Consider the following 143,456-nt stretch of genomic DNA (forward strand, 5'->3'; position numbering starts at 1 on the left):
TTTACACTGCGTGGAGGAAGTGTGTGCGTAGGGTTCTCGGTATTTCACCCAGAACCCACAATAACCTTATTCCCGCTATCATTGATGATTATGACATCATGATAACCCTTGAAAAGCGCCTCATTAACTTTATATCTAATTCTACTCAATCTTCAAATTCACTCCTCAACATGTGCACACAGATGGTACTGGCGGGCAGCACATCGTCTGTTGGCAAGTCCTTGACTGTAATTAGTGCAAGGCACCGTGTACCAAGAATGGATCTGATAAGGAGAGGGTGTCTTACAAAGTCATGGAAAATCCAATCGTCATTTCTGTGTACTCAGATTCAAGAGTTGCTTCACATGAGGGACTCGGGTGATGGATTCTTAGCAACCGAGGAGATCAATGAGATATTAGACCATTTATGTACATCTTAGGTGACTTCCTCGGTTGATGGGATTCTACCGCTGGAGTGCCTCATGTACAACTAAATTATATGTCCTCATTTTGTATCGATATTTTGTCAAACTTGTTACAGCACTGTATATATTTCAACACCATGCACCTCTGATTGTACCTAGTACGAAATAAACATATATATATATGACCACCAGCATTAAGTAAGCCCCAAAGAACTTGTTGAGGAGTCCCAGAAATGATGGTGCGTTCTCCGATCTTTCAACTTCGGCCGTAGTTTGGAAAAGGTCCATCGTACTTTTGCTGTTGTATCTGAATTATTTGTGAAGTTTGGACTAGGTTTATATTTATCATTAGGCTCTTGATCACGAGAACTATTCATATGTAAAACGTGTCAGAAAAGTATTTTTTCTGATATCAGATCACTACCTTTTACAAATTTTAATATTTGTCAACGAACCTACCTGTTCGACTATTTTCTTGTTCTGAATCTGTCGTAAAAGACAAGGCTCTAACACTTGAATTGGTAAAAACATGATATGCCCTTTTTTATCAAATACTCTTGTGTTTTATACAGTACAAACCTAAAGGTCGACGGATTCCGAGGACAAAAACCATTCCTACGCTTGAGGAACAAAATAACCGGCCTCACTGAGAGAAAAACAAAACACAAATTCTGAAGTACACACAGTTTTAGAAGGATAGAAATGTGCTCCTCGTGATGGAGACGAAAACACACGCACTCATCCTGGACACTGTATGTAAAGAACCTTCTCAAACAAGGCCCGAGCGAACTTTGATCCAGCACGTTCACCTATTTCTTATTTCAATTTGACCTTTAACTGGTCGAAGCTACTCCTTCATTCGTATCACCTTGCTCTGACATACGTTCCCAGGGAATGACCGAATGAGCACTGCCCAATATGGGGTCATTTTGTATGTACCTGTAGTGCTGATGCAATGAACTACATGCACAACTAGGACTCCCTTGTCCGGCAAATGGCTTTTTCGCTCTGGTGTTATTACGCTTAATCTTGGTTATGTATGCGAAAGGTGACATACCAGTGTCGAAGATGTTATTTGCATTGCTTTTCGGTTGAGAGAAACACAGATGGCAGATCGTTTCTAAGTCTTCGGCGTCCATATACGAGAGACACAAGTTTGGTTGACTGCACAATTGTCGCCACTGCACAAGCCAAATCGTCCGTTTGTCTCCCTAGCTTTCCGTTTCAATAGAATCTGTGTTTGGCAAGTTGCTGATTATGATCGAATACGTTGTTTACAATGTGGCTTTGCGATTCCTCGATGCAGTCTCCTATATGACGTCAATCAAGTTATGAAGGCACTCGTTTAGAACCCGTCAACTAAACACTTCCACCAACATGTTTCTTGACTTCCATATATCTGTGATGAGTCTGAGAATCGGGCGGTACTTGTAAGGCACCAACTCGACTCTCCTCTAATGACATGGACAACATAGACGCCGTGGTCTTTCAACAGTTTTACAACGCGATTCATTGAAACTAAAGTTTCAATGGCAAATCAATGCTAGCTTTTGTCTTTTCCTTTAAGTTACATGAACCAATAGTTACTTCGCGTGATCGGCGGTGTAATTCGAAACTGCCGAAACGACCGATGAAAGCAAAAGCTGCTGTAAATAAGGATTTGAACGGTATCGATTAGTTGTTGGCTGTAAGTGCATTATTTAATCTGTAGTAAGTATATTTCATTGTGTAAGATGAGTATATTAAAATTGCATAGGCTTATACTGTGAATTTCTTTAAAGTTCAAAAAGCTAGGGAAAAGGATGACGTACACCAAGGATGGCTTCATCATCAGAGAAGCAACAACATGGACAACATCACTGTCAAGTTGATGACGGCACGACCACGGATATTGAAGAAGAAGCTGGAATTATTACCGTCCCATAATAAAAGCAGGAAGCACGCGATTATAAGTTCATGTTAGCATTTCGTGGTTGGGGGTGAGAACACACTGGTGTCAGTTATATGGCTTACCGTGCAAGTAATTTTGTGGGAACATTTTTATCACATGTAAGTAATTTCTTATTAAAGACACCTTGATTTGTGGTAACTTCTTTGTAAATTTCTACAATATATAAGCTGCAGGCTGATGCCCTCATTTTCTTATACGTTAAAGTTTATATCATAATACATGTATATAATTAAATCATATTTTTAATTGTCCGTTTTCGTGTTTTTGTGTAATATTAAGTTATTAAATCTAAGAGTAGCCTACTTCGTCACGTCTATGAATGTCGGCAATGTTTTATACAAAAATATCCAACTGACCATGGTTAGTTAGGTCCAGCGTTCTTCATCATCTAATATGCGTCTGTAAAATAAATATCTGACGTCATCCCTGAAGTACTTCAATGTACACAGGTAGATTATGAAATTAACCGCATAGTTGAAAACAATGAAATTTGAGATTGCGATTGACAATTCGCGGAGGTATATCGGGGCACCTGTGATCAAATAAACCCAGCGGAATATAACATACGGGGCCATGGACAGTAAATATATCAAAGAAACGATCAACAGATTTTTGACCAGTTTTCTTTGCAGTTTTTCAGCATTGTAATTTTCAGCAAAGTGCTTATTATTGCCTGCTCGGAAAACTCCAGCCACAATCAGAGTATTGATGATGAAGACGATACAGACGGGAGCAACCATATTGGTGATGAACAGCCAGAAATCAAAGGCCTCAAATATCCAGGTTGGAAGAATCCCCTGCTCTTGCAAACACAGCCGCCTGGTAACGCCTTGGATTTTGATCGTGGTCGATACATAATTCAAAAACGCTGGAGAGTAAAACGCAAAAGAGATGAATAGAAGAATAACAAGAATGATATTCCGCCGTCGACTGGTGAAGATGCTTGCCACCTTCAAAGGATACCAAACCGCTACACAGCGTTCTATACTGTACGCGATGATGATGTACGCCGACATAAACACAAAACAATTCCAAACGAAGATTCGGAGTTGACAACCAATATCTGTGGCGCCAGACGCGATGTTGATATCTCCGTTTGTGACGTAAAATAAGCCATTATGAAGCCAGGTCTGAAAACTCATCACCAGGTTTCCGGTATCTGACACAGCCAACGACACTAGGTACACGCTTGCTGCGGTGTTCCTCCTTCTTTGTCTCACGAAGACAATAATAGAGAGCATGTTGCCGACGAACCCAAATATTATGACCACCAGCATTAAGTAGGCCCCAAAGAACTTGTTGAGGAGTCCAAGAAATGACGGTGCGTTTTCCAATCCTTCGACTTCGGTCGTTATTTGAAAAAGGACCATCGTACTTTTGCTCCTGTATCTAAATTAATTGTGAAGTTTGGACTAGGTTTATATTTATCATTAGGCTCTTGATCACGAGAACTATTTATATGTAACAAGTGTCAGAAAAGTATTTTTCTGATATCAGATCACTACCCTTTACAAATTTTAATTTTTGTCAACAAACCTACCTGCTCGACTATTTTCTTGTCCTGAATCTGTCGTAAAAGTCATAGCTCCAATACTTGAATTGGTAAAAACGTGATAAGCGCTTTTTAACAAATACTCTTGGTCGACGGTCGACGGTCGATGGATCCCGAAAAAAAAACCATTCCACCGCTTGAGGAACAAAATATCCGGCCTCAGTGAGAGACAAACAATACTCAGATTCTGAAGTACACACAGTTTTAGAAGGATAGAACGGTGCTCCTCGTGACGGAGACGAAAACACACGCACTCATCCTGGACACTGTATGTAAAGAACCTTCTCAACAAGGCCCGAGAGAACTCTCATCCAGCACGTTCACCTATTTCTTATTTTAATTTGACCTTTAACTGGTCGAAGCTACTCCTTCATTCGTACCACCTTGCTCTTACATCCCTTCCCAGGGAACGAGCGAATGAGTACTGCACAATATTGGGTCATTTGTATGTATCTGTAGTGCTGATGCAATGAACTACATGCACAACTTAGACTCCCTTGTCTGGCAAAGTGCTTTTTCCTCTGGTGCTATTACGCCTAATCTTGGTTATGTATGCGAAAGGTGGCGGACCATTGTCGAAGATGCTATTTGCATTGCTTTTCGTTTGGGAGAAACACAGATGGCAGATCGTTTCTAAGTCTTCGGCGTCCATATACGAGAGGGTCTTAGACACAAGTTTGGCTTACTGCACAATTATCGTGACGGAACAAGCCGAATCGTCCGTTTGTCTCCCAAGCTTTCCGTTTCAAAAGAATCAGTGTTTGGCAAGTTGCCGATCATGATGGGAGATGTTGTTTACAATGTGGCTTTAGGATTCCTCGATGCAGTCTCCTATATAACGTATATGTGTATCAATCAATCAAGTTATGAAGGCGCTCGTTTCGAACCCGTCAACTAAACACTTCCACCAACGCGTTTCTTGACTTCCATATATCTGTGATGAGTCTTAGAAACGGGCGGTACTTGTATTAAGGCCCTAACTCGAACCCCCTCCAATGACATTGACAATATAGACGCCGTGGTCTTTCAACAGTTTTACAGCGCGATTCATTGAAACTTAAGTTTCAAAGGCAAATCAGTTCTTGCTTTTGCCTTTTCCTTTAAGTCATATGAACCAATAGTTACTCTGCGTGATCGGCGGTGTAATTCGAATCTGCCGAATTGACCGAAGAACATAAAATCTGCTGCAAAACAGGTTTTGAACGGTATCGATTAGTTGTTGGATGTAAGTGCATTATTTAATCCGTAGTAAGTGTATTTCATTGTGTAAGATGAGTAGATGCGTAAGTCAAATTTTATAGGCCTATATTGTGAATTTCTTTGAAGTTTTAAAGGCTAAGGAAAAGGATGACGTACACCAAGAATAGCTACATCGTCGGGAATGCTACTTCATGACAACGTCACTGTCAAGTTGATGACGGCACGACCACGAATATTGAAGAAGGAGTAGGAAATTATTACCGTCCCATAGTAAAATCAGAAAGCACTCGATTATGTGTTCATGCTGGCGTTTCGTGGTAAGGGGAGAAAACACATTAGTGTCATTTTTATTGGGTTACCGTGCAACTATTTCTGTGGGAACGTTTTTATCACATGTAAACAATTTTTTTATTAGCGTCACCTTGATTTGTGGTAACTTCTTTGTAAATTTCTACAATATATAAGCTGCAGGCTGCTGCCCTCATTTTCTTATACGTTATAGTTTATATCATAATACATGTATATAATTCAATCATATTATTGATTGTCGGTTTTCGTATTTTGTTTTTATATCTAGTTATTAAAACTAGGAGTAGCCTACTTCGTCACGTCTATGAATGTCGGCAATTTTTTATTCAAAAATATCCAACTCACTATGGTTGGTTAGGTCTCGCGTTCTTCATCATCTACTATGCGTCCGCAGAATAAATATCTGACGTCATCCCTAAAAAACTTCAATGTACACAAGTAGATGATGAAATTAACCGCATAGTTGAAAACAATGAAATTTGAAATTGCGATTGACCATTCGCGGAGGTATATCGGGGCACCTGTTATCAAATAAACCCACTTGAATATAACATACGGGGCCATTGAAAGGAAATATATCAAAGAAACGATGAACAGATTTTTGACTAGTTTCCTCTGCAGTATTTCAGTTTTGGAGTCTTTAGCAAAGAGCTTATCATTGCCTGCTCGGAAAACCCCAGCTACAATCAGAGTGTTGATGATGAAGACGATACAGACGGGAGCAACCATATTGGTGTTGAATTGCCAGGCAGTAACGACCTCCAATATCCAGGTTGGAAGAATGCCTTGCTCTTTCGAACATATTCGCCTGGGAACGCCTTGGATTTGTATCGTGGACGACACATAGACTAAAAACGCTGGACAGTAAAACGTAAAAGAGATTAATAAAAGGATAACAAGAATGATATTCCGCCGTCGACTGGTGAAGAGGCTTGCCACCTTTAAAGGATACCAAACCGCCACACAGCGTTCTATACTGTAAGCTATGATAATGTACGCCGACATAAACACAAAACAATTCCAAACGAAGATTCGGAGTTGACAACCAATATCTGTGGCGCCAGACGCGATGTTGATATCTCCGTTTGTGACGTAAAATAAACCATTATGAAGCCAGGTCTGAAAACTCATCACCAGGTTCCCGGTATCTGACACAGCCAAAGACACTAGGTACACGCTTGCTGCCGTGTTCCTCCTTCTCTGCCTAATGAAAATAATAACGGAGAACATGTTGCCAACAAACCCAAAGATTATGACAACCAACATTAAGTAGGCCCCAAAGAACTTGTTGAGGAATCCCAGAAATGATGGTGCGTCCTCGGCCCCTTCGACTTCGGTCGTGGTTTGAAAATGGTCCATCATACATGTACGTTTTCTGCGGTAACTAAATTATTTGTAAAGTTTTAATCCAGGTTTATCATAAGGCTTTTGACAAATGAGAACTCTGTATATGTAAAGCGTGTATCAAAAGAATATTTCTGAGATCAACTCATTACCCTTTACGAGTTTGAATTTTCACCAACGTACCAAATTGCCCGATTACTTTTCTTGTTCTGAAACTGTCTTGAAACTCAAGGCTCTAATACATGTACTTGAATAATAAAAACGTGATACGCACTTTTTAACATATGCTTTTGTGTGTTATACTTTAAAAATCTAAAATTCGACGGATCCCGAGGACAAAACCCATTCCTCCGTTTGAGGAACAAAATAACCGGACTCAGTGAGAGACAAACGAAACACAGATTCTGAAGTATACACAGTTTTCGAAGGATAGAACGGTGCTCCTCATGACGAAGAAGGAAAAACTCGCACTCATCCTGGACACTGTATATAAAGAAACTTCTAACAAGACCCGAGCTACATCTGATCCAACACCTCCATCCTATTTCTTATTTTCAACTTGACCTTTAACTGGTCGAAGCTTCTACCTTGCTCTAGCATCTGTTCCCTGGGAACGAGAGAATGGGTACTGCCTAATATGGGATCTTCTGTATGTACCTGCAGTGCTGATGCAATGAACTACATGCACAACTAGGACTCCCTTGTCCGGCAAATGGATTTTTCCCTCTGGTGTTATTACGCCTAATCTTGGTTATGTACGCGAAAGGTGGCGGACCAGTGTCGAAGATGTTGTTCACTTCGCATTGCTTTTGCGTTGAGAGAAACACAGAAGGCAGCTAGTTTCAAAGTCTTCGGCGTCCACATACGAAAAGGTATTGGACACAAGTTTGGCCGGCTTCACAATTGTCGTCACTGTACAAGCCAAATCGTCCGTTTGTCTTCCAAGTTTTCCGTATCAATAGAATCAGTGTTGGGCAAGTTGCCGATTATGATCGAATACGTTGTTTACAATGTGGCTTTGCGATTCTTCGATGCAGTCTCCTATATGACGTATATTTGTGTACCAATCAATCATAACTTATGTAGGGACTCGTTTTGAACCCGTCAACTAAACACTTCAACCAACGCCTTTCTTGACTTCCATATATCTGCATGTGATGCATCTCAGAAACGGGTGGTACTTGTACTGAGGCTCAAATTTCGACTCTCCTCTAATGACATGGACAATAGACGCCTTGGTCTTTCAACAATTTTACAGCGCGATTCGTTGAAACTAAAGTTTCAATAGCACACCAATGCTAGCTTTTGTCGTTTCCTTAAAGTTACATGAACCAATGGTTACTTCGCGTGATCGGCGGTGTAATTCGAATCTGCCGAAACGACCGATGAACGCAAAAGCTGCCGGAAATAAGAATCGGTATCGATTAGTTGTTGGCTATAAGTGCATTATTTAATCCGTAGTATGTTAATGTTATTGTGTAAGATGAGCAGATGCGTAATTCAAATTTTATAGCCCTATATTTTGAAATTCTTTAAGTTTAAAAGACTAAGGAAAAGGATGAAGCACACCAAGGATTACTTCACCGTCGGGAACTACTTCATGGACAACGTCACTGTCAAGTTGATGACGGCACGACCACGAATATTGAAGAAGACGGAGCAGTATTATTATCGTCCCATAGTAAAAGCAGAAAGCACGCGATTATAAGTTCATGTTGGCGTTTCGTGGTTGGGGGTGAGAACACACTAGTGTCAGTTATATTGCTTACCTTGCAACTATTTTTGTGGGAAAGTTTTTACCACGTGTAAGTGATTTCTCATTAAAGACACCTAGATTTGTGGTAACTTCGTTGTAAATTTCTACAATATATGAGCTGCAAGCTGATGCCCTCATTTTCTTATACGTTATAAGCGCGCAGCAGAAAAGCCGAAGCTTTTCTGCGAAGCGCTACTATGGTTAACGTGCATACGACGTATCCAATGTAAACAATGTTTCTCAAGTCCATGGATTCGTTTCAAATGGCTTAAATTTGACTTAAAATGGCCGCCAGAAGAGATAAACGCGCGAATGAAGCAACTCGACTATTCTGAGCTCCGAGAGAGAACCACACGATTATTCTCACTTTTTTTTAATCAAACTTCAATTGCTGGGGGTTTGCCCCCCCCCCCCCGACATATGTGTTTTGATTTTTGATACTTTAGTGATAATATCCAAAAGATGCTTAAAATGGATATAATCCCGAAATAATGAAGCAAAAGACGGGCAGGCGTTCGAGGAAAAAAATTTTATTTTGAGATTTCAATAAACCTTTTAAACGAATTCCACATGGGCCGTGGTGGAATCCGAAGACACCTTAAGGAGGAATGTATGTTTTTATGGGGTACCATTGGTTTTGCAGATCTTCTGGTTTTTTCTAAAGAATAATCAATATTCCCTAGCAGGCTTTTTATGCTCCCAGGTATGAAGAGGGTTCTATGTTCTTTAGGTTCTTTGTTCATCAGTCTGGTGTTCCTCAAGAGTCAAGTGTCTTCAAGTCTCTTGGCCTGCAAAAACCCTTTCCAACCAATTTTTTATGCATTAACCATTCGGCAACATGTTGGTGGGGGAAAAACCTGATCCCTGACCCCTTGAATTGGTTGCCCAGGTACGACCACAAGCAATTGTCTCAAGGAAGCCACCAGTACGACCTCTTGGTAGTCTTGCCAATATCATGCCAGTGAAAAGGAAGGGTAATGATGGTTGAGGGTTGCAGTTTAGGTACCATCGAAGGAGTACCTCTTCCTCGCTCTGGGTTAAACGTGTCAAAGGCCTGCACCATCATGAAGGTTTGGAGGTTCCACTCAAGCGCCCCGGGGTAAGCAGCTCAGAAGGACTTATTGAGAGGCCAATAGGGGGGTTGAGGGGCCTTCCCCCAATGCACTAGCTAAAACATGTCAGAAGGACGGGGGTTAGGGGGGGGGCTTTCTTTGCCGGCTATTAATGATGATGGAGTTGAGTTACTGCTAAAGCGATACACGGAGAAAACTGTCTATCAAAACAAAAAATTGGCGGAAGGAACTATAGCAGGTTCCCAACCAGGGGGTTTGGGGGGTTTCCCCCCAACCTAAAGGCGCTGCGCGCTTACTAGGGCACTGCACTGATAATATTAGTTCATATCATAATTCATGTATATAATTCAATCATATTATTGATTGTCGGTTTTCTTATTTCGTTTTTATATTTAGTTATTAAAACTAGGAGTAGCCTACTTCGTCATGTCTATGAATGTCGGCGATGTTTTATTCAATAATAACTAACTCACCATGGTTAGGTCCCGCGTTCTTCATCATCTAATATGCGTCCGCAGAATAAATATCTGACGTCATCCCTAAAGTACTTCAATGTACACAAGTAGATGATGAAATTAACCGCATAGTTGAAAACAATGAAATTCGAGATTGCGGTTGACCATTCGAGGAGGTATACCGGGGCACCTGTAATCAAATCAACCCAGCGGAATATAACATACGGGGCCATTGAAAGGAAGTATATCAAAGAAATGATGAACAGATTTTTGACTAGTTTTCTCTGCAGTATTTCAGTCTTGGAGTCTTTAACAAAGTGCATGTTATTGCTTGCTCGGAAAACTCCAGCTACAATCAGAGTGTTGATGATGAAGACGATACAGACAGGAGCAACCATATTGGTGTTGAATAGCCAGACAGTAAAGGCTTCCAATATCCAGGTTGGAAGAATGCCTTGCTCTTTCGAACATAACCGCCTGGTAATGCCTTGGATTTGTATCGTGGACGACACATAAGTTAAAAACGCTGGACAGTAAAACGTAAAAGAGATTAATAAAAGGATGACGAGAATGATATTCCGCCGTCGACTAGTGAAGAGGCTTGCCACCTTTAAAGGATACCAAACCGCTACACAGCGTTCTATACTGTAAGCGATGATGATGTACCCCGACATAAACACAAAACAATTCCAAACGAAGATTCGGAGTTGACAACCAATATCTGTGGCGCCAGACGCGATGTTAATATCTCCGTTTGTGACGTAAAATAAACCATTATGAAGCCAGGTCTGAAAACTCATGACCAGGTTCCCGGTATCTGACACAGCCAACGACACTAGGTACACGCTTGCTGCCGTGTTCCTCCTTCTTTGCCTTACGAAGATGATAATGGAGAACATGTTGCCAACGAGCCCAAAGATTATGACCACCAGCATTAGGTAGGCTCCAAAGAACTTGTTGAGGAGTCCTAGAAATGATGATGCGATCTCCGACCTCTCGACCTTGGTCGTGGTTTCAACAAGGTCCATCGTTCTCTTGCTGCTGTAAAAAAAGTTATTTGTGTAGCTATTGCACCATGTCTATATTTATCTTTTGGCTAAGTACATATAGAGAGAACTATGAGAACTATATGCAACACTCGCCTCAAAAGTATCTTTCTGAAATCGGTTCAACTCATTACAAGTTTAAATATTCGGCAACGTAGCGACCAGTTCGAATACTTTACTTACTTTGAATCTGTCGTAGTAGTTAAGAATGTAACACTCGAATTGGTCATAACTTGATGCATGCGTGACATGCACGCATGAATACTCTTCGGTGCGACACTTTCCAAACTTGAAGAGCCACGGATCCCAAAGACAAAAATAATCCCTTGATGGGCAGAGACATGTATTCATCCAAGACCGGAGGTGTGGCGCTTAGAGCTTATTAAAATGTCAAGTTGTGGTAAATACATGGCTGGGATGGATTAAAGTGGAATTAGTTCTCAATCTGTGATTGATTCTAAATCTACAGAGTCAGGCCATCACAGCAATATACTTTTTGACAATATCTTAAAGAAAATGTGGTCTCACTGGTCAGTTTAGAACTCGTAGATCGGGCCATATCAATGCGCGAGTGTCGATTTGACGGAAGTCATTTTTTACTCAGGCATTTGGAATTTGAATGTTGTAAAGTTTTATTATGATATTGGTAAATGTTTCTACTTAATACGTATACAATTTGGTGAGGATTGATTGGCCCTAGGCGAACTTTTTACCAAAACCTATGATCAGCAATGAACGCGTAATGTACACAGTGTCTAATACAGTTAATATCAATAACTGTGAGTGACAAAGCAAACCCAGAAGAACATGCACAAACAGTGTTCGAAGGATAGAACGGTGCTCCTCGTGACGAAGACGAAAACACACGCACTCATCCTGAACACCGTACAGAACTTTCTCACCAAGGCCAGGGCGAACTCGATCCAACACGTTCATTTTAGATTTGACCTTTGCCCGGTCGAAGCTAGTCCTTTATTCATACAACCCCACTCTATTAAGCTTGATTATGTACGCAAAAGTTGGCGGGCCAGTGTCGAAGATGTTACCCGCTTCGCTTTTGCTTTTAGGAACACAGAAGGCTGATCGTTCCAAAGTCATCGGCGTTACAGAAGTGTGTCCCGTTCGTCCTTAGATGTCCGCTTGATGAGAATCAAATTTGCCGAGTTGCCGCATGCCGATCTACCGGCGCTGTGTATATTATCAATCCTTGAAAGGAGGTGGCATTAGAGATGACGTTCACCACCGGCATCAAGTCGGCATTAGTTGCCGATTAGAATCAAAAACGTACCTTACAATGTGGCTTTGCGATTTCACGGTACAGTCCTAATTCATGACGTGAGTGAACAAATCAATCATAAGTCATGAAGGGACTTCGTGTCGAACCCGTCAGCTAAACACTTCCACCGATGCGCTTCTTGACTTCGATATATTTGCGATGAGTCTCAGATGAGGGCGGTACTTATAATGCCCGAACTCGAACCTCCTCAAATGACATGGACAATAGATGCCGTGGTCTTCCCATCCCTCATCTTTGACAAGTTTACGAGCGTGTTGCTTTGAAATTTAAGTTTCACTGGTAAATCATTGCTAGCTTTTGTCTTTTTCTTTAACTCACATGAACCATAGACCCGGGCAAAAGATTAAACGAAAACCTGACTTCATTGATCGATATCACTTCGCGTGATCGGCGGTGTAATTCGAAACTGCCGAAGCGACGCAGGAGCACAAAAGCTGTTGCAATTATTTGAAAAGAGGGTGGTATGATATTGTCTAGCCGTTGGATAAGTGCATTGTTTAGTCAGGACTTTTTGTGTAAGACGAGGAGTTGTTTGATTCAGATTTTGTATAATTTGAAAAATTTTAACAATAAAACTTTAAGATTAAGGTAAAAAGGTGATACCATTGCGTGACTTCGTTCGTGTTCTTTCTTCTGTCACAGACGTATATGATGACGAAAAAGAATAGTAAGGTATTTAAGGCTATTTGATCATATAATTATAAAATATAATACTTTGCGTGAGCTATATCAAAGCAGAATGCACGCGTGCGTGCGCGCGTGTGTGCATGAGCCAACTTATAACAATCAATTCATGATGCATTAAAATGGAAACCGTTATTTACTGAGATAAATACAGATATAATTTTGAAATAAAAATTAATAATTCGAATAAGGTTATACATTTGTCTAAAAGACTTGTACATTACACAACGATATACATAATTGTATACAGATGATACAAATCGTTTAAAAATTGTTAAAAATATCCAGGATTGGTAGAGTTATTTTTGGAGGCCGAGTCTGTAAATTCTCCAGAACAGGAATGATGCCTCGGAATGCATTAGTCAACCTGGTTAAGTGACTGTTAACCAGAAAAGTTAATATTCTTTTGACAAGAATGAAGATTTATGTGGCTTTCTATCTTTACCTGTCTCCCTTGGAGGGTTCAATCTCATGTTCGCGGGCCCTACAATTGTAGGTCAAACATTAAACCGTAACATCAGCTGTATAGCGTAACCAGACTTTACCTGGTGTTCTGTTAAATATCAACTGATACACGTATATGCAATTTCTCTGGAATTCAAATGGCCAACCCTCATCGGACGCTTGATCAAACGTCCGGAAAGCCTCGACGCTTCTACAAGACGTGTTCCTATTAACCTAAATGCAACGAATTCGTTGCATTGCTTGGCCCAGTCAGAATTGTTCCTTGGCTTTGCCCAAAGTATAACCGAGAGGAGTCTTCCAATGAAATGAGCGGAACTTGTTCGTTGCATACTTATCGAACGATCTATAAAATGTGGATAAACAGCTGATAGTAGGGCCTACGCGCGCAAGTGTTTTTGTATTTGACACGACTTCTGTTTTACACCTCGGCTGGTAGACATAAGTCCGAGTCTGTTGGACCCAACATACCGGATTAATTAATTTGGATGATGTGATAAAGTATTCGTTCTTATAATAGAGGTAAGCCACAGCTTTTGCACTCTCTGATGACAATAACTACTTTTTTCAATTTTTTTAATTCTGGTCCGGTGATGCATATATATATCTTAATCGAAAGAATCTAAGTTTTGCTGCTCTACAAATCGTATGCCATCGATCATTTGCATGACTTTTGGAACGAAAAGATTTAAAGATTTTTTTAAATGAGAACAGGTTAAAAGCATTTTTAATAGACCCCAGGTCCTTGAGGATCGAAACTTCATCCCAACTGAAAACACACATAATAGTAATTGGTATTCTATTGTCCGTTGGGATGTGGTTTGGATCTCCGTAGATTCACCTGTGTATATACCTAATGGAAATCGTTTTCCAAAGCTGTTTGTGCAGGAGGCCCTAATAGCTAGGCTGTCAGGTAGAATAAACCTAAGCAAGCATTATATGAAAATAGCTCTCATGGGGGCAAGTCATCAGCACCCACTACATAGGCCACCGGCAACAAACTAACCCACTGTGTGCCTTATGAAATGTCTTGCGGTTATCTCCCTTAATTAAGGTATCTTCGAGGGCGAATGTATTTGTGATTAAAGTTCATTAGAAAAAGTGAGAAATAAAGATTTAACACTTTAGTAGATTTGACAACAAAACATCAGAATACAAGTAAAATTATATTGCGAGACGTCGTTAATCTCGTAGCAAAGGTTTGGGCAGAATTACAAATGTTTGTGGGTTTTTTACTGCAAAACATCGGGATCGCGACGCCAAAACTACATGTATATGAAAATCAAAAATAAAGGCAACAAATTCATCACGTCTTTAGGAATGCTTGTCCAACACAGCAAACTATGTTTTGTCGGCGCTTACCGAACTGCATACCTTTACCTGAATCAAAGTGCCACAGTTTGCTAGTTAATTAAGTAAAGCCCTCAATCATTCCAGTCTTATCAATATAGATTGAAACTCTGAAAATATTTAGGCCTACGCGAGTGATATTGCGCAGCGAATACAGGAGATAATTTGTCATTGCGTTTGAAGGATTCGTTTCATTCAGCAAGAGGGAGAGAGCAGTTTGCCTTCGAGGTGAGCATAACAGCAGGAGATCGAGAACCACCACTTACTTCACCAATGATTTATTTTCCCTTCACCAATCAAGCCAATCATAGAAGAGCTGGTGAACATGTGGCGAACTACTGGTTGCATTTCTTTGAAGTCTGGTGGCTCAAAACCAAACACGATTTTAGGGGTTCAGCATTCTCAAAGCAGAAATATAAAGAATCTTCAGCGAAGTCCAATGGTCATTTGGGGGATTCCCTGGATAGGCCATATTTTGTTTCTGGATATTTCTCATTCATTCTTGGCACATATGCAGATGGACACAAAAAATAATAATCTGTAGTTTCATCCAGATTGGTCAAGAAAAAAACTGTACCGAGCGGAAAATGTCCGAAAACAAAGCACTGCGTCAATGTACACAAATGCATACACATTTTTTCATTTTCGTTACCATGATTACTTAAATAAAAAGATCCCGTTTGTTTTCATTTGAGGCAAGGATCAATAGAAACTGAACTTCCAGTAGTTCGCCCTCCAGAGCCCCAAACGATGCGGACATAACATGTACGAATGGATAATAGCTGGACCAAATGGCCAATCATTTGCTCGGCAATGTTAGCTTTGTTTCATATTTGGACGTCCAACCCGAACAGGAGCAAACTGTTTTTGTGATGTTTGCAAACAAATGTTTAGACAACTTTGCTAATGTGGGCCAGGCTTTACTGAAATAAGGCGGGAACATCATAGATCATCTCGTAGCGAGTAGGCTATCACATCTGGTTTGTGAGAGGTGAGATTTATGCCTACCTGATGAAACCGACCAACGGATGTTGGTGGTCTGATGTTCGCCAGGCATGTAAGCTTACTTCTAAATTCTTTCATCTAACTAGTCATGACTCTGTGTAGTAATTGCGAACCATAAATTACGGTGGCCCATTAGGGACATCATGTTTTTTTTTAGATTCAAATACGATTTTTTTTTCTCGAATTTTCTCCACGGAATTAAGTATTTTCTCCGCGGAAATAACATTTATCTCCACGGAAATAAATACTTTTCTCCACGGAAATAAATACTTTTCTCCACGGAATTAAGTATTTTCTCCGCGGAAATAACATTTATCTCCACGGAAATAAATACTTTTCTCCACGGAAATAAATACTTTTCTCCACGGAATTAAGTATTTTCTCCGCGGAAATAACATTTATCTCCACGGAAATAAATACTTTTCTCCACGGAAATAAATACTTTTCTCCACGGAATTAAGTATTTTCTCCGCGGAAATAACATTTATCTCCACGGAAATAAATACTTTTCTCCACGGAATTAAGTATTTTCTCCGCGGAAATAACATTTATCTCCACGGAAATAACATTTATCTCCACGGAAATAAATACTTTTCTCCACGGAAATAAATACTTTTCTCCACGGAAATAACATTTATCTCCACGGAAATAACATTTATCTCCACGGAAATAAATACTTTTCTCCACGGAAATAAATACTTTTCTCCACGGAATTAAGTATTTTCTCCGCGGAAATAACATTTATCTCCACGGAAATAAATACTTTTCTCCACGGAATTAAGTATTTTCTCCGCGGAAATAACATTTATCTCCACGGAAATAACATTTATCTCCACGGAAATAAATACTTTTCTCCACGGAAATAAATACTTTTCTCCACGGAAATAACATTTATCTCCACGGAAATAACATTTATCTCCACGGAAATAAATACTTTTCTCCACGGAAATAAATACTTTTCTCCACGGAATTAAGTATTTTCTCCGCGGAAATAACATTTATCTCCACGGAAATAAATACTTTTCTCCACGGAATTAAGTATTTTCTCCGCGGAAATAACATTTATCTCCACGGAAATAAATACTTTTCTCCACGGAAATAAATACTTTTCTCCACGGAATTAAGTATTTTCTCCGCGGAAATAACATTTATCTCCACGGAAATAAATACTTTTCTCCACGGAAATAAATACTTTTCTCCACGGAATTAAGTATTTTCTCCGCGGAAATAACATTTATCTCCGCGGAAATAAATAATTGATTCCGCTGATATGATTGGTCCTGCATTTTAGAGGACGAGGTCAAGGTGAAACTATTAACCCTTAAACCCCAACCTTGCGGTAGGCTCGGGAACCAAGCTGTACAGGCGCTGCCCGCTGGAACACGAGGCCGCTTGTCAATCCCGTTTGACATTGTCAGATCTGACTATACGTGTATAGTGTTGGCATGAAGACTGTGGAAGATGTAAGTAACACGATGATTGTCAGATTTGATACGTTTTGAATCATAAAAATGCAGTTGGTAGCATCTTTGTAGAGTGGCCTAGTATCAGTGAAGAAAACGGTACGTGGAGACCCACTGCCGATGTTATGTATAGCTAGCTATCGCGCGCAGTAGCTAGCTATACATAACATCGGCAGTGGGTCTCCACGTACCGTTTTCTTCACTGATACTAGGCCACTCTACAAAGATGCTACCAACTGCATTTTTATGATTCAAAACGTATCAAATCTGACAATCATCGTGTTACTTACATCTTCCACAGTCTTCATGCCAACACTATACACGTATAGTCAGATCTGACAATGTCAAACGGGATTGACAAGCGGCCTCGTGTTCCAGCGGGCAGCGCCTGTACAGCTTGGTTCCCGAGCCTACCGCAAGGTTGGGGTTTAAGGGTTAATAGTTTCACCTTGACCTCGTCCTCTAAAATGCAGGACCAATCATATCAGCGGAATCAATTATTTATTTCCGCGGAGAAAATACTTAATTCCGTGGAGAAAAGTATTTATTTCCGTGGAGAAAAGTATTTATTTCCGTGGAGATAAATGTTATTTCCGCGGAGAAAATACTTAATTCCGTGGAGAAAAGTATTTATTTCCGTGGAGATAAATGTTATTTCCGCGGAGAAAATACTTAATTCCGTGGAGAAAAGTATTTATTTCCGTGGAGATAAATGTTATTTCCGTGGAGATAAATGTTATTTCCGCGGAGAAAATACTTAATTCCGTGGAGAAAAGTATTTATTTCCGTGGAGATAAATGTTATTTCCGCGGAGAAAATACTTAATTCCGTGGAGAAAAGTATTTATTTCCGTGGAGATAAATGTTATTTCCGCGGAGAAAATACTTAATTCCGTGGAGAAAAGTATTTATTTCCGTGGAGATAAATGTTATTTCCGCGGAGAAAATACTTAATTCCGTGGAGAAAAGTATTTATTTCCGTGGAGATAAATGTTATTTCCGCGGAGAAAATACTTAATTCCGTGGAGAAAAGTATTTATTTCCGTGGAGAAAAGTATTTATTTCCGTGGAGATAAATGTTATTTCCGTGGAGATAAATGTTATTTCCGCGGAGAAAATACTTAATTCCGTGGAGAAAAGTATTTATTTCCGTGGAGATAAATGTTATTTCCGCGGAGAAAATACTTAATTCCGTGGAGAAAAGTATTTATTTCCGTGGAGATAAATGTTATTTCCGCGGAGAAAATACTTAATTCCGTGGAGAAAAGTATTTATTTCCGTGGAGATAAATGTTATTTCCGCGGAGAAAATACTTAATTCCGTGGAGAAAAGTATTTATTTCCGTGGAGATAAATGTTATTTCCGCGGAGAAAATACTTAATTCCGTGGAGAAAAGTATTTATTTCCGTGGAGAAAAGTATTTATTTCCGTGGAGAAAAGTATTTATTTCCGTGGAGATAAATGTTATTTCCGTGGAGATAAATGTTATTTCCGTGGAGATAAATGTTATTTCCGTGGAGAAAAGTATTTATTTCCGTGGAGAAAAGTATTTATTTCCGTGGAGATAAATGTTATTTCCGCGGAGAAAATACTTAATTCCGTGGAGAAAAGTATTTATTTCCGTGGAGAAAAGTATTTATTTCCGTGGAGAAAAGTATTTATTTCCGTGGAGATAAATGTTATTTCCGTGGAGATAAATGTTATTTCCGTGGAGATAAATGTTATTTCCGTGGAGAAAAGTATTTATTTCCGTGGAGAAAAGTATTTATTTCCGTGGAGAAAAGTATTTATTTCCGTGGAGATAAATGTTATTTCCGTGGAGATAAATGTTATTTCCGTGGAGATAAATGTTATTTCCGTGGAGAAAAGTATTTATTTCCGTGGAGAAAAGTATTTATTTCCGTGGAGATAAATGTTATTTCCGCGGAGAAAATACTTAATTCCGTGGAGAAAAGTATTTATTTCCGTGGAGAAAAGTATTTATTTCCGTGGAGAAAAGTATTTATTTCCGTGGAGATAAATGTTATTTCCGTGGAGATAAATGTTATTTCCGTGGAGATAAATGTTATTTCCGTGGAGAAAAGTATTTATTTCCGTGGAGAAAAGTATTTATTTCCGTGGAGAAAAGTATTTATTTCCGTGGAGATAAATGTTATTTCCGTGGAGATAAATGTTATTTCCGTGGAGATAAATGTTATTTCCGTGGAGAAAAGTATTTATTTCCGTGGAGAAAAGTATTTATTTCCGTGGAGATAAATGTTATTTCCGTGGAGATAAATGTTATTTCCGCGGAGAAAATACTTAATTCCGTGGAGAAAAGTATTTATTTCCGTGGAGATAAATGTTATTTCCGCGGAGAAAATACTTAATTCCGTGGAGAAAAGTATTTATTTCCGTGGAGATAAATGTTATTTCCGCGGAGAAAATACTTAATTCCGTGGAGAAAAGTATTTATTTCCGTGGAGATAAATGTTATTTCCGTGGAGATAAATGTTATTTCCGCGGAGAAAATACTTAATTCCGTGGAGAAAAGTATTTATTTCCGTGGAGATAAATGTTATTTCCGCGGAGAAAATACTTAATTCCGTGGAGAAAATTCGAGAAAAAAAAATCGTATTTGAATCTAAAAAAAAACATGATGTCCCTAATGGGCCACCGTAATAAATTCGTGTGATATGTGAGGTCATTCAATACTGCCTGGAATGAGCGTAAAATTATCTGGTACCTATTTCCAAGTGGCTGTGGACATACCCTGTAACTTAGCTTTTACCTAAGGATAAAGATAAAAAAATGGTCTCTGCCATATTTCGTTTAAAGGAAACCTACACGAAACGCTTAAAAATGGGGAGTTTTGAACGCCCCAGTTAAAACCTAAGGCGAGATAAGCTTCCATTGATAAATCTTAGCAGTTTCGAGTTCCCCTCAGTTAGTTGATTATGTGAGCTGGGCATCTGGGTAATATTGCATAACGTTGCATAACATTACTGACTCCAGTCAATGAACTGCATAAGAGTTAATAACCAATTTAGTTGTTTTTACTACGCTCAGCTAGTCTGAATAAAGATTTTGTGCCACGACTGGATCTCTTTAATGTTTGCTTTTTTCGTAAGCACCGAACATGACTGAAACCCACATGCGAAAGCCGATGAAGCGAAAGACCGCACTATCGCTGCTTGTAACGTTGGTTATTCTGTAAGCTCTTTATCATGAAAACGTGTACTGAATCAGGAGAAACTTGTAACGAGATGTTGTTGAAGTATCCAATGCCCGCTTCAATTCTGATACTAGTTTCCGTGGCACTAAACCTTTTTTGAACTGGCATGCTATGCGTTTACCTAGCTATTACCTGGCGCACCACCACGGTACGATACCGTCCCGAATTCAGTGTCACAGCATTCCTCAATTTGTGGGGATTGCTGAATGAAGTGTCCCGTACCTCCGAATTTGCGACTGCTACAGAACTGAGAGTACGATGGCCAATATCGAGCGTAGCAAAATACGACTTCGGTGAAATAATCCGTTGGAGAGAGCGTACCTTGGGGAAAGGGGTGATTATGAGGGAATGAAGGTCGTCGGTCTCTTTAGCGCCAACACTTCTCCAGAGACTGCCTCACCAATAACTGATTCCAATCAATCAATCAATCAATCATTTGGGATTTAAGGTGCCGATTCCGGTTAAAATACACTATCAGGCCGTTCAACAATACCGGTGTAATGTTTTTGAGTGTTTCTGTTTTTGAGTGTTTCCCCTCATTGTTTGGGAACGCTCAAAAATAGATTGACAAGTTTTTCTGTGTATCCCCCCTATTGAAAAGTCGTGGTCTCTCTAGCTGCCTATTGTTTGGAAACCTTGACACATGGGAAACAACCACAGATGTTACACCGGATCAGGCTTAATTTCCGAAAAATAGGCAAAATTACCACAGTATTGAATTGATTTGATTAGGACTTCATGACGTACACTTGTATTTTCTATCTTTTCCAAACCCAACCGTACATTTAATAGGCGATGTTATCTGCATCATCATATCAGTCAAACTCGGCCCATCTTAAGCTGAAGAATTCCGATCACGTGCCGTTAAAATATCTTGTTCATCATACGAAAAGTACGTCGGATTCCATTTTAGTAGTCGAAATTCTTAATCTTCACACTACACGGCTTTCTCATTTGAGAACTCAGAGCATCCGATTGGCAATGTGGGGATCGATCGTCACTATATCGCAACGTTGATAAAAGTAGGACTAATTTTCGGTAACGGAAGGTCGTAAAATCTCGCGGTTATGTATTAAGTTGTGGCTGGCCATGGCGACAAAATGTGGCCGACGTGACAAAGCAACGGCAAGTTGTCGTTTTTACCATTCGACTACGACACGTCCTTTCCATCACTGGCGTCATAGGCGTGCGGTGTATTATAGTGCTCTGATCACAGGCGTTTGAAGGCAATTGGCCATTTTAGTCGCCTATACAGTTACGTGGGTGTATTTTTGCCAGGGTTTTGACTAGGCTATCCCTTTTTGCAATTCTTTGATTTTTTTGTCTTGCAAGGGGCGAGGACTGTGTGGTCAGTGACTTGGGCGTGGTGTAAGGGGTTGAGGCGATGTGCCACATGCATAATAGAACGATAACCACGTGCAAAGACAGCTCCATTTTACTCAATGTGTAGTTTAATGATAGACTCCGGCGATATTGTCATGTTTGAAATTTAACACTGTACTATTAAGACATTCAGACAAGGAACCTAAAGGCGGTTGACATTTCAAAATTTACAAGAACATGTAATGGATACAAGTTCAATCCTCAGGCGGTATGAGAGCATCTTCTATCAAGAATTCTAAAATACCTTGGTACCGTAAAGTCAACTTTTAAATGGAAAATGCATAAGCCTCGTTCTGAGAGTGGAGTGTTTTGGACACGCAACCAAGATGCTCTACCAAAGTTCCCTCGGGTTGCACTAAAATGTGGAACCATGCACACAGCTCACTTCAGAAGTTTGAGGCTCTCAAAACACTGCTTCAAACACAAATCAGCCAAGGAAGCATCAACCACCCTAAGTTTTTTAATGAGCACTACACATATTTGCTGAGAAAAACGCTCCAAATAGCCCATTTGCGCGGATTTTAGCGTCACTTGAGCGAGCCGATCCGGACTTCCTATACGGGCTGCCGTAACATAATGTAAACAACGGCGCTACCGGCGCTCCGGGCAGGCGATGGATGGAATTTGCCAAATTCGCACATATTCAAGTTATTTCGTGGCCTATCTTTTTAAGTTTGAGGTATTTTAGAATAGAAATTGAACCCTCGGCTTCGGACCTTGGTTGAGTTACCAAGACACTCTCGGGTGGAGCTAAAATTTCGTCCAAACCCTCGCCTGTCGGCTCGGGTTTGGACTGTATTTTAGCTCCACCCTCGAGTGTCTTGGTAACTCAACCAAGGTCCTCCGCCTCGGGTTCAATTCCTTAAACATTTCGTCTTACAAAAATCGAGGCACGCACCATCAGGGCTCCTTTGTGGATATCCTCCGGATCCTTCCTCATTTAATTCGGACCGGCACAAGGATTTAAGCTTTAAATGAAAACGGGGTTATATACATGTGGGGGCATTATGACCAAGCTGTCAGTTGCCCAGTCACCTTTTACACTACAGCAGCAATTTCAATTTTTTTTAAAATACAAAACGAAGAAATTCTTAAAACATGAAAATTAGGCATTACAAATGTACATGTACGTACATGTACATGTAGCATCGTGTTCGATTATTGTCGCCGCGCTTCCCCTGGCGCTGATCAAAGATTTTTGATACACGCGCAGTCGAGGCGATTTTACGCAACTAACGATATCGCGCCAGGCCCATGTCAATTACATTCTCCGTTGCAGGTTCGAGATGATAAAGAAATCAATTAATTCCTCATCATGTAACGCACCGTACAATGCAGGAAAGATAATTTTTCTTTCCAGACACAGTAGGCGTACTAATATGCATTTGTAGTATTTACATGTCAATCAGCAGAAAGATACTTTCCTCCGATCATTTGGACTGTTTTAGCGCAGGAATGTGCATCAACAACCGTTATATAACCAACTGAGTACAGGCGGGGGAACTGCGCCCACTCTTGCAAAATACGTTATTGATAAGAAAGGGTTTTGTAGGTACATCGACCATCTTGCAAACTCGGTAGTTCGGATACAATAAGGATCACCTAACTTCAAAATGCCGTTTCACAATCAGTTTTACCTTAGCGCTTTTTTCCAATAAATTACAGTTCAATTTATATTGTTACCCGCGCAAAAATATTATATCATGGACCGACCTTTTCAACTATAATGTGAACCACACTTTGAGTTAAGACCTGATGAGCTGATGACAGGAATTGTTGCTCTTGGATTAGTTCTGGCGGAAAGGTATGTAAAACTCAATCCAAGCATGCTGTATGTTACAGCGAATAGTTCAATTCAGGTTCGGTTTAAGTTCAACCCGTTCGAGGCATCTCGCAACCTTCAACGTTACGTTATTAAAATAACGAAAATTGTATCACATCATTTAATCACCATCTGACAAAAAGAAGGAATCCTTGTCTTTTTCTTGCTAGACGGTTAGTTGGTGCCGATCGCTGGCGCCCCTCACGTTAGCTCTCAATGATACTGTCTCCAGTGATTCTCCGCTGGAGCTGATGGTTAACCGGCCTTTTGAGTGTTGGTTATTCAGGACATGTCAGTGCAGCAACAGCGCAAACACATCACGGATTTCCTTTCGTACTTTCTCTACGGAGTATACTCTCACAAAAGAACATTTCATGGTTTAGTGTTCGAAATTTGAAATCTTTGTATTGGGCGAATAAGTTGTTCTTGAGCGTAAACACTCGAAAATGTCAATGTGTCGGTGTCGGGAGTGGTGACCAGGCGACGGGTATACTTTGTCTAGCTGAAATTAATGTCGGGAACAGTTGCGGAAGGACGTAAGCTGATTTTATTGTTCTGTTTTTTCATTTGAATCAAAAGGTCACGGATAGGAATAAACAGATTGTTACTTTGATGCCGTTTTGATCAAATGTTGTTGAAAACTTGTCATGGCTGCCGTATGCTTAGATATTCTTGGTGAGAATTGGATCTGTTTAACGGACAGCACTTTAAAACTAAGGAATTTTTTGGTTTAATTTGTTCATGATGGAATAGATTCATAGTGTCATGGTGTCTTATTGTCGATTTCCATTCAACAATACTATTCTCTGATGGATTCTGGTCCCATGTTGTTAACAATACCGGAAATATAATTATATTGTACTTGGTCACTGAAGAGAGTGGGACAACGAGAGTACAATTATAATACAGTGTCGAAATCGACTAGTAATCTAGACGAATCTAGACGACTAACTATAATCTAGCTGATATTCGCCTTTTCTGGATTATAGTACAAGGGGAAATTCCGTTGTTTTCCTCTGATTACTCTGATTATCCTGTCCTCCGCGTAAACGAATTTCTTCGAGTCCTGGATTAACCTATCATAAAAAATGTATAATGCAGTCGGTGTCATGGATTTACTAAAGAAAGGTAAGGTATTAGCGGAAATGCTTTCTAACTCGTTCTTCGTGATATCTAAGTCCGTGCGAAATTTACACCTCTGCATGTACACAAATAGCGACAATTTTTTTCTTCCTGTTTTGACTTAGCTCTTTGTTACAGTACATTATTCTAATTGTACTATAATAAACATATTTTGATATGTCGAACCATGTTTAGACGTGTCACAATCTAAATATTTCGCAACATGATCATATTAGGGGTACGCCGATCGTAATTTATGGTGGTCCAGGAAAATGGAAATGCAGTTTTACACAATGCCATAGCGCAGTTATTATGCATACGAATTTGATCAAGTTGTTTTTAAAGTATTTGTAAATAACATGTCTGCAGAACGGCATTGTCGATCATATTCACGTAAGTATATAGACAATTTGTAATGTTCAAATTCAATTACAAATTTCAAATTTCAAACAAACGGTGTAGGCCTTTAACGGCCATTGCCGCTTGTAGAACTGTCAAAGTGTGGGCCACATAAAATTAGAAATACGCAGTATATTATCCACTGGAGGAGAATTGATATATTTAGAGTCTTCATCAGTGAACACAATAGCTTTGTCGAGACTTATATATAGTGTACGTATTTATATAACTGAAAAACACATGTATCAAATTCAATTTCAAATGTCAAATTTTTATTTAATGGTCTACCGGAAGGCCTTTTAATTACAGCTATGTGAACTAAACGGAAATGTCGCGATAATTTACCCTGCAAATGGATACCTTTTATAATCATCCTGACTTAACCAGTGGTTTTAAAATATACTCTGCATGTCGATATTATGTATACGAGGTAGGAGTATCAGAAACCTGAGCTCAGGATGATGCATAATCGGTAACATAATCAAATAACTTAAAACTATGACTAATTCCATTAGCCAGCAAGTTACATTATAAGGAACCACAGCACTTCATTCAGAGGTTTGGAACCCCAAACTATTACTCAATACGTCAGCTTGCATGAAGAACTCCCGAATATCTATTTATGGATATTTACTTTCACGGCAGCTAACCGGTGTAACGTCTTTAAGTGTCTTTGTTTCTGGGCTCCCCTCGTTGTTTTGAAAAAGCTGAAAGATCGATTTGCACGTTTTTCAGTGTTTTCCCCTGAAGAAATGTCATGGTCTCTCTAGCTGGCTTTCGTATCAAAAGAATGAAACATGATATGGGGAACGACCACAGCTGTTACACCGGTACGCCATTTTTTTCGTTTGTCAGACATTGGGTGATATGAATAAAGAGTAGTAAATGCTTTTATCTAAAACTCCATGTACATTTACACTTGGCCTTTCTGTACAAAATTGAAGTAAAAGCATTTGCTAGCCTTTATTCATATCACCCCATGGACTGAATAGGTTCTTGATGGTTCATTGTTTGCATATTGTGGAAACTGAGTATGCGTGACCTTTTATTTCATTTGGACACACCAGAGACCATTGTCACGAAACCATATTGGTTGTCTGTGGTGAAGATACATGTATTTGTATCTTGTTTTCTATATAATAAGATGATCAAAGTGAACTCATGTCTTTAGCAGCTAGCCAATGACCAACTATTTAATCTTAATACTCCACTGAGACGCTGAATTCACCATGGTCGGAAGAAGTCGGAACAAGAATTCCAGATTATGTATCCGGTTACGCATGCGCATTGCTAAGTATCCAAGGCAACTACGCCGTAACCCGTGCACAATATACAAAATCTGAACATTTTGTTCGGATTTCTGCCGACCCAGGCGTTGATTCAAAGCCCGCTCGCGGCCTGGCCTGGGTGGTTTAGAGAGCATGCAGGCGTATTGGTCTGAGCCATTGTTTTATTTCTTTGCTTAGGCTAGAGTGAAGCCTGATTTGTCACAAGTAGTAATTCTGTCTAAGTCTTCATACCAGATAAAGAAAACTACAGCTCAGACCGAATAAACCTTTTCACCCTTTGTTTCATAGAATATCGATAGAGATGTAACAATAACGGACACGTTCTTTGCGAGCGAACTTGTTGCTATTCGAGGGATTTTTGTCATAGTTTGTGTTGAGCGTGGTTGTATTTGTTTTTTCATGTTGCTAAATGTCACATGCCTGAAATAAATCTTCATGTAGTTTTCCAGTTTGCATTGGCACTATCTGCGCGGGCCACCGTACCTGATTACAGATAGTAAAAAAAATCGCGAAGTGATAGCATTAGCATTGAAGGACGCCATGCTGTTTTTGATCGGTCAATACCTGTCACCCGACCGGAAGCCCCGCATTATTTCTGCTTGAGAAAAGTGGCGACAGGCCTGATTGATTGCTGAAAAATTAAAATTCGGGTTTATAGTCTGATGACAACTGCTATCAGGTTTATTATCCGACTTTACCTGTTAACAATGGTCTGTCTTGAAACCTTTCAGTAAGGACGTCAGATGAGCAGCTCAACCAGCGCTACAAGCTGAGCATTTCTGACCGGTACCCATTTACACACCTAGTGCATGGAGAGAGATGATTTAGACAAACAGACCTGCCTACAGTCTCACGCCAACAGTGTTATCGGACCAGGGATCTTTTGACCCACCTCGAGAGTCCGAGTCACCATACCACAGCAGCTTACTTGATTCAGCGGGGGCCCCGAACCAATAGTGATTGCAAGTGATCAGCAGATGTAATAGCTAAAGGTTGAAAACATTTGTCATGTGCGAATCATCATGATTAATTATCTTGTTGTCAGTCCACAGAGATGTAGCCTCAAACCAATATTTCCATTTCCATGATCAAACTTGCCAGCGTTAGGCACCACTCTAATCAGCAAGTTTATTCAATTATCGAGAGCGGCGATTCAGTAATGATCTTTGGTTAAAGTGAATGGTCTGGGTAAATAGTCGAAGCGACGGGAAACATTGGCCATTCTCTTCTCGAACTGTTGAGATATTCCTGCAGGCATCCGAGAGGCATTAGGAATTTCCGGGAGGACGTTCGTTCACGGATCAATTTGGATAGTTTCTAATGGTGTCTGCCGTAAGTGCCATTGTCTTTCTTCATGTTCTGAGAATGTCCGGAATCTTCGTGAGCAGAATTTCAATTAGTCACGAGTTAGGATTAGGACGAGATTTGTTTTGGTGAAATTCTCTCTATTGTTTATGGTACTTTTGATGAAATAGCCCGGCATCAGTTCTGCAGCTCTCACCAGTCAGGCAAGGAATGTCGATCTATTTTTGCGCTATGCGAGAGGTACAGGGTTTACATTGCATTAGTTTCAACGCATTCTCAACATACTTGCCTCCTCCACAAACATCAACATCTGATTTAGTTTGACGAGAAATCCTCAATTTATACACTCTTGAAATCTATTACATTTAGTAAAACAACTAATTTGGTAGTTCCCGTTGTACCAATTGTGAAATTAGTAAAGAATGGTATTTAAAACTAACCATTAATTAGTTGTTCTGGCTAAAGAAGTTGTAAAAAATAACAATAACTTTTGATAAATCGTTAGCCTCATAGCATAATTGCCTAACTCATATTAATTTTGAAGGTTTTGAGAAAAATTAAAGAACCATTTCTTCAGACAACGCTTTAACAAAAACTTATAACAGATGTCTCAACATTTTTAAAACCATTAAATAAGTAAACAATGCTTGAATAACACAGAAAAGTGACATAGACATAAAATTTTCACATTTTGGCCAAAATATGACTTAGGAAATTATGCTATGAGGCTAACGAAATTGTAGTTTAAAAAACTGATTTCACACTCGGTGCAATACAGAAACTACCACGGGCAGAGAGAAGAAAAACAATACTATCAAATAGTCATTTTTACAAGTCAATTCTGAGAGTGGTATAAACAGTCCTTTTAATAGACCTTTCTATAGTCTTTTCTTCCAAATGTATAATCACTTGTCTGCTTCAGGAGGTTCATTGTTGTGAATGATTGATTTCACTTCGTTTTTAATCCATTCTAATCGGCCATAAATTTAACGACTACGTCATTTTACCAATCACTTTCATTACCGCTCCTTCAGGTTTTAATACGAGAAAATTCTGAAGGGCTTGTCACTCTTAATTCGATGAAATAAAAAGAGTTCACCCACATCCGGAGTATGTCAGTGAGAAGCAACTATTTCATGGGGTTTTCCCACAAAATTATGATCGATTAAACGACGTCTCTGTTTCCTGGCTACTCAAAGTAAGATTCACATATTTGCGATAAATCGCGGATGCCGCGTCGATCGGAGAAACTCTGGAGGTCTTCAGTTGGTTTACTGTAAAGATGTTTATTGAAGCCAGACAATTTTTCCAGTTGCAGCTGACCAAGTGTTTTTTTCTAACCTGAGGAAACCTTTTGTTACTCTCTTCCGACTGGTAGATTTGTCAAATTATTCTAGGTTAGTCGCTCTGTGAAGCTGACAGGCGGATTGGGCCATGCTTATTCCATGATCATGACCTATATAGAGTTAAACACATATAGGTCAAATATTTTTTCCGAAAAAGGGGTTCATCTGCACCCAATCCCCTTGCCTGCACCTGTACGATGTAGCATCCTATTCGCTTCTCTGGTCCTTCAAGGGAGCATTAACGCCTGAGGAAATCAGGTTACTGTGGTAGCGGCTTAGCGAAATAACCCCTGTAAGTGCATGTGGTAGTTGAGATGATGACAAATGATTGTGCGGAGGTGAAGTATGGTGCCTTTATTACCGAGAACAAGGCAACCAGTGATACCGCAGGCGACACAGCCACAAAGTAACCGAAGTAATACGTTCTAAGGGATACCAGTTACCACTAATGGCATTGTTTACAAGGAGTTCATATAAAATTATTTACAATAACAGAGAAGCCCTGTGGGGTAGTATCAAATAATAGGGAGTTCTCGCAAATCTCCCGAAACCCCTACGTGAACTCCTATCTAGTTGTTCGACCTCCTGATAATGAAGTCGAAAAATGGGATAGCCATTTGGCGTGGACGTTTCGAGAGATTTGCAAAAATTTCCTATGATTCTACTCCTCTCTCGGCTCGCTTCCGGGGTTTTTCACCTCATTGACCAACTTCGACATATTATACATGTACTCGGACTACATTGTACACATCAGTCCACGATACAACCCAGTCTGTGTATACCACACACATGTTGTTATTTGTCGAACGTCAAAAGTAGTTTTTACCAAGAACTTGGAATTCCAGTTGTCAAAAGTTGTAGGTATGTTTAACCTACAACTTTCTAGTATAAGAATGATAGATTGGGTCAGGGTGAGTACTCTCTTTATCCAGTTAACCACTGGCGCATCTTGTTCAAAGCGTAGCTTCAGCATGTTGGTTTCTTGTGTAGTGAGATGATAATGCTGTTCCTTGTGTTTGAAACTAGATAACATAACAGACATTCCCCGAGAGAGGCTACAGGAATAAAGGTCAGCTCTCTTTGAAACGCTGGAAATACGACCTTGTCATGGTGATAAGCTCTGCATCTCCAAAGAAGGTGCATTGAGTTAACCAAACGAAATTGGTACCAATAAGGTCTGCGGTTCATCAATGGAACGTAAAAGCCATCTCCGGTCAAGATAGTAATACCTTTATTGTGGTTGGGGAACTGGGTTACTTTGCGGATGGAACGCGACCTTGTCATCATTAGCCACAACAGGCTTATTGATTCAAGTTACTCAATTACTGGTTGTGTTCACTGATCTCTATTGGGGTGCATTGTGATATAGGTGCAGAAGTGCAAAAGGAATCTGCCCATTTTCCCCATTACTCTGTTCCCTAAAGTAATGGATTACAAAGCACGGTAACACCCTAACCGACACCTCGCGGAATCAAGTATTACCTGGTCTTCTTTATCAGAGCCGAAGGAAGGAGTGTTTTGTGAAGCTCCTTGTTAGTGGTGTCCTTACCACTCATTTGCTAAACTTATTAGAAGTCAAAGACAAACACATTTGCACAGGCTGATCGAAGTACATACACTGCATCACTATCAGTTGAAACAATTTCTTTAGAACTTACTCTTGACGAAAGTTAAGAAATAAACCCGATGAGACGCCATCTCACATTTCCAAGTACCCAGGAGATTTGTCAGTGAAAGCTCAATCTTGCCTTCGGAGTTTGACCGGTTGGTTCAAAGCGCCCCATCTTTATCATTTAACATTCCTTGACTGGTTTGATTTGCTGAATTGTTAATGAACAGTTATGACCATGAATCAACGATCGTGTAAATCAATCACTTCAATTAGTCTTTCTACCAAACTGATCATGATGATCGAACGGTCAAACGTGATCATTAGACGATATCCACACATCAGATGGGCAAATACAAAAAATTTTTGGTATCCCTTCTTCCTCTAAATGAAAGGGTCACACACTCCACCCCCAGACAGTTCTCGAGACCGAGCTTTATTCAGTGAAACACAGAAACTGATATATTGCTTCATAAATGCTTGTCGTATTTACGAAACTGTTGTCCGCAAATTCCGTGATTTATGCTCTAATAAGCTGTCTTGTTATGGTATTGGTCTCGAGTGTAACTTAGTAATGAAACGAATGAAGACATATACCACAGCACTATCTCTAGAACACCAACATTACAAATAATTTGATCGTATCTACGGTAGTTTTGAAGCGCAACCCGGCGCCATTTGGCACATCGTATGTTTTCGAAGTTATATTTGTCATGCAATTATTGCGGAAGTGGACATATCTGAGTTATGTCCTGGTGCAGTATTAAACTTGACCGAAATGATCAATCACTAACCATTATTGCTGCAACTCAAAATTCATACTCTGCCGGCATTAGCATTGAATATCTCATAGTAAAATCAGCGTTTTAAAGGAATAGGCGGCTTTTTACTGCAGTACATGTATGTTTGTTCTTCACCAAGTCATTAGTAAACTATGGCACTTGTTTGATGCTTTTCCAATTTTCATATAGGTCACTAACAAGATTTTTCCCCTTCTCCTGTCCTGGGCAGTTCTCTCAACTTGGCTCCTGGCGAGGTCATCCCTTCTGTCCTACAGCCTCAGGTTCTGACGCTCGCGGTAATGTGGTCCTTTGCCTGCCCGGACGCTGTCTGTAATGCGGATTCCGCCCAAGTTCATGCCTTATGATGTTGTTCCTGGGCTTTCTCAGGTTGTTGCCGAACCAGTTCCACCTCCTCCGCAGGAGCTGCAGTTCTATCTGCTCCTCCGTTCCTCTCCCCCACAAATCTATGTTGGTGATTCTAGAGCAGTTTTGTTATAATCGCGGTTCGACGCTCGAGTTTGCTGTTTTTCCCTTAAAAGTTTCGCCGCTACGGCAAACCACGGCGGTTTTCCGCTGTATATAGTGGAATCAGCCATTAATAATCGCATAATGGCAAAATACGACCCGTAAAGAGCGCTGTCGCATGATCCCGGACGCGTGATATGCAATCTCTCCATGTACCAGCACTGCTGCATGTCATCTTAAAATTATTTTCACTCGCTGACATTGCACGGAACATACGCACGGAAAATGTTGCATATGTTTTCAAGTTCTCGTGTTTTTGTGAACCCAACACAACTAAGAGAAGAAGATTGATTGCGGCAACCAACGCACAAGACATGATATTTGTAGAATGAATTTCTTACGTTTGGTTCAATCTCTCGGTTCTTTCTCCGTGCCTCCGGCTTGCATCTCCTTTAAGTCTGATCAGACTGGAACGATGAAACAAAAGACGGATGCTTACTTTCAACACAATCTTCCCGTGCATCCTTTGGTTGACAAAGAAACACGGGCAACACAGGAACTATCTCTCTGATCAGCACACCTACTATATTCTTCTCACAATTTTACACAATCATACCGAGAAGATGCAAAAATTCTTCTTTTAGTCGTGGTAAATGATATAGTAATTGGGCCTTCGACGAGGCACGAGACTCAAAATATATTATGTCACGTTGACTGTCACTGCCTCGCGTTTGTTGTAATTACCCCGTCGCCTTCCCTGTATTTTCAACAATAACCCGGATCATATTCATAACTACAATGTCGTCCCAATTTACTGGAAAGCAGGTTAAAAAATAGTTACCGAAATAAGCGTATCGTCTGTTAGTATTGGCACAATCAGTCTTTCTTGAAAACATCGCACCACTTTGGATTTTTTTGATTGATTACGAAAAAAATATTTTTGAATTTGTAGATAGAATATACAGCTAAATGCATGGCGCAATATACATTATATAATCCGTGCTGCTGCCACTGTTTTCGCTCTCTCCAAACTACACTCCTGATGAAGCAGTGGCAGAAAGTCCTTCACCACGTCCGATTAAGATTAACTTCTACGGTATAGCATTTTTAAAAACCACTGCGTAGGAGTGTATCACCAAACATGACATCATAGATTTGATGACTGTAAAATATACAACAAATGGAAATACTTCTTTGACCTTTTTGTTACAGTGCACTGTAAAACCGCTATATTTTCGCTTGCGTGTCATTTTCGTGAAGTAATTTCGATTAGCCTCAGAGCGAAACTCTCAAAATTAGTTTTTGTCGGAAAAGGCCTTTTGAAATTTCGTAAACATTATTACTTATCATACTAGTATGTCCAACAATATAAAAATCTCGAAGAGATTTCCAGCAATCTTGATGATTTCTTTAGAAATTGATTTTCGTGAGTAGCAAAAACAAATATCGCAGTTTATTTCTTCGAAGTTTCACCTTTCAACCGACTATCGGGATGAAAAGTAAGCTATATTTTTATTCTTAAATGTAGGTTGAGTTAAAAAGGAGTTGAAGTTTGCATGGTCTGCTGGGAAATTTTATAGCTGGGAATGACCAGAGCCATCGACACTTTCGTAATTCATTCATCAAAGTCCGCAAAATATTAATATCCGGTTCAGCTTACCGCGCAAGTTAACAAGATGCCCTTTTATGCTTGGGCTCTAATTCATCTTCTCATGTTGATGTAGTGTTGTTACTGGTCATAAGCAAATATGCTCAGTGAAGCACATCAGTGAGAATAGGTGATTGAATTAGTAATTATTCATTTCTCCTATAAAAAAAGATGATGGATATGGTGTTACAGGATTTGTCTAATGATACTGCCTCTGGTTGATCTTGTGCGTTAATGCCCTACATGTACATGTACATTAAATCATATCCCTGTTAAAAGTAACAAATGGTTAACATTAGAATGTCATCCTTCGTGGATTTTTCATATCTGAGATGCTACATTCATTTGACGTCATTTTCGCTGTCATCTCGAAACGATGCCGAAAATAACGGCTTAACTGTACGAGACGCCATTAGCCGCATCACTCGCTCAGCTTTGTTGGTCGATTGGGCCGAATTACCTCCCGCAATGCATTTTGGGTATAGTTTGCGCAAAGTATGATAAAAATGGGAAGTTTAAGGGATATTTTTCTCTTTTTAAGATTGGTATCTTCCTCGTGGTAAATATGAACATTTTAATATCGAATGTAAGGCACAATATTTTTTTAAATTTAAAACGCTGGCGTACATTGTGTCTACTTGCTGTAATAATTACCCAAAGCAAACAAATAGAATGGCGATGTCTTCATCCTTATCCTTGAAGTTTATGCACCTGTCACTGTCTAAAGCCCAACGTATTCGGTTTCATCAGTACAAAGAAATTTACCGGATTGGAAAAAACAACACTTGAAATTGCCATGGCTACGACTGGAAAAAAGCAACACTAGTCAAGAGGTAGATTCGGTGTCACCATGATCCGGCTTATTCTTTGTTTGCTTGGTGGACGTTATTGTTTTAGGTGAATAATGAATGCGTAAAATCAATGAATGATGGATCGTGTTTTTATCACGATAGCCATGGTGATTTCAAGTAGTAGGCTATTGACCGAACTCTTCAGGAGGCGCATTTGGTAAGCCAGTACAATGAGTATTGTAGTCCAGGTAACCTCGACCCTATCAGCCGCGGAGGCCTCATTAACAGGCGAGCCATACATTTTCAGTGCATACAGTGGATGCACTGTCAACACTGGGCGCTCTGGTATTCCTGGTTTTTCACTAGGCTCGAGGTTACCCATCTTGTGAAAAACACGTGACCGGACACCGGACACCGGAATATTTGAGATGATTGAAAAACCAATCAATGGTTTTCCAAATGGTCCATAACTTATTTTTTAAGAGTTTCTTGTACCTTGCTGTTAAAATATAAATATAGTTATTTGTTATCTGTCTTCCCAATTGGGTTTACGACTATGCGTCATGACTGTGCTCATCTGGTTATTTGTCATTCAAGAAGCAGTTCCGCCATTTTGTAGTTGCATGCAGAGTTTATACGGCATGTCCTCGTGAATACCGGCAGCCTATCCTTTGTGTACTATAAGGCCGAAGTTACATAGACCTCATTCGTTCATTTCCCAGGACTCATTTTCCCATTTTGCTTTCTTTCCCCTGTGAATGCACGGCATTGTGGCGTGCATTCACCGAGGAATGAAAGAAAAGGAATGAAAGAAAAACCCGGAAAGTGACTCGTGGTAAATGAACGAATGAGGTCTATGTAACTTCGGCCTAAAAGTAGGACCATACATTTCGGAGGTCCACAAAAGGGTAACAGTAGGACTATTTAGGTCGGCCCTGGTCCCGCCTTTATTGTAACTGGTCATGCACAATCTGCAAAGCGCTGCTTCCCATACCGCCCTGGAACATTGACGAACAAAACATTAGAAATACACGCTGGTGTGGCATACAGATCTTTAGCCAATGACTGTGACGACCTGTGCACACAATAAGATTTAAATACACTGTTCATGGAGTATAAATAGCCAATTATAACACATGCAATATATGGCGCCCGAAGAGGCCTCTTCAAAATGGCACCCGATACCGGTATTCACGAGGACGACCTGTATTTAGCGTACGGTTGTGGGCGATACGTAAAGCAATAAAGAAGAGTCAAAACAGTGCAAGAGTTGTGGTATTGTACAGCTAATAAAACTTGGGGCAATAAAAGCATAACATGATAATGATGATAATCAGGCTGCTGCACCTTTATTTGAAACTGACACTTTTAACTATAGTCCATTCGTAAATGTTATGCCCGCATCGATTGGCGCTGTGGAGGGCGAAGTACTGGTCGGATTTCTTTGAAGTTTGTTTTTTTTCAATCCTTGCCTCAAAGCCCAACAGGATTCTAGGACTCCAGCATTCTTGGTGCAGAAGTGAAAAAAATTCTTCATCAGCGGAGTCCAATGGTCATTTTGAGGGTTCCCTCGATAGGCCATGTTTTGTTTCTGGATCTTGGCACATGAGTAGATATACAAAACAAATAATAACCTAAACAATACACCCAGATTATGGTCAAGAAATAGACCGTACTGAGCGGAAAATGTCCGAATTCAATGCACAACGTCAATGTACACAAATGCATACAAAAATTATTTCGTTACCATGGTTAAATTGAAAATATCATGTTGGGCCTTGAAGCAAGGATCAAGAAAAACCAAACTTCAAAGAATCCGACCAGTAGTTCGCCATCCAGAGCCCCAAACGATGCGGACATAACACTTACGAATGAATTTATGTAGCTAAGTACAGATGAGAGAAGAATGTTTAACATGCAATTGGTTAGATAGAATAGCACCTAGTTCTAATTTCGAATATAGTGGGCTTTATAAAATTAAATTAGCTGTCATTCGTTAACCGTTGAACTAATCAGATTGCTTCTGCCTGAATTATTTTATTACAACCCCTAAATAATTCGAACGGCGTCCACCTTTAAGGGGCTGTTTTATGAGCACGCTGGGTGCGACTATCTTAAATTGCACTTGTCTATTTTCAGTGATGATAAACCTCATTTTTTGTGTACATTCTCTATAATACCTCTGCACATGAACCTTAATTTAGCTTTCGTGTCAAAACAAGCTTCAGAACGACCGATTAAACTGATTTTTATATCTCATGTCTCATGCATTGGAGATTTGTGTTTCTGAGAACATGTCGCTAATCAGTCTGTATCGTCATCTAATGACCAAGTGAACAAACAATCTAAATTTAATGCCATTACCTCGTGTATTAATCAATCACACCGAGTAAATCTTATGACTGCGATCAGTCATTGTTGTTGTTTTACAGCGCACGATGGCATTTATCATTTCATGAGAGCCACGTTCACATTTCTGGCTATTAAACACCCCACGCTTGCAATCACCAAAAGAACAACATAATATTTTACGGCTAATGATAAACACGTTTTTTATTGACAAACACCACCAAGCGTACAGTCCTCAGATAAACTATGTATTGCTTTACAGCTCTCGATAGCCTTTTATGTCACTCACGTTCTATCATTAAGTTATTGGCAAACGCCACCGAGCTTGCAGTCTAATAGAAGAACAACGTGTTGTTTTACGTCTCTTGGTAGCCGTTTAACGTCGCCCATGTTCTTTAATTGGCAAACGCCACCAAGCTTGCAGTCTAATAGAAGAACAACGTGTTGTTTTACGTCTCTCGGTAGCCGTTTAATGTCGCCCATGTTCTTTAATTGGCAAACGCCACCAAGCTTGCAGTCTAATAGAAGAACAACGTGTTGTTTTACGTCTCTTGGTAGCCGTTTAATGTCGCCCATGTACTTTAATTGGCAAACGCCACCAAGCTTGCAGTCTAATAGAAGAACAACGGGTTGTTTTACGTCTCTCGGCAGCCGTTTAATGTCACCCATGTACTTTAATTGGCAAACGCCACCAAGCTTGCAGTCTAATACGGCTCTCGATAGTAGCCTCTCCGTGACTCACGTTCTATTGGCAAACACCACAATGCTTGAAGTCTTCAGATATTACCTGCTCCCATAACCTTTTTATGTCACTCGTGTTTTTTTATTGGCAAACTCCAACATGCTTGCAGTCTATAGAAGAACAACGTGTTGTCTTACTCTGCGCACGATGGTCTTTTCATGTCACGTCTTCACGCTCTATTGGCATTTATCTGAATAAAACTTATTTTTCTTAGATATCACGCGTTAGAAATGAGATAGGATCATAGAAATAGGATCCGACAATAGCTATTTCGCCTAGGTAAGTGCCATCCTACCCATTTCCCTACAAAGAGTTTGCATTCCCCTGGCGTGTCTTATACACAGCAAGCCTCCGATAAAAGGCACGGTTTACTACCGAAGCCCACTAGCCCCTGCGGGGGCGGGGCCGGTGTATCGTTGTGGGTTGTTTCCCATATCCAATCGTTTCCGCAGAGCTAGTAAGACCAGGACTTTTCTTATGGGGCAAAACAGAGAAAAACGAGTCCAGTCAGTCTGTTTTCAGCGTTCCCAAACAATATGTTTCCAGAATCATACAGAATTGGAAACACTCGAAAACCTTACACCGGGAAACATTTTGTGTACTTTCAATGTAGTCTCACAGACGCTCGAATCTAAACGTACGAAACTCTTCGTTATACTAATCCGGAACAGTTCGGGAAAAACTACAGCAATAAATTTTCCACCGAGAATATCGGCAGGCGATGTCATCAATTGGCTATTGGTTAGATTTATTCTGGGACGCAAGGAACAAATCATCAAATTGACTGTCAAATAGATCAAATTCGTGAACAATTTATGCAGCTGTCGACGTGAGGTATACTCGAAAACTTGGTCGCATTTAGTAGAACAACTATCAAGCAACAGTATGTGGCTAAGGTTCTTTAATAGTTCAAAGGGTACACCGTTCGTGATAACTACACATGGTCCAGGAAAATTAGAAATGCAACTGTACACAATTCAGTAGTGCAGTTATAATGAATATGAATTTGGTGAAATGTGGTATCTATAGTATTAATGTACATTGTATGTATATCTATCTAAACAATGGCAATGCTGAAATTTATAATTAATACATATTCACGCAAGTTTCTAATTCAATTACAAATTTCCAATTTCAACGAATGGCGTAGGCCTTTAAAAAGTCGTAATTTTGTCACCCACACGCCCTAGACGACCGTTCTCTGGGGTCCGACTGGTACTATCTTTAAAGAGTACATAAATTATTGATAAAAAGACGTGATCTCAGAAGACCGCACTTTATGACTGGAACTGTGCCAACAATATTCTACAATCATGTTACTTGAGGACATTGAACCGCAAGTATAATCCCTCATTTCAGAGAAGACATAAGACGCATATCGATATTTCTTCTGCTCCAAGAACTGGATAGAACCAGACAAAACATCCTTATTGATAACCTTTTATTCAGGCAATCATCGACACACACCTTTGTAAGAAACAGTAGGTCGTGCATCAAGTCAGCGCTTGCCGATTTTGTTGGCCAGATCTATGGCTGAACCGTATTCACGATTAAAGCTTGTGACGATAAAACAAATGTCAGGCCAGAGCTCTGTATTAGACGTTGTGTACATTACGTGTACATTGCTGTACATAGGGTTTGGTAAAAAGATACCCCTAGGATCAATAAATCTCCACCAAATTGTATATGTGTTAAGAAGAACCCTTTCCAAATATCATAATAAAATTCTAAAACATTCTGATAACAATTGCCTGAGAAATCGACACTGACCAGCGAAACCGCATTTTCCAAAATATATTATCAAAAAGCATGTTTTTGGGATGGCCTGAATCTGTAGATTTAGAATCGATCACAGATTGGGAATTAATTCCACTTTGATCCGTCCCAGCCGTGCACTTACCACAACTTGGCATTTTTGAATAAGCTCTATGCCACACTTCCGGTCGTGGATGAATACATGTCTCTGCCCTTAACGACATCTGATATTAAATGCTCCATAATCGTTTTCTGCTGAAGTATTTCTAAACTATCGTAGCTTTGATTCGACAGACATTTTGGAGAGTTCAGCCAGTGGAAGACGAGAAGTAGATTTACTCTACAAAGGGACAAGGACGGCGTGAGATTTTGTGTTGACGAGGATTACCACCCCAGATCGCCACCATTCGCCGCCATGCAAATGAGATTTTCTGGTTTTCAATGCTGGTATTATACTCTCAATATCGCCTCTCAATTAAGAACAGTATTTGTCAGTCCAAAGAGTATTCTTTACAGAAAGGTCCTAACTGCACTTCTCATTGATGCCAAATACTTTGTTCCCTGCATATCGGCATTCCGAAAGCTACCTTCCTATAAAATTGCCTCGCCAAAATTTCTCACATCAAGTGTCGAATATCTCGGTTACATGTACCGTCATTGCACTAATACTTGTTTCATTTTCATATCTCTCCCACTTGTTTTATCCGTTCTAACTGAAACTAAAACATGTCTATTACGAGGCATATAGACAAAGATAAACATCTACATAGTGAATGCAACTATCCACCGGGCCCAGGGGTGGCAGCTCGATCCTCTTGCAATGAAATCAAACCTGGCCTATAATCATGATACTCTAGTTTCACCGAACTAAGACCGATTCTTGAATTTCAGTTTAATGTAACCATACGGTCGATAATGAGTTGGCGACACCAAGTTGCCCGATAGTCATTATATTATTATTACTATTATTATTTATTATCATATTATTACGTTATGTTCCGGCTTGGCCTTTGTTTCGATTTTGAAGAGATCGGAAAATATTCCACACCGGTCTTAAATCAATGAAACTAGAGTATATATTCTCAAGATATCAGCGCTGTCGCGTATTTCAAAGTGTAATGATGTTAGCTGAAGATCAATGACATCATCCCGTCAGATATCAGGATGAAAGAAGGTGCCGTATTCATGACAAATATGAGTTTTCCCAACTTCTCTAAAAGTCGACTTGTTACAGGTTTTATAATGGGAGTTGCCTTTGGCATTACCATTATCTGCTCTTTGACTTTTGTTGTCATGGAATATGTAATAAAAGTGTATTGTGGGTAGGATAAAGGTTTTGTGACTACTCGCAATTTGCTGCAGTCAGTAGGCAAGTTTTGCAACACTTACGGGGCGCTACGAACGAAAAAGTACGAAGACTGAAATGTACAGTATCGAGGATTTTTTTCTCTCGAAAATTTCCCGATTCCTCTTTCAACTCCATGTACATGTAAGTATGAATCCGATATACCGGTGTCGCTTACATTCGTAAATGGATTCCCGCAGAACTTGACTGAGGACACCACAGGCCTTCGTACTTCGTTATTCGCACGGATTGTAAAAGTTGCCTATACTGTATGTTGATTCGACGAATACAGAGTGAAGGTACTATCTTGATGCGGGTTGTCCAATATCCCCAATGGGCATGTTTGGCAACCCCTATATATGTGCTAGTGATGAGTACGAGCAACGAAGATCTGCCGTTTATCGCGTTCTATATTTCATTGACACTCTACACTCGCAAATCACCTTCAATGCTTAGTTGATCTAGGAATAGGGGAAATTTTTTAAAAGTCGGCAATAAAATACATTTACATAATTTGTACTTTTAAGAACAAGATGTGTGGGAAAAACGCCTTAAAGCGCCAAGGAAAGTTTTGATGTTGTAACTTGCGATTATATAGCAGCTGTGATGTGTGGGACAAATAGATCTTTCGCCTGTGGGCTAAACTAGCATTCGCTGAGAGTTTTATATTGGGTCGTCGGTCACCGGCTGCAACGATAACGACAAATATCGCTCGTTTGCGAACACTGAACACTGGAGGAATGTAAGCACTACATTGCCCAGGTGTGATCAAGAACTGATAAAGACTAAGAATGTGGAAGCAAATAAGGCACCTCGTTCTGACAAAAGGGGGCGTTTACAAATCATATCAATCCAATGGCTGTCGCTCTTATTTGTTGGTTGTTGCTTGAGTCTGTACTGAAAAAATACATGCCTCAGATAGTGTGACTACTTTTGTAATACATGCATTCTAGCGAGGTCGTGCATGCCTTTAAATCTATCTACTCTAGTACCTCGTAATCCTGCATGATGACTAAGAACAACATGTCCCATTTTTCCCCTATCTTTAAGTTCAGAGCTAAATGAGGTATCATTTTGTTCGTATCGATTTTAGCAATGAATTAATCAAAAATAATCATCTAAGTTCGAGAAAACTCAGGCTGGCCTATTTTAAAGATTTGTTTTATCTTTCTGAGGTTTCCAATTCATAGTCTTCATGTATACTTAGTATAATGTACATACTACAAGAAGTTATCGTGTACGTATTAGATAGCTCAGTCATTAAAGGAGTACTTACTGTTCTTTATTTCTACAACAGGAACCAAACAGGAAAGGAAGTTAGATTTATCTTATCGCGATATTAGTAAGTGTTCGCTCTCTGGTGTTTTCAGGACATGGGGATGTCGTTTCGCAATCTTGACACTCATGTAGAGTGTCCAATTTCCCCATACCGCCATGTTGAATGCTTTGTATGCAAGTCGCACTTATCATTATCACATTTTATCAAGGATTTCGCCTTTAGTCTTGACCATCGTTGATTATCTTTGAACAGATAATAGCCAATGACTTAATTATTTCAGGCACGGATACGGATATCACGAACATCGCAAGAACTAGAATTTGTCGATTCGATGAAGAAGCGGTAACATTTGACATTATTCTCAGCATATCGGATGCCTAAGAGAAGCGTATTTCCTACGACAAGTACAATACCCTTCCCTCACCTCAGAAGATATGAAGGCATCATCAAGTCATACGCAAGTTACTGAATGGAACCCTATTGTCCACATGTTCAGCAGGCCTAACCTATAGCTACTGATCTGCGCCAGACTTATGAATAGGAAATGAGACGGCTCATTTTCACCGCTCGAGAAAATGTAAAAACTAGGCTAAATCGTTGGTGTGCGAAGTCTCCTTTAATATGATTCTTCCTATAATAGTTGCAAAGGGTATCTTAATATGATTTGTCAATAGTAAGCTCACAAAACCAATTCTAATTAAGAATTTTACCAAGTATGGAAGAACTAGTTTTAATACCAGTGACTGTGGCCTTCATTAGCGCTTTGTATTCTTATCACTTTGTGTCACATTGTCATTAGGAATTGAATAGTGATCTTCTTTCTTATCTTGCCCGAGACCTTGAGCAGATCAGAATACTATCGTATCTGGGATCCCCTGAGGTTTTTTTGAAGCCTCTCTCGGTCACATGAAAACCCCCTCAGCGCCATGACAACTATTTCTTCCTTTCCTCTGTTTCCACCGTTTCGACCCACTAGCTTCCAGCCTTCTGATAAAACCCCGGGATGAAAAAAACCACCATCCTTCTTCATGGATCGTTACATTTTCGCAACCGATAATTTTATCTTCCGCTCGATGAAAGATTATGACTGCCGACCCATGAAAACATTAACCGAACTTTCATCAAAGCAGAATTTTTCAAGTAAATCTTCTGTCATTATATCGACAAGCGGTTCTGGGGCTGTCGGGTACAACTGTTTATCGCATGATATGTGTATAAAAGAAACGATTGTGACAAATCTGTTGAGTCGAGAACCTCAATTAGGCTATCCATATTTGATATTCTCATCAATACAAATGGGTTCTGGATTCAAGTTGCCCTGATTCTGATTCTTCATTTCGCCAGCAGTGATTTCTGAAAGCTTAAAGGGTCGACTTGAGCATGGGAGACGTTGGGTTTTTTTCATACAAAACTGGCTTCTGGCAGGACCGCAACTGCTCCAAACAAGATTTCTGACAGATCTTTGAACTGCAATAAACAATGCACTAGAACGGGGTGTAACCAAAGCCTGCCTGAAATTCACAAGCCATTACAACACTCCCTCGCAACACTGGCGAAAATCGTTGTTAAAGATCAGCATTAGTGTGGTACAACAAGTGGCGACGCATGGTGGCAAGTAGGGGTATCATCCTCCTGGCCATGAAAATTCCACCCCCAAGTTGTCCCTTTAATTGAGGATGTATTCGGGTCGTGTTTTAATCTCCAATAAAAGGGTCAGATTATGCGTCCACGGTGTGATCATCCGAAGTGGGCCAACCACGAGGCCTACATGAAATTTAGGGTTAGTTATGGTCAATTTTGCTTCTAGAAATTGGTAAATAGCAGCAACTGCAAGACGTAGTTATTTTTTCACTTTTCATCGTAAATATTTTTTCACTGTTTCATCCTCAGATATTTTAGACTACTTCGAGCGACATCGTTAGTCACTCCAAATTTTACTGATGCGACTTGCATGGCATGGAAGTTAAAGTACAGCTGAAACCAAATGTTACGCACATAATCTGGTTAGCACGACCAGTAAATTATCAATATCAACTTCGCTTTCTCTTTTTTCGTGTATAAGGTGGTCACATAAACAGGTTTTAAATATGTTTACCGAGGAATGGTATTTCTAGATCTAATAATCACACTACCGCATATTTACTCGAATCGTGTGTCAGGTCATTACAAACAACAAATTGGCTCGTAGAGTACAGCTTAATCGCATTGGCCTTGTCATTAGTGTCGCAAATATTGAGAAAGTCACATTTCTGCAGCATATATCCGTGTGTGCAAACCGTATCAGATGTTTTCGCCAAGTGATTTGATGACCATTAAAAAATCGGTATATTTCTTTTACTGTCACGTTATAGTCTATCTATTGACGACGTGATACCTGTATGTTTTCAGTAGGCGTTAGCGTTCCTGACTGTTGCACTTGAGGAAGAAACAGGTTTTTATCGATCCCACACGACTACCAGGGTGATCTGCCTGATAACCTTATTGTCTCCCAGCTAACGAATATAAAAATTTGTCAGACATTTGCTGAGGAGGAATTACTAGTCAACTGTATTTAGACACCAGAAAGGTGACCAGACCATTGGTTTTAACCAGGCTCGCTGACTATCGATCATGGGAGGCATTTCTTTGTCAATCGTCCGTCGTCCGGCTGCCTCTTCACCTATACGACACTGTTAACATGATGCAATTAGACCAAGGGCCAATGACGCACACCTAAAGAAGAGCCCCCCCCCCCCCCCCCACCCCCACTCCTAGCCCCATACCCCCAGTTCATTTACAAATTTCAAACTTCTAACGAACGGCGTAGACCTTTATTAGCCAATGAAGACAAAGCGCATCTTCGTTCATCATTAATTATGATATCATTATAATGCGAAAATGTCGAATGGTGTCATGAACTTTATGGGTTTTTTAATGAGCGGGAAGCGATAACACCACAGGGCAAAACCATTATATTTACGGAAGCTGGAAGGTTATCAAACGTAGGTGTATTATTCACGGGACCAACAACCTAAATAATAAGCTGTAATATGTCTATAATAAGACAAAAACCTTTTAAAGAGCCTTTTGACTAAAGGCAGAGGCTTTTAGATCAGCACACAATCCAACTACACCGCCAGTTGCAGTATTTATAACGTTTTAAATGTCTTGTTCTGAATTAACGAAAATTCAGCGTCCATTGTGATATCAAGAAAGGAGACATCTGAGTTAATTTGCCTAACATCGTCTTCTTGCAAACTATCGGTAAACAAGTTTATAATGTTCTTCCACCACCTCCGGCGACATGTCCAAAACAGGAAGGGAGAAATGTCGATAAGCCTCGATGTGACTGCGCGTAGAAGAGTCAATATAGCACTTAATCCAAAAGATTGAAAGAAAACGTTTTATGTTGTTTTTGTGTAGCATTGAGTCTTGTGAAGACCATATCAAAAGTTTAGGAAAATATGAGTATTTTGAAATCTAGATATAGGTTCTTGGGGTCAAGGAATCCATTAGGACTATCTCTGACGCATCCTGTGGTCTATACTCCATATATAAACGCATCTTGACCCTTAATGTATGGGCGGAGGTTACGGGGGCAATACCGCTGGAAGTTCATTATGTAAAAACCTAAGTGGTTGAGATGTCTCCATCCTGAGGAAATCAGGGGTTAATGTTCGCTTCTCCGGTCCTACATTAACCCCTGATTTCCTCAGGATGAGATGTCTCTCACGTTGTTGGGGAACTGCATCATGGGAAATCCAAGATGGCCGCCACTGAGACCCCAAATTCATTTATCGGCCATAACCTACCAACCCCAACCTACCTCCCCGCCCTGCAATGCGTACGCCAGGCGCCTTCAGGTACCCTATTTTGAAGACGTCATTCAGAAGGGTTTGGTTTACTTCAAGACTTGTCACATTCACCCAAAATAGACACCTGCCCTGTGCGAAATGACCACTTGATGTTATTCAGAGCTGTTTAAGTCACTTCAAGATTAGTCACATCAAACCAGAAAACACCTGCCCCGTACGGAAATACCTTCTTCAAAGTCATACAGTTTGCTCAAGACTTGTCACATCCAACCAGAATACCAACTATCCTGGTTGGCGTAATTGTAATACCATCTTTGAATACTTTATAGATTGTTGTTAGATATACTTGAAGACAAGGTCACATCCACCTAGAACAATAAACACTTGCCCTGTTGAGAATACCTCTTTTGAAGATGTCATTCAAAACGGTTTGATTTACTTGAGACAATATCACCTCCAACCAAAAGACACCTGTCCCGTACGTACAGTTTGGTTCAAAACTTGTCACATCCAACCAGAATAACCAATCATGATTTGTGTTGTTAAGCCGTCTTTGAATACTTTATAGAAAGTGGTTGATATACTTGAAGACAATGTCACACCCACCTAGAACAAACACATGCGCTGTCCTGTTCGGAATACCCTTTTTGAAGATGTCATTCAAAACGGTTTGATTACTTGAAGACAATGTCACATCGAACTAGAATACACCTGCCCTGTACGGATATATCATCTTCGAATACGTCATTCACGCAAATCTGTCCTTTATGGGAATACCGTATTCGAAGGCCAAATTAGGTACACTATTTCAAAATGATTTGGTTATGTTTGAAGACATACATACTTGTTCCGTCTAGATACTTTTTGAACGGCCAAAATTGTTGTCCCTTATTCACCAAAAAGGCATTTTTCATTACTGATAGCATGCATTATCAGTCCACTGTTATACAATGTGGGCATGTTCAAGTGAATCTCCCTTCTACGCGGTCGCCTCTATTATAAGACGGCCTTTTAAGGTTGTTCGGAGCCGTCACACCGAAACCCAGGTTGAAAAAGAAACTACGGTTGAAGAATATCAGTCAATACCACACACGGTAGTTCTTCATTATCCCACTGTGCGCGCAATGATACTAGTTTCACGTTTAGCTACCAGGTGGGGCAGTCTGATTTGGATCGTGGGATATGTACGTGTTGAGCCACAAATACCAATCATAGATATACCACTATTTCCTGCGGAGAATGCACTGGCAAATCGCATATGCGGGGTCGGGTCATTCATTCAGATAATAATATAAAATTTGGTGAATTGTATACATGATAACTCACGCCAGATAAAAAGGAATGTATACGGAACTAATTACCTTCATTCTGGTTGTTGGGTATTGGTTTCGGCGGCGAGATAGTTATCAAAATGAAAAACTCGACGTATTGTGTCAGTGCTACATTCTAGGTATGGTGCATTATTGCTGATAATTGCTGGACGTTTGTCATGTCAACTGAATTGGCTAATTGGTATATGCCATAGTGAAATGACTTCCTGGTAAGATTATATTGCCAGTTTGCTGCCCGCTTCAGAGGTGATGGAGCTTTCGGAAATATAATGGCTATTGTGTTCACCTTGCTGTTAAATCACTGTATCGTGAGTGGCATTTTTTGAAAATTGATCATCTCGGAGAGGATTTTATTTGATCAAGGACATTTCATATTTCATGTCTTTGCCTGTTTGCTTTATACACACTAGAAGTCTCTTGCGGACCTAGCAAGAACTGAATTTATGACAGATTTTCGAATACATGGTATACTGATTAGTGAGTGCACGGTAGGTCGTGGCTGACCATTTCTCACAATTTGAACTTAAGTATGTCTTTTTTGCTAAATCAGGGACTATCCATCAAAATGCATACCAAAATGGAGGAGATATATCCCATTCTGAGATCAAGGCTTTCTTACTCCTTTGTCATATCGACATGCGGAGTATATTACTAACCACTGGTTATGCCAGGATGGATATGTTCTGGTGCTTGAAATACTCGACGAGTTGGCTACGCAACCATCCGTCACTGGAATAGTGATAAGAAATCAACCAAACAAAGTGAGTTGTTCGGCCCGGTTCGGGAAGTTCTCCGGTAATTAGTGAGTTCCCCAAATCCCTCGAAACGCCAAACGCGAACGCCTATCCCATTGTTTCATCTCCTGATCACAATGTCGAACAATGGATAGGCGTTATCTATTTGGCGTATAGGGAGTTTTCGCAAAAATCCCCCGAAACGTCCACGTGATCGCGGACGCCTATCCCATAACAATGTTATAGGCGTTCGCGTTGGCGTTTCGGTGGATATGCGAAAACTCCCTATTACTAGATGGGACTGAAACACCATTTCGACTTCTCGGCTGGCGTACGAACGTTTTTCTGCGTGGAATCGGATTAACTGTAGACAGCCATTTCCCGCTAAGGAAAACCACCTGTGCGATTTCAGCTAACGTTTAAAACGATTAGTATAATACGACCCAAATTATAACGGTAATCGCCCTACTTCAGTTTCTAAACGTGTTTATGGCAACTCTAACACTGTTAGGCAGGTCATACTGGAATTAGGATGTAGTTCCTAGCGAATAGCTGTTGATAAACTCATGTCAAGTTCTCTCATAAACATGGGTAAAACAGCGAACCTGCTTCCAGCTATTGAGACTTCAGTATACATGTAAAATATCCACTATACCTTCAACCACTTGAACCACAATGATGAGCCATGTTGGGCCGAGACAGAGTAAGCCGATGTAATATGTTTTCCTCTAAAAGCTCAGCTAAGATTGCTCCACGATATAGCTACTTTACTGTTTTACTAGACATTCCACTACAGGTAAATCACTATCAGCGTGACCAACAAGATATTGTTGGAATGAATGCTTAGCGGAATGGTCTGATGACACCATTTCGGAATGGTCTGATGACACGTTTTCGATGCAATATTGATGCGGCCCATTTTGGCACACAACCATGAAACGGTAGTAGAAGACGAAGAGACAGTCATACCCATTTATACAACAAATTAACGTCCATGTATAACATCAACTAATGAGCTGCAGCCAAGACGTTACTAACGATGATAATTAATTTTGTGTTAATCAGACAGGTCTATGAATATATTAAATTTTTGGTTCATAACACTATTGAAAATATTTTCCTTAAAACTTTCGTAGCCGATTCTTTTATCTGTTTTCGGCTAAAATGTCATGTATTGACTACTCGATTTTTGTAAGCAATGATTTTAATCAGTAATCATGGTAGGCTTATGATGGAACATCTAGTCAGGGAAACAGGTCGTTCTTGGCAAATAGACACCAGCAAATCTATCCACCAAGGACGAAAATTCCCCCGGGCTGACGATCGAATCTCATTTAAGTGACGAGAACTAATTAGTGGCTGTCACTGAGTCGTCACTCCCTATCTATTCCGTATCAAATTTGTCCCTTACCACCTTAATGGTTTTGACCATTGAAGGTCGTGCCGGAACATAACAATATTTCGTGTTCAAAAAGGAAGAAATTATGTCATTCATTAGTAGCAGTAATACGCCAAGAAATCACCAAGAAATTGTCACTCGATTTTATTCAAATTTACAATATTCAACTTTTCTTCACTAAGAATTTCCATCATTTTAACCACGCTAAGAACTTTTTCATGCGATCACCATAGGACCTACTGTTCATTTTTTTCTAATGTCAAAAGTATTGTTTATCTTTGCAGCGGGCTTCATTATCCAGACTCGTCCATCATGCCTGCTTATATTGGATCATGGCATCACTATGGGGCCATAATGTCCGAGCCCAGACCTACAAGTAAACTATCCTCAAAGATCTACGAATCGAAGGCCCCACCCATGCCAACCGTATGGCCAAACAACCAGACGAGTCAGGATTTCGTCAATGTCACGCCACAGACGACAGTACCGCCATGTTTGTACGAACTTCGCTTAGCCAATCAGGACCTCGGCAGTATTCTCTTCATTTTATTCGTACCGGTTACGTGCATCATTGTCATCCTTGGCTTGATAAACAACTCCTTATGCTACATTATCATGAGAAAATTCAACAAAAAATCTACTCCGAATTTTGTGATGAGGGTTTTGGCTGTAGCTGATAATATGGTGCTCTTTTCGCTGATACTTTACAATACGTTACCGGCCACTTACGAATATACTGGACACTTGTTGGATTACTATCAAGCCTTTCAACACATGAAGGGATACCTTTGGTTTTTCATGTGGTTTAGTAAGACATTCTCTGTGTACATCATAGTGCTGATGACAGTTGACAGATACATTGCCCTCTGTCACCCGCTAAAGGCTCAACGGCTCTGCACAAGGAAGAAAGCCTGGTTTGGCGTGGTTTCTGTGATAATTTTCTCTGTGTTGTACAACTTACCGAAGCTTTGGTATCTGAAGATAGTGTTTAAATACGATCCTTGCAGCAGTACCATGAAACCAACCGTCATTCTCTCGGATACATACAGTAACCCATATTTTCAGCATATCTACATCCAAGGTGCCTATATTCTCGTTATGTTTGTTGTGCCTCTCCATGTTTTGTTAATACTGAACATATTTCTTGTGAACGCGATAAGAAAGGCTACAAAAAATCGTCAGACGATGAACAGCACTGGCAAAAAGGGCCGGGATAGCGTGACTGAACGAATCATTGGAGTAGTGACAATGTTCATCGTTCTTGAGTCCCCCTCCATCATCGCAAATGTTTTAATCACAGTTAACCAATGGGCTGACGGGAAACTCATGGATTACGAAGCTCTCCACTGGGGAGCTCGCATTGGCTATGTCCTCTCAGCTATCAACTCGTTCATCAACTTCTATATCTACGTCCTCGTGGGTAAGCGCTTCAGGAGACATTTCTTGAGTCTGTTTCATAGAAATAAGGAGTCTCTTAATGACTCTTTAATGTCTGGCCAGCAGCGATCCGTATCTCATAACAACGGACGGCATCTCTCCAGACAGACAACTCGGGATACCATCCTTAACGGGAACAATGCTGCCCTCGCTGCCTTACTGATACATGCTGATGGCACGAGGACTCGCTCTCCTTCTGTGAGCCCGCAGACTCCAAAGTCGTCGACTCCGAAATGGCCACCAGAGAGTCCGCGTACACCAAGGACTGGGTCACCTCGGCATGGACATAGTCCTCGCGGCATTCCTGGGATGGGAGCAAAAAAGAATCTTTTCTTTTCAAGTCGATGTTAGTAACCGTCTTTTTGTTTGCTGTGTACAGAACTTTGGTACGAAAAAAAGAGAATTCTGCAATTCGTAACATTTTAGCAGTTTGTTGTAAGATAGCTGACGAATCTTTTTGTGAAATAATATCATTGACCTGTACTTTAAAATGGGTGTTATAATATATTTATGGATATGGTCTAGTCAATGATAAGAGAGTTCCTAGAGAGTTCAGTCCAAAGGTTACACCGCGGACGCAGTGGACCGGCCTCGTCCCGTCGCCCTTTACATGAGAAGAGACGATCAGGAAAACGAAACGGACTGCCCCGGGAGTCGAAAGCACTTATCTTGTCTGAATAAGTGATTTCTCTCGCACAAAACAATAATGTCGCGTGGTTGTTCTGGTCAGGAAATGTGTGTGCGTGTGTGTGGGGGGGGGGAGACAACACGATATCGCGGACCTAATTTTTGCGAGATGATGTTTCGGCGTGAAAAAAACTGTTCCTGTGTGCACGTTTTGGTATCGATTTGATACATACCGGTTTTCATACCAACGTGGTCATCCTTAATTACCTGAGTCAGTCGTATGTTCCTTCACCGCCTCACATGTTACTGAGCTCGGTCATAACAGACGCGTGAAAGGCCCTGAAAGTTTAGTGCTCGTGGTCGTTCAGCTTCCGGTGCGACCGCCACTTATCTTGGCGGAACGTCATTTGGCACATCCTGAACCTCTGTGCAGTACTCGGCACTAATGACCGAGATTTATGCTCTGAACAAACCCACACGCTGCCAGCGGGATTGCCGGCTGTTCTCTTACTAATCAAAACATCCACGCCGTTCGATGTTTAATGTGTAACGTGTGCGAGGGGAGGGGAGAGGCACACGACTAACCCTGGTATTCGACGATGCATATGGCGGAGTCATTGAGGATCCGCCGGCTGACTTAATGATGGCATAGCGGGAGCTATCCCTAAATGGAAATTCTGCAGGAAAAAAATTGAATTCATCGGTTTATCACGGACCTACATGTATATTTGTTTGCAGTGTAACACTGTAAGCAAACTGTCACGAGCGAGGAATCTTCATTTGACAAATGGCTAACTACACATCAAAGTCATCCCAAATTTTCAACTGTAAAGAAGGACTGTTAGACAATGTGTATATAAGATCAATGTAACTATCAGCATATATTCAAAGACGAAATAAAATGGCACACTCAGTACATGTAATTTCCTTATTTGCCCTAAATCCTTCTCTACTCATGACTACTATTTCCCGCCATGTCGCCAAAGATTGTAAAGTGAGACCGGCTGGCAAAGTAAAACCATTCAGCGATGAGGCAACGTGAAAATACATGTAGTGGAAGAAAGGTTGTTGAATGTATCTGCTGTATGCGCCGCAGTTATGGCTGTGACGAATCAATGAGGATTTTCATCACTGCAATATGGTGCAGGAGACGGCCATCGACAGCCATCCCTGAAAACTGGGTTTTCAACGCACGGACAATCTGACACACACAATGGGTATACTAGTCAGGCAAGGATCCCAGAACGGCGGGTTGCTGTTCTTATCCTTGTTGATTTCAACGGTGACTTCCAAATTTTCTTGGTCAATTTGTGTAACATCAGTTGAATACCAATAGTGCAAGTAGGCAACCGGTAAGATTTAGCAAGAAATCAACAACTTCTAATAAACATTTGGCCTCGAGTCGGCACAGCTACTAATGTATATCCAGTTATTTCCTAGAAACTCGCCGACCTTGCTACGCCGCGGTATTCCCATGGCATACATGCAGTTGAATTGGGGAGTTTTTGCCTGAGGGAGCTCTCGTTCCTTGCTTGACGGATTACTGGTACTTGACTCTCGAACAAGCGCAACTAAACGAGACGCAGGTTGAGTCTGGTTCTCTGCATGCTGAGGTAAGGTATTTTAGGTATTGAGTAGGTACATGTATGAGGAAGGGAAAGCTAAAAATGCCAAATTAGGTTGTTTGTCGTGGTTACGTCTTCCAAGCGTCCCCGCTATAAGGCAGATTAGCCAGATGTATGCTCTGCAAGTTCTACATATGAAAGCTACCAGGAGCTCGTGGTTCCTGAGCGTCATCGAAGTTGACTATCAGGGGGCTTCTCTCTGACACCGGATCACGGAGTGTCTCCCATGCGTCTGCCCTTTCCTCATCGCTTACGTGTCTCCCCTTCGATAAATGATTCTTGATTCCATACACCAACGCACATACAAGAACAACCGACGCACCTATAACGCTCAGAATATTGGGAATATCCCTGAAGACAATAATTTGAAGAATATAAGAGATGGGAATTTCCAGAGTGTGAGCAATGGCCACTAATGTCGCTGTATCCTTTTGAAGGGCGAGGAATAACAAAGATCTCCCGGCGATGGTACAAATTGTGGTTCCAAACTGAACTAGCCAAGTCTTTAGATCATTCGGAAAAGACCAAAGGCTCAATATGTATGTTGGAATGATGCCAAATAATATCATGACCACACTGTATTGACAGGCCAGAGTTATTGAGTAGACATCTTGTAGTTTTCTTGCGAGTATGAGGGCGGAACTCATCGCAACAGCGGAGATGCAAGCAAAAAGAGCCGCCATTAGTCGAGGGATGTGAATCTGCTGCGAACACAAATGAAGTGATGATGAGGTGAACATTAAATCATCGTTTCTGCCCCCGATATTTGTTGTCCCAGTGTAAGCGCCAAAGCAGTCTATGCCCGAGACAAGGTGTTGTATGGTAGTTTTATTTCTTGCGAACGTAAGACAAGTCATATTGACTGCGGTATGGTTCCTCATATGGAAGAGCTCCAGAAGAAATGCTGGCTGTGCCACGAACAAAATTCCAATTAGCATGACCATAGTGATTAGAATATCCACAAACCCACACTTTTCCTTTAGAAAGACACAGGCAAAGACGCCGACAATAACAGGTTTAGAAAACGTTATGGCATTGGCGTCACCCAACTCCATATTCTGAATGGAAACAATCTGGAAATACGTTGCCGTCGCCGCTAGAAAAGCGGCTGGCCAAATGAGTTTGTTTTGGAATATCAGCACCGGTTTTCGTTTCCACAAAAGCCAAGGGATCATCAGCAGCACAGCAAGGGTGTCCCTCAGAATGATGGTCTGAAAAGGGCTCGTCCGGTCCTGAAGCTTGAACAAGAGTCCCATGCATGCCCACGCAAAGGCCGAGGCGCACCCGAGGAGAAACCCAGCTGATCTTGCCAGGCTTTTCGAAAGCGATTTCAGAAAGGTTGTCATTGATCCCAGTTCAAATACGTGTTCTCGAGTGACGTAGATGGTCCGTTCGTGATGGACTCCTTGAGTCGCAGTTAGTGGTCGATCATGAAAGTATCTGACCCATTTGATATCCGAGAATGAAGCAATATTGTCTCTTTTTTTGCAGTCCGAACACTATATATGACGTACAACTGATAAGAATTATGCTTGAGATTGACTGTGACCCAGGCCAGATAGAAGAGAAAAGTTAAGCCCGACAGGATTAGGCCATTTCGTAAGCTTAGAGATATCCTCATTGTCAGGTAATACTATAATCCAGACATTTTCTGATTTCGCGCGGCGGCCGGCGGCCGCGTGCACAATTTCTGGTGTATGCTTGTACATTTTGCATTATACATACAATTCGGGTTATTGATAAGGTAGCACCCCGACAAGCCTGGCAGCAAATACGAAATCAACACTGACGATTACTGATGGCAACTGTAATAGGCTCAAGGAAGTTGCCTTGTTTGGAAATTGGACACAAAATTCGATGAGAACAATCTTTTAGCCCGACATCTCCATGATCACAACCTGACAACTGTTGATCGAAGACCATCGGGAGCAATTGGTCTGCCCTTAGAGTTCTAAGGTCTGATCTTAGGGGTCTAAAGTCCGGCCTTAGAGTTCCAAGGCCTTGGAGTTCTAATCAGGTCTACAGTACCACGTGGGAACAACAACAACAACAACAACGTGGGGACGAGTTCTCGCAACACACAAATGCAAACTGGCAGTTCGCAAATATCTGGAGGTGCACCATTCAGGGATCTAATAAAATGGTTGTGATCTAATAAATAATCAACATTGAATCGTTTACATGATCGTAATCTATCTAAAGGCGTATATATTGTCGTAGACGCCAGAACCGGATAAGTGTATAAATATGTTGCTGCAATTTACGTGACCATTTTCTAAATACCTGATGTGTATACCACCTGATATTTTGTTACAGCCGGTGGAGTGCCCATGAGCTGATGAGGAGAGGCGATATTATACAAAAGCGACATGACAATTGACATTTGCCTTTTAGCAGACAAACTTTATCATTCACGCTATTTTTATGCACTGTGCAAGTTCCTCCCATGTCTGAGAATGCGCCTCCAAGGGGACTTTCTGCTGGCACGTCGGGGTAATATGAAGGAAATATTATGTTTTTGGCCTTTTTGAAGACGTCGTTCAGAATGACCCCCAAAACTCATTATTTTGTGATATATCGGAATAGATCTAATGCGCACCAAGTAGCAACCTCACATTGAAAATGGTAATGTATTCATACGCTCTGAATCTTAATTATTTAAACTTTTAAATTAATTGTTTCATGAATAAAACCAAGCAAATAAAGAAAAGTTTAGCAATATTGTATAAAACATGCAATACACCCAGAAAACTAATATTTAGTTGGCACTATGTTTGTATGCACCAACAAAAAGTAGAAATTGTTCGATGAGACCAGCTCTCGTAAAGTCTCGCGTGATCGAGCACTTTTAAACGTGATTAAATATGGTGTCCACACCCTTGTCATGTTGCAGGAAGACGACAAAAAACTTCCTCTAACTCATCTTTATTTCAGCACAAATCCCCCATTTAGTCATGCCAGATAACGAGGGAACGTTTGACATGCGGAACAAATGTCAAATGCACGGAATGTTGCTGAAAAAGCCCTTTGGCCACCAATCAAACAAGTGGTCGAAGAGGTGGGTGTGTGCTGTCAGTCACTGTGACTGTGTCCATGGTGTCAGTCATGTCAGTCGACTCGGTGTGTGTGCATGATGTGTAGTGCTCTGCTGTCACTGTCGTCGTCGTCGTCTATGGCTGGCAGGAGCACGATATCTATGACGTCTCAAAGAATGGCAATGAAAGTGTTGAAACTTGGTCAGCGCGACTCTGGAATGGTGAAATTTGAGCGACTTCAAGTTCAGCAGGCAGACAGTGCATTGAAAAATTCCAAAAAATATTATATACCGAGTAACTTCCTCTCAAGTTACTCCTCATGTATCCATTTTTTTCCAAATCGGATCACAAGTAGTCATTAAAAGCGCACAAAAAACCCAACCACCCAACGAGCACCACTCAGACCACTGATGTGACAAAATGGCGAAAAGTCATATCCTGTAACACGGCCTGCTGTGACTTCACAATAAACCAAAAATAGATATTGCACGCTCTCTTTCGGTACTTCTCGTAAACTAAAAACAAGCGGGACATTTCGAACCCGGTCAATGTCTATCCCGGCCGATCCCTGAGGTCCCAGAACCTAGGTTTGCTCCAAGTACCCAGGTACCGCCTGGCATCATATGGTGGCAGAAGTTTTGTGGTGTATGCTACACAACTCTGGAACAGACTAGACATGAATGTGCGAAATGCTCCAACTGTGAGCACATTCAAAAAGGTGCTGAAGTCGAGATTATGGTGACTTTGTTTTCAAAGCGCAGCCGAGCAATCATACGTTATTGGATAATTGCGCTCTATAAGTCTTATTTGAATTGAATTGAATTGAATATTGTCGCAACAAGTTTCCTGTTTGGCTGTCGGGGGCGTTAGGGTGTTGGGTGTCTATATTTGGTTTATTGGGAAGTCATAGCAGGCTGTGTTCACGTCGGATCTTACAGGATGATATAGCTTTTCGCCATTTTGTCACATCAGTGGTGCTCATTGGTTTTTTTTTGCACTTTTAATGACTATTTGTGATCCGATTTGGAGTACAATCAATGGATACATGAGGAGTAACTTGAGAGGAAGTAGCTCGGTATAGAATAGTTTTTTGAAATTTTGCATGCACTGTCTGCCTGTTGAAGTCGCTCAAATTTCACCATTCCAGAGTCCAGCCGACCAAGTTTCAACACTTTATTACCATTCTCTGAGACGTCATAGATATCAACTCACTGTGGCTGTCCGGAGTGGACACAATGCAATATTTAATTTCAACACTAATTCAGAAATATGTCTAATGTTGGCTAGTCACAAATTCGATTTATAGGTATGGGACGTTAATTGTATTTCGTGTTGACACAAAATATTTTGTGTCAACACTTATTCCGATTTATGTCAACACTTATTTTGAATTATGTGGGACATAATTCTGAATTGGTGTTGACATTAAATAATGCATTGTGTCCACTCCGGCCCGTGATAGTCATCCTGTTGAAACCGAAACTGTAGGCTGCAGTAGGACTACAAAATACAATGCATTAATCTTAAAATGACATTAGAAGTGCATACATTAATACATTGTTCGTGTCGGTCTGTTTGTGTTTGGTACCATTTCATGATTTATTTTGCTAGCTTGGCTTCTTTACCGGTACGTCTTTAGATTAGTTGGAGCAGTGTCGGGGTGACTCTGAGAAAGTCTTACCACCCGCGACCGCCCTGGCTAGATGCTGTCTATGTCGATCGCCACCACAGCCACTGATGACTTATTCTTTTGTTCTACTAGGTTTTTCATGGTAAAAGATGGCTTTCATCTTTACTACGCCACTGATGACTTCTTTTTTTGTTCTACTAGGTTTTTCATGGTAAAAGATGGCTTTCTTCTTTACTATGCTGATTCAGAGAAAAAGGAAATGGAAAAGAGAAAGTTCTTCAATATTCATCCAAAGGTTAGCTTGTTGTTGTTGTCTGTACTTCACTTTGAAAACCTGATGTGATGTCTGCGTGAGGGAGGCCGGTCGATGGTCATGGGCGAAAATGACTGTAGACCTGTAGGAGTTTCTCTCTGTAAAGAAGCTTTTGAGACCCCAACAAACCCACAATGTTGCAGCAACCAACAAGACAGTTTTCCATCCAAAGTTTTCTGATCAGTCTTGGAAGACAAACGGATGAACTTAATGTGTGTTTGTCTATCAATTCAACTGTAGTCTTCCTTGTATTTGTTTCAGGGCGTGATACCCCTGGGTGATTGTCAGGTAGCAGAGATAGAAGAGCCTGGGCACCAGTTTGCTGTCAACATCATTAATGAGGATTTCCTTGTACGTATTGTCAGGGAAAAAGGACCAGAGATCTGATCTGCCTCGCTGAGGATAGACAACTGAACTTTGGTGTCACGTAGTTGACTGCACTGGGTTGCCCCAACGGCTGCATGACTATGGGACAGGAAGATAGATAGATAGATAGATAGATAGATAGAAAGATAGATAGACAGATTGTCAGTGATCAAGTAATTTCCAAGTGCTACCTTCTGTCCTAGTCTGATAAATAATTGATGTGATGTAATCAGAGTTTCCTGCCAACAAGTATAATGTACATTACAAAAGAGACAAGTGCGAGTTAAGTAGAAACACCTGTATGTTGTCCATGCTGCTTGCATGTTCTGTGGGCTTTTGACAAGGCTAACACGATCTTAGGATCACCTTTCCTGCTTTTAATGCCAATTTCAGTACTTTGTTTCATCAGCAGGGCTCCATCATTTTGGCAATGGAAACAGAGTGGGAGAGAGAGAAATGGATGACAATACTGCGCCAGGCAGGACGGATGTGAGTAAATCTAGATGAAGAGTTCAAGTGCAAACTCCGCTAAATCCAATACTTGACTTGCCAAACTCAGAAATGCAGCGCCACTCGCGGACAAAGATAGAACAACTCGACATTTTTTTCACCGGTTTTCGCTGCGTATGCGTACCAGCCATCCGGAAACTAATAATGGCGGCAATCTGAACTTGTTTTGTGTAAGTTTTTGAGAGTTCAAAAAGTTCTTTAAGGCTCATGATTTAAGATAATTTAGCAATCTGATAACTATTACGTGTTAAGAAACAGACGTACCACAGTTATAACCAGTTTACCTGTGTGAATTTGCATGCGCAGCGAAAACCGACCGGTGAAAAAAATGTCGAGTTGTTCTATCTTTGTCCGCGAGTGGCGCTGCATTTCTGAGTTTGGCAAGTCAAGTATTCAGCTCTTTTCAAGTAAAGCAACTCATTACATACATGAGATACTATACAATATTTTGTGTTTTCAATGCGACGGTTTGGTATGCTGGTCTGGGATACTACGGGCTTCATTTACCATGGTTATGGCATTTTTTAGAATGCCTTCCCAGTCCTGTCTCAGCCGAGCTTGGAGCGACATGCGCCTGGTTTTGCTGCGATGGGCCATATTTGGGATTGTATGCATGAAATGGGTGGATTTTGCTGTGATTGGTCACATTTGGGATTGTCTGCAGGAAATGGGTTGAAATATTTTTAGCCGATAACGCCGACTGAGAGATAATCACCTTTGAAATGTTCTTCACAGACTGACAATACAATGTTATTGTTTTTATTTTCCAGAACGTGGAATAATGCTCAGATGGGTGATGTCATGATCCAACAACTTGAGAATCAGGGTCTTCAGATGGCAAAGGAGAGACAAGACTACTTCAGTAAGAAAGTGTTAATGTAATCTAATAGTTTTTAAGTCGATATGATAATAAAAATGATAATATTAATCACAAAAATAAAAAGTTACGCTGAAAAACACCCATTTTGATATTTATGCAAGCCGCCAGGCATGAAGTCTCACATTATACCTGATGCCAAGCCAAATGCCACGCCCCGCTAACATAAAAGTAACGCAAACTTCTTTAATAATTCTTTTCTGGTCCATCATAGTGGCTCAAACTTCTATTGTCAAACCTTCTTCATTGAGCAGCTAAATACTAGACTAGTGTCAACTTTCTCTTCAATTCTATCTCTCTATCTATTTTCCATTAGCCATGCGGCCATTGGGGCGACTCCATGCAGTTGACTACATGGCACCATGCCCGTCTATCCCCTGCAAGGCGGATCAGGTCTCCGATCCTTTTTCCCATCCATTCCTTAATATTGTCCATCCAAATCCTCTTTGGTCAGCCGCGTTTTCGATTGCCTCCTACTGTGCATGCAGAATGATGTTTGCTAGGGTTCCCTTGGCTCTTGTGATGTGGCCAAACCACCTGAGCTTCAATTGGGCGTGGGATTTAGTCGGCCAAGAGGATAATTCACCAGCTTGCCTCATGCATCAATACACTAATTCTGATCTCTAATAAATGATTTTCGCTGGTGTTGCGAGCTGGTTTTGGAGATGGCTTGCAAATTTTAGGTAGACTTTGGGTTACAGTCCATCTAGAGCCATGTTAAATGCATTTTTAAAATGATTTTTCAATGATTCTGTTTGGAGAAGTCATGGTCCTGCTATGCTGTGCTTTGCCAGCACAATCAAGATTAAGAAATCAGAAAAAGCCTCCGACTAGTGATGATGATGATGTCAATTTCCATTCATGCTCAGTAGTGGAATATACCTCAGGAACGATCTTCTAATATACATGTATAAAATTGGCTCAGATTTCAATGATGCGTTATTTCAATAAATGAAGCTAGTTACGTTTTCTTGAGTTGATTTTAAAAGATAAGCTCCCGGTCACTTGATCCTATTTCTAAATCATGGTACTGATACATTTTTCCAAATTATCTGATGACATGGCAGGTTGGAACACTTCTATAATCCTATGTCATCATTTTCTTTTTGGTAGATTTTTCCTCTGCATTTGCTCTCTGCATGTACATGTGGCTGTTACGTGATATAGTGTAATGAGTTGAGTATCACTACAGATTTTAGTTTTTGCCAATCATGGCCCCATGGTTGTGATATCGGCTGTTCATACATTTCATGTTGTAACAAATGCTTTACTCCACTGTGGTCTCCAGTAGAGGAAAATCGTCAAAATTTTTACTTGGGTTGTGAGCGTCCGTCACATCACTTCCGTTTTCGACGTTACCGACGTCTTCATCTTTCTCGGTGGATTTAAACCCTTTCTTCTGGAGACAAAGGCATGACATTCTTTACAACTGAATTAGTGATACATTTACCATATGATTGGCACACAAAATCCTGGTGTCCTTATAAATGAGTGGTTTTATATTACATTGCGTATATTCGAGCACTGTATTCCTGGAGACGGAGGACAATCCAAGGATGTAAGCGACAACCACCACTTGATATTGACGCCATCTTTCCGTTACAGATAAATTTCAGACAGAGGCTATTGCTCTTCAGGATGAGAAAGAAAAGACCGAGGTTAGTAGCGCTCATCGCTCACACTTCGTGCTAAGTATTCTGTGGTAGAGAGGGACCTTTGACCTCTACATGTACAGTAGAACCTCTCTATTATTAAAGGACACCCTCGGGACTGACAAGTGCGGTTCTTAATAGTGAGGTGTCCTGATTAGAGAGGTCAAATTGAATTGAAACAACCAATTTGGGACCAAAACTAGTGTCCTTGATGGAGAGGTTGTCGTTAATAGAGAGATGTCTGCTAAGAGAGGTTCTACTGTATTGCTGATGGAGCAGAATGTCATATTCAGCCAGGATACTGTGTTTACCCTTTCACTGTGCTGACAGTGATACCAATACCGAACAGTTGAGCCTACTTTTTACGGTTAGACTATTTAGAAGTGTCTCCATCGATGCTATTGGGACGAAACTGATATTTTTCCCCTCATGATTTTGGCATGTTTTGAGAGGGAGAGGGTGTGACCAAGTGATGGTGAATTAAATTTTAGTGGGCATAGCATGTCACCTGCATGTCATTGGGCCATGTACATGACAGGCTATGCACATCACCCACAGCAAAAGTGTTAAGCTATGGGGTTTATATGACAGGTTGTTAAGAATATCAGAATGCTCCAGTAGACATGCTAAAAAATGTTGAGTATGGGGCTGTGATAGTTGATACATTTATGTTTTCAAAAGTGTGGATGAGTGACATACATGTATTTAATTCCCAATTATTTTCAAACGTGATGCATTTGTTTCTTTCCAGCAACTTAAGCAAGTGCAAGTGGCTTTGGAGGATGAAAAGAGAAAAATGGAAGAGTTTATGTTGGAGCTCAAAGAGGAACAGTCAAAATTAAAACAGTGAGTAATTTAGCTAATATTTGTGCAAATTCCAGTTTGAAATCATCAATGACACCAAGTAGTATGGAAGAAATGGCATCATCACATTTCACCAAAAAATCTAATATCAGGATTTCGGTGTATTGATTCTGTTGGTTCGTGCAATCACTTAGATAATTCAAGTTTGACTTCATCTCGACTCGACTGGCCCTAGGCTGTCATTCAAGGTTGGTTTGTCCTGGTTCTGGCACATCACTCTAGTCAATCAAAGACCTTTTTGTTCAGGAACCCCATCTATGTGTACTATTGTTTATAACCGATGGTGTGCTACTCACTGACACAACAGACCTGGCTGGCCTACAATTCATTCATTGGCTGGCCTACAATTTATTTCTAGACAAGTTTTGGGGCTGTCAATCGTTCATACATGCAAAATGGACGGCCGCCTGCCGCTTGTGCATCCTATAATTTCTCATATTACTTTGTATTTCCAGAGTGTTAGAGGAAACCGCTCAGGCAATGAAAAAAGTGGAAGAAGATAAACTTGCACTGTGTCAGCGAACTGAGAGTTTAGAAGGTTCATTAAAGGTATGCTTCTTCGGTTGAATGCAGTTTCTTGTAGCTCTGAGGAAACATTCAGGTCTGGAACTGCTTCATGATTGATGATTACCAGTAGCTTTTTAGCTCACCTCTTAGCAGAGGTGAGCTTATCCCATACCGTGGCGTCCGTCGTCCGTCGTCGTCGTCGTCGTCGTCGTCGTCGTCGTCGTCGTCGTCCGTCGTCGTCCGTCGTCCGTTAGCAGGGCACGTTTCGTAACTGTTAGAGCTATTGAGTTGAAACTTGGTACACATGTACCCTTATGTAATGACACCTTGGAGACCAAGTTTCGGTCCGATTCGTTTCATGGTTTGGCCACCAGGGGGCCAAACGTTAAAAGTGAAAATATGCAATATCTCCCTTAATAGTAGTCGGGAAATTTTGAAAAAAATATGGTAGGTACTTCTAGCAAAGGTGCATCATATATCCTCCAGGTTTTTGATTTGACCTCCTTTTCAAGGTCACAGAGGTCAAATGGTGTAAATTGGCCGTTAGGATGTAACGATGGCACGTTTCTAAACTGCAATGACTATTGATACCAAATTTGGTACACATTTACCCCTTAGTCAGGTGATCTCAGGGACCGAAGTTTGGTCCAATATGATTCACCACTTGACCACCAGGGGGCAAAATCCAAAAACCTTAAAAATGTGATTATTCCTTAACTTCTTGCCCGATTGCCACCAATTTGATATCATGGGTACATCTAACCACCATACAGTATATGTCACACAGGTTTTTAATTTGACCTTCTTGTCAAGGTCACAGAGGTCAAATGGCGTAAATTCGCCGTCAGGCCGTAACTATGGCACGTTTCTTAACTGCAATGACTATTGATCACAAATTAAGTACACATGTACCCCTTGGTCAGGTGATCTCAGGTACCGAAGTTTGGTGCAATCTGATTTGCCGTTTGGCCTCCAGGGAGGGGGCCAAATCCTAAATTCTTCAAAATGCCATTATTCCTAGTAATGACTTGCCCGATTGGCACCAATTTTATATCATAGGTACATCTAATTCTAACAACCATTCAATGTGTCACCCGGGTCTTCTTTGATTTGACCTACTTTTCAAGGTCACAGAGGTCGAATGTACTGTAAATTGGCCATTTTGGGGAAATTGTAATTGCTTGGACCTACATCAAACCTAACACTACATGACACAATACCATGCTCTTTATCCATCTTTCCTCCACATGAGGTGAGCACAATGGCCCTGGCCATTTCATTAGCAGGTATTTTTCTTGGTACCACATCAGTCTGGCAAAAGAAATTTTTCAACGCATGAATTCGCTGACTTAGAGGCCCCTACCTCGATCAAGTTTGCGGAGCACAAGAAGAAAACTTTTGATTGAAATGTGATGTGTTGCATGGTAGGCTCCTGTTGCCACTTTGTGTATATTTATTTACGTTTTCATAATAATTCCAGCGGTTGGCGAAGGATAAAGAAAAGACAAAGAAAAAATTAGACGAACAAGCAAAACTGACACGGCAGTTATCAAAAGAAAAACAGAAATATTCCGAAGCCACCATAGAACTGAATAAACAAATGCAGTCAATCGAAGCGGAAACACAGAAGTTATTGCAAGAGAAATCTTTGGCCGAAGAGAGGTACAGTACTGCTATGCACGAATGTGCTTGTATTCTGGCATTCCAGAGTTAAACTCTCATGTGCTATCGTGATTATAAACCCCAAAATGTGTATGTGCCTTTTTTTTCGTTAAGGATAATGGCATGTATATGACTGCCAAAAAGGACATCTACTTAAAATAACTGTTACAGGGTTGTGGAAATGCTGAATTAAAATCACACCAAAGTTGTGATTTCATGAAACCACGAAATATATGGTCGCGAATATTTCTTGGGTTTACAGGAGCGCTTTTCCAATTAATCCTGATTAAAGTGCTTTGGTTTCCTGAAGCACTTTGAGAATATTTAGGAGCAGCTATATAATGCATCAGTTAACCTCCAGGCATTACGTGGAACAAAGGAATTTAAACTCCGAAGGGGTTTGAACTCGCAGCTCTCAGGCTAAAGTTTAGTACTGTGTCCAATACGCATTCCTGAGTTAATGTTCGTTGATGGTGAGGTGGATACAGCTGGGATTAGGCAATGTTGGTTGCGTTGCATCAAGCAAACAACTGTTCAAGGACACCTTCACTTGTAAAAGAGCAGCAACATCTGGTGTGGTTTTGGGAAGTCTTAGCGTCATCCTGAGAAATTCCCATTTCTTCTTTGAGTGGCTTGGGGTTGCTTACGCTTCTCTTTTGTTTTTATTATACTACAGATTAAAACAGAACGAAGAACATGCCAAACAACTTGAAGAAGAAAAGTACGAGATCAGCGAACACGCTGACGAGTTGCAATCTTCTATAAAAGATCTCATCGAACAGAAAAAAGTAACTGAAGCGGAGCTGCGAGAGGAGGTGATAGCGCGGCTCGAGACGGAGAGACGATTACAGAATGCCGAGGTGTCGTTGATGAATCTGGATCGAAAATTAAACAAGAAGGGGAACAAGTATTCGCAGAATGACAAGGAGGAAATGTTAGGCAATGTCACTCACTTAAAGTGTAAGTTGCTTGGAAGCCCAATAGCCAAGTGGTTAACACAACTTTTTACCACGCCAATAAGCCTGACTTCAATCCTGGGCAAGAACTCTGAATTTTTTTCTTCAGATGTACCAGCAGGGATTCTAGATTGTGGGTAAATGTGCCGTATGACTTGTCTTAGTAATATAGTTTGGTTCAAGATGTTTAGAAGTGTTGTAAATCGCTCTCATTCAAAAGTATCACTCCGAATTTCATCCAACCTACCTCAAATTTATCGTTACCTCATGTCCCAGTGCTTTAATCCATTCAAAAGTTCATTCCGACCACCGCTTCTCCAGAATGGATTAAAAATAAAATGCTTGATCATGAAGGAAAGATCAATTTGAGGTTGGTTTGATGAAAATCCGAGAGCAGTTGTGAAAATGAGAGCATTATGCAACATTTTGAACCAAACCATAGTGTCTCTACAGGGTGGACCAGAATTATTTTCCCTCACACAATGGATACACAATAGAATTCTATTGTGCAAAGGAAAATAATTCTGGGCCACCCTGTAGTGCAACATGTGTCATTTTCATTTGTTTTCAAAAGTTAGATAAAAGTTGATCAAGCATGAAAGTTGAATCTGCTTATTTTTCTGTTATTCTGATATTTTTCACATTTCCGCATTTTCCTCTGCAGCATTTTTTGAAAAGCTTGCCATCGAGGCCAAAATGGACGATCACAAACCGATACTTATGCAAACCACGCTGACAGCCAGAAAGACATTTGTTGCACGCGCCAAGTCAAAGCGGTATCAGGAGAGGCGAAAACGGGTGCAATCGTTGAGTAAGTATCGGGCGAGGGGATGTTGACATTGATTTTCGATTGAAGTTAAATTTCATCCTGCTGCATGAAAATTATTGGTGAAGAGAATTTGGTTTTTGGTTACCAATACCTTTGTGTTATTCATGTTAGAGTGGTCCCATGATGAGTGAATATGAATTAGTTGTGAAGATTCTTTAAAATATTTCTCTGAGGAGACTCTGTTCCTTTTTATGTAAGGTATATTAAACTCACAACGGTTGCTGGCTGGATGAAGTTGATGTCTTAATTTGTCTCACTAAAAGTCTGTGCTCTAACAAATTTGATGTTGTGCATGACTGTACATGTAGTCCTCTACAGTATGTAGATATATGTAGCACTGAGTGACTCATCAAATGTGGTCTGAATTAGCTGTTGTGGATGTACAATGCATTACTTACTAACTTGGCTACAATTGCAAATCTAAAACCCGTAATTTTTGTATTTCATCAGATTGTTATTTGGATGGTAAATACTTAACAGCATGGCATTGTCTAAAACTAACCTGCATTTGTCTTAGTTGGCCAAAAAGAGTCCAATATGGTTGACTTTTTTCCTAAAGCCTGGTTACATTGCATGGCGAAGGGTGTGTTTTTCTTTTTATTTGCCAATTTTTTGTTTAAGAAAGTTACCTTTGGTCGTTTTATCCTACTATCAAACAAAGTTTGCCTTGCCAGAACACTCCATAATTGCATGAAACTGCACCAGTTCTTCATGAAAATTAAAAGTTTTATGATGTTTATTGTGACATATTTGTCAGCATACAACTATCTTGTACATTGTTGGTTGGGAAAACCATTTACTTTTCAGTTGATGGCTCTGGAAGGGTGATTCAAAGCTCCTCTGTAGCCTGTAGTTAAGCCATACCTAAAAAATAGTTTGTTTGATGTAACCCTACCCTGCCACCTACTTGGAGAAAAATGTGCGTCGAAAAAAATTATTTTGGGAAATTAATTTTTCCTTTATTATTTTTAATTTTTCTTCGTTTTTGATGAATTTTTTTTAAATTAGTGTCCTTTTGATGAAAAGATATATTTGCCTATGTACATACCCTTAAGTTTTTTGACTTGAATGTTACATCAAACAAACAATATGTTGTTAAGGATGGCTTTAGTGTTAGGAACCTCAGTGACATACATCTTGTGTTTGTTATCTTCATACAACTCCTTGTAGACTTCCACTGAAAAAATACTTTATCCGGTATCTTTAAAGTTACTGTAACAGACTCCATTACCATATAAGGTAGTATGTATTCCTTCAAAGTCCTAACATGTATAAATGCTTGATTCTGTTCGACCTGATTTGCACTCATTTTGTGATGTGTGTCAGTCTATTACTTTGCCTTTATCAAAAAGCTCATCGCCTTCAGCATTTCACAATTAAAATAAGTCAAATTCATGCCTTTGATTTTCTTGACTACTGTGAAAGTGACAACTATATCTATTTAACCTTGTGTATTTTTCATTTTTGTTACAATTTTTTTAGCTCACCTCTTAGCAGAGGTGAGCTTATCCCATACCGTGGCGTCCGTCGTCCGTCGTCGTCGTCGTCGTCGTCGTCGTCGTCGTCGTCGTCCGTCGTCCGTTAGCAGGGCACGTTTCGTAACTGTTAGAGCTATTGAGTTGAAACTTGGTACACATGTACCCTTATGTAATGACACCTTGGAGACCAAGTTTCGGTCCGATTCGTTTCATGGTTTGGCCACCAGGGGGCCAAATGTTAAAAGTGAAAATATGCAATATCTCCCTTAATAGTAGTCGGGAAATTTTGAAAAAAATATGGTAGGTACTTCTAGCAAAGGTGCATCATATATCCTCCGGGTTTTTGATTTGACCTCCTTTTCAAGGTCACAGAGGTCAAATGGTGTAAATTGGCCGTTAGGATGTAACGATGGCACGTTTCTAAACTGCAATGACTATTGATACCAAATTTGGTACACATTTACCCCTTAGTCAGGTGATCGCAGGGACCGAAGTTTGGTCCAATATGGTTCACCACTTGACCACCAGGGGGCAAAATCCAAAAACCTTAAAAATGTGATTATTCCTTAACTTCTTGCCCGATTGCCACCAATTTGATATCATGGGTACATCTAACCACCATACAGTATATGTCACACAGGTTTTTAATTTGACCTTCTTGTCAAGGTCACAGAGGTCAAATGGCGTAAATTCGCCGTCAGGCCGTAACTATGGCACGTTTCTTAACTGCAATGACTATTGATCACAAATTAAGTACACATGTACCCCTTGGTCAGGTGATCTCAGGTACCGAAGTTTGGTGCGATCTGATTTGCCGTTTGGCCTCCAGGGAGGGGGCCAAATCCGAAATTCTTCAAAATGCCATTATTCCTAGTAATGACTTGCCCGATTGGCACCAATTTTATATCATAGGTACATCTAATTCTAACAACCATTCAATGTGTCACCCGGGTCTTCTTTGATTTGACCTACTTTTCAAGGTCACAGAGGTCGAGTGTACTGTAAATTGGCCATTTTGGGGAAATTGTAATTGCTTGGACCTACATCAAACCTAACACTACATGACACAATACCATGCTCTTTATCCATCTTTCCTCCACATGAGGTGAGCACAATGGCCCTGGCCATTTCATTTTGTTTTACCACTTGGTTTTTGTCCTTGTTCTTCGGGATGGTCTTGCTTTTCTGCAAGTTTAAGTCATTTCATGTGTTTATCATTTGACTTGGACCCTTTTGATGCTGGCTTTGTTTCTCCCCAAAAAGCTGGCGAAATTCAAGTGGTGACTTCATTTCCTCAACAAATCAAAACATTATGCTAATTCGAAGAAATAGAATATCGTTAGTCAAGTGAGAATGGCCATAGCGTGCTAACTTATTTCATTCTTTTGAGGTCATCTCACAGCTTTCGTACCTCTGGTACATTTTTCCATCCCTTTCACTTATGGTAGTTTTCAACCATCGCCACTATCAAAACTATTGTCCATTCTATCTACAGAGGTCACAGCACATGAAAGATTCGAAATGGATGAAACTGCCTTTTGAAATCTAAGGTATTTTGCTGCACTTAACTCAGAGTAGGAGCTATATATAATCAGTCAATTGAGTGATCCCTTAATGACTTAGTTCATAAAGGGATTAGACGAGCGAAATATGTACAACTAATGTTAACAGAAAATTCTCTTAAGTACCCAATTTTCTTGCAATGCATCATAACCATTAGTCATCTTGGTTTCCAAACTTATCTTTATTTCAGTCAACAATTTCTTTAGTATTTACACATGTTACAGAAAATAGATTTTGAGACAAAAGGCCTCTGTGCAAGGCCCAGCATCATATCTGTGATTTTCTGGGATAGCAGGCATCTCATGAAAAAACATTAATTTGGCCTTTGATCATATAGGAGTAAGATTAAACCCAGCTAGGAACATAGCAATGACCCTCCATAATTTGTGTGTAATTTCCTGCTATCCATCTTACCAGGTACAATAGCGGTAGGCTACTGTCTTCATAACTTGGACACTGCCCATGTAATGAGAGGCTGTTATAAACTCTAATCTGTACCTTTCTTCAAACATTTTTTTACTCAGTGGCAAATAAACCTCCCCCCCTCATGCTTGAACCTCTATTTCCACACAACACCTCTAAAGTAAGTACTTACAAGCTGAATTGTCCATCTGCCACTGCTTGTATGGTCCCAGGATGCTGTAAATCAGGCATGTGAATTTTGACATTGTAATTATGAGCGGGTCACTATAAAATCTAAATGCAGGGATGAGCTCATGCATCAACAACCACTCTGTGAGATCTGTCCTGTCCTGTCATTCTTTTGGCAGTTACTTTGAGCTTTATGCTATATTCTAGCCCCTACGCTATGTTCATACAAATCAGCCTTTCTACAATGCATGCGAATGCCTAGTGAAAAACTTTCCTGGACATATTCTCTCACTTAATACTTTTTAATGTAAAAAATTTGTCAATCATTCGGATGTAAACTGTACGTGCAGTGACGGCTGTGTCAGGCATGATAACAACAACCACCAATTTTTCTCAGCTGAGCGTGAAGCCGTTAGGCCTTGAAGACCTTTTAAGATTAGCCAACGCCACCATCGGGCTCAAACCAGATCGAAGCCAGTGCTACTTACCTACCCCCTTTAGTGCGATTTTACTCCAGGTAATCTAGCCTTGTGAGAACCAACCCAAGACTTAAGTGGGATCTGATGAACACGCACCTTGTAAAACAGCCTAAAGATATTCTCCATTGAGTTGACAATATTTTCATCGCAGATAAGACTTGTTTTCTCACTAAAATCGAGTTTAGTCCTTTGAGTTTCATAGCTTGCAGAAGTTGGGTGTTTTCAGGATTTTTCTGCAACGTTAGTTGTACATTTCTTGGCTCGCTTGTGAATGCTTATGAATTTCTGCTTAGGTTCATATCCCAGCTATGGTGGATGTCGCGTTGAGTCCATAAATCCACCAGTCATATCATGGAAAAGTAAATCAGTTGACTTTGACGCGTTCGAGTCCAACAGGTAACTTCCACTTCCAGAGTTTGCAAGAATGCACTATCCCGGCACGGCATCAGTGACCTTGTTCCCAGGGGTGTTTCTGTGATATTTCCATTGCATGAAGCATGTGATTGAACCCCTGGATACAAGGTTGTGCATATAATATCTACTAACTTCTCGATATATGCAGTAGGTTTGATTCCACTAGAACATTGCATGCTTCTGACTTGTTTTCATTTTCAGTCTCTTAGAAGTAGTTTCCTGTTGCTTAATACACTGTGGGGGGTGACCAACTTGAAAGGACTGGAAGAAAAATAAAGACCAACTGGAGTATGGGGGGGTTGGTGTGTTTTGTGGGTGAAAGGGCATGTTTGGTATCTTTGTTTATGGCTGAGATTCTAGAGCAAATATGATGACATTGAATGCGTAAGAATTTGCCTAAACTGTTCTTCCAGTCCTTTAAGGTTAGGCAGCAGAAATTAGTGCCCGAAAGGATGGCCATTTTAACCAACTGATTATGATAGGCTGTGAAAAGAGATGTCGCTTTACTTTATACACATTAGTGCCTCTTGTAGGAATACTTTTGCACATCAGCATACTAGAGGACATGATACATGTAGTTGTAGATAGTTGAGAAACTCTGCACCAGTTGCAGTTGTGATTATTGGGGTTGCCCTTTGGCATGTTTTGAGGTCGTACTATCGTCTAGTACAGGTGGGGAATAGAATTCTGTCACTCATCAGATTTACTTGAGAGCACGCTGGCAGCCTTTCTCTTAATCTGAACTATGAATATACTAAATATACTCTCAATAAACTTGTTCTTCCTAGGTGATCCAAGCGGTATCCACCTAATCTCTAATGACAGAATGCTGTTTCATATTGAATGCTCCGCTGACATCTGAGCAAGAGTTATTTTCCAAATATATTACCTTATCAAGCAGCTGTGAGTGTCTGTTTATTTGCATGCCAGGGTCCAGGCTTTCTTTATTTGAATGTCAATTTTGTCCTCATATTAAGTTGCTGTCGGAAATGTCGGGGTCTATGACGAGTTACACTTAATAGACCTTGATAGTTTGGCAGACGCCACTCACACTGCCTGTCAGATTATAAGTACACTAGAACATCTCTATTAAGGATACCCTCGGACTGGCAAGTGCTGTCCTTAATAGAGATGTGTCCCGATTTGAGAGGTCAAATTGAATAGAAACAACCAATTTGGGACCAAAACTGGTGTCCTTAATAGAGAGGTTGTCCTTATTAGAGAGGTGTCCGCTAAGGGAGGTTCCACTGTATAAAACCTTGCAAATGTCAGGCATGACACGATTGGTGTCAGACATTTTATCAGGCACCACAAAAAAGTTTTCTCATTGCTTCAAGGTGATTTTCTACACCTGAAACTCACTCTGAAATTGTCAAACATATCTTCTGTGGTGTTCTCTTCATCATTTGAGTTTTTCTCTGGGCTTTAGCTTAAAGTTTAAAGTAGATTATAGATACAAGTGCATGTAAGATCAGCAGTGGGAATCTCTAGTGTGCTAGGAGGATGTGATAAACACTTGATAATTTCTTTTCATCTCTCCTTATATTTCTCCTTTTGGGACTGCATACTTACTTTCGGCCGTGTTTTTGAGGCCTAGGTTGTCACACATTGAGCAGCCCACGAGGATGTTGCCGACAGACGTCTCATCAGTTTTTATGAGACAGTCACTTGCCATTGTTTATCCAAGCAGGTTCAGGGATTCACAACGGTCATGTAATAAGCATTTGTGTTTTATTTGATCCTACTTACTCCACTCTTCTGGCATGACGCATGCTTGCGCATACTAATACTTAAGATGCATCAGGGGATGGATCCAAACCTTGATTCAGATAGCACAAGCACAGAAAGGGGTTACCATGGCTAGGACAATAAACAGTGAAATTGTCATTGAATTTATTGATAAAACGTTACATTATAGAGACTGACACACAAATTCTAGGTTAAAGGGGGACTACAGGCAGGAGCTATGAGGTCAAGTCAATTGTCTTCTTCTGACTAAAATGCACAGTTTGAGGACAGGGTCGTGTTTTGTTTTGCAATAAATATATTCCTGGTCAACTGTGATTAGTTCGATATACTGTGAGATAGAAAAGACCCCTGTTGGTGATTTTGTGTAGCCTAATCTTTCCAACCTCGCTGCTGCCTATTCACTCCCTTTAAGGAGGTTGTAGCAATGCCTGGGGCTGCAGTTACTCCACAACTTTGAGGCTCGCTGTGTCAGACTTTCATTATTGTCCTAACCATGGAACACACCAGTAGATTATTTCTTCTCAGACACAGAGTTTAAACACCACATTCCATCCTGAGTTTGGCTATTAACTGAGAGCAACACTCCACATAGAGCTACAGATTTCTGGATCACTTGTGTAACAGCACTTTATTTCAGGTCAAATTCGGCTGTGATACTTAAATTCATTGGCTGGATTATCTAGCCATTTTGAACTTGGTATTGGTGCTGCAGTATAAGCAACTTGTTCTTAAATGTTAGAGTCGAGTATACCAGTTTTTTTCATAACCGTCCATAAACTGACGCCATGCAGAGCATGCATAGACGATGAGATGTCTTGAAAACTTTGAAGTGCTTCTATATACTAACAGACATTTAGTTCTTCTCAAGCTTCCTGTCGGGACGGAATTGCAGTCTTCCTTTAGCTTGAGACATGATTAGATTGCTGCTCAACTCTGTGTATATACTTTGCTTTGACAGGTAGATGTTGTGATTTTATACACCAATATAAGTGTGACATATTCTGAAGCTGTCCGTGTATGAAAATGAAATGAAAAAGTGTTGGCCTTCGTATAAATTTCATAGTGTTGTGGTTGTAACTTTGCCTCTACTGTGAGTGTTATGAATTCAAGAAGCACCCCTCGTTTGTAAAATGTAGAGTGCCCACTAGTATTGTGGAAGCTATGGAATATTTCTTTGTGAACATGCCATATACCGGTAACTGTGCTGCTGTTTTGTAATTTTTCAAATCTTTTCATAGGCAATTATAACAAAATTAAATGAAATCTCACGTCTAGAATATCTTCCTTTGAAGCTGAAGGGACTCTCGTGTTGGGTCAGGTTGGGTGAAAAAATTGGCTTGAACTGGTTTACCTTTTACCATAAAGGGTGACTTTTTATAAGTTAAGGCTCAGATTTTGTTAACAAAATATATTCCAGAAGAGGACGTATGAAAATAAATATTTTAGTGTTCTTTGAAGAAAAAAAAATTTCATAAAGATGTTAGCTGCTCAAGGTCAGTGTAGTCTAACCTTTAAAAAAAGCACATGGCAGTTTAAACCACACCAGTACCTGTCATTCTGTGGGGGGGGGGGTGCATTATAACTTACAGATGCTGGTGACACCACCAAAAACCGACCTAACTTCCCTTCATGAGAGCCTCTTCAAACTTTGATAATGATCTATCCCAATTTCATATTGCATTTTTCCTTTTTCAGAATGGACGAAATCGGAGGAGAACATTGACTGTATCCATCTTACCAATTCAAATGATAGTCCTGATATTGCTGCAGTCAAGAGATCTGTGAGCATGGCTGACAAGGACATTAAAATACATGACAAAACTGCACCGTTAAAAACAGACAAGGCAAGAAAAAAATAGTGTGGTGCAGCGTGACTTTAGTGCCAATTTAGTTGCCGTGTTTCTGGATTAGTTTGGCTGGCACGCGTCTGCTAGCTTGCCTTGCTGTTGATCTATGTCAGAGTTGCACAAAAAGTGTATGATAATCCAGGACACAACTTAAGTGCTGACTTGATGCAGGGCTGACATTACTTGCAGACATTTGCAAACTGCTCCCGATGAGTTCCTCCGACCCAGCCATCTGTTCTGACTGCAGATTGTGGTGAGGTTGGTTCCAAAAAGTTCACACCACCCACTGGATTTGAGTGGTGAAGTTACGGTGCCCTGTTAAAATGTGTTCAATGTCAAAATGCTGCGAGTTCTTTTTTGTCAATTACCAGGAAGTAAAGGCAAGACCCTTTCACAGAAAAAATATCACTCATATTGGCTGTGATCATGCATGGGAAAAATTTGGGCTTTTTTTGATTTGGTGCGATGGTCTCTTTAATCCAAATTCTACAGTATTGTATGAGAAATCGTCCGACCAACAGTTCCTTTGTATAGATTACAAAGAGGAAGTATTTTTTATAACTGATTGTCACTTTTCAAATATAGCGATGACAGACTATTTGTACATGTAAATATACATGTATGTATAGAACTGGTTGTGTTCTATTATTCTGCAATGCAAGAATTTGAGCTGGGGCCAAATTGGGCAGTATAGTCTGGGGCCATCCAGTGAGTTTCAGGAAATTGTGTTCAGGGTGAGAGAGACTATGTGTTGTGTGTCCTTGGGAGTGGGTGAACTGGCATGCATGGGGGCAGGGAGTAGGGAGGGGAACTATGAGTTCCCACATGGTCTTCTGGGGAAACCATCGAAAAGCTGACCGCGATGTGGTCCAGTCAAGGTAACCCATTGGGATTGGATGGCCCCTTTTTGGGTGGGTTATCTCCACTGTATATTTTTCATAAAAATTTGATAGGCCTTGGTTTATGAGGTAAGCAACAATTGCATTCCATGAAAATGTCCAATGCAAGTTTGGTAACGATAAAATGAATTATTTTTTTAATTGTGGATGGTAATGGATATCATTTGGATAAATTGTTGCCCGAACATGAATATTTCTTTGAATGGGCGAAAGACTAGTTTGAAATCAAAATTCAGTACATAAAATTATTCTCAAATGCTCAAAATGAATGCTGGGATTTTGGGATAGAGAGATGTGCAAATATAAGACTGATTTGCTTAGGTTATGATATCAAGAGACGTGATACTAATGGACAATACCTTATATGTGATTTAGGAAGATTTCTCTCTTACACTTGCAATATACAATATAAGTGTTGCTTAGACCGATCAGAATTTGACATGATCAACTGCACTTTATTTGTTAACAACACCTTCTTCCTTTGGCCTGTTCATATTGCCCGTACTGTGAATCTAATGTTAGGAGTTGACAGTAGGTGCCACCATCTTGTCTCAAACTTGAAATCCTAACGCAGTTCGAACTATTTCAAAACGAAGTGAATGCCCATTTCAAGGGTGGGAGTCTGTTCTTTGTTTTCCAGAGAAGAGACTCCAAGGTTTAAAATCGACATTCACTTCATTTTGAAGAAGTTCGAATTGCTTTTGGATTTCAAGTTCAAGTGAAAAAGATCGTGCCCATGGTCAAATCTTAAGTGAAAGCCGTTGGTGCATTTGGAAGTTGCAATCTCCTGTAGTATCTTGTGCATAATGTGTACATTAATTTATGTTTAATTTCCATTATCCGTATTTGTTCATGGAGTCTTTTGTACCGTTATATTAGCGGAAATTGTAATCCCATGGTTGTGTTTTAGTTAACTTATACGTAATGTGCATTAAAACTATCAAAACCATTTCTAATTTATAAACGTCTTTCTGTAGGAGACAGTAAGCCTAATGTGTGATGACTCGGACAAAATTAAGGTTGACAGATTTAAAATGCGTTTTAAAAGCAAATTTTGTGAAAGTCCTCGAAGAAAAATGGCTGATGTATTATCATAAAAACCTAGTGTTGGTAAAGGTATCTTGTTTTCACCGTACATATTTATTGTATAATGAATAGCTCAGGTCCAACAAGTATATCCAAATTTAGCTTCTGATCTAAGTTATATCAAGATTTAATCCATACTTGGTCATTTAAATATGTTGATAACGCCATACGACTTACTACTGATTTTGGTTTAATGGGTCACAAATAACACTTACCCCCCAGGTACCTGTGACTAAATGTATTTCTTACTGCGTGTAGTCCCATGACTTCAGTATTATATTCTTATATTGTCTTACTGATAATGCACTCCATTTGCACGAGGTTGCAATTTTCAATGTGTCATTGACCTGTCTAGGCCTTGTCTATTAAGGTATCACATGCCGGTTCAATATGTATGTCCTGATCTAGGCCTACTTGACCTGTCACTTGTCAATGTACCATTTTGATAGGGTGCACTAAACGACTTAATCAACCTAATATTACATAAAAGCCATTTGGCGCATTTGTGACATTTGGTTGTCCAGGTCCTTGACTTCATTCACAAAATAACACTTGTTTATTTGGGCCTCTGACAGAGACTCATGAGTCATGCAAGACACTGGTGATTTTTATCAAATGGGTTGTGCTACACTACATGATCTCCTGAAACTGATAATTGTCCTATAACAAACATTAGATATGAAATAATTATCTGATTAATATCCTATTATTATTGCCAGGGCAAATGACATTGATTAATCATGTTAATTAGAATTCAGGTGGTGCCTACTGTTTCTGAATCTTAAGTACCCGTAATACTATTCTTACACATTTGCTTACAATTAGTGAGGAAAAAATGGATCACTTTCCTTTATACTTAGAATACCTTTATACTAAGATTAAGAATTCAGCATGCAGTCAAGTCCAGTAGGAGCTCTCATTTGTACAACTTAAGTAATACTATTCTCACTCATTTGCTTACATTAGTGAGGAGAAAATGGATCATTCTCCTTACTTAAGAATTCAGCATGCAGTCAAGTCCAGTAGGAGCTCTCATTTGTACAACTTAAGTAATACTATTCTCACTCATTTGCTTACATTAGTGAGGAGAAAATGGATCATTCTCCTTACTTAAGAATTCAGCATGCAGTCAAGTCCAGTAGGAGCTCTCATTTGTACAACTTAAGTAATACTATTCTCACTCATTTGCTTACATTAGTGAGGAGAAAATGGATCATTCTCCTTACTTAAGAATTCAGCATGCAGTCAAGTCCAGTAGGAGCTCTCATTGGCACAACTTGTACAACAAGACACCCCTTGTACATTTCGGTAATTTCTACCAAAAAAAGTTTGAGTATATAAAACAGTGTTGAGGTGTGAATTCGGACTTCATAGGGAGTTTCTACTGCGGTTGCCATTCCTCTTAATGTAGTGCATTGTTAGTGTAAATTGATACATTTAATCGAGATCCTAGCCAAATTGATGTATATGTATATATTTTGATAAGTAGTAAAACTTGCCATAAAGAGTATGACTATTTTCTAAGATATTTTCCGGTTGTGATTTTTAATGTGACATTTAATATGTGTGGCCTGATGTACAGAGCTAGGTTTGGGTCAAAGCATGATTGGAACCAAGTTATTGAATCTGAGGTGTTTTTCTTAACACTGTAGCAAGATAATCAAAGTTTACTTAACGTGCATGGCTTTGAAAGTATGGTGTCAACTTCTTTATAGGGGTCATCTGAGACAGCTTAGCATACTAGTATACTAGCATACTAGCTTACTAGCATACTAGCATTCTATTTTGGCTATATATCAACAAACATACATGTAATTTGAAATGACCCCAATTATTCAAAAGAATATAAATGTATTTGCAGCCGTCTACTAACAAGAAGAGAGCATTCTATTTATTCTTGCTAATGCTAAGTTATTGTACAGGTATACTGAGTGTCAAAATGTAGATAGTTTCATATTCAGGTTTGATCATGTTCAAAAGTTTTGTCGAATTAGAAGAAAAAAGTGGAGAAAGTTGTGGATTTAAAGGGCTAGCTGCTCTGTATCATTTAAACTGTTAACCATGGGTGATGTCAGTTTCTGTTAGTTAGAGTGTATCTTCTAAATCTAGCATATTGAAACAAACTTACCATAAAGGATTCTTCCCCAGTTTGGTGTTTGACCTACCTGCCTTCAGTGTTATAGAGGCCAAACGTACACGTATCCACTTGGTGGCGCTGTGGTTGACCTGTTTGCCTTCTATGTCATAGTGGCCAATCAAATCTGCTTGGAGGCACAGTGGTTGACCTGTTTGCCTTCTTTGTCATATTGGCCGATCGAGTCTGCTTGGAGGCACAGCGGTTGACCTGCTTGCCTTCTATGTCATAGTGGCCGATCGAATCTGCTTGGAGGCACAGTGGTTGACCTGCTTGCCTTCTATGTCATAGTGGCCGATCGAATCTGCTTGGAGGCACAGTGGTTGACCTGCTTGCCTTCTATGTCATAGTGGCCGATCGAATCTGCTTGGAGGCACAGTGGTTGACCTGTTTGCCTTCAATGTCATAGAGATCAATCAAATCTGCTAGGAGGAGGCACAGTGCTTGACCTGCTTGTTTTCAATGTCTGGAGGACAACCAATACCAACATAAAAGTAACAGTTTCTCTTCTAAAACACTGTAAACTAAACAATGAAATGTGATTTTGACTGCTTTTTCACTTCTTCCATATTTTTCACCAACTCAAGTGGTGATAGTTGCCCAACCGAACCCACAGGTGTCAAATCAAGGCAACTCAGGGGCACGGTGTACTATACACTGTTGACTGTAGTTCGTTGTAATTAATGTGTTTTAGAATATATCAATCCCAGTCACGACAAGGATACAATGAATCTGTTGCTGGCCTTGTACATGACAGCTTATATATTTTTGTGTATACGTAAATATATTTTTCTATTTTGAGGAACAACTGACTCCTTATCAACTCTCAGATCAAAATTTGACACAAACTGGGGACCAGACTATTGATTGCGATCCAGCTGTGTCAAGTTATGAAAAGGTCTTGCAATTCAGTTTGCTCACATGATGTAAGCAAGATATCGGGCACTTATGTGTAAAAGTGATAGTCATGTTCGTGGTATATGTTGTGTTGAGCTAATAAAATTGAGGTCATCATGCTCTTGTCTCGATTGGAGCACGCTTGAATAAAACCAGATACGACATTGATGTCCCTTAAAAAGTCGCGCTCTCTAGTGTTTCCTCAAGAAATAAATTTCAGGGGGACAACAGTGGCAAGAACTTGTCAATTGGGTAAATTTCCTTGTCAAAATTACTACATGTAAGTTGGCATTTACACGTGTCCCAAGACCCCCTCTAGAGAAAACACTGATCGGTCCATCAGATGTTAAATTGGTTATGGTGGGACCTCAGCGCCCTGATAACTAATTGGTCTCGGTGGGGTCTGAGCTGCTTCCACCTGATACCACTTACCGGGTAAGTGCTCATCATGTGCATGCACTGAATTCAAACTCCAATTGCCTAACTACATGTATTTGTTTGAGGATGAACAAGTACATTGAGAGTCCATACATTTTTTATACACACCAGTAATGTCGTAGACTCTCTTTGATTTTTGGAAACAATGGAATGCAATAAATATTACCGGTGTTCCATTCAGTGATGATTCCATTCCTCATACAAGTGTGAATAGTCTTAATGTACTGTGCGATAGGAGAGACCCCTATTGGCATCTTTGTGTAACTAAATCTGACCTTCCTAGTGTATGCCTAGAGTCTCCCTTTGAGACAAGACCACCATTGATTTTTTAAGCCTTTTAGCAGTTAAATTGTCAATGTTTGACCGCGACGCATCAACTACTGCGTGGGGTTGTGAATCTGAAATTTTGGTATGATATTCCGGACAGTCGGGCAAGTAAATGGTGAAAAATAAACTGGTAGTTGACCACGGAAATTTTTTGATAATCTACAAACTAGACAGACATTGATATTTCCACTCTTTTCAGCCAACTGGCAGAAAAATCTCAAAACACGCCCCCTATTACCAAATTAGCAAAATTCGAAATTAATTTTTTCATCAAATAATTTCTTTATATCTGTAGACTTGCCACAACAAATATTTTTTCAATACCTCTCCAAATAGGTACTTGAGAGTTAAAAACATGCACTCGTCTAATTGATAGGCCTGGACCCTATGAATATTCATTAGTGGTCTTGTCTCCTTTAAGGATTGCCCACAGGCACCACCATTTTGGCTAGAACTTAAAATCCAAAAGCAATTAGAACTCCTTCAAAATGAAGTGAATGCCCATTTAAAACTTGGGAGGCTGTCTTCCGTGAACCAAAGAAGAGACCCCCACCCTTGAAATCAACATTCAATTCGTTTTGAAAGAGTTTCTAATTTCTTCAGGATTTCCATTGTGAGCCTGCAACCGAGTTGGCTCCTGGCAGTATGTTAAATGGCCTGTGCTTATATTATTACAACATGACATTGACTGACTGATTCCAAATGAGATAGACTTATTCATGGTGGTTTTATCAATTGGTTGTTTATGCTACACGCATGTATGTTATGAAAATGAAATTCCTGGTGACTTTCTTGAATAGAATTGATTGATATCCAATAAAAGTTGGTCCAAATGTAACATTGTTCTGTTATTATATTAAATTCTATCTTTGTTTTCAATAACATTTGAGTCGCTGATGCCAAACTGGATTTGGGACTGTGATGCAAAGACAGAAGATGGAAGATTGTAGTCCCGATCATAAAACAAATTTACATTGAAACCTTTCCCAGACGGACATTTATTACTGTTACACCGGCTAGTATAGGAGCAACTCCAATCTTTCGTCTCTCACTACTGCACAGAAAGTTAAGTGTCCTGTCCATCCATTGGCCATACACCCTTGGTGAGATGGAACATGCTGCCTCGAGACCTGGTTCTGAACTGGTTACAGAAAGTGAATGTACCAATCTTTTGGAGGCGAAGTTGAGAATCTTATATTGGCCAAAGCAGCTCTGGAGAGAAGTTTCCATGAAGGCCTTATCTCGTTCTCGAGGGGAACATTTTTCGGCTCGGCTCAAAGTCTCCCGGCAATATATCGGGCGAGGACAATGGAGCGCAGTGTCTCGGTCTTCCTATTGTGACTGGCTTCTGCCATATTTATCTTGAACCGACAGAGTTTTCCTTGGAAAAGTGTCCACAGTAGTACAGGGGACATCGACCCTCCAGTCCGCGCTGTTTATGAGTGAATTGAGGAGAGTGGTGCAAGAGTCTATGTCCCGAGTGGATCTGCTTACTGGGGTCAAATCAAATTAAAATGTTTAATCTTTTTGAGCGAAATCCAATGTCGTCTGCCTGAGTGTATTTAAAATTGACGTTGTGCTTTGCAGTCTCGAGGCTCAACTTCCTAAAGGCTAAAAACTCGGGTGTCTGACCTCATATTGAATCATGTGAATGTTATGTTATCATAGATCGCAGCTATAACTGTCTGTCTCAAAGTGTAAATCAATATGGATGTCCCCATTGTTGAATCATGTGATGAGACTTTGCGATAAAACTCGTTTTACCAAGACAAGGAGCGTCTTTCCCTGCTGACTGCTGAACGGCGACGACATGCGTTTCCTCATTGGTCTCCTGGTGATTTCTCTGGCTGCTGTGGCATATGCCCAGATACCAACTCCTTGCTGTAAGTACAACAAATTCCTTTACAGGGGTACGCCGTTCGTAATTACTGGTGGTCCGGGAAAATAGAAGTGCAGTTATACACAGTGCCATAGTAGAGTTTCAGCATACGAATTTGCTGAAACTTAGTTTACTATATTTATAGAATCTGTCGACGCAGCGGCAATGTTGAAATCTGTATTGACATTGTAGCACGTACATGTATTTACGGAAATTGGAAATTTTCAAAATTCAATTACAAGCTTCAAATTTTAAACGTACGGTATAGGCCTTTTCAGACATAACCAAGTTCTTCCTGCCATCTTTCATCGCTCTGGGGCACATCCAAAGGCTATGCTCTGTTCGATATCCAGCGCGATCAAGACTCCGGCGAGAGGCGTGGGCCCAAATATGATGCAACTGGCGAACGCCGCAGATTGAAGAAAAAGGAACTGACCTAGGTTATGAACCAGAAGGATATCATGAATCCCTGAAATCAATGTGTATATGGGACACACCGGACGCAGTGGACTGGTCTTGTCCTGTCGCCCGGAAGACGATCATGATGACGAAATGGACTGTAAAGGAGTCTGTGCAGTTGAATAGCCGCTGAACTTTCCTGGGGCGGGGTCCTGACAGGAACAATCTCAGTATATATTTGTCGAATCTGATAATGATGATAATAGGCTATTTTCTCGGAATGATTTGAAACCTTTATGATACTTCTTATTCTTCAGATTCGCCACGCTTATTTGAGGCGAGGATGATCGAGGTAAGTGTTGAGGAGTTTCACTTGGCCGCGCCGCACACCGGGTCAATTGGTAATACACTTTTGCGCGGTCGGACTGTCTGAAATAATAGACTCCCTGAACCTGGTCCGACATTGTCCTACGTCTTCATACATGGTTTCCAAAAATACTGATTTTGGCTGTGGATCCGAAGGACTTCTCTAGAAATAGAGGAGTAGTGACCGGGATCCTCAAATGATCATATCCGTCACAACCACGCAAACGACAGGGACACACATGGGACAGAAAAAACCCTCTTGTTGAGTTAAGGACACGAATGGGGGGTATCCCTCATTTCTACTTCACCTTCTCCGGTCTCTTACAGGATGACTTCAACAAGAACTTCACAATGCGTGCCAAGTTGAGCTACGACGGGGATAACCAGCGAATCCGCATCGTTGAGGAGGTCAACATCAAAGACAAGAGAGATTTCTACGATACACTCTTTATTGACAACAGAGATTTCGTAAGTACACAATTACAAGTGTCCCAACAGGTAACCCAATCAAGATACAGACCGAAAGACTTTGCTTCGTCTCGATAGATGCGATTGCAATCATTATTTACAGCCAGACGCCGCCAAAAAGTCATTTACTGAACAAACTCAATCCACTAATATAAAGTGGAGTTTTCTGTTGCTGCTGCATACAATCGCCGCAACAAAAACCACGTTTGGCCCAGGCAGTAATACATGTATGGTTTATACAGCTGGCGCAGTGACACATAAAATAATAGTAGGCCTGCCCGTTGGCATCGGGCCGGCCCCGCGGTGGCGACCACCCCTGTGCGGGGAAAACGCCCTTCTCTGCGGAAGGCCTTTATGGAAATACCACCGAATAGGCCTACTTCAAATTAGTCACTGACATTTATGCACATACAGACTTGCTTAAGTTTCATCTCTCTATCTTTCAGCAAGTAGAGTATGCTCTTAATCTCCGGACCAAGAAGTGTGAGAAGCGACCCCTCACCAGGAGATTCCGCCCCGTCCAGATTCCAAGTAACGCCACCTTCTACGGGGAACTTTACCTTGGGGATTCGCTTTTGACCCAATCCTGGGGTGGAAAGACACCACAAGGTATGTACGAACCCAGTCTTTCTGCATAAGTACATGTGATAATCAACGAATTGTATTTCGTTGTAAAGATATATAGGTGGCATCCTAAAGCACCTTTGTCGCATTACCGCATCATTCCATTGGCCAATCGTGGCGACACCTGTAACATTTTTTTGAGTGTTTCCGTCACCTTGTTATGTTTTGGAATGCTGAAACATAGATCGACAAGCTTTTTCTGTGCCCCCCCCCCCCCCTCCCCCGATGGAAAAGACATGGGATTTCTTTGCTATCTATCATGGTAACACAGAAATGGAGGAACACCTTCAGGTGTCACACCGGTACCTTTGAAATATCCAGTGATGAGGCAATATTGAGCAGTTGCCGGCTGTGTAATATAAGAGACTACGGGTCCGTTGCGGGTTTCAATATCAAAGGCATATAATTCATCCCTTTATTTGTTTTCTCCAGGTGGCCTTTACCATTTGCTGTGGACTGTCCATGACTGTCTCCCAGTCACCGAGACCTACTACAGCACCAGGACTTCATTCGTTCACACAACGTAAGTTTTCCCAAATTGGCCTGGTTGAAATTTGCTTTTAGAGTTGCTGGTTGATCATGACTTTATATGATTATGAAGTGCTTACACAGGATTATGTTGAATTTTGATTTTAAAAAAATCTTGGGACTTGTCTTGATAGGAAAAGTCAACAACCCTTGTCGAATAGTGACGCTTTTACTGTCTGGCATCAATTTCTTCAGTTAATCAATGGCAGGCAAAGGGGATGAGACTGGCGTTTGAATGAATCGTAACTTGATGCGAGATTTGCAATGTACATGTATACACTACGACAATCTCAGTCACAGGACATTTTAAGGTGTCATCTTGTGCGCCCATTTATTGCAATAACAAAGTTATACATCCATGGTACATCTTGCACGAGGCGACCAACAAGCCTTTTTTATCATCCCGGCCAATAAAGAGCACTGAAGGAAGCTCTTGTCATCAGCCGCTCATTTTAAGCTTGCATGGTTGGGGCCGAAACTAATTAACAGTTAGTTTCGAGACGCAGATTCGACCCTCCTCCTGTGAAATGTCCTGTCATTTCAGTGCCGTATTTCTCTCTTTTGCAGGTTTTTCGACGTCACCTTGGGCATTAGTGATCCCAACGTGTTCATTCCACCACGGGAGTGTCTGTAGATGGGAATAAACGTCATCAGTTCAAAGGCAGCTAAGTTGTGTGAGAACGTCTCGCCGTACTCTAGCACCGGGTAAACTAACATTAATCGTATATGAACTTCGCCTACGGTTAAAAACGACTGAGAAGCAAGGGAACGATGCCATCTCAATCCACAGACTTACAAGATGCTGTCATCATTGCAGCTAAAACATTTAACTTTTGGTAATCATCCGCATTTAATAGTCCATGTATGAATGTGCGCCAAGCCTCCGACTATCGTCACAATTTTTTAAGGGTTGACCGTAGGCACCGCCATTTTGGCTAGAAATCCTAAACATGCTAAAGTACAATTTAATTAAACCTCCTTTAAAATTAAAGTAAATGCCCATTTTAAATATTGAAGGCTATTCTCTGGAAAACAAAGAATAGACCCCCACCGTTGAAATTGGGATTCACTTCCTTTTGAAAGAGTTCTGATAATTGCTTTAAGATTTCAAGTTCTAGCCAAAACGCATAATGAACTTCCAGCGGTATTCCCTCCGTCGCCTCCGCCCATACTGAACGCGCGTTGCCTGTAAAGCTTAGCAATGCCAATACATTGAGGGTCAAGAGGGCCAAAATGATGGTGCTTATGGTCAACTCTCAGTATCAATCCCAACGCCCGAAGATTATTGTTACAAAGCGACGCAATAAGCTATACACCTCCATTGTTGTACCATTTGCAGTTTTCATCAAATAAACTTTGTGAACATCAAGCATTTTTTTCTAACTCACTGATCGCGAGGTCTGTTATAGTATCAACTGCCTACTGAACTGCATGTTGTTCCGAGATGGTGCCTCCACATAGTCCGAATGAAGTGTTTTGAGACCGGGTTTAGAGCCCCATTACCGGTACTTTCGTCTGATGAAAGCTCGGCCCTCGGTTCTGAACATCGTATACTGGCTTTATTATAGCTTATGCCTTAGAAAGCAAGCGTCAACTTCGACACGTAGACTCACCCATGACTTCTAGCAGAAATGTTTTATGAAATAAACCTCTTTCGAATGGGTTTTTTTTACCGTTATTTAACTGATCTTCATAAGCAAGTTTCTACTTAGAATTCAGTCCCGGCCGGATTCAGAACGTTCACGATGATTATCCCATCGCCTTCCTTTTTTCTCTTACAACATCGGCAAAGCTTACCAATTCTCCGCTCGACTGTCATGGCAAGATCCAGACGATATAGTCGGTAGATTATATGACCGTATTCCGTCATCTCCGTGTGTTTGTTTGACATCAACGCGATCAGGAAATTCACAAGGAGAATGGTGACAATGATGATGAAGGCAACATGGAGGATCTGGACCAAGAAGAATGCCTTGACGTTGTATTTACTGAGGTCAATCAAGTTGATGATCATCAGAAATGTACTGTACATCCCTTCAGGATAGTTTTGGAAGCCCTTACGCGTGCAGTCAAGGCTTAGGATGTCCTTAAAGGCATTGGCGAAGGACATGAAGATAATTACAAACACTACAAGGAACTGGAACAAAGACATCATCATGCGCTGAAATCCGATCACGAATGTCCCAATTCCTGGTGCGATTTGTAAGAAATAGAGAACGGACCAAATAGTCAGAACCTTTCCCAGACCGTAGCTCAGTACAGTGATGTGAATGACAGGTCCAAGCCATGCGGGCTCATCACCATTACCATCAACATTATCAAAAATCTCCAGCATGCCGACTGTGGAAACTATCCAGTACCCAGTCGCCATGCATCCAGTGGCTAGTCGAAAGAATATGTTGCTGATGACGTAGCTTCCGCTTCTTTTGTACTTCCGGTGTAGCCGATAGAATAGAGCGCGCCGTACACAGGTGATTATGATGTCACAAATGTCAAAGAGAATTGTGATAAGAGAAAAAAGTAAGGTTATCAGTTGAAGACTCATAGATATCATTGGGCCGAAAGGTGGTCGATCCCTTCTTTTCCATTGGCAGGATATAACGCCCTCCGATTTTTTCAGGTTTGGTTGTGAACTCAAGAATTCGGTAAGGTTTCCTGCAGATAGGTTCCTTGCATGTTCACGCAAAAATTTATTCTTCCGAAATTGGCGAACGTCGCCGACTGCACCAGTGTATCGGAGGTACCAGTCAATTTGCAAGAAAAGATCATCTAATGCCCTCGCTGTTATTAATGCAAGGGCTATGAACATAACTCTGTAGATAAACCAAGCTATTATCTTAGAACGGTTCCTGCGGAACATTTTTCTCTCCCATGCCTTAAACACAGGGGTTTCCATGAACCCCACCTTGCTTACATACACCAACTTGGCGTCAGTTATCGCCAATAGGTCCCTCAATGGCGAAAGATGACATCTAGATCCTTGTATTTCATAGTCAGACAAATCGTAATAGATCTCACTGAAGGGTCCATTATGACCTTCAAAGATCTTATAAACACCTACTGTTTCCAAGATGGCCGCTACGAGTCCATACTGACCAAGCTTTGAGGCCAACTCAAGTGGTCGCAGGTCATCACTTGTGGTGCTATGCAAAAGATGGATTCTGTCATCAGTATCATAGATCTCCATGATCGATCTGTACAACTCAATGTACTTTTTTTCCTCCCTGATCCGAAGGTAACTCCCCAATATCAGAGCGTGGATAATGTTGGCTTCCCCTATGTCTCGTGTCTGTGTCATTTCATCCGGGAACTCCCTGCAGTAGAATTTCACGATGTCTGCAGCGTCAAACATGGCCGCCAGAATTGGAAGACGACGAAAATAACAGTTCTTCAATAGTTCCGCTCTGACATCAAGATTTCCTAATTTCGGAAATGATTCACCAGCATAAGTCACAACAATTTGACAAAAGTTTTCCTTTGTCTCTTTGGATGCATGGCTGTAAATGTATTCTAACGATTCAATGTCTCTGCGCCATATGATCTCGACCAAGTGTTCTTCAGCCTGATCACTCATCATTGGCGGAGCTTCATTCTCCTTAAAAAACAGGTCGAGTTCCGTTACAAGGTCCGACAAACCAAACTCATTCCTTTTAGCACTGCGGTTCACCTTATTCGGAAGAAAAGGCACCACTTTTGGATGGACCTTCTTTGCCGTGAAAAACATCATCTTGTTCTAATAAAGTTCACACGCTAAATGCCGGATAGTTGAAATTGTTGTCAACTTTGTACATGTAGTCCCGAATTATGAATGCCTGGTTCTCCTTATTTATTCAGATTCAACCCTATTGTCTAGGGAGGTAATGGCAGTGTCGATTGTTGTGTTTCAGCATCTGCTCTGAGTACACACCTACACCTATATCATGGATTGAGAAGTTGTTAAGCCGGGTTCTAAATAGGTGGTTCAACATTTTAACCTGGAGTACATGTATTGTTTTTCAGGACATCGATCTGCTGAACAAATTTAGACGTTGCGAAAGACAATAAAGCATCGTGCAAACATTGGTCCGTTCGAACTCGATAACCCGAGTTTGCTCAGCCATGGATCACGCAGATACATGCTGAGACCAAACTACTGGCACTAGACACCCAAACCTGCTGTAAACATTATTAATGTCAGCAGCTCTGCACAGACGTAAAAATTGGTCCAAACTATTTGATACCTAATTAAGTGTATGATTTGTATGATTTATTGACGTCATACAATCTAGATTCAAATAGTGTCATACATTTGAATTTATTCCTTATTGTTCCTGGTATTCAATACGAAATAAAGAATTATAATTGAATCCATTAAGCACTATTATAATATCACGACCGCGCCCAGAGAATATTGGGACAAAAGAACGCTTAATCTGTCGAGTCGACAGCCGAAGCTTTGTACATTTTCTAAAAAACAAGATGTTAAAAGCAGCTGGCGTCCAACATATGGTTGTGTTTTCACATTAAATTGTTTACGACTCACTAACAGGGTTAAAAGCTTTTAAAAATCCTATTAGAAAAATGCGTGTCGAACGACCACTGGGTTGAGAGTGATCTCGACGCCACTCCGTCCAAAACCGAATTTGCATCCGCTTGCATTGACTCAGGGGATGCCATTGATCTGGTGATTATTGAGTCATTGAGTCGCTAATCAAACTATAACTTCCGACTGAGGGATATGGGTTTCTGATCAACATATAAGTTAATCATACCGATTAGATGCTTCTCGTTGCCGTAGGATCAGGTGGGGCGGTGCGTGCCCCCTCCAATCATGTCTCCCGAAAATCTCCAACAACCCCACCCAACCCCTTTGTGGCTTGGCGTTAGTTGGACGCTCAAATGGTCGCTAGCTGTTTTTGCGCTATCATTATTCGTGATTTAATATATACACGGCTTTCAGTTGATGGCTTGAGCTGTTTAGTTGCATTCTCCTGGCAACTGTCAACCCAAACTGTCAACCCCAAATCATCTAGCCTGTAGCAAAAGATAATGATCTGCTGAACGGTGACAGAGAGGAAAAATCACTTGCACCTGCAGACTGATGAGACTGTCAGTAAATGCCACTCACTTAATACATACTGACCAGAGAGCATAGCAAAGCTAGCGAAATTTTTAGGTTCGTCTGGTTCTCAGAGATTTATCAGTTCAGAGATTTATGGTCTTGTATAAACTACATGTACATATTTGCTACCGGTATATCGAGTTGTTTGCTGAAAGTTGGATATGTCCATTCTGCTCTCACAAGGTTATCAGGTGAGTTGATATTCAATGCTTCTCTCCTTACAGAGCAGGATGTTGAAGAACAAGGGTGTTTCAAAAGTTCATCCGTGGAATATAGGGTACGAGAATAAAATGGTGCAAGAGGAACCAGCTCTCCGGCCACGCAAGGATACATTAACGAAGATGAAATCTGCGCTTCAAAACCCGCTACCAATGCTTGTAGGCGACTGCAAAGATACGATCATGGAAATTCTGCGATCAGATGACATCAGTGCATTCAAATATATTATTGACAGTCTATCAGATGATGTAAAGAGGAGAAACATCATGAACTTACTGATAAAGAATGACGAATTCAAAAATGGATTTGAAAATAAATATAAGAAAGGATTCCTGAAGATGTGCTACCTTTGCTATCCTGCAACACTTGCGGCTATGTTCTGTTCAAAACGAATCCTGGAGTATCTTTGCAGAGAGTTTGGGGACGAGGTCCTACAGACGACGGATGTTTGGAATAGTAACATCACGCATGCGTTGATTCTTGGAAGTTATATGGAATTTGCTGATGAGAAGGAGTACGTCGAGTTGTATGAAACTGTCTTGAAATATTTTGGAAAAGACAACCAAAAGAAGCAACTGCTTCATTTGGAGAATGAGGATGGACTGAGACCCCTAGAGTTGGCCACCAAACTTGGCCAGTTTAAAATAGCAGGTAGTCTTATTGAAACGAAAGGCATCTACAAATTAAAAGAGGAAGATTCAGGCCCTATTGTACAATGCAGTTATGATTTTGGTGAATACACCGTTGCGGGTTCAAGGTTACGGCTTTCTCCGCTACAAGACTTGGTTGATATAACGGAAGATAGGATGTGCGCTCTCCGAATGAGTGGCATGTTGTCCTCGCCAGTCATTGATGCCTGGATGTGCGGTACCCGCAAAAAAATGGGACCTTTCGTGATTGTTTGGTTACTCTACCGAGTGCTTTACTTAATTGTTGTCTTCAACAATACGATGGGCTCTAAGTTCCTCTTTCAAAACATGGAGTACCTGGTGCTAACAGGCGACCAAAGCAGAAGCGCCATTTACAGTATTTTTCGCCTAAATATGTCAAACATGATAAGCGATGAAGATTTTCTGGTAAAAATGTACGCATTTCTTCCAGATTTAGCCCGCGATAAAAATGCATCCTTGCTTTGCATTTCGCGAGCTCTGCTGGAGTCATATCGGGAAATGCGGGTCCAATCGAATGGTAGAGATTTTACTATTATTTCCAGATACTGTTTATTGGCCTTAGGGTCGTTTTCGTTGAGCATTGATCTCGCTGAACTGGTCCTTTGCGCAATACGCTGGAGGAGAGAGCGAAAATTCCTTAAATTGGCTGGCAGAGAGTGTTATGCGATCAGTTCTTTGTTCTTCAGACTGGCCTTCTTTCTGCTGAATGTTGGGTACATTATCTTTTTTGCAATTGCCATGTGTTTACTCGCAAGTACGCCTGAAAACCCAGTCACCTTCTCCCCTCATGCTGTACGACTCGGTACCTTATCGTATGGCGTAGCTAAAGTGATGACGGTTTGGAGCTTGCTCTATTTCATGCAAGCTATCCCTGGTTTTGGCATGTTCGTGATAGGTTTCCAGCGCATGATGACGGCTCTAGCACAGTTCTCAACGGTCTTCCTCCTTATCTTCTTCTCATTTGCAATGACCTTCACGGACATTCTAAAACTTGACTGCTCCAGGACTGAATTCGCCGACTATGCCAGTGGTTTGTATAGCACTTTCTCAATAATGTTAAACATGGTACCACTGAATGAGTTCCAAGAGGTCCAGGCCATGTATTTGATTCAGATCCTCCACGTGACATTTATCATTGTCGTGACCATTCTCCTCATCAATTTCCTGATTGCTGTCATGTCGAACAAACACGCTGAGATAACGGAGAATGGCAGGGTTATTCAAAGCCTTCATTGCCTCGATATCGCCATGACAGCTGAAAAGAGAGTAGCAACACTCCTTTGGGCATTCCGCTGCAAGCTGCTGACCCGACCGCAGACTGAACATAGGATTGTCATCCTAAAGAACGTTTCCAAAAACCATACGAAGACAATGAACTGACCGTCAAACCTGTTACTCTCCAATGACTGACACGTAAAACGAGCCCTAAAAACAGTCAAGCGTTACACTCATAAAAATAAAGGTTTTTGAGATTTTGAAAAACTTTTTCACAAGTCTTTATTTCTAAGTGTGCATGCACTACATGTACCTTAATGAATAAGGTTGGCCAAAACTATGAGAAAGTACACCTTTTTGAGCATTACTTCCACACCGCATTGTCTTTTAGGGTCAGGACGAGTAACACTGTGACAGACTTCAAGGACTGAAGGAAGACAAGTATACGCTGTGATAACGTTGTCCATCTTGAACTCAACCACATTCCCACTCTGAGAAGTAAAGGTTTCTGAGCTTTTGAAAAACCTTTAGCATTGTATAATGGTTTTCGGCCAACACAACCTCGTAGCAGTAGAGGATTTTTCAGCCAAGTGAAAACGCCTAAATGAAACGCCTCTGCTGGGTTCATCTATATGTTGGCCAATGAAGTTTTTCAAATGCTCAAAAAACTTTGTTCCAAGAGTGCCCTTTCGACCGAAAGGATTTCTCTGCGACAAAACTACTATCAAATAAGACACGCCTTCGCTTCTGGTGTGATAATTTTGATATTGTTGAAAAGAGAGGTCAAGACGACCGAAATTGGACCACATTCTGAAAACTTTCGATCAGGACAGTTTGCGGTAGTAGTCATCTGATCTGTTACATCATGTTATTGATGACAATGTTGATATTCATGTACATGTAAATGTATGTGGGCGAAAGCATCCGGCATTAAATTGATGAGTCTGTAAAAACCAATAGAAGGAGCATACGACTGACTCTGGTATTCAAGGATGGTATAAAAACAAATCGACGTGACATTTCCGCTGTAAATGCTATTTTTGTCTAATTATCACGGTCAAATATCGGAGGACTACATGTCATTTGTTGAGTGGATTACCACCAGTGTTAGTATTTACAGTACCGAAGGGAACTCACGCCATCGCTTCCATTGAACACTAAAGGAGAAGAGCACTTGTGTATTTGCGCCATACAGCAAACTGATCTTCATGAAATTTGTTTGTGCATTACATTTATTGTAATTATTTGCTCTTGTATACCTGTAGTACATTGTTTTGTGTTCATTTTTTCTATATTTTTGCTTGGAAAATAAAAACCCTTTATCTGCAGATAAAGGCGACTTCACTTTCCGATAAACGTCAATCCTACAATTTAATGTCTCCGTCTTTCTTGGAGGAGGGATACCGCCGCACAACGCCGATATCGGCTGATGGCCAAATGAATGAAAAAGTCGCAAGAGTCACGGTTGGGAGAGGGGAGAGGAGCGTCTAGAGCCCATACGACCGATATTCAGTGAGTTTTTTTGGGCAAAAAAAGACACTAGGGTCGACTCCTGAACGTATCACCCACTATACAGCCGGATGGTACGCAACGAAGGTGCTCAGTGGGCGATGTTTTTGAAATAAAAATGCCGGGCCTTTTTGACCCATTTTAAGGCCAGGGATGTGAAATATAGCCACGAACAACGTCATTTTTTGCGAACAAGTCCTTCCACTTAAAACTCCCCATTTCTATACCGGTAAGCGTTTCTTGATTGGTCCCCTCCAGATTAGCTTGTGATGAGCAACGAAGGCGGGATAATATTCTAAGGTCATGAGACACAGTGCCTTTAAGACCGTGCCTATATACTTGTGTGTCCTACAGCTACATCTGCTGGTGTAACTATGACTCGGAGTGCAGCTATCGATAAGCGCTTGGCTGCGTTTTAAAATCGATATGGTTTCATGTAGTTCTTGTGTGTCGACATGGTAGCTAATGGTCGCGGCCTGCAGCGAGTTGAATTATTTACCTAAGAGTGTATTGTAGGATGTTGTTAATGCGCATGACCACAGCCTTACATTGTACATACCAATAGACAGGAATATTGCAGGTAGGTGAAATTTGTCAGTACATTTTAAGCCTCTTCCGGAGCCAATTTTCTCGAAACCCGATGCCACCATAGGGTCGTACATTTACCACTGGATTTAGGCCTACATTGGTTGTTTTGTAGCAAAGCTTATACTTTCAACCTACCGTTAGCAATTATAACACCGGTTATGACAATGTGTGTTGCCAATGATACTGAGTAGTAAAACGGATGCAAGAAGAGTTTTGAAATTCTGGTCTGTATGCATGTCCAATAATAGGGAGTTTCAGTAGGACGTCCGATCAGGGCAAATCCTACTCGGTGACCAAGCTTAGTATGCCCGTAATGACTAACCAATACGGAACTTGCCACTATTGGTTGTTACCTTTAGCGTCGACAGCAAGAAAGATAACATCCTGACAATATCAGGGCATTTCACTCGGAAACATGCGTACGGAGAAGTCGTGTCGTTGGCCCTGTTTCTGCAAGAGGATGGAAAGATAATGACACCCGAGGAAACTGACAGCCACGACAGCAGAAGGCAACCGTCATCGAAGACAAAAGCGGCTTCCTCCATCTCAAAGAGAATGGTGAACAGAATATATTTCCAAGATCTCTACAATTACGAGTTTATAAGCCAGATTCTTCCATCCGCAACAACAACCAACCAAGCCGATTTCGGAAGACATCCGACATTACAACGGGGAAAACTCCCGGATCAGACAGCATCCTAGGTAAACTCTCGAAATACGGTGGTCCTGTAGTGATGACGGTCATGTCCGCACTTTGCCAGAAGGTTCGGGATCGCAAGGAATGGCCCGAAATGAATGGACACAATCCCTCGTCATCAGGACGGCTGTAACAATAGCGAGCTCCTTGAAGACGTGAATAATTTTTAATACCAATGGTCAATCTTCCACACAGGGATGGTGCATCAATTCACAAGATACAAGTAAGAATTGCCCAAGCCACAATAGCACTAGCAAAACTCCATCACATTCTACGGAGCAGGAACATCAGCCTGCAAGTAAAGGTCAACCTTTACCGCCCTTCTACATCATCTCGGCCATCCTTCTTCATACTCTACGGCTGCTAACTGCTGAGGCAGAGAGCCCCATCCGATTATTTGAGAAGCTTGAATTGAAGTGAAGTGCCTGTGAAACTATTTGGGGTTACCTACCTGCAAGGAAAAACCAACGTGTGAGTCTCCACCTCCGACAAGAGGTGGAGACAATAATGGAATGTGAAATGCACGAGACAATCATGACAGCCACTATGAAAAGACGGATTTCGAAGGTCAGCTGGTCTGATTTGGACACGACTCGCTTGTAAAGACCATCTTGCAAGGCATTGTAGGTGGAGGGAGGAAGCGCGGGAGACCAAGGAAGAAGGTACGGATGTACACTATCAAAGAGTGTACAAACCTCGATCACAACACCTCATACGGAAGGCCGCTGAAAACCAATTTTCGTGGGCAAGCTTCATTGCTGCTGAGGTGTTGTGATCGATGCCTTCGTGCCCTTTTGACCTGAGGTCATGGGTCGTATAAGTGAGATGGTTAGTTTGATCACTCACACGCAACACTCATTTTTTCGCGTGCTGGAAGTTAATTAGTCGCCGCGCTGTCGTCGGACCTTGAACGAAAGTGGCAAGTCCGTATTGCAATGTCTTCGGCAGAGCTTTGTGAGAGGCTTCCTCTCACTGTGTTTGGAACTTTTAACCTTTACTGTTCAAATACAACTAATGCATTCTTTCTCGTTTTACATCAGGAGGAGCCATGTCGGACAACTCGTGCGAGCCATCAGGACAGCCGCTGTACCACATTCCGCTGCCGCCGTATTCAGCCACCGACCAGAGATGCCTAGGGCAGGCCACCCACCCACCCATCCCATCATTCATGAATGAGGCACCAATATTACCGGATGAACCACCGCCACCATATGAAGCATGCTTTCCACCATATTTACCGCAAGAATCCACCCTTTCGTCGCCTCCGCCGCCGTATACAAGTACAGCAAGTTTAACACCGGTACCAAAAGGGCGGCGACCTGTACCCTTAGCTAGTGATGGAAGTTCCAGCTCTGAACCAGAACCCGATGTCTCACCAAGAGGAATGCCCGGAGGAACGGGGCAGCCAACACTGCTAGTAGAATCCCAGGTAGACGTGCCACGGCAATTAGTACTTTCCAAGGTTGTTTTGAGGCTCCGCTACTACCAATTTCTCCTCGGGATAGTCTTAGCCAGCGTTGGTGTGGTCGGGATTGATCTACATTATTTCGGAAGTCAGTATGCTATCGGGATCTATGCCGGTCTTCTCGCAATGGTCGCCATTGCTTGGACAGACCCGCGGAGGCGACTATTCTGCTTTCGAGATAATGCTCGCTTCCATGATGCACTTTATTTAATAGTTAACGGCGTAGCTTTCGTAGCATCTTTATTCTGTGCAGTTTTCTATAGCTATGGACTCCACGTTGATTCAGCAGTCAAAAGGATAGACAACTCAAAAGCTCTCGTGAATGAAGGAATTGGCGTTGGCAGTGCGTCCCTTTTGATGGTTGTCATCCTGTTTAAATGGATCAAGACTAAATCCTTGACTGATCATACCGTTACACCAAACACACCACCTTCGATCCACCTCCCTCCTCTCCCAACAGACATCATCAAACTTAACCTATGCATCGTATTTTTCTGCTGTGTGACCATGTTCAGTGTGGGAGCGTGCGGTGTTCCCTGGCGCGTCTATGGCTACAAGTTAGGAGTGCCTTTCATCTGTAGTGGAGTAGCTTTCTTGACATTGGTGTACTGTGGTGATCCAAGAAGTAAGGTTCGTGGGGATCAAATAAGAACCCAGACTATCTTTAAGATTGTCCACACTTTAATAATTTCACTTGCCGCATACTACATCTGCTTGCATTCTTACGGAATTTCTGTTGACTTAAGTTTGATGACAAGATGTGCATGGAACAGCACTTATAACATTACAAGCGCCATGCCAAGCTGTGATCTACCGAATAGCCTTTCTGACGCACCGGAGAACATTGAAGAACTCCACCAACGGATTCTTATCCAGAGTTTGGGAATTGTAATCGCGACCGTGATGATTTTGACTCATCTGCTCAAATGGGCAAAGCTAAAGTTTGATCACAACATGTTGTGATTTTTCGGCGTGGGCCGGGATGATCAATTGTAAAAGTAGGCCCACCAACATTACAGGGTGACCTAGCTGGAACGCAGAATCGGACTAAGTATTTTGAGCCGAAAGAACGAATGAATTGATATTAATGAAAGTTTACTCTAAACTGATATCTTCATATACTTGGTTTTAGACGTCTAACAACTGGACCGAATCGAGATATTTAGTTTGGTCTGATTTCAATTTATCAGCGGGTAGGTTTTTTGGGGGTCTGCAAGTATTGAAAATGTATGTTACCATTTTGTCCGTTATTGTACAAAGAAGTAAGAATTAATCAAGACTAGCCTTAAAATCTATAGTCAATGAAATATTAATTGGTTGAATAGAAATTGTCATTGAATAATACATTTACACAAAATGCTTCACACTATTGCCTTCACACGCAAAATTGCACTGAATTTGATCACAGACTTCTATACTGTCACATAAATATTGTACAGAAGTCCGTGATTTGATATTCCACTTATAAAACTCTCCCCTGCACCAGGATTTGCGACCAAAATTCTAGCTCGCAGACACCAATGTCGAGGGAAAACTGTGGGGAAAACAGCATGACCTTGAAACGACAAGCCGCTTCATCTCCGCCACAGGACTGAAGTTACAGTTTTTAGGCAGGTTGAACGCCGAAGAAGAAGAAGATATTCCACTCGCCTACGTCCTCGAAAAACCCGAGTCGGTCGTATCTTCCCGGCTCCCCTCGCATACGTTACTGATCGGTCGTTAGTGCCGAGTGTTGGCCTGAGTTCAGGATGACTCTCCTATGAAGTCGTCGAGAGGAAATGTGCAGGGCCGGAGAAGCGAACATTAACCTCTGATTTCCCCAGGATGCTCTGAAGTGGCATACAATCTGGCCCTAATTTTGTGGTTTGTAACCTCCCCATGGGAGTAGAAAAGAAGACCTCGTTACGCACTTCCGCTATGCTCCTGGCACTTGATCCAGATGAGCAATTACGCTAATATCCCGACATCTGTTACTTGTATACATCGGTTATTTGTTGCAATCGTTCGACTTGTACATACAGTAACAGCACAAATTTTAAAGACATGTACATGTACTGGAATATTTCACATCGATTCCCGCATGGTGTGTGCGGTACACCTAAAATGCGCGTGACTGCCATGGTCAATCATATGTAACGATTAAATATATGCGAAGTTTAAGGTACGCTTTCAAATACTTCATGGCTTGAGAAATATCTGTATAAACGATTTATAAAAGACTGAACTTGTAAACTCGTGTTGCTTTAATGCATTTATTTTAAATAGATGCATTTTAAATAGATGCATGTTTCATTCGTCGTTCGCCAGCTGGATCATCATGAACGAGATAAAGATGCAAATATATCAGGTGAACGATATAAATGAACAAGGAACGCATCCATGTGCATACGGTCAGTAGTGCAACGACACAAAAATGGGTAAGCAAAACCAAATATTACATGCTCTCGTAATTGTTCCCCTTCTCATTTCTGCACTTGATAAATTGATCCGATCGAACTCGTAAAATACTTGCAGCACACTGGCCGCCAACTCAGGTGACCAGGGAAGTTCGACTGGCGCCGTTGCTTCAGGCTTTTGCTGGTCAGTTTGTTTTCTGGCGGCCGACCCGATTTATGTGACCGAATCTGGATTTTCTAGCATTCAGGCACCTCCTCTTGCAGCCGCAGTTGGTGGCCAAAGTGCTGCAATTTTTGCTGTTAAACAACGAGATGCACAGTACAAACAGTCAATATAAGTCGATGAGTTGTCAACAATGACTTCACCACTGCAATAGGCATGCACTCTTCCATGTTGTGACACGATTTCTTCACTATTCATTCATTTCCTTTTTTATGTAATGAAGACCGATCATTTCGAGTCCGTGGACCAAGACTTTTTAATGCGATTCCAGATGCCATGCAGGACTTCGAGCGTGTGTCAACTTTCAGACAATCACTTAAAACCCATTTGTTCCGCGAAGCCTTTAGTTGGTAGCTACATAGACTTATATTCCGAATGTGCCATCTATAGTTTAGAGACTCAATTTTTTAATCAATCTGTTTTACCACTATCAAACTGTTTTAAATCCAAATATTTGCTTCTAACTCCATTGTAAAGTGCCTTGGAGCATGCTTAGCATGTACAAGGCACTATAATATCCGGTATTTATTATTATCATTATTATGTTAATTGATACTATGGCTTCACCATTACATTCCCATTTTCATGCTGAGATACGATGACTTAACCAGTACATTTCCTCTCTAAGTCGAGGTGATATCATACGATAGCTTCACCATTCCTATATAGCGTTTTCTCATTTAGGTGTCGTGCTAAGACTTCGAGTTGTCATAGGTGTGCTGCTCGTCTTCTTCGTCCTCTACTTGCTCTTTATCGGCATCAGACGAGCAGTGGTCACTGGTAGGCAAAGCGTCAAGGGTACTGGACATGTGGTACTGAAGGAGCCAACCTTGCAAAGGAATACCTTCGTGAGGTCGGAGCCTGTCAGGGCTAAATGGCCGGGGATAAGGATTAAGATGCGTTCCCATGCGAAAGTGAGTAGTCAGAAGACGGGGACTGATGATCGATTACACCCCAAGAAAGGAGACGAAAGTGGTGGACAAGCGATAAGAGTGCGTAATTGGGTACAATTGCAATTTGCTGAAAAAGCAGTGATACTACAAGGACTTGCCGAAGAATTTGCTGCAAAAGCTAAACTCCTGAAAAATCACTTGCAGCTAAGTGCCAACCAGCTTGCCGAGAAAATACGCCGACGTAAGAAGTCGCAGGCTGCGACGAAGCTTGTACCTGTTGTTAAGAAGAGTTGAATTGCAGTTGTAAATTTATAAAGGCACAATTAAGGCATGAGATATGTTGATTTTTCATACAAGAATGGCTTTCACCAGAATCGTGACTTCTCTAAAATCAGCAAACTGCAATAAACAATGCACCGGATCTGGGTGTAACTTATAGGCCTGCCTTAAATTCCCAAAGCATGTTAACCGGCGAAAATCATTTTAAGATATCAGCATTGGTATGATACTACCAGCGGCGGCACATGGTGGCAAGCAGGAGTATTATCCTCCTGGCCAGATAAATCCAACGCCCAAGTTTAAAGAGACAGAAGGATGACGACGACAACGACGACGACGACGACGGGTATGATGCTGATGGTGGATACTATAGAACATAGTAACTTATCACAGAATTACTTTTAATATGTGCAAAGGTGGTGAAGTAAATATTTTGTAAAAAATTTAGCTTACAATATTACATAGCCTTCTCTCTTAGTCTGGTGTGAATCAATAAGGGTGACTTGGCCAATAATTCGAACCTGGCTGTCATGAATTTTCGATTTTGCCTCATTTTTTGTATTCCCTCGAAATGGAAAGAAATATTCGACCACCTTCTTGTATGGATAGCATCTTCAGTTCAAACGATCCTGTTGTGTTGTTTATTACCGCACACTGTATTTCACCACTGCCAATTAATAACCTCCGGATCTCCGTGAACATGAAAATGATCTTAAATGCCCTTTGTGCTGAGTGGCGGTTAGATGCGAATTGGCTTTTTAGCGTTGATATTGCTTTCAAACACAATGGCCTGGCCACAGGAAATCGATCATTAAAGGTTAATTAAACTGAAAAAGTGCAAAGAGTGACTTGTCTGACGATATATATCGGTAATATTGTGCGGTCACCCGAGTTGAGTAGATTAAGATTGTGTTCTTAGACACTGCTGATGAGTCAGTACGTGTTTCTTCAGATTGTTTCCAGATCTTTTCGAGCTGTGATCAGGCTACTTCGCGCAACATGGAGTCATTTCCTAATTAATATAATTTAGCCACAGGAAGGCAGCAACTAATATCATGAACTTCATAGTTTTTTTTTCACTATGTACACTATGCACATAAACCATGTAAACAGGCGAACGAATTCGATCCACATGTGTCATTAGCTGGCTTCCGAATGATTAGTACGCATAGTGTAAAAAGCTAGTGTAAATAAATTATGAAGCTCACAGACATAAGTTGCTGCCTTCCTTATTTATCAAACGGACACTTAAGTTCTCTACCCAAGTTATAGTATAGTTTAGCAGGACTTTGAACTGTCCCTTTAGCTTCAGACACTTGCTAACTTGAATGCTAACTATACTAAAAAGGACCGTTGAGTAATAAAAACCAGAAAGGCTTTTTCATGTACATGTAGTTACAATTGATAACGCCAACATCTCGGATTCTATCGCGGATTTAACCATGGAAACGTTTGCAATATCAGTGATGTTAATTTTGATGTGTACGGTAGGACTGAATTCAGGACTAGGTAAGTAGCAATCCATCGACATAGCATTTTTAAGGCAATGTCTTTCTTATTTATTCCCTTTGATAATTAACCTGGTGAGTGTCACGAAGAGTGCAAAGATTTTGGTATACCGTATGTAGGAATAAGACGTCATCAATACACACTATCAAACATTATGTACTTTATTTATTCTTGACACTATCTATGGATCATCCTGAGATCAAGTTTTCGACACTCCTTCATATCGAGAGGCGGAGTATATTGAAAACCAGTGGTTATGTCAGGATGTATATGGATATGGAATAATATTAGAGTAACCAGCTATAGTTACTCAATGATGGATTCAAATATCGATGGTATAAACGGCGAATACTGAAAGGAAATATTGACGGCCCCCTACCCCCACCGAGTTTCCTCTTAACCAGACGTTTAAAGTGACACAAAAAATACATCTTCACTGTGAATGACTCTTACCACCGGTAAGAGCTAAACCATCTGACAGTGACAGTGTTCATACGATTTCAGACCCACCAGCTGGCTATACTTGGCGGCAAGGAGACTGTTTCGGGAATGACATCATACAGTACAACCAAGTAAACATAGAGCAGTGCTGCATGCTGTGCAGCAAGGTTCATAGATGTCTGACTGTGCAGGCGGACACCAGTAGTGATACGTGTTGGCTTAAAAGCCGCAAGTGCGCCACGACATCAACCGCCAACATCAACAAGAACACGTTTGATAAAATAAGTAAGAAATTTAACTAAATGGTGCAAAAAAGTGCAGCTTGATATCCTAGTACACGTGCAATACCTGTAGGGAGTTTTCGCAAAGCCCCCCAAAACACCGACGCGAACGTTTATTCCCATTGTTTGACAACGTTATCAGGTGGTCGAACAGTTGGATGGGCTTTCGCGTTGGCGTTTCGGGGATTAGGTGGTTTTGGAAAATCCCCCACAGGTCACCTTGAACGCTTATTCCATTGCTCGATATCGTTTACGAGGCGGTCGAACAATTATATAGGCGTTCGCGTTGGCGTTTCGGGATCTGTCTTTGCGCTCCACTGTACATGTACATGTGACCCCTCTGAAATTACCATGATCCTCATCTCTACGGAATGAAGCATCCATGATCATCAGGGCCAAATGCTTTCACGCCAGACTTAAAGGAGCTTTAATTACATAATATCGATTCGTTGCACCATAACAGAGGTACGAATCTATTTTTGGTAATACGCCAATAGAAAAAAAATTTGTCTGTCTTTTCAGGGCCAATCTTCATGTTTACCACCTTTGCCAGTGCAGCAACGAAGCCCGTCACTGGGAAAATAGTGGGCGTACAGACAGACCCGACCATGATCCACTGCTCCGTGGCTTGCCTGCAAATGGAAGAGTGTAGCTTCTTTACCTACGATAAAGTCTCTGGAGAATGTCAACTTGTAGATGTCCTCGGGACCGGGGCACCACTTGGAACAATTGGAGCCGGAGTCATGTACGAGCTGGCAGGAATTTAGTCAATATTCCACATTTAAGAGATTTATCAAGTCCCTGATGGAGAACATGAATTGGATTCCATATTCAGCACTTTCCGATGAACAAAATGTTGACTTATGGCCGATATGGTGGCCATGCAATCAAGCGGAAGCCATATTGGCCGACCAAAAGCCGAAAAATACAGCTCTTTGCGAAAATAATTTGTTTTACACAACCTGTTAGAGTGATATGAACTTCGGGCATCTTGTACTGTACTCAATATCGTGAGTGAAACATATGTCAATTAGGAGGACTGCTATTGTTCTTCAAATTCCTCGACACCAAGGTGGATGCATCCTAAATTTCAGGGCAACACTCTACACCACTGATGGGCGAGCATACGACGGACTCTGGTATTCCAGGTTGAGCTGGATGATACGTTTATAGTTTCTAATCATCTCATTCATTGTCCTGCACTACTGGCATTGGCATACCACTCCAGTACCCGTGAGTCAATTTGGAATGGGGATTCCGGTGAGAATATGACTGGGGTACTGAAAATTGAGAAACAAATGCAATTTGGCACAAATTTCAAGCTTGATGGCTGCATGCACATATACAGATCAATACCAGAAGTTGTTTAGTTTCAGCTGCAATAGGGCAATGAAGCGCTCTTGAGAGTGAATCAATCAGTCAGTGATGCCATTATCTATCGGCTTTGTGCGTCGATCAGTATCCCTGCTTCAAAATGTGAAGCCGGATACTTAGGATTGACGCACCACGCCGATAAATCAGCATTGTCATGTTGGTTTCCGTCCATTTTACTCGACAAGTGAATGGCCAAGGTCACTGATGAGATGGTAAGAATTGCAGATAATTTCAAAAGCTGTCAAACGTACCTAGCAACGAAGGTTGGTTTTGACATTTGACTTTATTACGTTCGTTAAATTACGATGGATTGTTGAGTAAACTGTATATACAAGCTGACAGACATGAATAAAACAGAATGGCGGATCCAATTACGTTGCTGGATTAAACCGGAACGCTATTTCTGGAGACTGCGTATATATATGATTAAAAATCATTAGATTATTCAGTCCTTATTGTCATTTTGTTTACCTCGGAAAATGATTGTAGAGACATATTTTACGACCGTTCCGTGATAGAAGAAACGCGAATGAGAAAATGCATTACGCGTAACTATCTTCTGAGCCCGGTTGTCAGGCATTGGCCCTGAGACGAGGTTTGGGTGGATCGGTGGGGCCCTATGGATTGGGCGCGCGATGGAAAATACCATCACCATCTCTATTCAGCCAGCGGTTGGTCTCACTGGATTTCTTCATGACTTTGTTTCATTCATCCAAGGCTACTTGATGTTAATCATCATGGTCATAGGCATGTTCGGGAATGGCTTGTCTCTTGTCGTATTCTACTGGGCCAGATGGCGTAACAATGCCACTATCCACTATCTGAGTACCCTCGCCGTCACCGACACTTGCTGTATCATCTTTGTCGGTGGGGTCCTCTGGGTGTCGACTGGGTTGCAAACTGTCTCAAATGATCAACTTAACATCAATTTAGTTCTTACTTCGACTCTCACTTGCAAAATATCAGTTTTTTTCTGGGTGACATTTCAATGCATCTCTGCTTGGGTTATTGCCTTATTCTCAGTGGAGAGGGCCTTTGTAGTCTGGTTTCCCCTAAAACGAGCAGGAATCACCGCAACGAAACGAAAAGGTTTGCTGGCCTTCATGATTCTCTCCATATGCCTGGCCTGCCTTTATATGCCAATACTTAGCGGTATAATAGAGATTCAAGGAATACGTCACTGTTACATCAAAGAAAACCTTTTAGGTTATGTCCTATTGCAGAACAGTTTATATTTTTTCGCGCCAGGCTCTATAATTTTTTTAGCAAACCTTTTTATTGTTCAAGGCATCGTTGCTTCGCGTCGAAAGCTCTCGGAGAAGATGAGCCTTCCAACAAAGGAGTCGGCGCAGGACCAGAAATCTTTAATGACCTTAATCGCTGTATCAGCGACGTATCTAGTCTTTATGTCCCCAAGCGCAGTCACATGGACCTATTCTTCTCTTGCAGTATTGGTTGACCAGGACGTTGAACCTAGACATGCCGAAATCCTGAATCAACTGGGTGAACTCTTTAACCAATGGGCAATCCTAAATTATTGCTTTAACTTCATTATCTATTCGATTTCGCTTCCATTTTACCGAGAAGAGTTACGGATGTTGGCTCGGATCATGTGTTCCTGTCATTCATAACTTTGCGATAGGGAATGGTATATATTGGTGATTGCCATATATTGAAAAGTGAGCAATTGACATTTAAGCTAGAACACTATCTTCCACGCATGGTATCCTGATCCGATGGCATTTCACACGCATGTTCATTAACGCGATCGTAGTAAACGCAACCACCGGCAACGGACAGTGAAAGGTGTCGCTAGTGACGCGGCAACGGTCAGCATGCAACATCGGCAGCTTCTCTACAAGATCCCCTCCAAGAGGGCATCCTCAAATACTAGAGTCAGTCGTATGCTCCTTCCCTAGCACACCAGTGTTACACTTCAGTTCAGGACTGGAGGAGGGATGGATACGCTCTGCACGGCTTGAAAAGCACTGGCCCAGCATGGACTCGAAGAACACTACCAACACAGGACAGAATAGTCCAATAGTTGGAACAACGTCACAGGGGTGTTGAAATGAAGGAAGAACTTACACCGTTTTTAGATGAGTCATGTTGTTTAATGATCATTTTGATGAGAAGATTGTGACAAAATAGCACATTTATACTGTGTGGCAGGACCCGGGGGTAAAATTGTGGTCTCCGGTTACCAATGCACAGAATTGGGTCTGCATGGTCGGATCCTCCAGATAAAACATGCCGAGTACAAGCTAGGGTTGTAAAAAGGCCAATGTGGCCGACATAGCGCCCACCTACTCCCTCTAATCACCAGTCACATTTAATTGGTTGGCCTTTGATACTGGTAGAGAGCACTATCATGAGTGAATTAAGATCCATGCAAACTAGAGGTATTGGCTGTCTCACCAAACATCGAGGACATTCTCACCAGATGGTCATCAAACTCGGGAAAAAGGATGACATTTCCAGGAACTCCGACCTAATCTGAGCCCAGCCAAAGAATGCCCTCGGGATATGTGGTGCCGATTCTCCAAGGGGTATTGTAAAACACCTTCAACTAAACTTTGAAATGTAATTTGGACTGTTTTAATATTTGGGCCAACCAAAGCGGTTGAGGTTAAGGTTGCCTAACCGCCAGAACGAGACACAGTGCTTCATACATTGTCAACAACCATGGTGTTTTAGGATATTTTCTTTAATGGTCGACACCAAATGGTTTCTCTCCTGAATGAGTGTCTTTATGTTTTACGAGACCTTCTTTACGAGAGAAAGTTTTATCACACTGGTCACATGAAAATGGTTTTTCTCCAGTATGAATACGCTTGTGTTGAGACAAAGCATTCTGCCGCTTGAACGTTTTGTCACACATGTCACAAATAAATGGTCTTTCTCCTGTATGAATTCGTTTATGTCTGGTAAGACCATAATTACATGTAAATGATTTATCACACATGTCACAGGCAAATGGTCTGACCTCAGAATGAATATGCTTATGTTGTGAGAGGTTGCTGGCAGTGACAAATGTTTTATCACACTGGTCACAGGCAAATAGTCTCTCCTCAGAATGAATGAGTTTATGCTGTGCAAGATAACTCGGAGAGATAAACGTTTTATCACACTGTTCACATGGAAATGGTCTTTTTTCTGTATGGACAAGATGTTTATGGCGAGTAACATCACAATGCTGGGTAAATGTTTTATCACACTGATCACAGGAAAATGGTCTTTCGCCTAAATGAATTCGACGTTTATGTCGCGTGACATCACTACCCTGTGTGAATGTTTTATCACACTGGTCACATGTAAAAAGTCTTTCACCTGTGTGAATACGTTCATGTTTAGTAAGAGTCTCTTTACGTGAGAAGGTTTTATCACATGTATCACATTTGAATGGTCTTTCTCCGGTATGAACACGCTCATGTCGAGTCAGATGAAACTTCTCCGTGAATACTTTACAACAAATGCCACATAAGTAAGCGCTGTTCTTTTTGGTTGCCTCCTGCTCCAGAGAAGAACTCGTCAATAACCAATGATCTTCTGTGTGACTGTTTAACTTGATTTTTTCCCCGACGTCAAAAGTTGGATCTGCAAAATACAACAGTGAGAAAATTGATAACTTCCAGAAGAACAACCCTTTAAAAGACGGATAAGTGCTCAGCGGAGCATTTGTAATTAAGTTGGTGAAACCATTCTTAAAGAGGTTCTACAGTATTAACAATGCGGGCTTTGCTTCAGTGTGGATGGTTTGAAAAGTGGGACTTACCAGAATCGTCTTCAGCTGGGTTTGTATTCTGGAACAAGAGAATAATATAGGTAAACAAACTGAGCCTTGGGTGATCCTTTGAAAGATTGAGCATACCATAAACAGTTACTGACAACTTTTATGACGCTGTACTTAAAAAGTGACAAATACATAGAACCTCCCTCAGTAGACACCTCTCTATTAAGGACATCCTCTCTATTAAGGACATCCTCTCTATTAAGGACACTAGTTTTGGTCCCAAATTGGGTGTTTCCATTCAATTTGACCTCTCTAATCAGGACACCTCTCCATTAAGGACAGCACTGTCAGTCCCAAAGGTGTCCTTAATCGAGAGGTTCTACTGTAATTAAACATACAAAACCTCAAACTTACAGTGTCAGCATGGACTTCACCAAAGCCGTATGAGCTCTCATCCATGTCTTCTTCTGGCATTTCTTCTTTCACAATACCATTCTGTACAGTATGAAGCTGGTCCTTGACATCAATACTTAACAGACCACAAGTCCCTGCGGCTGATATAAGACATACTGGAACAGGCAGAGTTTGGTGTCCATGAAGAAACTCATTTTCATATGATTCTGAACCAGGTGGAGGCACATAATCAGAATCAGTTCCAATACTTCCATAGTCATCAGCAGATTCGGATTTTATCTCATCACAAGAAATACCATACTCTGGTTCTGTCTCATCAGTCTCATGAATGTCACACCCTGTAGGAACATATGGCTCTGCAGTTTTGATTCTTGCACTGAATAGACCACCAGAATCCCGTTCTGTTTTAATGTTTGAACTGAACTGAGCACCACAGTCCAGTTCTGTTTGAGTAGTTTGGCTGAACGGATCGCCCGAGTCTGGTTCTGTTTTAACGTATGAATCGATCTGATCATGCGAGTCCAGCTCCATTCTAAAATTTGAACTTTAACTGATCACCAATGAGCAGCTCTGTTTGATTGTTTAAACTGAAGTGATCACGAGCATCCAGGTCAATAGCTGAATCTGGTTCTGTTCTGTTAGCAGCATTTGAAGATTTGAAGCCATCAGCGAACTTCCTGCAGCCCAGGATACATTTTGTTCCGACTTACATTCAAGTCACAACCTCTTCCGCCTATTGCTCTTGAATCATCTTACAAGATTGCAAAGCACTGCAAAATAAGTTGAGCATAATTAGTGATGAGGGATTCTCCGGTAACAGATTTACAATCGGGCCACTTTTAGGCATAGTGGATTATGGATAGGCCCCTAGGCCTAGGCCTATGTCTAAATAGAAAACCCTAGCAAGACACTTTAACAAGTTAACGTACTTTGCTGGCTGTTACTGTTAGTTGCCGGATTAAGTGATTGGTCAGTTAGGCGCAAACTGTACCATTGGCATATCCGGGATGTAAACAATGCAGCAGTGCAGTTTTTATGCATGCCAATTCGTTGAAATCTGGTATCCTTTTTCGGTTACCGATCGAAGACAGCATTTCGCACTATCAATAAAAACGACTACCACAACGAATGTTTTGTGTAGCAAAATATAATGTAATGGAATTATATCTTGTGTACTGAATAATTTAGAACAAATATAATTTTTAAGTAATGGTTCTAAGATAAATGATACCAAATTTTCAGGATTTTGAATTATACGGAGTAAAAAGAAGTTTATATTCATTCACTTTTGTATCGCGATCAATTTTCACCTTAAAATGGCGGCGATAATTTATTTTATTTTTGCTGCTTTTTCCAATCGTTTTCCCCCACATTTTATGCATGTTGAATTGAGGTAAACTCCCTAATTCTATATGAATTCTTTTAGTTTAAAGTCTGCTATCGTCTGCTGTCTGCTATTCACCCAAATAAACGGCGAATTCCTGTTTCTTTTCGTTCTCTTTTTGAAACTGGGGTCTCAGACACCGAGACAGGAGTCTGGACTTTTGTTAATGTAGTCGCGTATTGTATTTCATATTTTGTACTATACTTCATTTTACAAACATTGTTATACCTGACAACTCGTCTCCAGGTAACAGTAATTTTCGGTTACACAAAACATTTTAAATCAATAAAGTGAATAAACAACGATCTTACCCACTCAGCCACTGGCTTGGCACTGGTTGCAATGTTGCGGGTTTGGTGAACACTAACGTATAAGGGCAGTTTCCATTCCTGAGTACAGTAAGTGTGATCACTTGATGGGGAAGATTTTTAAATCGGCCCAAAAAATCCAATCTCTGATAACTGATAAAGGTATCTTTTTTGCTAGTTGTACTTAAACGAACATGAAAGATGTCTGAAGAATGTAAGATTGATATCAAGTCAGAGTATTTGGATCCTGGCATTCACGAGGAGAGTGAAGATGGCTTCAGTTAATCTGATGGTGGTATCAAGACAGAATCCGATGAGATGGCAAGTGGTCACCGTGATTCATCTGATGACATTGATTCGAGTGATCAGCCTTGTCAGCTCAGTTCAAACATTGAAACGGAGGTGGAGTTTGGTGATCCATTAAATTCAAACATTAGAACAGAGCTTGACACTACTGGTAATCAATCAAGTTCAAACACTGAACAAGAGCCATGTGATCCATCTGATATGTCTGAAACTAGTGAGAGTGACGGTGCTGAGCAGGCCAAAGTGAATGATCCAGAATATGATCTTCCTGCTAATGCCAAGGACAAAGTGAAATTAGAACCCGATGATGATGAATCGGAGCCAATTCAACCAGGTTCTGAACTAGGTGATTGGGATGGCGCCACTAATGTGTTGCTACCTACACCAAGGCCCGTTCCAGTGCGTCTTTTGCCAGCAGCTGGGAGTCCTGGTCTATTGAGAATTGATGTCGAGGACTCGCTCCACCCTGTGCCGAGGAGATTAGTGAAAGAGGAACCGAAAGAAGAAGGCATGGAAATGGATGAGAGCTCATACGGTTTTGATTCAGAAACAGATATAGATACTGTAAGTTTGATCTGAATGTTCTGAGTTTCTGATTTTCAGAAGCTCTGATGTCTGCTGGGAATAAATGTATAAATATAAATGCAGTAGCTCATCAAAAAATCATTTGTAGGCATCAATTTATACGTTACTGAATATCATGTCATTTTTGCGATGCTAAGATTGGAAAATTTCAATTGGCCCTATACTGCCGAAAGTGGCTACATTACATTTCAGTTTTTTGTATGGGCGTAGCAACATGTCGGGAGGGGGGGGCTTTGTGTTTTTAACCATGATAGGGCGATTTTAAAAAATTGCCTTTTCTGTTTTTCAGCAGGATGTGGAAGCAGCTGAAGACAATACTGGTAAGTAGCACTTTATGGCTAAATCTGTCACTTGGCTATGACAATTTTGATGGTCGGGAGAGATTACTTTCCCGCACGCGGTGTTAGTTCCTACCAATACTCACACCCACACTCTGGTTTTGTGAATGTGGATGGGTGTATTGTCAATTACAATTTGGATGCTCTCGATGTGCATCAAAAGAGAGAGCTGTCAATTTTGGATGGCCTACATGTGTTGTCAATGATATGATATGGATTGTGACGTTTTGCCCAGGTGGCCTGTTGTACTGATATCGGAGCCAAGCACTGTGTCGACATGTTTAAGCTGGTTGCCGATCACCTCTTACACACAGGCCTATTGCAGGTAAAAAGGCATTTTGTACTGGTGCCCCTCAACTGGCTTAACACGTGACACAGTCTATCTGTTGTTCTGAAAATTATTAGTTCTCTTCTTGTATTTTGCAGTTGCATCTTTCAACCCTGACTGTGCTAAAATCAAGTCTGAAAATCACAAGAAGGAGGGAGATTTGTTGTTGAAAAATTCACTGGATAACAGGACTGCCACAAAGAAGGAAAAGGCTAACACGTGTGGCATCTGTCATAAACTTTTCACCACAAGACATCTTCTAATTCGACATGAGCGTATTCATACTGGCGTAAAACCATACCGCTGTGACAAGTGTGATAAAGCATTCACGGATCGCAGTAATCTCGTTCATCATCAACATATTCATACCGGAAAAAGACCTTTTGCCTGTGACCAGTGCGACAAAACATTTACATTCAATTATCTACTTGGCAGGCATAAACGTATTCATACAGGAGAAAGAACATTTTCCTGTGATCAGTGTCATACGGCATTTACATTCGATGATCTGATTGCCTTGCACAAAGGTACGTGTATGCATACTGGAGAAAAACCATTTACCTGTGACAAGTGTAGTAGAACATTCACCTCTCACAGCAATCTTGCGTCACATGAATGCACTCATTCAGTGCAAAGGCCATTCGTCTGTGGCATATGCGATAAAAAATTTACAAGTAAAAGCGATCTTACAACACATGGTCAGATTCATACCGGCGAAAGACAATTTGACCAGTTTGATGGAACATTTGTATCTGATAGCCAACTTAACAAACATGAACAGATTGCTACAGGACAAAGATCATTTGCCTGTGAGCAATGCGATAAAAAATTTCTCACTGCAAGCATTCTTGCGCAACATATAGTTATTCACTCCGATGTCAGTGATGGAAGATCTTTTGCTTGTGACCAGTGTAATAAAACTTTTACAGGTAATAAAGATCTTACCAGGCATAAGCTGATCCATTCAGGAGAAAGACCATACACCTGTGACCAGTGCGATAAAACGTGTAACACGCTGAGCAATCTTGCGCAACATAAAATCATCCATACTGGAGAAAGGCCATTTGCTTGTGACCGGTGTGATAAGACGTTTGCACGCATTAGTGGTCTTACCACTCACAAAAGAATTCACTCGGGAGAAAGGCCGTATAAATGCGACCGCTGCTGGTCGGCGTTTAGGTCCGGAGGTGATCTTTTACGTCACATACGCACCCATACAGGAGAAAAACCATATCAGTGTCACCAGTGTGGTAAAACATTTATCTCTGCGAGTGATCTTGGAAAACATCGACGTATTCACACAGGAGAAAGACCATGGGCCTGTGACCAGTGTGGTAAAAGATTTTTGCGCAATAGGGATCTTGTCAAGCATAGACGCATTCACACAGGGGAACGACCCTTTGCTTGTGACCTGTGTGATAAAACATTCACAACCCGGGGCAATCTGGTGTCACATAAACTAATACATTCGGGAGAGAGGCCATTTGCTTGTGACGTGTGTGGCAAAAGATTTGCTCGCAGTGGTGACCTTACCAGCCACAAGCAGATTCATTCTGGAGAAAAAAAATTCAAATGTGACCAGTGCTGGTCGGCATTTAATACTAGAAGTAGTCTCTCACGGCATGTACGTATTCATACAGTAGCAATACCATTCGGCTCTAATTCAGTTGAAAAAAAAATTCCCTGTGACCAGTGTGATAAAATGTTTGCACACAATTGTGTCCTCACTAGCCACAAGCGTATTCATACAGGAGAAAGACCTTTTGCGTGCAACCAGTGTGATAAAACATTCACACAGCGTGGTAACCTTTTTCAGCATCAGCGTATTCATACGGGAGAAAGACCATTTGCATGTTGCCAGTGCGATAAAACCTTTACGTGCAATAGAGATCTTACCAGACATAAACAGACTCATACAGGATACAGACCATTTGCCTGTGACCAGTGCAATAAATGTTTTGTACACAATAGTGATCTTACTAGCCACAAGCGTATTCATACGGGTGAAAGACCATTTAAATGCGACCTGTGCTGTTCAGCATTTATTACCAGAAGTGATCTGTTACGGCATGTACGTATTCATACTGGAGAGAAACCATATCAGTGTGACCAGTGTCAGAAAGCATTCACTACTAAAAGCAATCTCGCATCACATAAACGAATCCATTCTGGAGAAAGATCATGACTGTATTGTAATAAATCTCGTCATTTGTGGAAAAACAACATACTGTGTGAATGCTGTTGAGCAAGTTGAGTCACAACTGTAGCACATCGAGACCACTTACATATAACATAGGCCTTTTTACAGATGCCTCTCAACGGCCTTCATTCATTGACACAGTTGGTTTAACCACTGGTACGCTGGTTCAACCACTGGTACGTTGGTTCAACCACTGGTGCGTTGGTTCAACCACTGGTGCATTGGTTCAACCACTGGTGCGTTGGTTCAACCACTGGTGCGTTGGTTCAACCACTGGTGCGTTGGTTCAACCACTGGTGCGTTGGTTCAACCACTGGTGCGTTGGTTCAACCACTGGTGCGTTGGTTCAACCACATTTGTTCAACATGTTAAAAATGTGACTGCAGAATAAAGTAATTATATTCAAAAGGGCATTATGAGTTGTTGTGATTACTTGAAATAAGAAAGCTTGCCTGCGCCATCCCCTGATCATAAACTTATGATTATGGGAAGTTTGTGAATTACTGGTGTGAATTCAATATCTAACATGGAAAGAACATGGGCCCCTCGGTGGGCTTCTTTGTTAGCAGGTGCAAAGTAGACTCCTGTGCAGTCCATTTCGTAATCCTGGTCATCTTAAGGCAACAGGACAAGGCAGGCCGTGAGTGATTTGTCAAAACCCTGGACATAAGTCGGTTCTGGGAAAAAATCTGGTATTTTTAAATATGCATATACATGTAGATCCCAATGGGCAACCTCTTGAATAAAAGATTGAACATTCGAGTCCCGTGGGTAGCTCGTTCTGACGCAGTTGGTTAGCCGACTGCTAAAATATAATATGTCACTTACAAACTTCCTTTCTCGTAATGGCCAGGCATTTTAGACCAGATGAAATCGGAGTGTCCCATAAGCCAGATTTGGCTCTTCATTATGGGCGACGCTATAATGAAGTAAAGATACGTTGACCTGCTTAGACCAGACTCCAGCTCATGAGCTCCAGACCTGCTCCCCGATGAGACACCCTGACCTCAAAGCTCTGGGGCTCTATGGTGGAACTGTACTGGGACAACCGACTTGGTTACCGAAACGGACTGATAGTCTTGCGTGCGTCTCCAACTTGAAGAACATTACAGTACTAGCATCATCAGTAAAGCTGAAATAATATTTCTCAGTCAATATTACTATGACTATAGACCTGATAGACTACTATGACCTGCAGTGATAGCATTGTCTTGGTACAAGTGTCTCTCGGCTCAAGATCTTTTAAAAGGACAGATCGAAACATAAAGTATGGATGAAATCATGGCTTGTCGAATGAATTGAATATGTTGAAAACCAGGACTAAACAATTATGTGGCAGTTTAAACCCATCCAAATCTATGGACATGAAAGTCATAAACAATGTTCCGCAGTGAACATAAGAAAACTCATATAATAAGGAAAATCGGGTGTTATTCAATATAATATACAGAAATGGTAGAGGAGTTCAAAGACTTGTCGTCCGATCTGAATGGTTACTGAAGTCGTTCAAGGCATCGGTAACAATGCGAATGATGGGACATCAGAGACAATTGGCACAACCTTGGAACACTCAAGACCAACTTTGACCCCATCAACATGGCATGCCGATATAACATATTCCTATTCTTGTCACAAGGTACTGGGAAGGAGAAGACTAAGAACACTAATGTATGGATAGTAATCAAACCAAGACCACACTTGCCTGTCCCATAACTTGGACAATCCCTTCACTAGTGAGGAGACTAAAAAGACAAAGGATTGCATGGAAACCAGACCAAGATCACACTTGCCTGTCCCCATAACTTGGTCAATTCCTTCACTGGTCAGTAGGTATGGATGGTAACTACCAAGATCACGCTTGCCTGTCCCCATAACTTGGGCAATCCCTTCACTGGTCAGTAGGTATGGATGGTAACTACCAAGATCACACTTGCCTGTCCCCATAACTTGGGCAATCCCTTCACTGGTCAGTAGGTATGGATGGTAACTACCAAGATCACACTTGCCTGTCCCCATAACTTGGGCAATCCCTTCACTGGTCAGTAGGTATGGATGGTAACTACCAAAGTCACGCTTGACTAGCTGTCCCCATAACTTGGGCAATCCCTTCACTGGTCAGTAGGTATGAATGGTAACTACCAAGATCACGCTTGCCTGTCCCCATAACTTGGGCAATCCCTTCATTGATCAGTAGGTATGGATGGTACCTACCAAGATCACGCTTGCCTGTCCCCATAACTTGGGCAATCCCTTCACTGGTCAGTAGGTATGGATGGTAACTACCAAGATGACACTTGCCTGTCCCCATAACTTGGGCAATCCCTTCACTGGTCAGTAGGTATGGATGGTAACTACCAAGATCACACTTGCCTTTCCCCACAACTTGGGCAATCCCTTCACTGGTCAGTAGGTATGGATGGTAACTACCAAGATCACGCTTGCCTGTCCTCACAACTTGGGCAATCCCTTCACTGGTCAGTAGGTATGGATGGTAACTACCAAGATCACACTTGCCTGTCCCAATAACTTGGGCAATCCCTTCACTGGTCAGTAGGTATGGATGGTAACTACCAAGATCACGCTTGCCTGTCCCCACAACTTGGGCAATCCCTTCACTGGTCATTAGGTATGGATGGTAACTACCAAGACCACACTTGCCTGTCCCCATAACTTGGGCAATCCCTTCACTGGTCAGTAGGTATGGATGGTAACTACCAAGATCACACTTGCCTGTCCCCATAACTTGGGCAATCCCTTCACTGGTCAGTAGGTATGGATGGTAACTACCAAGATCACGCTTGCCTGTCCCCACAACTTGGGCAATCCCTTCACTGGTCATTAGGTATGGATGGTAACTACCAAGATCACACTTGCCTGTCCCCATAACTTGGGCAATCCCTTCACTGGTCATTAGGTATGGATGGTAACTACCAAGATCACGCTTGCCTGTCCCCACAACTTGGCCAATCCCTTCACTGGTCATTAGGTATGGATGGTAACTACCAAGACCACACTTGCCTGTCCCCATAACTTGGGCAATCCCTTCATTGGTCAGTAGGTATGGATGGTACCTACCAAGATCACACTTGCCTGTCCCCATAACTTGGGCAATCCCTTCACTGGTCATTAGGTATGGATGGTAACTACCAAGATCACGCTTGCCTGTCCCCACAACTTGGGCAATCCCTTCACTGGTCATTAGGTATGGATGGTAACTACCAAGATCACACTTGCCTGTCCCCATAACTTGGGCAATCCCTTCACTGGTCAGTAGGTATGGATGGTAACTACCAAGATCACGCTTGCAATTGCCTGTCCCCATAACTTGGGTAATCCCTTCACTGGTCAGTAGGTATGGATGGTAACTACCAAAGTCACGCTTGACTAGCTGTCCCCATAACTTGGGCAATCCCTTCACTGGTCAGTAGGTATGAATGGTAACTACCAAGATCACGCTTGCCTGTCCCCATAACTTGGGCAATCCCTTCATTGATCAGTAGGTATGGATGGTACCTACCAAGATCACGCTTGCCTGTCCCCATAACTTGGCCAATCCCTTCACTGGTCAGTAGGTATGGATGGTAACTACCAAGATCACACTTGCCTTTCCCCACAACTTGGGCAATCCCTTCACTGGTCAGTAGGTATGGATGGTAACTACCAAGATCACGCTTGCCTGTCCTCACAACTTGGGCAATCCCTTCACTGGTTAGTAGGTATGGATGGTAACTACCAAGATCACACTTGCCTGTCCAAATAACTTGGGCAATCCCTTCACTGGTCAGTAGGTATGGATGGTAACTACCAAGATCACGCTTGCCTGTCCCCGCAACTTGGGCAATCCCTTCACTGGTCATTAGGTATGGATGGTAACTACCAAGATCACGCTTGCCCTGTCCCCACAACTTGGGCAATCCCTTCACTGGTCATTAGGTATGGATGGTAACTACCAAGACCACACTTGCCTGTCCCCATAACTTGGGCAATCCCTTCACTGGTCAGTAGGTATGGATGGTAACTACCAAGATCACACTTGCCTGTCCCAATAACTTGGGCAATCCCTTCACTGGTCAGTAGGTATGGATGGTAACTACCAAGATCACGCTTGCCTGTCCTCACAACTTGGGCAATCCCTTCACTGGTTAGTAGGTATGGATGGTAACTACCAAGATCACACTTGCCTGTCCAAATAACTTGGGCAATCCCTTCACTGGTCAGTAGGTATGGATGGTAACTACCAAGATCACACTTGCCTGTCCCCATAACTTGGGCAATCCCTTCACTGGTCAGATGGATGGTAACTACCAAGATCACGCTTGCCTGTCCCCACAACTTGGGCAATCCCTTCACTGGTCATTAGGTATGGATGGTAACTACCAAGATCACACTTGCCTGTCCCCATAACTTGGGCAATCCCTTCACTGGTCAGATGGATGGTAACTACCAAGATCACGCTTGCCTGTCCCCACAACTTGGGCAATCCCTTCACTGGTCATTAGGTATGGATGGTAACTACCAAGATCACACTTGCCTGTCCCCATAACTTGGGCAATCCCTTCACTGGTCATTAGGTATGGATGGTAACTACCAAGATCACGCTTGCCCTGTCCCCACAACTTGGCCAATCCCTTCACTGGTCATTAGGTATGGATGGTAACTACCAAGACCACACTTGCCTGTCCCCATAACTTGGGCAATCCCTTCACTGGTCAGTAGGTATGGATGGTAACTACCAAGACCACACTTGCCTGTCCCCATAACTTGGGCAATCCCTTCACTGGTCATTAGGTATGGATGGTAACTACCAAGAACACACTTGCCTGTCCCCATAACTTGGGCAATCCCTTCACTGGTCAGTAGGTATGGATGGTAACTACCAAGATCACGCTTGCCTGTCCCCACAACTTGGGCAATCCCTTCACTGGTCATTAGGTATGGATGGTAACTACCAAGATCACACTTGCCTGTCCCCATAACTTGGGCAATCTCTTCACTGTTCAGTAGGTATGGATGGTAACTACCAAGATCACGCTTGCCTGTCCCAAAAACTCGAAAAATCCCTTCATCAATTTCAAGGTGTCTTGTCCTGACATTATGGTTGTGACTTTGTCCTTTTAAGCCCTGGGATAAGGGAATCCAACAACCATGGAATCGCTCCACCCAACCCAGCAATGTTAGACACAATACCAGTCAAAGGTGGGTATATAGAGCCAAAACAATGATGGTTGTGACATTGTCCTCATGAGCCCTGGGATAAAGGGAATCCAACAACCATGGAATCTCTCCACCCAACCCAGCAATGTTAGACATAATACCAGTCGGAAGTGGGTATATAGAGCCAAAAGAATGGTTGTGACATTGTCCTCATGAGCCCTGGGATAAAGGGAATCCAACAACCATGGAATCTCTCCACCCAACCCAGCAATGTTAGCCATAATAACAGGCGGAAGTGGATATGTTGTGACATTGTCCTCATGGAGCCTGGGATAAAGGGAATCCAACAACCATGGAATCTCTCCACCCAACCCAGCAATGTTATAATACCAGTCGGAGGTGGGTATATAGAGCCAAAAGAATGATGGTTGTGACATTGTCCTCATGGAGCCTGGGATAAAGAGAATCCAACAACCATGGAATCTCTCCACCCAACCCAGCAATGATGAATATAATAACAGTCGGAAGTGGGTATATAGAGCCAAAACAATGATGGTTGTGACATTGTCCTCATGAGGCCTGGGATAAAGAGAATTAAACAACCCTGGAATCTCTCCATGTTAGACATTTTACCAGTCTGAGATGGGTATATAGAGCCAAAACAATAACTACATAGAAATGTCAAGTTGCAGGAGTGAGTGAGCGAGTCCATGCCTGTATCCTGGACACCAGGTCATCCCAAAAGATGACATATTCTTCTCCTACTTAGCATTCGATTTTCTATTTATGGCTATACTACACAACCAGGCCTATGTCTCTTATATAAACCTGGCTGTGGTCTCAATCTGCGGATCTGGGGCAGCGGTAGCTCAGTGGAAGAGAGTCGGCCTCATGATCAGGAGGTCGTGAGTTCGACTCTCGGCCAAGTGTGTGTGTGTCTCAATCTTTGTACTCACGGTTCTTGGTCACATAAGGACAACAACAAACAATAGAATAACTGTATTGAGACTTTATTTACATTTACATAAATACATATAATAGTTTTGTTTCCTTACATTCCAAATGGTAAAGAATAACCATCAACATAATATTAGGTACACGTTTTCACACACAATGTACTGACCACAGGATTTTTCTCCTAAAAGTCACATGGCCAATTCCCGAGCACCTCAATACATGCAATCCCAAAGTAAATGTACATGTATAGGATACCTTTCATTTGGATAAAAGCAAATTTCTAAAGCAAGATCAATGAACATCTGAAGGCTCTCCAAAATAGAGGATTCGGCATGTACATTGTGTTTGTGATGAAACTCTTCGTCTACAGTGGAACCTCCCTTAGCGGACACCTCTCTATAAAGGACACTGCCTGACATGTCTCCCCAAAAGGCATCACTTACCTCTTGTACGTTTATTGCAGGCACCCAAAACACCATAATCCAACTCGATTTATGCTGCTCATGAAAGTCGGAACAAATCACATCAATGTGTGATATGAAACAAGGACTACAGGCTTCCTGTACATTTAAACCTGGTCTTCCTGTACATTTACACTTGGTCTTCCTGTACATTTACACCTGGTCTTCCCTGTACATTTACACCTGGTCTTCCTGTACATTTACACCTGGTCTTTCCTGTACATTTACACCTGGTCTTTTCTGTACATTTACACCTGGTCTTTTCTGTACATTTACACCTGGGCTTCCTGTACATTTAAACATGGTCTTCCTGTACATTTACACCTGGTCTTCCTGTACATTTACACCTGGTCTTCCTGTACATTTACACCTGGTCTTCCTGTACATTTACACCTGGTCTTCCTGTACATTTACCCTTGGTCTTTCTGTACATTTACACCTGGTCTTCCTGTACATTTACACCTGGTCTTCCTGTACAAAATTTCAGTAAAAACATTTATTGGTCTTTATTCATATCACGCAATGCCTGAAACACCATCCAAAGTTGTTTTGCATCCATTGCTTATGGATGAAATATAGGCATGAGAGTTTACATTGTTTCGTTTGAAAACAACTTCCCCCATCTGTCACTGAAAAACCGAGGTACCCAGTACACCTTTGTGGACTGTGAATCAGTACCACGAATGGCAGAAGTTTTCATAAAATTTCCAGATTTTTGTTCTTGTTAAACGTCGTTCATGAATATAAAGTATGTTGGAGTTTATTCTTCTTCCTGTGCATGTATAACTGGATACAAAATTTCGAAGATTTTCTTCCAACTTCTGCCGATCCTGGCACTGATCCAAAGGCTTCAAAGGGTTATTGAAGTTACACTGTTTTGTAACCTTTGCTGAAGGAGAGATGTTACCTCAAACAAGAGAGCATACATAATTGGAAGCACATATAAATATCTGAACTGACAACCTATTCTCCAGTTCACGAAAAAAATGGCACAGCACGCAAATACAGCCTAAAATAGCAGGGAAAATTATCCAGTACTTCCTTTGAAATTGCTGGTTCTTTGTTCAATTCTGGGAATGTAAGTATTTTCAGATACTTCAGACTTTGAAGTTTAAGACGACATATAAAATTTAGTTCAAATATTTCATTTTCTGTGCGAAATCGCCAAAAAATCAAAGGGCCATTTTTCGTGATATGGAGTATAGAATATTTCCTGCTTTACATTACTACAGAATGCAAGGCACCCTCGTTTCAGGTAGCATCTCACATTCTGCAAGGTACCCTTGACGAGTAACCAAACATTGTAATCATCTTTAAGAGTTCATCTCTTCTCCGAGTTGATTTAATTGTCTCAAGAATTGATTTGCAGTGAGAAGCTCCGTTGCACCGAATGTGATCTTCTTGGCCGAAACTCCAGACTTGTACTGAAAGAGAGGAGAGGTGGATATAATAGTTTTGACCGCTTGTAATGATACAACATAACTAGAAATTTGAAATTTGCTTGTCAGCAAATTCGATAGCCCCCACGGGCCCACACAGTACACGTTTGGAGGAGTGAAGTCTATTCTGTTTCGCGGATGATCTATTTCCGGACAAACACGCTCGCGCTTTCTCAAAATCCCATGCTCAATAACATTTAAACAGCACCCTAACCTTTTCAGATGGGCAGGATGGATCATCGATAAGCATTTAAGGCTATTCCTTTATTTTATTCCTACATTCAACCGTTGTTCTTTGCTAAAAATACTCGACAGCTCGCCACTTCGGCAGAGAGATACAGCTGCTATGATGCATGAGGATATGACGTCACCATTACGGGGCGGAGCTTATGCTAATGTACGTGTGATTGACAGAATCGCCTTGGAGATTTGAAAGCAAATCAGAAAATCGGCGCATAAAAACACTTCAAAGTCATCAAAATTATCCGAATTTCGAAACAATCTTTGCCAGGTGCACTAGATCGAGTTTAGTTTGATGGGACAGGGGTGACAGTTTTTCAGTTGAAATAGCAGTTTTGCTGGACTACCTCCATAACTAAACCTGGGAAGAATGCAGAAGCCTAGTACCTTCTCCTAGTAATCTCAATATAGACCCCACATTTGTTGTATGTGGGGTCTATAATTATACAGTCGACATTACTAAACTCGAAAACTTCACAATGTCGACGGTTACAGAAAGTCCCGATTTGATAGCTCACTGTGCCAAGTGGACGCATTGTTGAACTATGGTATAAACTACATATATATTCAACTACAGGGCATGAATCGGATACTGCAGATACATGTACACTCATTTTACTAGTCATGCCTCGACCAAAGAAAAAATCACAAGATTATTCAGTTCCCAGATTGGTGACCCACCTTGACATAATCCACTAGATTCTGGTACTCAATGTAATTACTTCCACCCACTACAAACACCATAGCCTCTTGAAATGGTGACCGATTCCTTGGTATCGATGCACTATAAAATAAAAGAACGATGTGATAATCGATCCGCAATGAAAGTACATGTAAACACGCCTCAAGTCGTTCACTCTGAAATGACACTCATTCTAAAAATGAAATTGTTGTTCATCATGTTACTGTTTCAAACAGTATGGAACATCACCAGAAATTCATTAGGTTGTTCGACTCCGGGGAAGTTCTGGCACTGGTAGATGCTTTGGGCTGCACTCCCGTGTTCTGCTGGACAAGTTGTGATGTTGGCCAACATGGCCAAGGCAAGATTTGAGATAGAAGATTTTGCAGATTTCCCTACTCTTTTCAAATGGTCCCAAGGGTTCTTTTCAGACTGGATGTGAATTGGCAAACAAGTGCATACACGCTCAACCACACGGGCATTTAAATGAAGATCGGCCAAATAAACCTTTTTTTGGTAAGGGTATGAGTCGTCCGTGTTTTCAAGCCGCTATCAACTTACAGGACCCCACCAAATCTTGGCTGGTTAGTCTTCTCTCGATGATGAAGCTTTGTCTGTGCAAGCGCATAACGGTGGATTTTCACATTGCACAGGTACTTGGTAGTGCATTTTGGCCTCTTCAACTCTTCAACAACCATGACCGACTACCCTTTCCCCTGTGGTGATGTATGAGGCACTACGGGGACACGGCATTCCAGGTCACTGATATCGACAACTCACCTGTCTGTGACCCTGAGGAGCTTTGGATCAAAGTATCGAAAATCATCTGTATCTTGATAAGACTTCATCTCCATGAGAGCATCAACGACTCTCGTAATGGGAAGGTTGTGCTTCTTCACCACTAGGTTCTTCACACCTTCCATAACAAACTGGGAACCCTGAGACATCAGTTTAGAAAACATCCTAGACGAATGAACGAAAAGATTTTCATTGTTATTGAAAAACAAATGGTTTAAAGCGCCCCGCAAATGAGTGATATTAAATTGCTACTGCCTGCGATTTAAATTGCATGAAACAAAAATCACTCATTCGCGGTGGTCATCCCAGGTCCCGGCGACAAGAATTGGTGATCGCAGTGATCACCGGTTTTACCTGCAGACAATTTATTAAACGATTTAAATTGCTCATTAGTGCAGAGCTTTACAACAGGTATGAATTAATAATCCGCCTCCCCTCAGATGCAAACATTTTACTCAAATTATGACCTCTTTACTGGGAGTAAGGGGCCTTATCTTATCTATCTATGAACAAGAGTACCTGGTCTCAAACTTACCCCACTGTTTTCGTACCACCTCCACCATAGGCACTCGGTGCCGCCTGCACTTTGGAATAGGCTCTGAAATATGGATGATACATTTGAAATAGTATCACTAAATTATTGCTTAAAGGGCCCTGCTATTTACAGTAGAACCTCTCCATTAAGGACACCCTCGGGACTGACCAGTGCTGTCCTTAATAGAGAGGTGTCCTGATTAGAGTGGTCAAATTGAATGGAAACAACCAGTCACCTGACAATGGTAACCTCTAGACCTTCATTTTTCTTCACTGCTGAACCAAAGTGCAATTCCACATTGGCTTGCAAGTTGTTGCTCAAAGTGACAACTAAACTAGATAGTTTTTGCGGTAAGAATATTGGGGAATTCTTCTCTAGACTTTCCATCAAGAAACACATCTGATAGCCATACACACATCCGATAGCCACACTTACTTCCACCTCTTGACATACTGCATGGCTGATATATCACAACCAGCAGCCTGCAGGGCAGCACCATATTGGTCGATCTCAGCCTGTAACCAGAGGACACACATCTTAATTTCAGATGAGACAAAACAGGAGAACTACTAGTGACTATGATTAAGGTTGTTTTTATGTCTCATGTGAAGGATGAAGCAATTTATGGTGAAGTGTCTTGCTCAAGAACACAAAGACGAAACTAGATTGAGAAATCTGCTTAACAGCAAATTAAATGGGCCCCCGAGTATTGGATGGAGGGAGCATTGGGTTATCCTAGCGATAGTAAACTGTTGTATGGATTACATTATCCTAGCCAGAGAATGAGGGTGGAGACAGTTCTTGGTAAGTATAGTTCAGAGTGCATCACTCACTGGGTGAGGTAAAGTCTTGGGTTTGAAAGTGTTGGGGAAAGTGTTTGAGGCTTGTTTCTGTTAAAAACATTGTTGACACCATTCTCAGTTGCTGCTTTGCTGATCTTGGACAGTGTTTTATCAGTTCAGCTACTGAGGTAGGCCTAAAACACTTTCTCCAACACTTTGAAAACAGAAGACTTGATGTTACCCATTGTCTGTGTAAGGGGTGGGTCTGTAAAAAGACATGTTTGAGATGAAATTGAAATAGCATTGAGAATTAAAGATGCTTTCCCAATGCTTGACTGGTCCGGCAAGAGGCATTGCCAGGAAAACGTGACGTCATTTTGGCCATTCTTCTTACCGCACGCCCTCCCTCTCCGTAAAACTTGCAGACATGGTGTGAAGTGGGAGGGCGCACAATGGGAACCACACTGCCGCGATGTTAATAGTTTCTATTTATAGAATTCAGCGGCAGAGATTTTAATCACGGAAAAAGTAGATTAACTCGGCTAATCTCAATGGATTTTACCCAGGAATGTTTTCAAGGCGAGAGAAACATCTGATTTAAGTACTGCGCTTATTAGATTTCATGTTCATGCCGAAGATTGGCCTAAAACGTGGACGAAAAGAGTGCATTATCGAGTGTTGGAGAGGTCACGTGATTGGACGAGAAACCTGAGCGAAAACAATACTAACTCCAGCTCCCAGAGAGGGAGGAGCTGGAGTCATAAAAACGCATCTAAAGCATCGAAATATTCTGAGTTTTGAAAAATCGTTTTGCGATAGTCCATGAATCGAATTGGGTTTCTTTATAATACCTCCATCGTCCCATCGCTCGACCAACTCCTGAGAATAATGACGTCATTATGACGGGGCGGAGCTTATGCTAATGTATCAGCGTCTCGCCTCTGCGCATGTCACAGCACATGTCAGATTGAATCGCGACTTCGGCATGTTGGGAGAAGACGATCAGACGAATCTCAGCATAAAAGCGTCAATAACATCAAAATGAGCCGAAATTTTGAAAAGTCTTTAGTGACGTCCCTTGGATGGGGGTATGCTTGGTGGGTTTGGGGTGAAAGATTTTTGGTTTGTTCAGCTGTTTCAGAGAACACTCACACTAAAGTTTGGTAACAGATAGAATGCAGAATTCCAGCAATATCAATATGGTCCCCAGACTGTGTGGTCTGGGGCCCATAAAAATAGTGAACCACCCGGGAGTCAAACTTAAAGCTCCTGATTATTAGCCCCAAGGTCTGTCTACTATGCCACTGATTTCCCATTGGGTATGTCGAGTTACGAGTTCTGTAAATACTCACGTCAGTCATCGGTGGTCCGCAGATTAGAGCAATGATAAATAGCCGAACCTTGTCTTCTGGTTTGCCGGCTGCAAAGAAAGGAAAAATATAGTTTAGAAATATCTAGGGAAGATCACATCTAAACCCACGGTTCACGGAATGAGACTTGACCCTCAAGTTGAAATCATGAATTAATGTTCAATCAGCAATATTGAGAAACTTTTCATAGCGCTCTAACTTTTCGTTTTTTCCTATGCTTAGGATGCCAATTTATAGTCTGCTTACCTTCTGGGTCTGATATTATGTCCATTAAAGATTTATCCTGAAAAATACAGCAATCTTTCAACAAATAGCACAGTCAGTAGCAGCAAGGATATATTCTCTTATCTTGCTTCGATAGCAAAGTGTACACACAAGATGAAACGTGGCAATTAGTTAATTGGCGCCAAATGAAAATTAGCAAACTCAAGAATTTTAGGCTTCGCAAACATTTCCTGGTATGTATTTGTCAAGCCACAGAAAGATGATCAACACACGATGAGAGTTGACAAGTGAGGTATCTTCTATCTATCATTTGATATTTATTAACGAGTAGACTTACCAGCAATGATTTACTCATCATCTTCTCTTCAGTTTCAAAATAAATATCTAATTTCCTAGCCTGAAAGTTAAGAAATGTAAATATAAGGATAGTTCTTAAAATCAAATCAGGCTTTTATAATACTTGTACAACATTTCCGAAGCGCTTTACATTCATTCCCCAGTTTAACTGTTTAAGCTAAAACCCCTTAATCAGCGCTACAGCTAAAACCTGAGCATTTGCGACTGATACCCATTGATAGACCTGGGTGGAGTCGATAGGCCTGTAAGGGACCTGTCCAGAGTCGCACGCCGACAGTGGGGATCGAACCAAGGACCTCATTACAGCTAGTCAGAGACCCCAGCCACTCCACCTCCGTGGTTCCTCGACAAGTTTGCACAAAATACAAAATGAGCAGATCACCTTAACAAACGCAAGTTGGTTAACTCACCGTCTGCCAACACTCATTTCAAGTCAGAAATGTAAATTCATCGACATGAATAAATTTCTTATAATACTAATGATAAAAAGAATCAAGGAATTTTAAATGCTCAACACACCTTTATATGTTCTAAAAGTGCTGTTGCAATATTCGTGTGCATGTCTATTAGTCTTTTTTTCTCGAGTAACTCCGGTAACGAGCTGACTGCCGACGTTAACTTGGCTGTGTTGTCTGAAAGCATGCTGATGGCAGAGTCATCTTCTCCTTCCAAACCCTGAAATGAATAAGATCTACACTGTTACAAAAATAAATTTTTAATGGCGACCTGGCACAGCAAAACCAGACGCATGTCGCACAGACAATGAGCCTAAATGACACCAAGAAATAATAATGGAACCGACCATTATTCCAAACTCGAGGGACAAAATACTTTCTATCTCCCAATATAACACACTTATTTAATTTTCCTTAACGGAATTTCATGAAAAATATGTCATTCTCACCATGGCAGTTTTTAACCGTTTAACTTCGTCTTCTTGTGTCCTATAGGATTCAAGTTCTTCTTGAACAGACTCCGCAACTTGTGGAAAAGGACTGCAAGAGAACGGTGTAAAGTTGTTACTTTTTCAATTTTCCCATTCTCTGGCTGTGGCATCATTGCCAAACATGTATGTATACAATCATGTACATGTACATGTACTGTTAGGTTTTTACCAATGTCAGTTCACATTTTACGACCTAGATGTCCATACCAACCATGTAATGGCTTTAGTAAATGAACTGGCCTTGAACCAATAATGTTTAGTGTTTTTTGGTATCTTTCAGGTGGATGTTGGGGTGAAAAGTCGTGATTTGGGTGCAAAATATCACTCAATAAAGTTGTTCTAAATCTTTCAAATGGCCCTACAGTTACAGTGGCTTGGTTTGGGAAAAGATAGACCAACACAAACTTCTTCAGACCAACCTCAAAAGTCTATCTCGGTAAATTTTTTTGAAAGTTTTGAAAGTTTTGTAAAATTGCGATGCTTGCAGTGAAAGAGTTAACTACAGCGGAACCTCCCTTAGCGGACACCTCTCTATTAAGGACACTAGTTTGGTTGTTTCCATTCAACTTGACCTCTCTGCTCAGGACACCTTGGAGTCTATTAAAGTGATACTATGATGTGATTTACAACTTTGCGGAAATACGTCCGTTTTTAATTGTTGATCACAAATGTAAAGCTCAAATTTTCCATTTTTGATTAGATTTATTATAAAATCGCTGAATGTAAACCACTGCGACCGCGAAAATGTTCATGTTGTGACGTCATCAACGAAAACGGCATCGAAGCGAGCCGTCCGGGCGGGATTAAACCATCAATTTCTAGAAAATGTGCATTTCGATTCGAAAACCTTACCGATTTATGAGAAAGTGATGTAGTCATTTGTCAAAAACAGCTAAAACATTATATGGTGACATTTGACACGAGTTACCCTTTAAGGACAACACGTGTCAGAACCGAGGGTGTCCTTAATAGAGAGGTTCTACTGTAGTTAATAATGAATATTGACCCCCATCAGACACTTACTTGCCCTTCTGTGTCATCCAAAACCGATCACTCGTACTCAGATCATATTGTTTCTTCTTCTTCTTCGGTCTTGCCGCACCTCCAGCTGACTTAGAATCTGTACACTCCTCGATTTCAACACGGTTTAGTTTCAAATCCTGCAATGCAAATTAAACACAATGCATTTTTTCATAGGTATATAGAACGAGTTTAATTAAGATCCCTCATCACAGCCAAAAAAAGCCATCAACTGACGATACAAGGGCAATTTTTCAGAGAATTCATAATGGAATGCGATCAAACGACGTCATTTCCGATCTGGGATTGTTAATTTTAACCAGACATACAATCAGCATACGACAAGACAAAATGAAGGCACAACAGTTTTGCACAAAAAATTAGGTACTCTTGAACTCGAACTTTCCTTACCAAAACATCGTGGACTAGAGCTTGGTAGGTCCAAGTATGATGAAAAGGCGTGGCCAAGTCTATGTTTCTATCTAATATCACAAGTAATGGTCTTTGAAACCTAAAAATTAAAACAGAAAACATTACAACATCACTGCAGTCAGTCACTATTAAGGTATCTATTATTCATTCAATAACAAGGTTCTATATGTTCTGGAATATGATCATTGTCACCTTTTATCATAGAACCAGACTAATTGGTCCATTGCTGACTTGTCTTCACCTCATCTTACTTACATACCCAGACTCAAACTTTAAAATGTTTTGAACACTCAGAGGTCATAGCTTTCAAAAAGCAAACTGTGGGGCCTAATCTGTTGTGTTCTGCTTTTCTCAAGTCATTCTTGCAAGTGCTGGTTTAGCATTTGAAGGTGCAGTTCTGCTTACCGGGGCCTGCTACCTCTCTTTGAATTCAATCCCTCACATTTTTTACAACTATGACGCAATCATGTTCAAATATGCAAATGTTTTAAAATTTTAGACTGCCCTAACTGCCAGAAGACAGAATTATCCAAAACACATTACTATAAATACTTACGAAAACTGTCCGGACTGAATGCTGTCAGTCGTGAAAAGACTGTTTCTGGCATCTCGCAAGTTCTCTCGTAATTTCTTGTCGAGTTTTTCTGCCACCATTTCAGCAGCATTGCCTTTGGGGCATCTGATGATGGGAATTGTACCAATGGTCACAAACACCGAGAACAGACTATCAACGATCGTATCCATCATGGCTTCGATTTCGGTGTCTTTAACATCTCCCTTGTTTATTGCTGAAAACATGGAAACAATAACATTGACAATCACCAGATATAAAAGTAAAGTAAAATTTGTTTATAAAAGTGTCACCCCAAATGAAAGGGCCAGCCAGCTTTGGCTCATGAGACACTCTTTACTTCCACACTCCTATCTCTAATGCCAGGCGCCTGGTGAGAAGGCAGTTTGTACCCTATATTTAACTAGCTGGTGGCTAACCAACCGGCCGCATCGAAAAGAGGTTACCAGCGGGCCTCGAACCTTCGACCTTATGGTACAGAGGCGGACGCCTTAACCACTAGGCCATCGATATATTTCAACATTAACTAAAACAACTGTGACTGCCAGCATTTATGCTAGAATCCTGATCTCTTCACAATTGAAAATGTTATTTTCCATAAAATAACGGGAGGGGCAATTTATTAAAAGGGTGCTGCACCATTCCTGTCCTGCCTTTTCAAATTTCTAGCTGAAATACTATCACAGGTATGTAAAATGCATTAGGGTTTAAACTTTCTTCTTCAAGGTCATGGAGAAGGAATACTTACAGTAATATGATATGCTATCACTATTCTGATGACGAAGTACAAACATATCATCTTCAAGACTTATGAAGTTCAAGTATTGGTCAAAAACCTGAAATAATACAGAATTTGGATATTTGAAACAGGATGCAGCCTTCACCCAAAGTGTATATCATTACTGTGTAATAAGTGCGTTGTCTCTCGAGTTTTATAATGTATCAATTGGAGGTAGCCACCTTACCAGGTCATCCTGTTCAAAGTGTCTCCTTGTACCTCGCTCAAAATCAAGCAGTTTCTCTGTGGCTGCCCCTTATCTCTGGAATCGACTCCCCAAAGCAATTACATCTGCTGAGACCCTCACCCAATTCAAATCCCTTCTTAAAACACACTTGTTCAATCTTCACTTCAAAAAATAGAGGAGGTAGCGCTTTGAGCAGGGTGACCTGGAAAGGCGCTTTACAAATTCTACATTTATTATTATTTATATAATAAGCTCAGAGATCTTTTTAACCTATACAGGATTGATTATTACTCCAATTTCGTGAGCGTTTCAAAATCTGAAAACTCTATGACTAACAATTCTTAGTTCTTTCACGCAAACCCCTTAAAATACCAGATCTTGTGCAAAAGGAATTCTGGAATTAAATGTTTAAAGTAGCCAATAACCAACAATGCCAAAGCAATAAACTAAACAAAGATTTCGATTCCTCCCGAACATATCAAATAAGAACCTGCCTTCGATATCATGGAGACTGAATTTGACTGTATGGATGTGTTAGCGATGTCTTCTAATCTCTGCCTGGAGATTGCTGAGATGAAGTTGAAGAAATAGGATTCGTACATCTGATTCTGCACATCCTGAAATATAATATGGACATGCAGAGGTGTATTAACACAGAGGAGGGATTTGGGTTAGGCCGGGTGAAAATATTATTTGAAATATATGTTTTGGGAAAAAAATTAGCCAACTAGCCAACTGCATGATGCTTGCGAAAGTTCCACATCGCTGCCATCAAAACAAGGCACAGTGGGTGCATAGCATATTCTGCGCTGTAAACTGTGGTTCATTGTATCAAGGTATTCGAGAATTGTCCACTGCAATGGGCTGTATTTCCTAAACAAGCAACTTACCCTACAAATCCTCTGCACATTGTCCTCGGTAGGCATAACAAAGTACACAGCTGGCACATCTGGAATAGCCTCTCGGTCTGTATGGAGCAAACTGAAAAAATGTGGCACAGATAATACTCTTTTCATTCATTGTATCAACTACATGTAACAATAGAGACAGACAATAAAATGTTCAACACAATGCAGTCAACTATCAAATTCAAAGCGTACAATCTACTGTACATAGCTGCCAACTGTCTAACACTGTCTAGCAAAGTTGGGGACCAATGACCCCCCCCCCTCCCCCCCGAATCTGATAAAGACAAGAAGATTTCACAACTGAAATATATCTAAATAACCGCAAATATTCAACATCATTTCATATTGATTAGTAATACCATAATATGGTATTATTTACGTCATTGAATTTGAAACTTATTTATTACTTACTTCATTGTAGATTTTAACTCGTGCATTTGTGTAATGACTTGGAATTTGAACTCAGCAATGACTTGGATTATGAACTCACAGATGCAAGTAATGACTTAGATTTTGAACTCACAGATGCAATGTGACACCCAAATCTCTGAGCTCCCTGACGGACATCAAGGGAGAGATGATGTCTTGGCCATAGCGATCGTAAACAAGAACTTTCCATTGTGGCTCAGTTGAAGAAGTCTTCGACTGGGCCGTGTTAAAATTCAGCATCCGCCGCAGGGCAGCTGAAAAAAGGGAATGAATTTTATTGGAAACAAACTTATCTCAGAGCAATGATTATAAAACTGGTCACCCCAGTATGGTATGTCATGTTTGAATCTTCTGACTTTATATAGTGAAAATGGTTATTCCAACTGCCAAGAGGGGAATCTCAAATCTTGGCTTATGATTTTTGGACTAGGTAAAAGTTGAAGTTCATTTGATATATATTTTTTAGCAAAAAATCAGCCCCTGTCCAGACCTGCCAAAAAACTGTCAAAGTAGGCCTTCCAGTACTCCAGAGAAATTTTTGCTTAATTTGCAAATCTCTATCTAACCTGGACACTGTTGAAGACAACCCCAATTTTGAACTAATCGGCCCAATAGTTTACGGACAGAGGCCAATAGGCATAGGGCAGTGACAAGACATTTAGGCCTATTTGTCGAATGAAGCCCAGACTGAGCAGAGTTATTTTGACAGTCGCAGTGCGGTGACGCAACCAAAAGCCAGTCTCGGCTGGCCTTTGAAAAGGAGTAAACTGTACTGATGTGTCGCACGGTTGCTAATAAAAATAAAAGTTTAGAATTTTGCCATTTCCTGTGCTAGTATCGAGGTTCTTGGACCGGTGGGTATGTACAGCATTTTGTACACAGATAATGTACAAGGGTAAGGAAACTAGAGAAATGGGTTTGAAAAAGGCTCAATTACGGGTTAGAACAAGGAATTTTCAGCATAAAAGTATATATTTCTAGAAATCATGAAACGTGCCAATTCTGAAAAAAATGGGTTTTAGTCGATTATTTGACGGACAAACTCAAAATAGACGGAAATATTGCTGTACCAGTTTGCTTTTCTCGAATGGTAGCTGCCATGTTGGCATTGAGTGGCGCATGCGCAAGAGACGTGGCACTGTCAAAACGAGGCTACCCACTTTGGCGGAGTTTCCGAATTTTTTCAATGCAAACACCTAAAAGTCCCCGAAAGTAACGCAGCAACCCATAAATAGCAGTATAGAAATTAGCAGAATGTGTTGAGCATCTACCCATACCGTAAAATAGTATATCAGTACCTTCAATGTTGTGAAATAATCGCCTGAAGTGAAAGTGAACTATATCAGAACCTGTGACCTTGACCTTCAGTCAGGCAGAAAGACAGAAACTGACATAGTGCAAAATATGGCAGAAGTTGGGCCATTTGTGCAGGCTGTCCTTGCTGCAGCAGGTATGTTCTCGTTCGATATCACAGAGCATAATAAAATCTTGTCTCGGGAAGGCTAGTCGTAGCCGCATAATAAATCAATAAGACGATAGTTGCAATAGCGACTAGCGTGTCTAACTTTTCAAAGAAGTTTGTTTGGGCGCTGACCAGTGCAGTGGAGTTGTGCGTTTCACCAGGAACAGAGGGTCACATTGGCTTATGCCGTATTGCATTGTCCGAAGTCATGATCTCAAGGACCTCTATCATTCAAAGCCAAAAAACCTCAACCACCAATCTTAAATTATTTGTTGCAGGAAAAAGTGAAAAAGAAGACATCTCTCAGAAGATGGGGAAACTGTCAAAAAAAATCGAGGATGTCAAATATGAGGTGTACCATGCCCTACATGATGAGTATGATGAATTCATCCCGAACTTGACGGCCACTCTGGAGTTGAGCAATCAAGTCAGAACTGTGTCCGAGGATATGCAGTCTCTATCAGCGAGAATTGAAAGAGAGGTATGCATGATACTACGTGCTGGGAATCAAGTTAAACCATTTTTTTAATTGAAAAAAAGAACTGAGAAAAATTGAACTGAGTGAGAAGTAGGCAAAAGACATCCCCACAAGATGTTCCTTCATCATCTGACTTCTCCCTGGTGATAAATTTTAAGTTAGAAGTTGGTTGTAGGTTTGCACCAGCCCACCGGAAAAAATGTTCATGTTAGGTTTTGCTGTCATTTATAATAATAATAATAATACGAGTCTTATATAGCGCAGTATCCAACCATTAACTGGCCGCTCAAAGCGCTTGATAGGCCTCTTTAAAAAGCAAATGTTTAAGTTGTCCCTTGAAAGATAACAGAGAGCTGCAGTTCCTAACAGTTGAAGGAAGTTTGTTCCACAGCTGAGGGGCTCCAATTGAAAATGCTCTACCACCGACTGACATGACATTTCTCTAAGTGGAATAGTATGGTTATGGTACGACTTGTATGTTAATTCTTTTACGAAAGTCACAAATGTAGGATAGCTGAGTTGTGGGATCGTATGATGATGATGTTCCTATCAGCTAATACTTGTCTTGCCACATTGTGTTTTGGGTCTGTTTGAGTAAGTGCTGCCACATTCTACAATTGACACTGCCCTGGTCACCTGTGGCATCCAAGCCAAAACCTGTTCCGCATCTTCCCAGGCAGCTAATAATACTGAACTTCCAAGTCTTGGAACTTTGTACACAATTGTCTGCCTGGGCTGGGGCAACCAAATTCTCTTCTAGCAGTACTGTTATCAGTTTGTTAATATTTTCCTGTTGAATTCTCATTTCTTCCCTCTCTCTAGTATTGATTCATTATCACTCAACTTTTCAGATCCAGAGTCAGCTGAATGTGTCCGCCACGGAATATCAAGATCTTTCAAGTCGGCTGCAAGAGTCGAATGGAATCCTTGGCATACTGGACAAACTGGTGAAAATCCACGACTCCCTACAAGCTGTGAAGAAGTCCCTGGCGCAAAATGAGTTTGTCACTTGTGCAAATAGCCTCGACAAAATTCACGAATTGGTTGCCTCGCCAGTTGACGATCGCTCAAAGGACATAAAAATTCTCAGTGCGCTAAAAACCGAGTACACAGTTCAACGCGAAACACTCAAACACAACATCGGTGAAACGTGGAAAGATAATGTAATTTGGTTGGTTCCAGAAAAAGGAGACACAAATTCTGGTGTTGTTGACCTCTGTGTGCGCTGTCCTTGTGATAGTGATAATCTATTGGTGAATATCCTCCAGGGGATGGAACGAGTTGATATTCTGCAAATCGAACTCAAGAAATTTGCATATAAACTTATAAAGCATGTGATTACACCGATAATCCTGAACAGCAACAGTGCTGTCAGTGTGATGAAAAAGAAAGGGCAGTGCCTAAAAGTGGTGTGTTCAAACTCTGGTAAAGTTGCTACACCACAGGAAACTTTCAGTAATCTTACTGCTGTTCTTGACTTCATTCAGCAATACATTTTCTCTGTTGACCTGCAAAATGGGCAGACGACTCTGCAGAGGTTAGGTTTGGTATTGTCCAAAGATATGCTGAGTTTGATCATTGAACACTGTCTGGCACCGTCGATACCCACCAACACTCGTGATTTGGAGCCGTATAAAGCAGTCGTCCAAGCCACGGAAGAGTTTCAGGAGAAACTCTCCTGCTGTGCGCTAATTGGGAAGGAAAATGATGAACTTGTGAAGTATGTTAGTAATATCAATGTGCTATTTGCTAACAAGAAGTGCCAAGATTTACTCCAGAAGGCGCGGACTTTGATGACCGCTGAAATTCACAGCATGGTGCTGGTGACGGAGGAAGAGGGGCTGGGAGATTCAGCCCCTGGCAGTGAGGAGAAGGCGAAGAGGTTGAAAAAAGCAGAGGCGGTGTATAGGAGTGGCCACCTCAGTGGGAGCACGTTCAAACTGCCAAAGTGTTTCATCAGGTAAGTATTTATTGGAGTTTCCTAAACCATGTACCTATTAAACAAGGCTATGAGAAGTTTACGACACCATGGCAGTGTGGATCTGATGTCCATTATGGGATCTGTTGTACAGTTAATTTTGAAAATGGTGTTATATTTGTAGTAAGTGCGAAATTTACACACCGCTGGGAGTGAAACCATGACAGGTTGGTAGTTAAGTTAAAAATGTGTCCACATTACTTTATCTGGCATGTCTGGGTGCCTAAATTCCTTTCGGGTACACAAATGTCCTTGAACGCTTATATGAGTAAAAGATCTGTCCTCGAAAAAATATCCTGTGTTAATCTGAATTTGCTTTCTTCTCCAGTGTTTCTGTCCAAAGTCTGGTGACACTTGCCTATGAGACGCTCCATGAAGCTTGCACAAGCAGCCAGCAGTGTGCAGTCCAGCTGTTCTATACTGTGCGCAACATGTTTGAGCTTTACTCCACAGTAGTGCCGACATTCCATCGAGATAGTCTAACTAAACTACCTCAGTTGGCAGGTGAGGCCCCATCAATGTGTTTCCGGCATGCCCACTTCATCAGCATAAGGAGGGAGGCAGTCTTTGGAGTTTTGGAAGGAACCAAATACATACTTCCCGAGTTGGGACAAAGTTTTGAAAGTTCCTCTAGTCACTCAACTAATTGCAGGATTTATATCAGAAAGTTTTTGAAATTCCTAGAGACTTTCAACCAATTTCAAGATTTATATCCAAATTTGCCTTTCTTTCGTCTTCTCCATGTCAGGTCCAATGATGAGGGGTCTGTGTTACTCATTTAGTGTGTTGACACTATTGAGTCATTTGTGGTGCGCCTGTTACACTTAGGCTAGTTGGAGGGAACCTGGTGTATAGATGCTGGCACTTACGGATGAAGTTTTAAATGCAGGATTCAAAATGTTTTTTTTTAGTCTCGAACACTGGCGTTACCTTAACTAGATGTTATTTTCTTCAATGAAGTCCATTAGATTAAACGCAAAATTACATATCAGTAGACACCAGTGTTGGTGACCAAATTTGTTTTGAGAAATTGGGCCCTGGTGTAGAAAGAATAACTTTTGCATTCAGCTATGGGAGTATGGCCAGTTTCTTTTTGGGGTGGTCGTATAACAAACAAGAATATGGACACGCATGAAAATATTTCAAGAATCTGACTTGTTTTTTTTCCAGCCCTTCACCACAACAACTGCATGTATATCGCCCACAACCTGACCACCCTTGGCCATCAGTTCAGGCAGCTGCTGGCAGAATCTCTCCAACACGGCACGGCCACGTTCTTAGATTACGTTCCGATGATCAGACAACTTGGCACCGATTGTCTCCTTGGACAGATGTCCAGGCAGAAAGAGCAGTTGATGGAGTGTCTCCAAGGGGCGAATGGTATGTTCAAGAAATTTTTCTTTTTTTTATAAAACTGAAAATATGACCATTTTCAAAGCATCATGTACATGGATCAAACAACATGATTGGTATCCACTCCAAAAACACTATGAAAAGACTATGTCCGAGATATTGAAATCAAAAGCCAGGGAAATCACGGAGGTGAATTAAGGTTTTTGGGAAATATGGCGTTGTAAGACATCTTCAGTCTTGGACTCACCGATCCTGGGCGGTCGCAAAACACAACCACAGCTGTTTCAGACTGCATTGAACTGTTAGATTGTCTACAATATGCAAAATATCTGATTGTATATTCACAATTACAGACTTAATTGTCAACTTTCCTCTTCAATTTCAGGTTTCACTAATGTGGCTGAAAGTGACTCGTCAGAATCATCTGAGAGGGCAGTCAAGCAAGTCTTGTTCCAGCTGTCCCACCTCCAGAATGTCTGGCAAGAAGTGCTCCCCGAAACTGTCTACTTCAAAGCAATGGGTAGGTTCAATCCCCCTTGACTCAAACTAAAGTGTTTTCTGATAGATCTGGCTAAAGGTACTTGGTTGACCTCTTGTCACTAAACTGTAAACAGTAATAGTATGATTAGAAATAGTAATGTTACACACTATGGGTAGTCAGTGTCAATGTTGACTGACTCCAGTTGACACCGTTGAAGAGAATTGATTAGGCCTACCATAAAGATAATCTAGTGTTGTGCAACACCACTTATCTTTTGGGTCTGCATCCCACTACCAGAAATACAAGAAGTTCTGTGGCCATACTGCTAGATCCTCATCTACAACATTGCTTCCACTGTCTTTATTATTCTGACCATTTATCCATCATAACTTCAGGAACCCTACTGAATTCCACAGTCGTCGAAATAATAAATTGTATCACGGCCCTTGAGGACATTTCAGCAGACGACGCCACCCTCCTCCACAGCCTCTTCTCCATCATCGTGGACAGGGCCAGCAGCTACTTCAAATCGGAGAACGCAGAAAATAACGCACTCGCGTCACTGCAGAAATATACTCCAAAATGGAACAAGTTCAAAGAAATGCTTCTCGTTCTGAATGCCGGCTTGGTGGAGATTTCCGACCGTTGGGCTGATGGAAAAGGACCGCTTGCTAATGAGTTCTCTCCGGCCGAAGTGAAGCAGCTGATTAGAGCGCTGTTTCAGAATACCGATAGACGTTCGGCTGTGCTTTCGAGGATAAAGTAAAAAATATAAATAATTTGCCGAACTTTGGATCATTGAAACATCTTTGATTATATATTTCAGTCTGGTGTAAGTTATCACTAGTACTTCTACCAATTTAAGGGAGTGACTTTGCTTTGTAGTTGACTGCATGATGATACATACTGATTAAACATGTTAAGGTTGTGTAATGAATTTCATAATAGTTGTACATGTACATGTTTAAAAACTTGTATAAAATGAGCTTCTGTGCTTACATAAACCATCAAGGATGGATTCGAAGGCTATTTTAAAGCTGTTCATTCATTAATCTGTGTTATTATGGTGATAACGCATAATATCCTAGTGTAGGCTCAGCTCTCAATTTGATATTTATAAAGTGATTTTCTGTTCATCCATTATTTAGAATAATCATGAATACTTCTCTAGCTTCAAATAAAGTTATTCAAAAGAATGATATTTTGTCTGTATTTCTTATGGCAATGTTTTATACATGTAGATGTAAAAATCTGGTGACATTTCTGGTCCATCCATTAGTGGTCTCGGAATTTCAGCTGAATTTCAGTCACGTTCAAAGGTCAGTCTACAACCATTTGACCAGCCAAGACGTTTAAGATGACAAGGTTCTACTGAGGCGTCCAGACCTTCATGACGCTGGGATTCTGTGTCTTTCATTTGAGGTGGTCTTTTTAGATGCAATCGTTGCCCTTGGCAACTGGACCTTTTCAGTTCCACTGCAGTTTGATAGCTGGCAGCACTGTACACCACATGTCCTTTTCCCTCCAAAACAGGTGGAAGTATGGAGGATCCAGTAAGAGCATGCTTGTAGTCACCAACGTTTAACCCCTGTGGTTTGGGCCTGCCTAGGTCTATTTCAGTTCTGGAGGCTGAATAGGATGACATTGACCAGGTGAGGTGACTTGATCAGCAGAAATACTACTCAAAAGGTAACTTGAGTCTCTTCATCTCTAAAAGCAAGCATATTATTCAATGATGTAATGTACAACTGGTGTAGAATTCAGAATCTGAGAAAATCAGCCGGTCCAATAGACATGATAGAGCGGATCTGAAATTTGGGCGCAGGCCTGAGAGAGGACAGAAGTTATTTATGGCCTTGGAAATGGCATCCTGAGATCAGGAAACGTTTGGATATTCGAGATGCATCTTGAAAAATAGTTGATCGCCACCAAAAAGGTGGTGCAGACGCCTTCCCCTAAATCCATCATGGAACCTGGTGAAAGTACTGCTGGCCTATGTGCCTACGTTTATGCAGGTAGACTCCAGGCGCATGGTGGCCTTTTTGAGAATTATCCTTCCGACCACATGTACTTTTACTTGCCCCATCTACTTTTGTATTTGTTATTCGATCTTGATTCGTGTTATGGTGATAGGGGCCAATAGCAATGTCTGGGTCATATAACAGGGTTGTTGCTCCAGGCTCAAGATCAATATAGCATTTTGCGTGTTGCAGATCGTCAAAACAACCTATTATTGCATAGCTGCAGCGAGTACAAAGATAAAAATTAAACATAGAGCTGGGCGATCATTTTGATCAGGTTCATCCTCAGTCTATTTTGCATCAATCATATTCTGTGCGTTTTCAACTTATTTTAGTAGAGGTGGTTGTCATTGAGTTTAAAATATCATTTGTTTGTTTTCCATTCTATATGACTTGGCTAAAGCTAGTACAAAGATAAAAATAAAACATAGAGCTGGGCGATCATTTTATCTGGTACATCCTCAGTCTATTCTGCATCAATCATATTCTGTGGTGTTTTCAACTTATTTTAGTAGAGGTGTTTGTCATTGAGTTTAAAATATCATTTGGTTGTTTTCCATTTTAACTGACTTGTCTCTATGCAATGGGGTTGTACTTTATTCAGCATTATATTGTTCATTTTAGAGCATGTGGAATAAAAACCTCATTCAAAGACATGTCACGTCTTGTCTGTCGTCTGTCATCCGTCCGTCCGTCGCTCCGCCGTCCGTCGGGCCGTCCATCCGCCGTCCATCTGTCAACAATGGTGGCAATTGTTTGCTCACTTTTGAGTCTAGAAAGTTGAAACTTGGTGTGTGGATGTCTTATGACAACATGACTTGACTTACAAAATCATCACCATTTGACCTACTTTTTGGGATGCAGGCGGCCGTCTTTTAAAACCTTATTTTGTCAATATCTCATAAATATTCAGCCTGATAGCTAGAACCATGAAATTTGTCAGTCCTGAAGGTGATACATAATAAAGAGAGATCCTACTGTAGAAAATAACTGTTTGGGGGGGGGGGCACATGCCTCACAAGTGGCACTTAGATGAGCTGTAAAAGGGAGATAGAATAATACTTTTAGATTGAAAGTGCAATCATGTGAAAATGCCCTCTGGATGTAGACAGTTTATTCCAGGATGCTCGGCACATCATCCAGAAATTTCTATCATTCAAAAATAAATTGGAAATGTTCGCTGGACGACTAGCAAATTTATTGAAACTCAATAAAATGTAATCTGTTGAATGGTTCTCCGTTAGCCTAGCGGAAAATCATTTTAGCAAATAGAAAATGTTTAAAAATCCCAATAACCTCGGCTAACTGGCTAATTTGCCTGAATGCTTACGGCTGTTGAAAGGATTAGCAACAACTCTTCAAAGGCGAGGTGAGTTTGCTCAAAATTAGAAATCGGAAATTGCATTTGAGATTTTCAAATAACGTAAATACATGTTGAATATGAATTTCAATGGTACTGTTGTGGGGACCGTACATTTCGTACATGCCAATTTCAATTGCACTACAGGGTGGCCCAGAATTATTTTCCTGTGGACAATAGAATTCCATTGTGTATCCTTTATGTGAGGGAAAATAATTATGGGCCACCCTGTAGTGTGTGTATAGGACCTATAGTCTATTTCACAAGAAAATACCCTATTTTTTAAAATTTTGTGCAGAAAATGCAACATTTGGCAAAATGTTATTATTTCATTGGAAACTTCAACTCCAATTCCTAGTAGATTTCAAAGATTTTTCTGAATTTAAGGAGGGTATACCCATGAGTGTCCCTCTGAACAGCCTTGAGCAATCTGTCTGAGATGCGTCTCAAAACCTCTACAAAAGAAGTGGTCTGAAAACTTCCAGACACTTTAGCCAACCAATTTCCGAAATGTCCTGACAACTTCTTAATGGGGACTTGAAAATCACTCTCGCATTTGATCAGCTTTTAAAAGTGTCAGTTCAGAGTAAGACCTTTAGGAAATTGGAAGTGATCACGATTTAGTAGCCTTAGTACCTATCTATTAAGTAAATTACACATACCAGTAGTGATCTGACATCAAAAACTTAGTCCCGGGATTAAATTTCTCAAATAACATGAAATAACAGAATTCCAAGACAGAAATCTGTTATCTAAATTATATCCAGGGACCATATCTTCAATTTGAACTGAAAGGTTACTGTAAACACGTAAATTTTTGCCGTTTCAGATTTCACTGCTGTCAAATTTCCACAAATGGATGGATTTTCCAATTATTGAACAATAGGATCAGTTATTTTGCACCATTTAAGTTAGTGTTTGACCCCCCCCCCCCCCATGCAAAACTCGTGAAAATATGAAAAGCGTGAAAATAAAAGGATTGCTCATTTGCTTTGCCTAAGTATCTATCTGGTCAAGTAGTTCAGATGAGTCCTTCTATCATCAATTGGCTCTTGTCGGATCGAATGGTAAATATTTCCTACTTACCTACCTGGTTCAGTACAGTATCCTAAATAAATCAATGGTTGGATCATACTGGACGGAACCAATTACTCCCCACCTGTCCCTGGTCCCAGATAAGGCGTTTTCCGATCGAAAATAGATAACAAATCATTGCTTGAGCTACGCCCGTGGGTTGGTTCATCAAGAAAACCAATTGTCTATGAGAACTTCCTCATGAATCATATGTCAGATATCCTTAGGATCTCACAAATTCTGTTATCAGATATGATGATAATTCATATATATTTGCCTTACCAGGATTATGGACATGGCGTAATTGTGGCAATATAGTACGTTAGTACATTGTTGTAGCTTCAGGTGCGGGAGAGGCAGTTTTATACGCATAATTTGTGACATAGGACTGTCCCCCCCCCTTCCTGTCTCATGATATGTTTGGGATGCAGTAACCATTTTTTCGGGAAATGGGAGAACAAATGGTGAAGGGCCTCAAAATAAGCGGAATGATGTTCCAAGAATAACACCCGATTTCCTCAGGATCATTTGATTGCCCTGAATTTTAAGCAGCTTGGTGTGATTGTAAGGCTTGAACATTTCAATTGTAAATTGGCCTTCACTTGTTTAGTTTGGGATTTATGCAGTAAATTTTTTTCATCATGATAAAATCGTGCAGCTGAGTTCCCCCAGTTCAAACCATTGATCACTCATTAGGAGAAATGATTCTAATTCGATGGTGTCCCTGGGCATTGGTTAGGAAATAATAATGAAGTTATAGGGCTTTTCAAGGGTTCCAGGCTCAGTTAACAGTATCATCTGATGTTACTTCATGTCAAAATCAATGTTATGAATTATTCCATTAGATATAATATCATTATTTCAGTTTGTTCCTGGGGCCATATTTCTGAAACTGTTCTTCCATTGTTAGAGTTATTAAGTTACATACCCAGACCATTTTCATGCAAAACATTTAAGCCAGACAGTTGTTTTGAATACTCTGATATGGTTTCATAAAAACGATCCAATTACCTTATTGTTAAGGATAACAAATGATATATGCTTGGTCTATGAAAACGATTTGAATTTATGAGGCATAGGAACAATCATCAGCATCCTGATATTCAGGTTATCATATACAAAACGTTTGAAATATCGAGAGGTGGAGTATATTGAAAACCACTGGTGCCTCGATGCATCATCAGTGATGTCACAAATAAAAGTCAATGTTCAACATTTGTATAGCAGTCAACTAGAAATCAATTCGCTAATGAGCGCTTTACCATATCATTTCATGGTTATATGGCCTGTACATTCTTGTTCAAGCTCAAATCCCTGGGGAGTAAGTATACAGACCAACTGCCTCTCCCTGTTCGGAGTCAACATTCATAGCTGGCAGAGATACCTATTCCCCTGGGTGGAAACAAAACCATGAGTAAGGGCTTAGTACCTTGCTCAAGGACACAAAGACAAAACAGCAGTGATCCCTTCCAGTGTTGAACCTGCAACCTCCTGACTTTCTGACCACCTCCCAGCACTCTAGCCCCCAGCTAGGCCACTGATATCCCTGTTTGTTGTACATTCAATTCAACCGTTCAATTCCATTTGTCCCTTTATTGTGAATAGACTATGAAATATCACATAAAAATGTTTATGCAGTTGTATTATTCAAATGACTTGATGGTATTTCAAATTTGTAAAAAGAAAGATTTTTGACCTGTGAAATCCCTTGGCAACAGATACTGCATGGTACTTTGTTTTTCCTTCACTGACTATATTAAAAACTCCCATTGGCCTAGATGGAGGTTCCAAAGGCTTTTTAGCTCACCTGGGTGAGCACTTACTGTCCTGGACTGTTTGTCATCGTCTGTTAGCATGGCACGTTTTGTGAAAACTGGGACTACTGGTAGACCCAGAAATTTGGTAAAGGAGTTGCAGTCCTCTCTCCGGGTGGGGCTGCACCAGCCCCACCCGGAGAACTGCGATCTCAGAAATTGAGGGGTCAGGGCAGCCATCACTTCGAAAATGTTAGATATTCCAGTGCCAAATAGGCATGGACACGGGATAAAACCAGTTGGGAATTCAGGTGCCAAAAAGATTCCCTGCTTCCCTCGTCTCTTGCTAAATGACAGGCGCTGTCCAGGTGGCACTGTGTCCCTTGTTTATTTCATACAACCCAAATGCCTCGTCTACAAGCAATCATGAGTGTTCTGACAATTCATTGCCTCCACAT

The 143,456-nt window shown here is 41.0% G+C and overlaps 9 protein-coding genes and 1 long non-coding RNA gene across 29 annotated transcripts; 7 read left to right on the top strand and 3 right to left on the bottom strand.

The window, feature by feature from the left end:
* Window positions 1–7,505: 7,505 nt before the first annotated feature.
* On the bottom strand, window positions 7,506–12,494 carry LOC135485679 (neuropeptides capa receptor-like). Of its 4 annotated transcripts, none has more exons than XM_064768038.1 (2): window positions 12,379–12,494; window positions 7,506–11,082 (listed from the first exon to the last, which is right to left on the bottom strand). In XM_064768038.1, exon 2 carries the CDS (start codon window positions 11,070–11,072, stop codon window positions 10,068–10,070), a length of 1,005 nt encoding a protein of 334 aa, XP_064624108.1. In that variant the 5' UTR covers window positions 11,073–11,082; window positions 12,379–12,494; the 3' UTR covers window positions 7,506–10,067. The 4 variants fall into 4 exon arrangements, with proteins under 4 accessions (XP_064624108.1, XP_064624109.1, XP_064624107.1 ...); XM_064768039.1 differs by having other exon boundaries at window positions 7,506–11,085; XM_064768037.1 differs by having other exon boundaries at window positions 11,274–12,494.
* Window positions 12,495–13,732: 1,238 nt separating this feature from the next.
* On the top strand, window positions 13,733–52,309 carry LOC135485678 (FMRFamide receptor-like). Of its 7 annotated transcripts, XM_064768029.1 has the most exons (3): window positions 24,038–24,305; window positions 24,759–24,897; window positions 49,538–52,308. In XM_064768029.1, exon 3 carries the CDS (start codon window positions 49,566–49,568, stop codon window positions 51,039–51,041), a length of 1,476 nt encoding a protein of 491 aa, XP_064624099.1. In that variant the 5' UTR covers window positions 24,038–24,305; window positions 24,759–24,897; window positions 49,538–49,565; the 3' UTR covers window positions 51,042–52,308. The 7 variants fall into 7 exon arrangements, with proteins under 7 accessions (XP_064624102.1, XP_064624099.1, XP_064624105.1 ...); XM_064768032.1 differs by lacking the exons at window positions 24,038–24,305; window positions 24,759–24,897 and adding an exon at window positions 13,733–14,055; XM_064768035.1 differs by lacking the exons at window positions 24,038–24,305; window positions 24,759–24,897 and adding an exon at window positions 27,843–27,911.
* Window positions 52,310–55,804: 3,495 nt separating this feature from the next.
* LOC135485680 (pleckstrin homology domain-containing family D member 1-like) lies at window positions 55,805–80,883 on the top strand. 4 transcript variants are annotated; one of them, XM_064768042.1, is made up of 13 exons: window positions 55,805–56,000; window positions 57,809–57,902; window positions 58,182–58,271; window positions 58,696–58,775; window positions 59,567–59,658; window positions 61,279–61,331; window positions 62,077–62,171; window positions 62,645–62,738; window positions 64,177–64,358; window positions 65,035–65,318; window positions 65,979–66,125; window positions 70,548–70,650; window positions 74,113–80,883. In XM_064768042.1, exons 1-13 carry the CDS (start codon window positions 55,897–55,899, stop codon window positions 74,138–74,140), a joined length of 1,446 nt encoding a protein of 481 aa, XP_064624112.1. In that variant the 5' UTR covers window positions 55,805–55,896; the 3' UTR covers window positions 74,141–80,883. The 4 variants fall into 4 exon arrangements, with proteins under 4 accessions (XP_064624112.1, XP_064624113.1, XP_064624110.1 ...); XM_064768043.1 differs by lacking the exon at window positions 70,548–70,650 and adding an exon at window positions 69,117–69,171 and having other exon boundaries at window positions 74,113–74,245; XM_064768040.1 differs by lacking the exon at window positions 70,548–70,650.
* Window positions 80,884–81,774: 891 nt separating this feature from the next.
* Window positions 81,775–85,678, top strand: LOC135485681 (mammalian ependymin-related protein 1-like). Its single transcript, XM_064768045.1, has 6 exons — window positions 81,775–81,928; window positions 82,641–82,675; window positions 83,017–83,157; window positions 83,604–83,766; window positions 84,214–84,304; window positions 84,877–85,678. Exons 1-6 carry the CDS (start codon window positions 81,856–81,858, stop codon window positions 84,941–84,943), a joined length of 570 nt encoding a protein of 189 aa, XP_064624115.1. The 5' UTR covers window positions 81,775–81,855; the 3' UTR covers window positions 84,944–85,678.
* Window positions 85,679–93,498: 7,820 nt separating this feature from the next.
* LOC135484896 (uncharacterized) lies at window positions 93,499–97,975 on the top strand. Of its 2 annotated transcripts, none has more exons than XM_064766594.1 (2): window positions 93,499–93,604; window positions 95,350–97,975. In XM_064766594.1, the coding sequence occupies exon 2, from the start codon at window positions 95,358–95,360 to the stop codon at window positions 96,735–96,737; it is 1,380 nt and encodes a 459-aa protein (XP_064622664.1). In that variant the 5' UTR covers window positions 93,499–93,604; window positions 95,350–95,357; the 3' UTR covers window positions 96,738–97,975. The 2 variants fall into 2 exon arrangements, with proteins under 2 accessions (XP_064622664.1, XP_064622665.1); XM_064766595.1 differs by lacking the exon at window positions 93,499–93,604 and adding an exon at window positions 94,878–94,971.
* Window positions 97,976–98,090: 115 nt separating this feature from the next.
* On the top strand, window positions 98,091–104,674 carry LOC135485682 (uncharacterized). Of its 2 annotated transcripts, XR_010446597.1 has the most exons (5): window positions 98,091–98,191; window positions 99,078–101,074; window positions 101,579–101,800; window positions 102,319–103,056; window positions 104,620–104,674. It is a non-coding gene; the product is annotated as an uncharacterized LOC135485682 (long non-coding RNA). The 2 variants fall into 2 exon arrangements; XR_010446596.1 differs by lacking the exon at window positions 104,620–104,674 and having other exon boundaries at window positions 102,319–103,580.
* A 662-nt stretch (window positions 104,675–105,336) lies between these two features.
* LOC135484938 (zinc finger protein 883-like) lies at window positions 105,337–108,412 on the bottom strand. Of its 2 annotated transcripts, XM_064766646.1 has the most exons (4): window positions 108,247–108,412; window positions 107,318–108,087; window positions 106,946–106,973; window positions 105,337–106,767 (listed from the first exon to the last, which is right to left on the bottom strand). In XM_064766646.1, the coding sequence occupies exons 2-4, from the start codon at window positions 107,846–107,848 to the stop codon at window positions 105,878–105,880; spliced, it is 1,449 nt and encodes a 482-aa protein (XP_064622716.1). In that variant the 5' UTR covers window positions 107,849–108,087; window positions 108,247–108,412; the 3' UTR covers window positions 105,337–105,877. The 2 variants fall into 2 exon arrangements, with proteins under 2 accessions (XP_064622716.1, XP_064622717.1); XM_064766647.1 differs by lacking the exon at window positions 108,247–108,412 and having other exon boundaries at window positions 107,318–108,106.
* Window positions 108,413–108,649: 237 nt separating this feature from the next.
* LOC135484717 (zinc finger protein 271-like) lies at window positions 108,650–113,172 on the top strand. 3 transcript variants are annotated; one of them, XM_064766366.1, is made up of 4 exons: window positions 108,650–108,710; window positions 109,188–109,879; window positions 110,190–110,220; window positions 110,665–113,172. In XM_064766366.1, exons 2-4 carry the CDS (start codon window positions 109,328–109,330, stop codon window positions 112,749–112,751), a joined length of 2,670 nt encoding a protein of 889 aa, XP_064622436.1. In that variant the 5' UTR covers window positions 108,650–108,710; window positions 109,188–109,327; the 3' UTR covers window positions 112,752–113,172. The 3 variants fall into 3 exon arrangements, with proteins under 3 accessions (XP_064622436.1, XP_064622435.1, XP_064622437.1); XM_064766365.1 differs by lacking the exon at window positions 108,650–108,710 and having other exon boundaries at window positions 109,183–109,879; XM_064766367.1 differs by lacking the exon at window positions 108,650–108,710 and having other exon boundaries at window positions 109,183–109,879; window positions 110,193–110,220.
* Window positions 113,173–118,911: 5,739 nt separating this feature from the next.
* Window positions 118,912–132,144, bottom strand: LOC135485683 (sec1 family domain-containing protein 1-like). 3 transcript variants are annotated; one of them, XR_010446599.1, is made up of 19 exons: window positions 132,108–132,144; window positions 131,132–131,291; window positions 130,591–130,681; window positions 130,195–130,317; window positions 129,484–129,571; window positions 128,721–128,952; window positions 128,144–128,243; window positions 127,736–127,872; window positions 126,671–126,761; window positions 126,286–126,441; window positions 125,747–125,806; window positions 125,431–125,467; window positions 125,167–125,234; window positions 123,468–123,547; window positions 123,033–123,095; window positions 122,480–122,662; window positions 121,699–121,801; window positions 119,640–120,762; window positions 118,912–119,544 (listed from the first exon to the last, which is right to left on the bottom strand). XR_010446599.1 is itself a non-coding variant. In XM_064768046.1 (18 exons), exons 1-18 carry the CDS (start codon window positions 132,136–132,138, stop codon window positions 120,652–120,654), a joined length of 1,914 nt encoding a protein of 637 aa, XP_064624116.1. In that variant the 5' UTR covers window positions 132,139–132,144; the 3' UTR covers window positions 118,912–120,651. The 3 variants fall into 3 exon arrangements, 1 of the variants encoding a protein (XP_064624116.1); XR_010446598.1 differs by having other exon boundaries at window positions 118,912–119,568; XM_064768046.1 differs by having other exon boundaries at window positions 118,912–120,762.
* Window positions 132,145–132,190: 46 nt separating this feature from the next.
* Window positions 132,191–137,959, top strand: LOC135484718 (centromere/kinetochore protein zw10 homolog). Its single transcript, XM_064766368.1, has 7 exons — window positions 132,191–132,487; window positions 132,778–132,980; window positions 133,829–134,937; window positions 135,284–135,459; window positions 136,126–136,335; window positions 136,694–136,828; window positions 137,185–137,959. Exons 1-7 carry the CDS (start codon window positions 132,442–132,444, stop codon window positions 137,553–137,555), a joined length of 2,250 nt encoding a protein of 749 aa, XP_064622438.1. The 5' UTR covers window positions 132,191–132,441; the 3' UTR covers window positions 137,556–137,959.
* Window positions 137,960–143,456: the final 5,497 nt, after the last annotated feature.

Source organism: Lineus longissimus, chromosome 3, assembly GCF_910592395.1.
Source record: "Lineus longissimus chromosome 3, tnLinLong1.2, whole genome shotgun sequence".
In the NCBI taxonomy this organism is placed as follows: domain Eukaryota; kingdom Metazoa; phylum Nemertea; class Pilidiophora; order Heteronemertea; family Lineidae; genus Lineus; species Lineus longissimus.

What these genes read in the sequence shown, in the direction of transcription:
- LOC135485679 (XM_064768036.1), bottom strand. Translation starts at nt 11,341, where the DNA reads ATGTCACGCATGCATCAAGTTATGACCAATTCGAGTGTTACATTCTTA. An exon ending in ACTACTACGACAGATTCAAA is followed by an intron (nt 11,086 to 11,273) that starts GTAAGTAAAGTA and finishes CTTTTTTTACAG; the next exon opens with CAGCAAGAGAACGATGGACC.
- LOC135485680 (XM_064768040.1), top strand. Translation starts at nt 55,897, where the DNA reads ATGCCAGATAACGAGGGAACGTTTGACATGCGGAACAAATGTCAAATG. An exon ending in GGAGAGACAAGACTACTTCA is followed by an intron (nt 59,659 to 61,278) that starts GTAAGAAAGTGT and finishes TTTCCGTTACAG; the next exon opens with ATAAATTTCAGACAGAGGCT. An exon ending in ATGAGAAAGAAAAGACCGAG is followed by an intron (nt 61,332 to 62,076) that starts GTTAGTAGCGCT and finishes GTTTCTTTCCAG; the next exon opens with CAACTTAAGCAAGTGCAAGT.
- LOC135485681 (XM_064768045.1), top strand. Translation starts at nt 81,856, where the DNA reads ATGCGTTTCCTCATTGGTCTCCTGGTGATTTCTCTGGCTGCTGTGGCA. An exon ending in TTGAGGCGAGGATGATCGAG is followed by an intron (nt 82,676 to 83,016) that starts GTAAGTGTTGAG and finishes GGTCTCTTACAG; the next exon opens with GATGACTTCAACAAGAACTT. An exon ending in GGGTGGAAAGACACCACAAG is followed by an intron (nt 83,767 to 84,213) that starts GTATGTACGAAC and finishes TGTTTTCTCCAG; the next exon opens with GTGGCCTTTACCATTTGCTG.
- LOC135484896 (XM_064766594.1), top strand. Translation starts at nt 95,358, where the DNA reads ATGTCGGACAACTCGTGCGAGCCATCAGGACAGCCGCTGTACCACATT.
- LOC135484938 (XM_064766646.1), bottom strand. Translation starts at nt 107,848, where the DNA reads ATGGAGCTGGACTCGCATGATCAGATCGATTCATACGTTAAAACAGAA. An exon ending in GTGAAGTCCATGCTGACACT is followed by an intron (nt 106,974 to 107,317) that starts GTAAGTTTGAGG and finishes CTCTTGTTCCAG; the next exon opens with AATACAAACCCAGCTGAAGA. An exon ending in CCCAGCTGAAGACGATTCTG is followed by an intron (nt 106,768 to 106,945) that starts GTAAGTCCCACT and finishes TGTATTTTGCAG; the next exon opens with ATCCAACTTTTGACGTCGGG.
- LOC135484717 (XM_064766366.1), top strand. Translation starts at nt 109,328, where the DNA reads ATGGCAAGTGGTCACCGTGATTCATCTGATGACATTGATTCGAGTGAT. An exon ending in CAGAAACAGATATAGATACT is followed by an intron (nt 109,880 to 110,189) that starts GTAAGTTTGATC and finishes TCTGTTTTTCAG; the next exon opens with CAGGATGTGGAAGCAGCTGA. An exon ending in AGCAGCTGAAGACAATACTG is followed by an intron (nt 110,221 to 110,664) that starts GTAAGTAGCACT and finishes TGTATTTTGCAG; the next exon opens with TTGCATCTTTCAACCCTGAC.
- LOC135485683 (XM_064768046.1), bottom strand. Translation starts at nt 132,138, where the DNA reads ATGGCAGCTACCATTCGAGAAAAGCAAACTG. An exon ending in CACTTTTAGAACATATAAAG is followed by an intron (nt 125,807 to 126,285) that starts GTGTGTTGAGCA and finishes CTTAACTTTCAG; the next exon opens with GCTAGGAAATTAGATATTTA. An exon ending in CTCCTCAGGGTCACAGACAG is followed by an intron (nt 121,802 to 122,479) that starts GTGAGTTGTCGA and finishes TTTATTTTATAG; the next exon opens with TGCATCGATACCAAGGAATC.
- LOC135484718 (XM_064766368.1), top strand. Translation starts at nt 132,442, where the DNA reads ATGGCAGAAGTTGGGCCATTTGTGCAGGCTGTCCTTGCTGCAGCAG. An exon ending in GTGTCTCCAAGGGGCGAATG is followed by an intron (nt 136,336 to 136,693) that starts GTATGTTCAAGA and finishes CTTCAATTTCAG; the next exon opens with GTTTCACTAATGTGGCTGAA. An exon ending in TGTCTACTTCAAAGCAATGG is followed by an intron (nt 136,829 to 137,184) that starts GTAGGTTCAATC and finishes TCATAACTTCAG; the next exon opens with GAACCCTACTGAATTCCACA.